General features: G+C 33.4%; 1 protein-coding gene across 5 annotated transcripts; it reads right to left on the bottom strand.

Annotated features, from left to right (window-relative positions):
• Positions 1–53981: 53981 nt before the first annotated feature.
• LMO7 (LIM domain 7) lies at positions 53982–116305 on the bottom strand. 5 transcript variants are annotated; one of them, XM_051983937.1, is made up of 28 exons: positions 116203–116305; positions 114591–114789; positions 110434–110686; positions 108270–108569; positions 107723–107923; positions 105395–106114; positions 104244–104273; positions 99494–99611; positions 97226–97368; positions 95089–95536; positions 94125–94433; positions 84219–84336; positions 82897–83058; positions 81530–81717; positions 80153–80213; positions 77189–77245; positions 76992–77033; positions 75249–75274; positions 74808–74912; positions 73895–73987; positions 73036–73478; positions 70326–70388; positions 68282–68331; positions 66557–66770; positions 64387–64677; positions 57103–57211; positions 55539–55641; positions 53982–54104 (listed from the first exon to the last, which is right to left on the bottom strand). In XM_051983937.1, exons 3-28 carry the CDS (start codon positions 110646–110648, stop codon positions 54082–54084), a joined length of 4632 nt encoding a protein of 1543 aa, XP_051839897.1. In that variant the 5' UTR covers positions 110649–110686; positions 114591–114789; positions 116203–116305; the 3' UTR covers positions 53982–54081. The 5 variants fall into 5 exon arrangements, with proteins under 5 accessions (XP_051839897.1, XP_051839899.1, XP_051839895.1 ...); XM_051983939.1 differs by lacking the exons at positions 105395–106114; positions 107723–107923; positions 108270–108569 and having other exon boundaries at positions 116203–116297; XM_051983940.1 differs by lacking the exons at positions 105395–106114; positions 107723–107923; positions 108270–108569 and having other exon boundaries at positions 53993–54104; positions 81530–81636; positions 116203–116296.
• Between the last annotated feature and the right edge of the window lie 27874 nt (positions 116306–144179).

Raw genomic sequence — 144179 nt, 5'->3', positions numbered from 1 at the left:
CTTCCTTCCTTCCTTTTTTCCTTCTTCCTTCCCTCTTTCCTTCTCTCCCTCCCTCCCTTCTTTCTTTCTTTCTTTCTTGCTTTCTTTTTTTGTCCTAACTTCAAACTTTCTTCTTTTCTTTCCTTCCTTTCTTCCTTCCTTCTTTCCTTCCTTCCTGGATTTCTTTTCTTTCTGTTTCTTTCATTTTTCCTTCTTTCCTTCCTTTCTTTTTTCTTTCTTTCTTCTTTTTTGTCCTAATTTCAATAAAGATCTTGAAAGGGAAGATGCCCTAAATTCTAACAATTTCTATGGAGTGAGGGGTAGGTTGAAGAGAGTTCCCAAGGCAGGCTTGAGGGGCACAATATCCTAATCAGAAATCACAGAATTGTAGAATTCGATGATAGGAAGTCATTTCAATAGGACTATATTTCATTTAGTTCAACCTAAACATAAAAGAAATCCCCATCAGAACATATCTAATAGTGGTTGCCTTGCTTCTGCTTAACAACCTTCAAGGTTAAGGAATCTACCACCTCTTGAAGAAACCTCTTCTACTTTAGAGCATTTCTAATTTCAGGAGATTTTTTTCTGACATTGAGCCTAGATTGCCTTCATTGGAACTTATTTTTTCAAGAGGCAAATATTTATTATGAAGCTAAGAATGGACTAAATTCATAGGGATTTTTAGCAAGGAATGAAGTTTTAATAATTAAGAAGGGGCCTAAGATTCCATTAAGAAAGAAGAATAGATTGAGGGAAGATGCCATTAAGGGGTAACAAGTGGACGATTATGCCATTGACTGGTGAGCTAATTCTAAAAAGGAGTTAGGGTCCTAATAGGCATTAACTATTGTAATGCTTAACAAGTGGGCCAACTCCAAAAAGGAATTAGTCATAACAAGGAAAAAAGACACCATAAAGTATGATTACGACATTGATTGGCAGGTTAAATTCCAAAAGAAGTTAATTATTGTGACATTAGCAAGTGGAATAGCTTGCTTAGTGGAATAACCCCCCCAAAAGTTAGTGAGGTAAGGAGATTATGCCATTGATTAGCAGGCTAACCCTAAAGGGGAGTAAGCACCCTAAAAAGAATTAGCCTTCTTTCGAACTTTCACCCTTTGTTCCTACTTCTGCCTTTCTTGACCACATTGAAGCATTCTCATCGCTTCTCCCCATGATGGCTTTATTTGAAGATAATTATCATGCCCTCCTTGAGCTTTCTCATATCGATGTAATACCAATGTAATCTAATGTAAACATTCCCAGTTTCTTCAATTTTCATATAGCATTTATTTAAGGACCTTTACCATTCTAGTTGCCCTTTTTAGCCATGCTTCAGCTAACCAATGTCCCTCTTAAAACATAGTGACCAGAATTGGACAAAATAGCTTGGATATCATCTAATGATGGCAGGGTATTATGGGAGTATCACTTCACTTCTCCTGGAAGCTATGTCGCTCCTAATTTATAGTAAAAAGCACTTTATTGCTACATTATACTGACTCACATTGAGTTTGAAATCCAGTAAAAGCCCCAGACCTTTCAGAACAATTGTAGTCTAGCTATGTCTCACATCCAGAATTTATATTGTTGCACTCAAATTATGAGACTTTGCATGTAATCCTATTGAATTTTGTCTTATTAGATGTAATGACACTTTAAAAGAATTTCCTAAATGTAAGTCAGATACTTGCCTAGGATTTGTAAATCTTCATCAACTAGAGATAGTTAAAAGAATCTGGCTTTATACAGTATAATGAAGCAGAGAGCAGATCAATAGCCATGAGACAAGTTGTGACACTCAGAGAAGATGCAATATCCAGCAAAGAAAAACAATGTGCCAGCAAAGAGCAGAGAGCAGTGCAGTGTCATCATCAGAGGATATTAGCTTCTCTACATTGTCAGATATATGTATCCTCCATGGGTTACTTGGCAAGCATTATGCTACCTTCAGGTTATCTTCAGTTTCTCCCTACCTACTGATGCCTACAAATATGCTGATTTTAAAAACACCTTACTATTTTTATTCCTCTCTCTTCCTTCTTCCCTCTCCTTATCCTTTTTCTTTTCCCCTTTCCTCTCCTTCAATTTGGTTTCAAAGTCAAACTCTTAGCTAATATAGTCTACACTCATTTCTGATTTCATTTTCAGTATTTTTAAGGATGAAATGATTTGCCTTTTTTCTGAACATATCTCCCACAAAAGTCCATAACTGATTGATCCATTTCCAATGTAAAAGCAAAAGAAAATTCAGGAACTGTCAAGAAAAATGTACCTGTATCTGACAGATACCCATTTCCCCCAATATTTCAGTTAGGTGGTACAGTGACTAGAATGCTACACTTGAAATCAGGAAGACCAGAATTCAAATCTTATCCTAAACATTAACTTACTGTGTGATCTTGTCACTTAGCCTCTTTCAGAGGCATTTTTCTCAACTATAAAATGAGAATAATAATAATGACACCAAATTCTAAGGATTCTGTGAATGAAAAAATACATACACACACATGTAGATATGTATATATGAATATATGTATATATACTTGTGTATACAGATATATGTATGTATATATATATATATATGTATATGAATTTGAAAAGCACTATATAAACACTAGCTGGTATTATCAACCTGTTTTACTTATAGGGTCATTTCCTAAATCTTACTCATCAGAATTCCAGAAATTATCTCATCTGGAGAGTCACAGTCAGTTCCTTCCACAGGAATAGTGGGCCAGCAGGGGCAGAAGTAGCTGGAAATTCCTGTAGTTACCTGAACTCATGCACAATTTCATGCTCAGATGATTTTAAATACAAAATCTAATTTTGTCCAGACAGGCAATCAGGCCAGCCAAATAACTCAAATTACAGTGAAAGGCAGAAGCTCACCACAGTATCAAAATACAATTTCCTTTTTAACCGATACCTCGGAATCCACTGTCCACACAACTCCACCTATCTCCAAAAGAGTTTCCTGGACATTCTAGGAATAAGACACTATCTGCTGCCAATGGATGATTTCTGAAGGTCTTTTTCAGAAACCCAGTAGAAGCAGTGTTTACTCAGCCCTGACTTTCCCATTTAAGGTGCCAGATGGGTAAAGGATACTTTTTTCATGGTACTGTACTACACACCCTGCAGCTTAGTCATCGAGGAAATCAGAGAGCAGCAGTCAAGCTACCCTGGAGTAAAATGGGCTTTAGAAATGCATCTGTTTCACCAGCTCAGCATGCAGCATGATTGAGAGAAAAATATTGGTGAATAGTACAACTGCTGTTCCTATATAAAGACATGGTAGTGTCTGAGCAACCAGCATAACTTGGACTATGAAAAAAAAAGGCTGGCCATAAACAGGCAATGGATGGAGGCTTTGAAAGAAGCATGAACTTCCTTCCTGTATCTGTTGATCAACAAGATTCTGTAGCTCCAGTCTTCCTCCACACATCATTGAAAGAAAGGGATCACCAAGGCAAAATGAGATTTTGTTTTCAGAGGCAGACAAACAGAATCTTTACAAGCAGGCATCAGTGTTGGGAATGAGGAAATTGTACGCTTTTCTTCACAAATTCCAAATAAGACTTTACTTTCAAAGTGCAATGCTCTTCTTGACTTCATTTCTTTTGAACAGTTTTTATTTCAATATTAGTTTCTACAATCCTAGCAGAACTTGTCCCTAGGGAAGCCATACAAGATCTGAGACAAGAGGCAGGGTTAAGGAAACTCTGGGTCAGACATATCACATGGAGCAAATGAATAGAGTTTGGCACTCAGATTTTGTGAGTCACTGAATAAGCAAAAATCTTCATTCTTCTTAGGCAACCAACAAGAGAGAAATTTAGTTAGCAGCTGCTGATTTTTGGAAAGGGACTGAGAAGAACTTCCAATTGGATTCAAGGACAGTTAACCATGCTTTACATATGGACACACCATACATCCTTTGAGCTCTTGAATCAACAGTAATAAACTCCCTTTAATGACTTAATTTCCTAGATATTGGTCACAGAACAGCTTCAAAGCCTTTAAGTTCTCTAAATTCCATTATTCCTTTCACTAACTTCTATTTGTTACTCCACACACACACACACACACACACACACACACACACACACCTGTATCTTAGTGATGCCTGCTCCTGCTTCAGAGTCAGGATTCAAGGGGTCCATGAACTTGGATGAGGAAAAAAAATAAATTTTTACTTTAACATTCAAATGAAATTTATAATTTCCTTCTATTGTGAATATAGACAACAAACATTATTTTGAAAAGTCCATTGCCTTTATAAACTGTTAAAGTCTATTACACAAAGAAAAATTAAGAAGCCCTTCTCTGAGACATCTAATTTCCTCAAGGTGAGCTTCCCAGCTAGATGCTTTTTTCCATTATCTACACAGCTTCCCCAAATTCTACCTGTTCCATGAAGGGCTTCTTGTGCATAAGAAGGGGAAAAAAAGAAAAAGGACCCAATTGTACAAAAATATTTGTAACAGCTCTCTTTTTAAGGCAGGAAAAAAAAAAAAAGGAAATTGAGGGCATAACCATCAATTGGGAAATAGCTAAACAAATTGTGGTATGTGATTGTTATGGACTATTGTTGTTCTATGGGAAATGATGAGCAAGATGCTCTCAGAAAAAAACCTGGAAAGTCCTCTGTGAATTCAAGCAAAATGAAATATACTATATACAATGTAATAGCAATGTTCTGGGATGACCAGCTATAAATGACTGCTATTCTCAGCAGTACAATGATCCATGACTACTCTGAAAGATTTATGATGAAAAATCCCACTGCATACCCAGAAAAGAAACTGTGTCTGAATACAGATTGAAGCATTTTTCCTCCTTCCCCCAGTCACTAATTCTATTTTTCTCCAGGATTTTTAAAAATAGGTTAGGAGATCAATGTTTTCTTTAGCAATATGACTTTTATGGAAATGTTTTGCATAATTTCACATTGGTTTCTTAATGGGGGTGAGGGAGAAGGGAGAGAATCTGGAACTCAAAAGATTTAAAAACAAAAATTAAAAAATTGTTTTAAATATAACTGTGGGGAAATATTAAATAAATCATTTTTAAAGTACATTTTAAAAAGAAGTGGAAGAAACATCCAGTGACAGCAAGATGATGTAATCTATCACTTTCTTTAAATCCTAAGAAATGACCTATATGCCATAGAGTCTACAGCTAAATTCACAGGAAAAAAACCCACAATTCTAAGGTAAAAATCTTTCATGAATTAACACTAGAGAACTAAAGCACTTATTCAATATCCTTTCCCCTTTAATTCCATACGACATGAGATCCATATTTCCATAAGGTCAAGAATAATGTGGAATAGAAAATGATTAATAATTATAGAAATTAGGGAAATGATGATTTTGAGAGAAATTTCAGTAAGTTGTTGGGTATGAAAACCCAATAACAAGAAACTAAGAACATAGCAAAGAACTGTAGGCAACAATAAAGTTGTTTTTCAAAAATATTTAGAAGTAAAGGAAGAAGAGAGAGATAGAACTAAACTCTGATGGGATAGGACCATAAAATTATAGATTTTAAAGCTCAGTAGGACTTGCTGGGTGGCCCAGTGAATAGAAAACTGGTCTTAAAGTCATGAAAATTCAAATTCAAATCTGACAGTTACTAGCTGTGTGATCCTGGGTAAGCTAATTAACCTCTATTTATCTTATTCCACTGGAGAAGGAAAATGACAAACCACTCCAGTATCTTTGCAAAGAAAACCCCATGGATAGTATATAGTCCATGATGTCACAAAGAGTCAGACATGATTGAATGATTAAAAAAACAACAATTAGGACTTCCTAGACCATGTAGTCTACTCCCTCTCAGTTTACCTGTGGGGAAACAGGGAGAGTAAGGGACTTGACATAAATCATACAAGTAGTCTTAAAAGTAATATCTGAACCCAAATCCTCTATCTCCAGAGTCAATATTCTTTTTACTGTGTCACTCACTATCCGTATTATAATAAAAGGGTAAAGGGAAAGATATTTTAGTATGGATAAAATGATCATATTTATAGTTTGATGGACAAGAGTCACAGCCATTTTTGTCTATGTATCATCTAAAACAGTAAAATAGAGTAGGCACTTAATAATATTTGCTGAATTGAATGTCTTATCTAAAAGCTGGTATTCTTAATCCTTTTTGGGTCATTGATACTAATGGCAGTTTGGGAAATTCTATGGATACTTCCCATAAAAATATTTTAAAATGTAGAAAATAAAATTGAAAGATTACAAAAGAAACCACTTAGATTGAAATTGGTTATCAAGATATTTTCAAAAATAAGTTTATAAAAGACCAGATCAGAACTCTTAGAGGATAGTGGGAATGATCTCATCTGAGATGAGAACAAAATTGAGACTGCCAAGAAATTTGCCACTGAGATGTATTCCTGCCTCTTGGTGTTATTAATCAAAGAAGTCAAAAGAGGTCACTTAGTACATTATAGATCTTTATTATAGAAGGAAATAGGATACAAATTAGTAACAGGTCTGGGTCTAGAATTCCTGTCTTCCAAGTCCCAAAACAATGAGACCCATGGCTTGCTCTAGGCAAAATTGTGAGTTAGAAAGTTAGGAAATTTATCTTTAGTGTTCAACTTCCATTATATGTAATCCTCCTTTAAGCTAATTCTCAGGTACCCAATACCTTTGTGTTATCCAAGGAAACTCCCCAGTGAACCCTTCTTATCTTCTTCTTCTATTTGTTAAGAACTCAATATATCAAGGACAAGGAAATAGTTGAAGAGGAGCACAGAGCCTTGATATGTCTCTTGGTCCAAATAGTCTGCTCTTTATCAAAATGGTCACTGCATGAGATAGTTGCCATTTTGTGTTTTCTGTCTCAGTACTAGGCACAGAGTAGAATATAGAGAAGAAAAAGCAGGCAATCTGTGTTTCTGAGGCTTGGACCACAGTAAACAATTTCTTTTGGGATAGTAGATGATTTTCATCAATTTGAGAAAAGTCTAATTGAACTCAAGGAGAGAGAAGATCTGTAATGCTTCAAAGAAAACTCATTTTTGCAATGAAAGATGGACAGAGTTCTGGGAACAGGACAAATGAAGAAGAAAAAAGAAATTCAGCAATCCAATAGAAATTCTACACTTTGTGAATAAACTGAACAATGAGTCACCACAAGCTGTGAGTATGTCTTTGTATTAATTTTAAAATTTAGAATATCATAGCATGCAGAGATCTTAGGAAAAGTCATCTCATTTGGCATAAGCCATAAGCAAACAGGGCTTTTCATTGCAATGAAGAATGAATTCCCACAGGGAATGTGTCATAGCTACAGGTGTCAAGCATCCAATCTCTTCAAATAGAAATGAGAAAGTGACACATCACATCAGAGTATTGGATCACTTTTTTGGTTTTTTATAAAGGAGAGAAAACACAAAATTATTTCAACAGGGAAAGAAAAATATCACATGTAATTTGTCAGTTGACTTTCTTTCTTTTATCCTTTTTTATTTGTAGGCGGCAGAAGAACTGGTGAGACAAGGGAATTTGTGTGCTGACAGCATCACAAACTCAGCTGTCACATTCCCTATTAATGCTAATTGGGGATAAAATGACTCTTCTGACATCTCCACAGACAATACTTTCACAGAGATGCTCTTCTGAAGGAAGCATAGAATGGCAGTCAAAGGTCAGTTCTATGGACATCGCCTAGGGCAATTTGCCCCAGTAACAAGAATCTAAATCTATCATGGAAAGAAATTTATTTTTCAAACAATGTCCATACTAATTCTAAAAAAACATATTGTCCTCTTAACAGATTAGCACAGGCAGCTGGGTTCCATGTTCTATTCTTGCCTATTACCAAATTGAAATAGAAATCTCAGATCACTCCACCTTAGATAGGGATCTTTGAGACAAGCCTCACCACAAATTACAAACTTATGCTGATTCTACTAACATATTTCACAATTTGCATTCCCTCCCACCCCTTCCTCAGGATCTCTGCTCCCTGCAACTTTCACAGACCACATTGAATTCACTCTTCAATCTAAGTCAAAGGGCATTTACTAAGGGCCTACTAGGCAGTTAGGTACTCAAGGTGCAAAATTAAAATGAAAAAACTATACCTCTCCTAAAATAATTTACGTTCTTTTGGTGGGATATAACATATAAACAATTCACGAATGTCTGTTCACCTAATTCATGTCTCCACTGACTAGATGAGCCCCCATGGAATTGGTAGTTGCTCTCAGGACCCTCTGGGTAAAGTATGGCTAACATACCCAACACTAATTTGTATTCCTACCAATATGCTTATTAACAATCAACTAATGAACTCAGAGTTTAGGATCTGGATATAAGAAAATGCTTTAGGAACTGGGGGAATAAATTTTCCTGAGCAGGATGTGCCCTGATCAAAGCTACCTAAAGATCATTACTGTCCAAGGTCCTGACTGACTAGGACCTACAGAGGGCCCCTAATTTAGAAAAAGAGCTTCCCAAATAGAAGAATATTAAAGTTATTTCATGATGTCAAATGTTTGACTTAGGGAAATCAAGTTGGAAAAGGAAAAATATTAGACCAAAAATCGGGATACCTAGAGTTTAGTCCTTAGTCTTCCATAAATGATGTGATCTTTGTCACATAATAGTAATAGCTAACATTTATAAAGCTCCTTAAAAGTTGCAAACCTCTCATCTATATTACCTCATTTGATTCTCATAACAACACTGTGAAGTAAGTACTTTGACTAATACTATATACTTGCCTGTTTTATATATGGAGAAACTAAGTCTGAGAGAAGTTAAGTGATCTCCCCAGCACCACATAACTGTAACAATCTAAGGCAGGATTTTAACCTAGGTCTTCCTAACTTTAAGCACAATGCTCTTATCACTATATTACCTAGGTCTATTACTTTTTTTCATCCATTCTTTTCACAACTGCTAAAATAGTTTTCTAAGGCTTTCTATTCCATTATTCTGAGCATGTTATTCTGTTGCTCAAAAGTCTTCAGTAGCTTCCAATTGCCCCTAAGATTATCAGCCAGGAATTTAAACTCTATCATTCTCTGATTCCAACCTACCTTTAGTGTCTTGTTTCCCATTCCTCTTCTGCATAACATCTACAACTTAATCAAACTGAAGTCCTATATGTGCCACAAATTTGATATTTCACCTCCTACCATTTTGCATTTACATAAGCTGCACTATAATGCACTCCCTCTTCATTCCTTTCATGATCTTTTTTTCCAAACTCAGTTTAGAAGCTTTTTACAGGTACCACTTCCTCCGAAAAATTCAGAGATAAAATTTTTATTTTGTTCTCTGCCTCTCTGGCCCCTTATTCTTAGTATTTTGCATGTAGTAGGTGCTTAATTGTTGTGATATGGGAGCCACAGCAAGTGGTTGCTAAAGGTCTAATTCAGACCTGTAGAACAGATCTCTTCATGTGAGAGGATGATGATGATACAAAGTGACCAAGAGGCAGTTGCTGTTCTCTGACCTCCTCACTGAGAAGCAGTTGTGTTGTCTGATCTCTTCCCTCTCCCCCTTGCCTTCAATTTATTTCATTCCCAGTCTACAAGCAACACCTGTGTCAGCAAAGGCTGCTTTGCAACTCCTTCAGATGTTATGATTCACAGCTGTGGAGGCTCTTGGAGTATTGACCTGCCCCTTCACCTAGGCATAGTCCTTAACACTTAATAAATGTTAGTTGAATTGTACTGAATTGGATCGTGAATCTTTTTTTCTACCAATATCCCTTCCCCTCATGTTAATGTTTTTTCCCCCCTCCTCAAATAAATTTGCATGCACTTCTCTGTGTACATGCTCTCTCCCTCAAGTAGAATATAGACTTACTGAATGCAAGGACTGTTTTGATTGGAGGGTTTGCATCCCCAGCATTTAACACAATACCTCACATGTAGTAGGTATTCCTTTAGATTATTGAAAGATTTATTCCTACAGGATAGTCAAGCAGTTATGTAGTTAGACTACAAAGGAGAGACTTTCAGGGGAACAAAGTCCAATGCTTGCATTAATTAGAAGGAAATGAAATCAAGCTCCTTAAAGTAGCCTTGAAGGAATTTGACCTTACAGAATGACCAAAATCTTGAATCCCCACATTTATCTATGTCAAGCTGGCCCTGTAATTATCTAGCTCCACTTTTCCAAAAGTGATGGAACACTGACCAAGAATGATGATGCAGCTTCAACATCACCTTTAAAAATCTTGTTTCCTTATCTCAATACTCAGTTACATTAGTCACTCATAGGATGCTTACTCAGTTGACAAAATAGGTGTTTTGTTCTCCTTCAGGTATTTGATCAAAGTCTTCAGTTCTAAGTTGACTTTTTTCAATTCCTTGAATTTAAAATTAAATATAACTCAATCATAGATGGAACAATTGGAAATTCCAAACCCTAAGACTCTAAGAGTAATTTTAGGCAAAATGGAAGCAGGACAAACTACTAAGGATATGTATAAAAAACTAAAAAGAGACTAAAGTATTAAGTGAGTTACCACTATCAGAAAAGAAAAGAGCAGTAGGAAGATATTACATATGTATTCAAAACCCAAATAAACAGTAAATTTTCTAATTGTTTCAGTGTGAAAAAGTTAATGACATAGTACAGAGAATGCTAAACTTTTAAATATCATCATCATTAAATAACATAGTATTTTAATAGAGATTATTAGCTGCTCATTGAGCTTTTGTTTTTGACAAAAATAAAAAGGTCATCCATAATCAGAGGCCTAATACAACCCTAGCTAACACTTGAAATAAAATAATGGCTAAGAGCAATGGGCTGGATACATCATTATTCCCAAGACTAATGAGTTCAGGATCCTGTCCTATCTTCATCAGGATTTGAGGGAAATTGATGATCAAGATGTTAATATTGGTTTGACTTGTTTGGTACATGCTATCTCTTACCTTTCCCTCTGGATGTCTTGATGCTTCAGCCCTGTGAATGGCACTTGGTTGGCAATTGTAGAGGTGATTGGTTCTTGCTCCACATGAGTTGAATCCCCCAGATGATATCTGTAAAAGCTAGGCTGGAAGCAAGAGCAGTGGTCTGGGAGGCTCTGCTTTTTACAGGTTTCCTTTCCTAATTTGACTTCTGGTGCCAATTGGTCAACTATTGTTGCTTTTGTCTTAGTTTAAAAATCTCTTCCACTACTTCCAAAGAGCAGGGAGTCAAGTGTGAAGAGTCTCCATATGAGTAAAACAAGCTAATGCCAAATTGTAGAGGTTCTTGAATGTCAGAATACATTAAATTTTATTCAAGAGGCAGTAGGAATTATAGAAGATTTGGGGGCAGAAAAGGGATAGACTAGCAGAACTAAAACTAGTAATACTGACACTTAGGGCAAATCCAGTTGTTTAAACAGAGATCCTAGTCTGGAAAACACTTATTCTTCCCTGATTGGAGCAGTATTGCCCCTCTCCTTTGACTGAACTTAGTACAGAACAATAGATTCCCCTCACTCAAGAACAACTAAACTCCTTTTCCCAGAGATCTAAGTTCCCTGGAGTGCTTCTTTTCAATATGTATTTGTCATTGTGCAGTTTTTTAAAGTCATATTCAATTCTTCATGATCCCATTTGGCAAAGATACTGCATTATTTTTCCATTTCCACTTAATTTTACAGATGAGGAACTAAAGCAAATGGGGATAAGTGACTTGCCCTGAGAAGTGTCTAGAGCCAGATTTGAATTTATGAATATGAACCTTCAGGACAGCACTCTATCCACTGTACTACCTAGCTTCCCTTTCTCCACAAATATACCCATGTCTAAAGAAAGACTTTTCCATGCTAGTGGCATACTGAACTCAGTTCTCAGAGAGGTTGGGATCCTAGAATTGTTCCTTCTTCATAAGCAGACTGTAGAGGAGATAAGGCTTCCTAGTCCACAATTTGTTCTGTCTTACTTAGATGATGAACTGGCCATCTGACTCGGATATCTATCAAACTGACATTTCTCTTGCCTTGAGTTTAATCTTTGACATACCTCAGGGTATTCTTAATCTCCCTCTTTATCTCTCTTCTAGGTACAAGACTATCAAGATAGGAAGTATTCATCCCTGCCCTGTCAAATGTTATTGTTCTATATTGTTCTACTTCCCTCACCCAAGTTGTTACTCTACTGATCCATTCTGTGAACAAGGAATGTTGAGCTCATAAAGCCCTGGATCCACTGTCTAGTTCATATCCCTTTTTTCTGATCACTGGTGCTTTTAATTATTGGACCTCCCTGAATTTCAGATAGGTACCTGACACATAGCTGACACTTAAAATGCTTACTGCCTGAAAATTGATTGATCTATATTCTTGATTTTTTCTATCTCTGAAATGAAGCAAGGATCAAAACCCAATACTTAATTGGGAGGAAGATGTGGCCAACAGAGATGATGATAAGAAGATGACAATGCATACAAATACAATCATTCTATTCCAACTTGTTTAAATCAGATGCTGACTCTGAAATGAGAACTGGATAAAGGTACAGTTATAACATGCATAGATTAAAATCACAAAGTTTCTTCAAAGGTACAAACAAAAAGAGAACTTTTTTTTAGCAGTTTCCTAAATTTTAATATCAATGCTATTGCTAGTCATTTCAGAAAGTGCTATAGAACTTCAAATTATGGAAACAAGATGTCATTTTTCAGGTGCACCTGACTCTTCATGACAGAGATACTGGAGCAGTTTGACATGTCTCCATTTTACAGATGGGAAACTAAGGTGAACAGAGTTAAATGATTTGCCAAGAGTCACACAGTTAAGTAAGTATCCAAGGTTAAATTTGAATTCAGAAAGATGAGTCTTCCTACCCTGCATTCTATCCATTGGGCAATATAGCTACCCTCTTAATATCAACAGGACCATAAAAAAGAGAAAGATCCTCAACAATGGCATTTTCTATTATCCCATGTAAAATACAAATGTAAAAAGGCATCAATATAATAATAATACCAACATAATAATAAAGCTGGCATATTAAGGTTTGAAAAATTCCTTGCTGAGGACCCACACTTAACACCACATACCAAGATAAGATCAAAATGGGTCCATGACCTAGGCATAAAGAACGAGATTATAATAAATTAGAGGAACATAGGATAGTTTATCTCTCAGACTTGTGGAGGAGAAAGAAATTTGTGACCAAAGATGAACTAGAGACCATTACCAATCACAAAATAGAAAATTTTGATTATATCAAATTAAAAAGCCTTTGTACAAACAGAACGAATGCAAACAAGATTAGTAGGGAAGTAACAAACTGGGAAAACATCTTTACAATTAAAGGTTCTGATAAAGGCCTCATTTCCAAAATATATAGAGAACTGACTCAAATTTATAAAAAATCAAGCCATTCTCCAATTGATAAATGGTCAAAGGATATGAACAGACAATTTTCAGATGAAGAAATTGAAACTATTACCACTCACATCAAAGAGTGTTCCAAATCACTATTGATCAGAGAAATGCAAATTAAGACAACTCTGAGATATCACTACACACCTGTCAGATTGGCTAAGATGACAGGAAAAAACAATGATGAATGTTGGAGGGGATGCGGGAAAACGGGGACATTGATGCATTGTTGGTGGAGTTGTGAACGAATCCAGCCATTCTGGAGAGCGATCTGGAATTATGCCCAAAAAGTTATCAAACTGTGCATACCCTTTGATCCAGCAGTGTTTCTATTGGGCTTATACCCCAAAGAGATACTAAAAAAGGGAAGGGGACCTGTATGTGCCAAAATGTTTGTAGCAGCCCTGTTTGTAGTGGCTAGAAACTGGAAAATGAATGGATGCCCATCAATTGGAGAATGGCTGGGTAAATTGTGGTATATGAATGTTATGGAATATTATTGCTCTGTAAGGAATGACCAGCAGGATGAATACAGAGAGGCTTGGAGAGACCTACATGGACTGATGCTAAGTGAGATGAGCAGAACCAGGAGATCATTATACACTTCGACAACGATATTGTATGAGGATGTATTCTGATGGAAGTGGATTTCTCTGACAAAGAGACTTAACTGAGTTTCATTGGAGAAATGATGGACAGAAACAGCTACACCCAAAGAAGGAATACTGGGAAATGAATGTGAACTATTTGCATTTTTGATTTTCTTCCCGAGTTATTTTTACCTTCTGAATCCAATTCTCCCTGTGCAACAAGAGAACTGTTCGGTTCTGCAAATATGTATTGTATCTAGGATATACTGCAACATGTTTAGCATATATAGGACTGCTTGCCATCCTGGGGGGGGGGGGGGAGGGAGGGAGGAGAAAAAACGAAACATAAGTGATTGCAAGGGATAATGTCGTGTAGAAATTATCCTGGCATGGATTCTGTCAATGCGAAGTTATTATTAAATAAAATAAAATTTATAAAAAAAAAAAAAAAAAGAAAAAGAAAAATTCCTTGCTGTTTCATGGATTATCATAATAATCAAATTAAGCAAATACTCTTATTTTTATTCTTTTTATAGATGAAAAAGAAGTTGCAGAGACTTGAGTTCAGGTCTTATCTGATTCCAAATCCATCATTCTAACCATTGTGCCATGAATGATATTATCTTGATTTCATGTATGTGTTAAGACTGGACCTGATGGTTTTGAAACCACCATGACAGTCTTCCCTTAAGTAAGGCTATAGCTTATCAAATCTATGCATAGAAACCATTGTTACATGCTTTTGAAGCCATTTCCATTTAAGGGAAGCTATAATTTTATAAAACATATTTGTGGGAAAAAACTGAAAATAACATTGTTTGAAGTATAATACAGTTATGTCCCCCAAATAATATTTTGTCTATCACCAACTTATTTTTCTCTCTGATATCAAGCCCCCCAAAATAATGTTTTCCCTAACCTGTGATATCCAACTCAGCCAGCTTCAAGAGGGCCTCCAAAGTCAGAGTATAGGAATCTTTCTCTTTTCAATGTTAAAAGGTTATCTAGGTAGTCTAGTGGGTAGAGTGCAGAGTAGGAAGACTCATTTTCCCTGCGTTCAAATCTGATCTTAGACACTTACTAGTTGTGTGACCCTTGGCAAATCTCTTAACTCTGTGGGTCTCAGTTTCCTCATCTGTAAAATGAGTTAGAGAGAAAAATGTCAAAGTATCCAGTATCTTTGTCATGAAGAGTTATATGTAAGTGAAAGCCACTTTGGAGAACACCCTTCAATCCAGAAGGAGCCTATTTTCCTATTGGAGCACTTTCTTCCTAATGAATAGACTCAAGTCTCTGTGATGCCCTGTGATCAATACCCTTTTGTTAATGGGTATTCCAAACTTGTATGTTGGGTTTCCTTTTCCTCTCTCCCCTTTTACCTCTTCCTCATCTCTTGCAATAAAACTTTGCATTGAACTGACTCCCACTGTTTTACGGAATCACAGAGTCAGCCAAACTTATTATGCATAGGAATAATTTTTTTCTCCGTATACATAAATTGGGTACCTGGACAAGGACTTAACTTATTGACATCCATACCTACATTGGAAGTAGACTCTATGAACCCAGCTGTAAAAAGGAAGGATCAATAGGAGAGTACTCCATAATCCCATACAAGACTCCCTTATGCCAGAAGAATGTCACAAAAAACTGGCACGGTGTACAGGATCACAAAACAACTTTTGAGCCTTACCACAATGCTGTAAAGTAAGTGCTATGGTTACCCCCATTTTACAGATGAGAAAACTAAAGTAGAGTATTGTTAAGTGAATTGTCCAGACTCACAAATTTAGTAAGCATCTAAAATGCAATTCAAACTCAGGCTCCCTAACTCCAATTGAGGATTGGATTGGTTCACCCAAATTTCCAAAAGATTTAAAACTTCTCTGCCAGTTTGAAGTTGCCCAAAAATTTGACTACAGCAAAGTAGAAATACAGTAATGTTTTGACAAGATGATGCTAAATACTGATAGAATCACTTACTGATTTCTTAGAATTCCCTTAAGAGAAATTTCTTCTTTTCTCTTAAAGTTAAAAGAATTCTTTTCCTCTCTTTTATCTTCACTTCCCCTCCTCCCAGCATCTCCTACTGTCCTTTCCCTTGGATCTACATGGCATGTAAGAATTAATCAATGAATAATTATGTATTAAGTATTTAATATATTTCAGACAGATTAATTTCTGAGATAATCACAGAAGTCAAATATATTTTTCCTTTCAAGAAATTTATATTCTCTTTGGGGAATAGAAAAGTTTATACATAAGAAAATACAAAAAATAAAAAGTAATTTTGGAGGGAGTGCATTTATGACAGGAAAAAATTAGGAAAGTATTGTAGGATATAGAATGAATGTTAAAGACAGCTGGGGTTAAGACAGCTAGGTGGTGCACTGGATAGAGCAGCAGTCTTGAAGTCAGGAGGACCTTAGTTCAAATCTGGCCTCAGACACTTAACACTAACTAGCTGTGTGACCCTGGGCGAGTCACTTAATCTCAATTGTCTTAGCAAAAAAAAAAAAAAAAAAAAATGGTGGAGCTGAGAAGAGAGAACAGAACATTCAGGTATAGGGAAAACTCGATGGGGCAGATCAGAGATAGGAAGTGGAATTTCTTATATGGAGAACAGCCATTTGGTTGAAACATATAGTAACTGAAGGGGAATATTGACCAAATAGTAATAATAATAATAACAGCTAATATTTACATAGTGCTTACTGTGTGCTGGTCTTTGTACTAAACACTTTATAATTATCTCATTTGAGCCTTACAACAACACCAGGAAATAGGTACTATTATTATCCCCATTGCACAAAAGAGGAAACTGAGGCAAATAGGGGTTAAGTGACTTACCTAGATATAACACAGCTTGTATCTCAGGCCAAAGTTGAACTCAGGTCTTCCTGACTCCCCACCTGGCACTTTATACACTTTATACCTAGCTATCTAGAAAAGATGACTAGAGCTAAATTTTGAAAATATAATTGCTGTAAATTCATTCTGTGGTCTTTTAATTACTGGTGAAGATGATGATGAGCACATTCCAAGATGGACTCACCACAACCAACTCTTTCAATTTTAGCAATCATATTATTTAGGGGATCATTCAAAATTGTAAATAGTGCAAATACATAAGTATATTGATTATAGTCTAGAATTTCCAAGCCTTGTGCATATTTAAATTTTATTATTTGTTTCTGATCATAAAAAAATACTTCTGACCTTTACCGCTGCCAATTTTCTCTATTCTCTGAAGATTACACTTCTCCTGGCCTGACATTCCAGATAGACTTTCTCCTTAGTCTGCTGGACTCATGTCCTTCTCTCCCTTCTGATGCCCACATAAGTTCACACAGCTACTCTTTTCCCTTTCTAACATCCACCATGCTGATGAGGAAATTGTCCCTGGATAATTGTTTCAGTTTGCACATATCCTTTTAGGACAATAGCTTATTTAGATAATATGACATCAGATCTATGGCACCATCCAACAGGTAGAATTTTTTTTTTAATGTTTGTTGTTTAATTAATGATGTACTAAGACACAGCTATTTCCACTGTTATCCCCTCTCTCTAACACACACACACACACACACACACACACACATACACTCACACACACACACCATAAAGACAAATGGAAAAAAGCAGCAAGTAAAGGAAGAGAGGTAACTTCTATCTTGATGAATGAAGATTGAGCAGCTGACTCAAAAACAGCAATCAAAGAAAAGCTAGTTGGAGGGTGATTTCAAGATAAAAGAAATCAAGATGAGTTACATAAGCGTCCTCTTATGGGTCCTGTTTTCAATCTTCCTATAAATGAAAAATCAATTGAAGAACACATTGCAAATGCTGGTGAAATTTTCTTTTTCTTTGGAGAGAAAGATTGATCTGATCAAATTAAAGAACTGGTTGGATTCAATAAGATGAAATTCAAGGAGAATAAATAGAAAACATTGAATGAGAGGTAGGAGAAAATATAAATCCCATCCATATAAAAAAGAATTGTTAGAAGATAGCTTGGCAAAATACATCCAAAGGACCCTGAAAATATAAGAATAAATTTGATAAGAATAACAAAATTTTAATTTAAAGAATTCATCTAAAGAAATGTTACATATCCAAATGTAAATAGCTAGCATAGTATTGTGAAAAGAAAAACAGAAATGGATTCAGAGCACATGGATTTCCAACTTCCAGCCTTGGTTCTACTATGATAACCTGGGAAAATTCATTTTCCTCTGCTTGCCTTAGTTTCTTCTTCTATAAAAAGATTAATTAGGTTTTTTTTGGTGTGATAATTATTCTAAGCTTTTTTGAGTGGTTACAAATTAGGAAGTTCTACAACATTTTAAGGATTGATGCAATTGATCATATATAAGATTTACAAACTATAAGGAATACCCTCTTCCATTTGGACTTAGTAATGAACATCCCTCATAAAACTGAAGCATATTTTTGGTAATCATGTTTCACTATTTGATGCCTAGTTACTACTAATCAGCAAATCAATGAACAAAGTTGTTTCTGTTACCTATTCAAGGAATCTTGTTTACTTTTAACATTTAATAGGAGATACATTGTTGAAAGAGAGGATTTAAAAATTGGGATACTAATGCATTATTGATGAAGTTGTGAAATGATCCAACCATTCTGAAGAGCAATTTGGAACTATGCTCAAAGGGCTATCAAACTGTGCATACCCTTTGATCCAGCAATGTCATGACTGAGTCTGTATCCCAAATAGATCATAAAAGAGGGAAAAGGACCTTCACGAGTAAAAATGTTTGTAGCAGCTCTTTCTATAATATCAAGGAACCAGAAATTTAGTGGATGCTCATCAGTTGGGGAATGGGTGAATAAGTTATAGCATATGAATGTAATGGAATATTATTTTTTCTATAAGAAATGACGAGCAAAATGTTTGTGGCAGCCCTGTTTGTAGTGGCTAGAAGCTGGAAAATGAATGGATGCCCATCAATTGGAAAATGGTTGAGTAAATTGTGGTATATGAATGCTATGGAATATTATTGCTCTGTAAGAAATGACCAGTAGGATGAATACAGAGAGGACTGGTGAGACTTACATGCACTGATGCTAAATGAAATGAGCAGAACCAGGAGATCATTATATACTTCAACAACGACACTGTATGAGGATGTATTCTGATGGAAGTGGATTTCTTCGAAAAAGAGATCTAACTCAGTTTCAATTGATCAAGGATGGACAGAAGCAGCTACACCCAAAGAAAGAACACTGGGAAATGAATGTAAACTGCTTGCATCTTTGTTTTTCTTTCTGGGTTATTTATAACTTCTGAATCCAATTCTCCCTGTGCAACAAGAAACTATTCAGTTCTGCACACATATATTGTATCTAGGATATACTGTAACCTATTTAACATGTAAAGGACTGCTTGCCATCTAGGGGAGGGGGTAGAGGGAGGGAGGGGAAAAATCGGAACAGAAGTGAATGCAAGGGATAATGCTGTAAAAAAAAAAAATTACCCTGGCATGGGTTCTGTAAATAAAAAGTTATTTTAAAAAATAAATTAAAAAAAAAGAAATGATGAGCAGCCTCATTTCAGAAAAACTTGGAAAAACTTATATAAACTGATGCTAAATGAAATGAGCAGAACCAAGAAAACATTGTACACATTAGCAACAAGATTATGTGAGGATCAACTGTGATAAGACATAGCTCTCATCAACAATGAGGTGATTCAAGGTAATTCCAATAGACTTGTGATAAAAAGAGCCATTCACATCCAAAAAAAAAAAAAAAAAAAAAGAACTGCAGAAACTGCATGTGGATCAAAGCACAGTATTTCCCCTTTTTTTGTTGTTGTTGTTTGTTTACTTGGGGTTTTTTTCTAATTTTCCCCCTTTTGATCTGATTTTTCTCACTTAGCATGACAAATATGGAAATATGTTTAGAAGATTTGCACATATTTAACCTATATTGGATTGCTTGTTGTCTTGGGAAGGGGAGATGGAGAAAGAGAGGGAGAAAAAATTGGAACACAATATTTTTCAAAGGTAAATGTTAAAAACTAATTTTGCATGTATTTGGAAAAATAAAATAATATAATAAAACAATAAAAAATAAAGATGGGCTTTAAGGCAGCAGTTTGCTCTATTGAATCAAATAGTCAACAGTTAAATCTAATAGAATCTTGTATTATTCATACTTTTTAGTCAATTGTGCAATTGTAAAGATAAGGTCTTACATGAACTAAAATTATAAATACTTGACTGTCTCCTCATACTTTCATCAAAGATACCCTTCATACATGTGTATTCTTACATAAATTATATAGAAATTAGAAAACAATTATATGGGCCAGAAGTTATTGATCATCTCCTGATTATTTGTTTTCATGATATGACTTTGGATTTTTCCCAAAGCTTTTGATATTTTTCCTTTTTTCATATATTTTGAAAAATCAAGCCCTCAATACCTTTGATGTTGCAACTACTTCTAGCAGAGGGTAGTCTTCTTTGAGTGTACTTGATCCAGTCCAGTTGTTTGTTTCTACCTTTGCTTTCTTCAGCTCCATTTACACTTCTCCATGAAGTCTATATTGGACTGTAATATTAGAGTGAAAATGCGGTAACCCCAAAGCCTTATTGGTGAAATGAAGTTACCATTAATAAATTTTCCACATGTTTTTCATGTTTTAATCTCCTTCCAATTTAATTGTTAAATATCTATAGGATAATTTATCATTGATTTCATCAATCTTTTTCAAAATTTAGTTTGTTTTTTCAATCAATGCTCCAATTCATCATTAGTTGTAATCCTTTTCTATAAAATGTAATAATTCAGTTTATATTTTAAACAGTTGTTGCTTTTGGCAATTTATATTTCTCTATTTGGCAAAGAGATCCAGTGTTTAGTAGCTGGGTAGTGATTAGTGATTAGTAAGATCTCTTTGTGGTATCAATTGATTTCTAGAACTTCAACTCCTTTAGGAATTTTTTAAAACATTGTCAATGTCTGCTTCATCATCCATTTTCCAATTTTTGGCATCTACGAGCAAATTTGGAATTATTTTAATTACATTTATTTTTTCTAATTTTTATTCTTCTAGCTTTGTATTAATTTTTGCCTTAGCCCTAAAGCATTACTTGACCCTATTGTACACAAACAGCTATTTTGGAAAAGATGCTCAGATCAATAATGAATCATTTCCTGGCTGTTAGAATATAAAATATTTTACTTATTCTCATATTATTTGCTGCTTTCCATTTAAAGTGCCTTCCAATTATTTTCTTGAAGAAAGCTGGCTTAATGGATAGACTGTTAGACTTGAAGTCAAGAAACTAAAGTTCAAATCTTGCCTCCAATACATTGTAAATATCTACTTATTGGTTATTAGGCAAGGATCTCATACATAAGATACCAAAAATTAAATTACTGTTTTGTTGTTCAGTCGTTTCAGTCAGTCACATCTGATTCTTCCTGATTCCAGGGATTATGATCTATGCACAGAAAGGACTAAGGGCCATTTTGTATTTTCTCTGTTTTGTGAACTGCCATCCTTAAAACATATGGTATCAAGTTGTCAGACTCCTAGTAATGATCTTCTTTAAGCTTAGACTAGTATAGTCTGTAACCAAATTTTGTCCAATGGCATATCCTATACTGGCAAAGTCTTCAAGAACCCTAATGAGGTATTATATTAGTACTATGTAGTAAAGCTGGTACATCAAAAACGTCCACTAAGCCACTGCTACTTTGAACAAAGACAGGACAAATGGGGGAAAAAAACAGCAGAGGAAGGAGGGCAAGTATCTTGATGTGAAAGTTGAGCAACTGACTTAAAAAGAAAACAATAAAAATAAAATAGATTAGGGCATAAAGTCTAAAGAAAATACAAAGATATAGTCTTCTAAGGAGTCCTAACTTCAGTGATTGATATAAATAAAGAATTAATTGAAAATATATATGTTATAGGACTGCTTGCCATCTTGGGGAGGGGGTGGAGAGAGGAAGGGGAAAAATTGAAACATAAGCGAGTGCAAGGGATAATGTTGTAAAAAATTACCCTGGCATGGATTCTGTCAATATAAAGTTATTATTAAATAAAATAAAATTTAAAAAAAAAGAAAATATATATGTAAGGTTGCTGATAGAGTTTTGCTTTATTTTAGAGAGAAGAATTGATCTGATCAAACTAGAGGACTGGTTTAAAATCAACTGGATAAAATTCAGAGAGAATAGAAGACACTGCATGAGAAGTAGAAGTAAATCTAAACTCTATTCATGTAAAATTAATAGTAAGAATATAATTTGGCAGGAACATATTTATAAGAAATATTTTTATTATCATAGACAGCATGCAAAGGTAAGAAAGAAAGTTAAAAAGAAAGAAAGAAAAAGTTTAAAAAGAGAGAGAGAGAAAGTTAGATATAGAGCTACGTCTAAATCTAGACTTATAGAGTTAGCCAGCTGAGCTAAAAGAGAGCAGCCTAAAAATTGTAAACTTATCTAGCCTATTGAAGAAAAGGCTAACATGTTAATCAAAATGCTAAGTAAATATCAATGATAGCACTGATTGTCAATAGTGTATTTAAAAAGCCAGTACTCTTTAGGAATCAGAATTTTGGACCTTTATGGAACCCTAACGAATCTAGTCCAATTCTTCATTTTATTGATGAACAAAATGAGACCCAAGGAGTTTGGCTAAATTATACAAGATTACCTAACTATTTAATGATTTAGCAAAATCTAGAATCGAGGTCTCTGGATCTCCAAATTAGAGTTTTAGGACCATATCATTGGCTCTCTGGAGAAACTTCAGAAAATAAAAGTAGTCCACAACTCTTCTCTACCCTGATTACCTGTAATCAACCCAAATAAGTAGCTGTCAGGTCTGTTTCAAAACCCCTCCTGAGAAGCAATTCCTCAACCTTCCTCACAAATCAGAATCAATGTCTTAACCCACAGAGTAAAGATGTTCTTTCTATTGTGAATTTTGTTGAAATGGAAAGCTGTATCCTTATCTGAAGATGGAAGGGAAAGGAGACATGGCAAGGCTAAGTGATTTGTCTGAAATCTTCAAATGTGTGCGGGGAAATGAACAGAATTCAATATCCTTGAATTGAAGAGAGAGGCAGGTTAGTGAAGTACATATAATGCCTGACTTGGAATCAGAAATTTCTGTCAACTCCAAATGCTGGTCTTTACTAGATGGGCGATCAAGTCATTTATCCTCTCTGAATCTCAATTTCCTCATCTATAAAATGGAAATACCCATTTCATAAAACTACTTTTGAGAGTCAAGTGAAATAAAGTACATAGAGCATCTTACAAATTAAGTGCTGTTATTATCAATTACTCGATTATTATTAAGGACCCTGAACTTTATATTGTTCTAAGGGACAAAAAGAGCACTTCTTAATAGCAAATCTTAGGTAGTATATCAATAACAATACTCAGATTTATGAAGCAAGTAAATGGAAAAGTTTCCAATGAAAGAATTTTCAGTACATATTCTCTGATTCTAGATCAGTTTGGAAATTGCTGGACCACAGACTATAAGAAATAGCTGGAAGTTTCCATTTCATAGACAAGGAAAACTGAGACTTAGAGAAGCTAGGTTATTTGCATAAAAATCTTACATCCCTGATTAAAGCCTGGGCAACACAATTTCCATGTCTGGTCTCTTTCTTCAGAGCAGAATTTTCTGCTCTGAGGAAATTTTTATTTTGCACAACTATGAATATTTATAATGGGTTTTTTGTTTGTAGAAATGGAATCCAATTCCCATGCAAGGTAGGTAGAGGAGGAACAACAACCCCTTCCTCCCCCTTTGGTTGTGTGCTGCCTTCAAAAAATAGAGAGAATACTGGCACAACCCTGAGTGACTATGTGAGAGGATCGTTAGTGTTAAGAGTTTTGGAGAGGAGAGGCATTCTTCATTTCTTCAAAAGAGGTGTGTTTGGTTAGAGATGCTCTTTGAAACTGATTCCAAGGAGAAGAGAAAAAAAGTCTTTGTAAACAGCAAATATGTAGGTAAATCCAGCTCTTCCACATGACTCTGTTATCCATATTGCGTTTCTAGATTTCAGAGAATTTCCCCTTGGGTGATATTGTGCTCTTTTCTCTTGATTGAATTAAAATATCTTGTTCTCATTAGGAGAGCTTATTCATTTGGGATTTTTTCTAATATGCACTTTAATGTATATTCTAATGTGTTATAATATATTTTAATGTATATTCTAATCTGCATAACTTTCTCCAACTTGGATAAAATAGGTTTACTTGATATTCCCTATTTGAAATGGCATTTTGTGAAATTAGCATTCAGTGGAAAAGAAGTAATCTTGCAAGTACAAACTCTATGTATTCTTTTCCTTTAAGAGAAAGGCTCAAAGAATCTAGTTTATTTGGTGGGGGGTGAGGGAGGTTTTTTTTTTTTTTTTTTTTTAGTTTAGTTTGTTTTGCTTTTAAATCTTAAAAAGACTATGCCTTAATATTCTGTGAAAGATTTATTAACTCAACATTACAGTGACCATCCACAACTCCAAAGAACTCATGATGAAATATGTTAGCCATCTCCAGATAAAGAACTGATGGACTTAGGAGTACAAATGGAGACATTCATTTTTTTTTTCTTTTTGTAACTCCTGTCCCAAATCCTCTTGATATGAGGCTATCTCCTTATTGGTGAAGATTAATTCCTCACATCTCATATAAGGCAAGATATTCATCTCCATCAATAAGAATATTCCAATGGACTTTGGGACAGGGATTAGATTTTTTATTCTCTTTTATTTCTCTTTTTTCTTTCTTCTTTTCTTTCCTTTTTAGATATGCCTAATGGGAGAATTTGTTTTACATGATTATATATATTTATATTGGGTTTTTCTTGCCTTCTAAATAGAAAAGATAGAATTTAAAAATAAAAATTTTAAAAATATTATTCCCTTAGATTATTTTAAAATATTATTCCCTTAGACAAACTATTTAAAGGACAAAATAAAAATAATTCTAGACTAGTACTCCTCTCATAGGATTATTGAGAAGTCAACCTCAGCCCCTTCTTTAGCAAAAATCACAGTCTCCTTTGGAGAAAGGTAAAATTCTTGAGAGATCTACAAATGCCTTCTCTCAAGTCTCTCATCTAAACATTTAGATATCTCATATAGACCCACACCTAAGCTATATGGGCAACACACATCTTATTGAAAAAAATTTAGCTCTAAGGCTATTATTTGGCTACTATATCCTAATATATTAAATCTAATAGAAAAAGACTAGAATGGAATCATATGAGGAACCTATTAACAATAAATCATTCAACTAATATTTATTAAATGATTACTACATACTAGATACCATATTAGTCACTGGGAAAACAACTACAAAAGTGAAACAAGCCCTTCCCTCAAGAAGCTTATATTCTATTGTTAGTTCTCCAATGAGAAATCCTGTGAACCTTTCTCATGTTTTCAAAACTGATCCCAGTATAATTGTGAAGAACTATGAGTCCTTATATGAAAGCTATAAACTAATATAACTTGGTAAAAAGTACATTTGAAAGAAAAGAGGAGAAAACCCACCCAGAAGAGCAAATTCTCTTTTTGCCCATCAATGCATTCACAGTATATGGCAGATAGATGGTCCAGTGGATAGTGTCACAAGGCTTGGAATCAGGAATCAAATCTGGCCTCAGATATTCATTTATTGTTGTTGTTGTTTTGGGGGATTACATGTATAACAATATTTCATTGAAAAAAACTGAGCGATGTATAAAAAGCTTTTTTAAATGGAATTATCTATTTATCAAATATCCCAAAAGCATTTGTTTCTCAACTAAGTAAAGTTTAACAAATAATATAATCCTCTCCTGTTGAAGGTACTTCAAGTAGTATGCTGCACAAACTTGAACTAAATGCTGTTATCCTGGAGAGTACTTAGAATGTTGAAGTATTCTAGACATTATAATTCTGCCCAAGTTTCAGAGTAAAAAAGGAGAAAAACTGGTTTTAAATTGAGTTCTTACAATCCTAATTAACCTCCTTGTTTCTTTCGTAAAACTGCAAAACAGCAGTTCTTATTCATTATCATGGTACTGTCAAAACTACATAAAACTACTAAAAATTGTTTCTCCTTAACCTTTTCCAAGTAATTCTAGAGGTGAGAGTAGTCTTTTCTGTTGGTCCTGCAGAAAGTTGATTCTGCAGTGTACACTATGATCTTATTAATGCTATAGTAACTTAATGGATGAAGCTTCTTTGAGTTGTGGATCACAGTAAATCCTTCAGATAATGAATAGTTTAACTTTTTTTTTTTTTTACTTTTTTATTTTGAAGAGGCAATTGGGTTGTGACTTGCCCAGGGTTATGCAGTTAGTAAGTGTCTGAGGATTTGAACTCATATTCTCCTAACTCCAGGAATGAAAAAGCCAAGGGAGAATCCTGAACCCTTAAAATCCAAGATTGTTTTTTTTTTCTTAAATTGGGCTCAGGGATGCATGGACACTAGCTCAGTAGGCAGGCTATACAAAAAAAAAAAAAGAACCTAATTCATATGAGATCTTGAATCTCAGAGTACCAAAGGGATTTGGAATAGCTTTTGGAATCTGTGAAGTGATGATTTGTTCTATATTCTGGATGATTTCAAGCAGAGCCTTATCCTCTAAGTTATGTTATATAAGGTTAGAGAGCTAACTCTGGATTTGAGTTCAATGCACCCACAATGGTCCAGGAATTAGAATTCCTTAGACTAGAATATTATTAATTAATATTATTAATATTAACATATCAAGTTACAGTTCTAGCTATAATTCTTGAAATAGGGCTTTTCTCAGCGTCAGGATCCAAATTCTTCCACATCCTTATTGGTTTAGATGATGCCTTTTTAATGTCAATCTTTATTACTTGGGATCTTGTTACTCATCCTGCCTGTTATGTACAAAGTACTAATAGATTTTAGGCTTCCTCCACATGGAAAAATAAGATCTTCATGATCACTAGGTGTGGCTCATATCTTTTTGCAAACTTTCAAAGCCCTTTGTGCATGCTTACTCTTAGGAGCTTTGCCAACTTTCATTTCCTTATGTGTACCTGAAAATTTTGGATGCTTAACTTCCAAAAGGAATTCCTTACTGAATCACTGGATCCAAGTCCACATAAATGGGCATGATTGAGGTTTCTTGGCTGGAGAAATATGAGAGCTACAAAGTTTTCAAGTCCCATGCTTTCCTTATTCCAGTATGAGGCTGAGCCTTCCCTTAGTTTTTTAGGTGTTTTGTTTTTTTTTTTTTTTTTGATTAGACTAAGTTGCATAAAAGTCCTGACAAAGGTTTCTAATTTCTTAATCATTTTGTTGGGAACTCTTTATTATCATTAGAAGCTATCTTTGAGCAGCTAGCTTCATTGTCCTCTCTAATCATAACCTACCATGGCTTATCAACATGATTTGCATTCTCCATTTCTACTCAGGATGCTGCTGAACATATCCATGTAGCAGATTGCTGCAGAGTCAGTCTGATCCCTCAGCAGGCAGACAAGAAATTAGTTTCAGAAACTTTTAGGAGACAAGAAATTAGCTTCAGAAACTTTTAGGAAATGTAATCCAACATTGCTTCTTCCTATTCAGAGAGACACTGAAGAAGCACACAGAGAGATATAGACAGACAGACAAAAACAGGAACAGAGACAGAGATAAAAATAGACATCTCTTTTCTTTCAGTAACTGTAGTGGGACAAATGAAGGCTAAGAGAAGTAGTGCCTGAGCTACAAATGGTTATTGACTTTGTTCCTGTGTGAATAGGTTATCAGACCATAAAACATAACAATTACCTTATTTCCTCCCTCTCTAAACAGCTGACTCCAAAGCTCGTTCTGTTTCATAAAGTTAAATCATCTAATTTTTGTTTAAATAATTTAAAATATTTTATCTATGGTATTGAATAAATACCATAGATTTTATTGCTTTCATCTATGTGTTGTCTTATTTGAGAATGGGAGAAGTGAATGCTGCCAGTGAACTGATGAATTGCTGAGATTTATAAAGATAATTTTTTAAAAAGGGAGACCCAAGGTGCAAATCCAAATGCCCCTGTTTTCTCCCAGGGGGCAGATTCAAATAAGTTAAGATTCTATGGTTCTAATTTTATTAATAATTCTTGAAAGCTCTCTGACAGTTGAGGAATAATGAGTATCATCAATATAGACCCTAGATATTACAATGTCATATTTTTTTTAAAGCAGATATAAAAGGTGAAAGGGAATTTGGTAAAAAAAAAAAAAAAATTCTGAAGTCATAATCCTATATCACTTTTATCTCTCATAGCTAAATTCCTAGAAAATTATTTACTCTCATTGCCTCTATTTTCTCACTTCCCATTCACTTTTCAATCCCTTAGAATCTGACATCTAATTCTACCTACCACTTGACAGAAACTAATTTCTACAAGATTACCAATTATTTCTAAGTCATTAAGTCCAATTACCTTTTCTCAGGCCTCATTCTACTTGACTTCTCTAAAGCTTTGGACACTGTCTACTGGCTCTTTTTTTCCTTTGGATTCTATGACCTGAGTCCTCCTCCCCTTTTTGGATTTGCTTTTTTACCTTTGCTGGATTATCATCCATGACTTCTCTAAAGTTTTGGACAGTGTCTACTGGCTCTTTTTCCTTTAGATTCTATGACCTTAGTTCTCCTGCCCATTTTAGAATTGCTTTTTTTTTTTTTAACTTTTGCTGGATTATCATCCATCTACTGTTCCATAATCATAGATATCCTTCAAAAATCTATCTGGGCTCTTTTTTCTCTTGCCGTACTCTCTCTTATTAATTTAATCAGTCCTTATGGGTTTGATGAACATTTCTATGATTCCAAAATATACATAGCCCATTATAATTTCTCTCCTGAATTTCAGCACTACATCACCAATTATCTATTCAACATCTCACCGGAATGTTCCATTAGCATCTCAAACTCAACATATCTAAAATTGTCTTTACTACTGAAACCCTTCTTTCTCCAGACTTCCTTGTATCTATCTCCTGTCAGCTTTCAGATGGCCCTGCTTGCAATTTTGGAATAATCCTTGACTCTAATTTCTCTCCCATAATTCAAATAATTGTGGAATTCTGGCAACATCTCTCACATGCCTTTTCTTATACAGTTAGCCTTCTAGGTCAGATCCTTATTACTTCCCCCTGAGCTACTGCAACATCTTCCTACTTGATCTCCCACACTCCCAGTTATTAGTGTTCCTTCCCTCCCCAAATTACTTTATGTTTACTCATTTTATTCCTTCAACAGAAGGTAAACTTTTTGAGGACAAGGATTATTTCCTTTTTGTCTTTGTATCCTCAAAATTTCACACATATGGTAGATATTTAATAAATATTTGCAGCTGTTGTTATTTAAAATTTAACAACTAAGGATATACATTGAAATGATGATGTTCTTGTCAGCTCTTGATCCTTAAAATAATTTTGGTAAAATTTTTCTTTTGAAAGTAAACACATTTATAGTTCAAATCAATGTACTGATTTTACTAGGTAATATTAATAGTCATAATAATAAATAGCATCTATATAGCACTCTAAATTGAGTGAAGCATTTTACATATAGTTAAAAAAAACTAAGACTTTTGCGATACCCTGTTTGTTATTTCATATAAATATAGTCAAGAAATACATTCAGGGGATTACTAGAATTCTTGGTCATAGAGAAATTCATTCTCTAAAATAATCCAAATGTATTTTAATGAGGTTTATTCATATGTAATATGGCCATCAGGTAACCAGAATCTAATCAAATAATGCCATTTCAATACCATATGCATATTGAATATTAATTAACATTGTTAATTAAAGCAATATAAACTTATCTTCCTTGATTCCATTTAGCACTGGATTTTTCAACTAATAAAAAACCTTTCTTGGATTATCATAAATTGTTATGGAAATCACAAATTGCAGAGGCATTTATGGAGGAGAAATAATTTATTCATTAATTACTAAAATTCACTGACCATGAATTTGTCACAGAAATAAAACTGTGGCACTTACGCCCAGATGCACTCATAAATAACTAAATAATTAAACTCTCAGCCACAGAACAAATGCTACACAATGAGCACAATGAAATTCAAATAAGTATCACTCAGGACAAAAATAGGACATGTAATAAAAACTATGCTAAACTGCATGTGACCCTGTTGCCCCCTTTTCCCCAGTACTTTCCAGAATTTCCACTTTTTTTTTTCTACAAGTTCTTCCTGGTTCTTGGCCTTTTGAAAACTGTTCAGTTTTTGGAGTATCTTGAGAAAAACTCTTAAAACAGCACCAAATAAACCATAGCTTTGTATTAAAACAATGCCCTAGCTTGCAAGAATCAATTGAAGGAATTGAAAATGCTTAGTTCAGAAAAGAGAAGTAGTACATGCTGACTGTCTTTAAAGTTTTTGAAAAGATAATTCATATATGAGGAATTGAATATTTGTGACTCAAAAAGGAAGACAAAAACCAAAGAGTACAAATCATAGGGAGGCAGTTGTAAGCTATTCAGGTCATTCTGAAATCTTAGTGCAGTTTTAAGCTAGTAAAACTTTTGAAATACTGTGTATTGGGAATAACTTTCTTAGAAACCACTTATCTTGAAGTCAGGAAGACTTGGATTAAAATCCTACTTTGGACATTTACTAGCTCTGTGATCAAGGAAACAAAGAAAGAAGGAAAGGAGAAAGGAAGAAAGAAAATAAGCATTTATATATTATGTACTATGCGTCAAGCACTGTGCTTTATATATATTATCTCATTTGATATTCACAACAAGGAGCTATTATTATCCCTATTTCACTGTTGAGGAAACTGAGGCAAATAGAGATTAAGCAGCTTTTCCAATTCAACATTATCACTAATATTTAGAGCTGTGTCAAAGTGAAATTATTAAGTAATGAAATTCATATGACTGGAATGGTTTAAGCAAAGACTGACTGATCACCTGTGAAACATTCTATGAAAGAGATGGAATTAGTTAATCTTCAAGGCGTAGTTTAATTATAGATGGTTTGTGGAAATAATCTCCCAGTCAAGATAATAAGAGCAATCAGGGTCTCTTATTATTAATAACAATTTACAACTGTGTAGTATTTTGAGGTTTACAAAACATTTTCCTTACAACCATCATGTATAAAATACATGTACTATAAACCCCATTTTACATCTAAGGAAACAGAACTAGGGAGGTTGACTTGCACATGGTCATACAAGTAGCTAGTCAGAATTTAAATTCAGAACTTCTCACTCCAGGTACAACACTCTTTCTACTATATCATACTTACCTTTATATAATGGGTAAGTATATAATGCCTTTATGTAATGGGCATGAACCCTTTTGACACAAGAAAGACTCTCAGACTACCTGATTTGGACCAGAAGTAATTTAAACACACCACCTGAGACCTCTTTCCCCCACTGAGATCATCATATGGAACAAAACTCAGAAGGATTAGCTGATATGTAACAACCTTCCATGTCTTAAGCTCTTTGTCTATATAGAGAACCTTCCCTTGTCTTTGGAAAACAAATTAGCACATTGAATTTAATAAATTCAATTGAATTTAACTTGATAATGATAGAACTATTTTGTTGAGGAAAGATCATGGTCTGGAAGTCAAAAAACCTTGTTGCATGACATTAGACAAGTCCTCCTCTCTAGGATTCATTTTCCTTATCTCTAAAACAAAATAGTCAAATTCTACAATTTTTAAGAGCCATTCCAACTCAAATGACTAATTAGTTCTGGTTCCTCATTTTGTGGTAAATCATTTCTGTTTAGTATATACTATATCCTTAAGGTCACAGAGAAGTGTTTAGGGATTATAAAAATACAACTATTAAGATTAGCTAGCCAGTCGGAGTTCACCCTTCTCTAAAGCCAGGGTTTTCTCCATAGAAAAATCCCACATATTTACTTATGCACAAATATCCTATATCTGAACCCAACAAATAACCTTTTTTGTGAAATTACATATTCCCCAGTATCCTTTGAGCATTGAAAAATGACCTTTAAATGATGGGCTTGAACAAAATGTTAAGTTTGTGTTACATAGCCATAGTAAAGTCATAAACATATTAATAAGGAAATCAATATATAAAACTAACTCTCCCTCCCCCTTGGTCCTCCCACCCCTGCCAGCAAGGGACCATCTGCTACCCTGTGTTTCATTATAGTATTGAATATCCCCATGATTAGTGTTTCTCCCCCTGTGAGTTTATTTTAGGGATAGTCTTATGAATAGATGAAAAGTTATTAATTATTTGTTTGGATAATCTCCAAAGCATCCTTGCATTCTAAGTTTTTATGCCATGTCTTGCTAGAGGCTTTATTTGAGGAAGAAGGAAATAAAAAGGGTGATGGAAAAGTTTTTGAAGCGTGTCATCCAATATTCCAGGTCTTACATTGTAAATTATCCAGATGTCTTTTGTTTAGGTAGAATAGGATAAGAATCAAAGATATATAAGAAATACAAAAATTTCAGAATATCATTTGTTAATACATAAATTTAAATTTCTAAATTTTACCATCTTACAAAAGTGATTCAGGTTGCTTTTCTTTAATTGCTCTATTTTTTTTTTACTAATTTTTCAAATAAATCATTTTTTGTAAAAGTTTGCCAAGAGCTCTAATTAAATTGTTTATTTATCACAGCACCCTGGAAACTGGATTGATGTCAAGTATCTTCAACATCTCAATTTCACAAAGTTATTGACCCCAAAATTCCATGAGGATAAGTGGCAAATTAGGGATAAGAAACAAAGAAGCCATCTCCCAACACACTCTGGGCAAAAAAAAAAAAAAAATTAGTGCCCACTTGTTGACCTGGATAAATGCTAATGCTCTTATGAGCACTGCTCAATAAAATGTTCTCCATTATTTCTAAGTGATGCATAAAGATGAAGTAATTAAAATCCAATAATTTATAGCTCACATTCCTTTGAAATCTCTTGTGACATATGGGTTAGTGTCAGCTCTTCTAAATCATTCATTGCTGACATTTTTATCATCCAAAATGATAGCTCCCATATAGGTAATCAAACATAGAAAGTTTAGTATCATGTAAATGCTTTATTTTTATAGCAATTAATGCTTTAAAGTAATGTCTATTTTAATGTTAATCAAAACCACATATCTGCAGAAAAAAGATTCAGTAATCATTTCTAATATTTGAGTCTATTTCTACTTAATGACATTAATAGAAAAATTCTGCATTGCAAATTTAGTAAGAATAGCTGACATTTTTATAATTTACCAACATTTGCAAAGGTGCTATACATATATTATTTCATTTGATCTTCACAAGTAGGTGAGATTTTACTTCAATTTTTAAAGTGAGGAAATAGATTCAGCGAGGATACATAAGATAGGCAGACAGAATTTGAACCTAAGATTCCTGATCCCATATCCAAGTATTCTTGGATACCCACTCTGTGGTCTTTAGTCTTCTTATGACTAGATTATTTTCAAAGTTCCCTTCACCTATATTTTATAAGTGATTCTGTCTTTTGTTTCAGAACTGTTTGGTGTACAGGTATAATTTGTTCTATTTTTTGTTTCTATCAGCAGCCTGAATTAATTTCCAACAATGTTCTTAGGCAAGATGTTGCTTGTAGCATAGACAACTCTATGATTATTCTTTATAGACTCAAAACATCCACTGTTTTATCATGGGGTTTATGGGATTAAAAAAGAAAAAAGAAATTGACACTGAATCTAGAACTAGGATAGTATTCTATTGATGGAGAGTTTCCAATAGACTAAAAACATTTAGAAAAAAGATGAAATGCATCATTATGGACTAAATAAAGGTTGAGATTATTGGGTAGCTTGGTAAGACAAAGGTTAAACTGATCTCAGGAGTAGTCACTGCTTATGGGAAGTTCTAGCTCCTAAATACTCTTGTAGCACTGGGGTGTGGTGGAGGAAAGATTCTCTTTCTATTCCCATATTACTCTTGTTCTACCATATTACTTCACTCTACTACCAACAACTAAGTTGGCTTTATGAATCTCAGTAATGACAGTATCTAAGATGATTCAGAAAATTCTCCTTCTAATCTCATCATGGACATGAGAAATCAGTGAGCTTTCCATCTTCCAGGTTTGCCTATTTGGGATTATGTTATTAGAATATAATATGCTTATGAACTAAATAAATATCGTAGGAAAGGGGAAAAATTTACAAAGCCACATAAAGCAAGTATAAGTAAATTCAACATCATAGGTTTCATGGCACTTAATTGAATGTGATTTGTACCTAGAACATATTCATGGACTTAAATATAAAAATTTACAGCAGAAAAATTAGAGGAACTAGGAATTCATGTCAAACAAGGGCTAGAGAGAATTACAGAAGATAGACAACTTTGATTAACAAAACTAAAAAGTGTTTTACACAAACAAAACCAATGCAGCTAAAAATAAGAGAAACAAGTAATTAGGAAAATATTTTCATCAAGTTACTCTGAAAAAAGTTTCTCTTCAAGTTATAAGGAACTTACATTTCAAAATTCAAATTCAAAAATAAAAATCATCCCCCCTTTGATAAATTAAAAAGTTTTGAACAGGCAGCTCTCAAAGGAAGTATTCCAAAGTATTAATAGATATAAGAAAAATTATCCAAATCACTACTAATAAGACAAATGTAAATTAAATTTCTCTGAGGTTTCATTTTACATGTATCAAATTGGCAAAGATGAAAAAAAAAAAGGAAAACAACAATGTTGAAGAGAATTGCTGAAATAGATACATTAATGCACTCTTGGTGGAGCTATAAATTGGAAGTCATTCTATGAAACAATTTGGAATTTTGCCTAAAATGTCACTATATTGTTTATGCAGGGGTCCTCAAACTTTTTAAATAGGGGGCCAGTTCACTGTCCCTCAGACTGTTGGAGGGCTGAACTATAGTAAAAACAAAAACTTTATTTTGTGGGCCTTTAAATAAAGAAACTTCATAGCCCTGGGTGATGGGGATAAACATCCTCAGCTGCTGCATCTGGCCCATGGGCCGTAGTTTGAGGACCCCTGAATAGAGAGATATTGATGTAGATAAAATTATATATATATAGTTCATACGATTTAACCTAGTGATACTTCTACTAGGCCATTGCTATAAAAAGTTCAACAAAGAGGTAAAGTATCAATATTTACCAAAAAATAATTAGCAGCTATTTTCATAATTGTTAAGAACTATAAACTAAAGGGGTGACCATCAATTGGGAAATGGTTGAACAAATTCAAGAAGTGAACTCAGAGAAAGATTATCTGAAATTAATGCAGAGTGAAGTGAGTAGAACCAAGAGAACAATTTTTTTTCACTTAATAGTATTTTATTTTTTCTACTTACATGTAAAGATAATTTTCAACATCATTTCTATAAGATTTTGAGATTCAAATTTTTTCTCTTCCCTTCCTAACACAGCAAACAATTCAATGTAAGCTAAACATGTATAATCATGGTAAAAGTTTATGTATTGTCCATGTTGTGGAAGAAAAATCAGAACAAAAGGGGGGAAACTATGAAAAAGAAAAAAAAAATTTTTTTAAGTGAAAATAGTATGCTTTAATCTGTATTCAGACTCCATAATTCTTTCCCAAGAAGAACAATTTATAAAATAACTACACTGTTAAGACAAACATCTTTGAAAGACCTAAGAACCCTGATCAATACAATAATCAAACATGGAGTCAGGAAGGGCAAAGATTATCCCTAGTGAATAAATTAAGGTATCTGAATCATAGAATCTCAGATTTCAGGTTAGAAAGGATGTTAAAAAGTCATCAGGTTCAAACATCATTTTGAAGATGAAGGATCTGAGGCACTGAGAGATTAAATGACTGGCCGAAGGTCATACAGATAATAAGTGGCTAAATTGGATGTAAATCCAGGTTTTCTCAACTTATAAATTGAGCTTTCTATCAAAACAAGGGTATATTAAAACTTGTGATGGATACTAAGAATAAAGGGCAGTAAAAGGATACTTAAGCATACTAAAAATAAAAGATACTAAAGAATAAAGATAGTAAATAATAATAACAATACAATATTAAAGAATTATAAAGGTGGGGAGCAGCTAGGTGGCACAATAGATAGAGCACCAGCCCTGAAATAGGGAGGCCCTGAGTTCAAATCTGATCTCAGACACTTATCACTTCCTAGCTGTGTGACCCTGAGCAAGTCACTTAACTCCAATTGTCTCAGCTAAATAATAATAATAATAATATAGAGTTAGGCAACATTGTATATGATTATACATGTATAGCCTCTATCAGATTCCTTAATTTTTATGGGGAGGGAGGAACAAAGGGAGGAAGGGAGAAAAATTTGAAATTCTAAATCTTACAAAAATGAATGTTGAAAATTAAATTTATATGTAATTGGAAAACAATAAAACACTATTAAATACCAAAAACAAAGTTGGGGGTGGGGTGGGGAGAGGAGATTAGGCAGCAGAGAGATCAAAAAAGAAAAACCCTTGAGATGAAGAAAGATAACTAAAAGTGAAGAGAAGGCAAAACTATACAATCACTGTTTTATTTGTATTTTCTATATTGTGAAGAATAATTAAAGTATCAGTTTTTAAAAACAGTTTTTAAAAGTAGTTGAAACAATTATAACTGTCTAAAAATGGAACAGGCTACTTCAGAAAGTAGTGGGTTTTCCACCAATGGAGAATTGAAGATGTGTATACAGGATGGCTTGCTTGTCAGAGAGTGTGTAGAAGCTACAGCTTTCAGGTATAAGATGGACAAGATAATTTTTGAGGTGTCATGTAACTCTAAAATTCTGTACTGAGTCTGGATGTTAAATGATAGGCAATAGATAATCACTGTAGGTTCTTGACATATTGGGGAGGGGGAAGATAGAAGAGTCATACCTACTTTCTTTACCCCATAGGAGATTTGTCAGAGAGGGAGAAACTTGAAAACTGAATGGGAAGAATAATAATATACAATGTCAGAATAGTTTTAATTGATATCTGGGCTATGTATTAATTAGACTTTGGGTAAAGGACCACAGAGAAGGTAGACATTCTAATTAGATAAGCATATTGAAAATTTGTTGAATCAGAGTATTTCCCAGAAATATTAAGGGAATAGATTGTGAATAGATTCTCTACAATAATGATAACAGCAATAGTAATAATAACATATACATAGCATTCTAAATTTTCAAAGTAATTTACTTATATCATCACATTCAATCCTCATAATTTTCTGAGACAGATGCTATTATTATCCCTCATTTTACGGATGAGGAAGCTGAGACTGAAAACTGAGGTTGACTTTCTCCATAGTTTCTAAGTGTCTGAGGCAAAATTTAAATTCAAATCTTCTTAAATCCATTTCCAGCATTCAATCTATTTTTATGAAAGAGTCATGGAAAAACAGAACAAGTATAATGCAAAATAGGGAGAAAAGGGTTTGTAGACCCAAAAGAATGAATTCTAAAGCATTTATAGGCCTATATTATGAAGTTGATATTTAAATATCAGAGACTTTCATGAATTGATAAATTAGAAATCAGCCATATAAATAGATGATCATGTTTTCATGAATTTTGTGTCTTTCAGACAATTCAAGAGAGAGATTACTATTGCCAATCATTCTATGAGGTACCCATTAAATGCTGCCAATCCAAACCATAAGAAAATTATATATTGCAATATATATAGTACTTACTGGAGGAAAATTAGTCTATTCGAATATTATATAAATGTGAAGTACTGCAATTTTAACAACAATATAATTACTTAGCTCTTTCCAGTAGGATTATTTTAATTTTGCAATCCAGATACAATTGTCATACTTCCTGATTAAACAATGGTCAAAAGTCAGACTGAGGCTGTATCCAGGAAAGGCAAAAATTATTGTTGGTAAATAAATTAAGGCATGTGAATCACAGAATCTTAGATTTCAAGATAGAAGAGATCTTAAAGGTCATCAGATTCAAATTCTTTATTTTTTTCAGGTAAGAAAACAGGTATAGAGAGATTAAATGACTGAATTACAATTACATAGCCAAGTAGTATCTGAGATAGAGTAGATTTTGACTCCAAATTCTTCCTATCCAATATACTACTCTGCCTCTCATAAAAAATGTAATCAAAATATTTTGGGCTGCATGAAACATATTAGTCCTCATAGAATTGATCTTAGAAATTAATATTTCTTCTGTACTGTAAGCCAAATGTAGCCAAAAATAGCCCTTGGCCATTAGCAAATTTCCTCAAAGGCAAAATTTCATCTAGTTAATGTTAAATTGTTAAACAAATGATTATAAACATCAAAGAAACATAAATCCTCATGTATTTGAAGGGGATACTAATGGTCATCTAGTCCAGCACCTACCTAAAGAATGAATATTGTATAATGTTGTACATTATATGATCAAGATTAGTATCAAAGGCCACTTCAAGGCTCTGTTTGAACAATTTCAATGAGAAGCTACTTCTAGAGATATATAGACCATTCCACTTTCAGACAGTTCAGAATGTCAGGAATTATGTGGAATTGATATCTGTCTTCCTGTTACTTCTAGCATGTTGACCCTATTTTTTTCCTCTCACTAAAGGTCAGTTTAACTTTTCTCATAAGACAGCTTTTCAAATAACTGAAGACAGTTATCATGTCACCCCCTCAAGTCCTTTCTTTTCTAGGTTAAACTTTCCCTATTCCTAATCCTCCTATAAGAACTGGTTTGTGCTTCTCTTTTCTGTTATTATTAACCCATATTACAGGTTATTTCCTTGTTTCTTAGTGCTATAAAATCCACCAGATGGTCAAATAATCCAACCAATTCTGCAATTTGGTTAAAAGATGATTGACAGACAAGTCTGAAACTAATGTCCAAAATGAACTGGATTTTATTATTTGTGGATTTTATAGTTGTCCAAACTAACTCTTTTCTTCAGAAAATCTGAGAGCTTAATTAACAGCTATGCAAAATGAACTGAAAAGAGAAGAATTGGTAATTAGTCTATAATGATTTCTCCTAATATGAGTCATTATTCTAGAGTGATATCTCTTATTTCTATTCAGTGAAAATTTCTGTCTCTTTCAGTGTGTCTATCTCTATCTATCTATCTCTTTCTTCTCTCCTTCCTTATCCCCACTCCAATCTTAATAACTCAAATGAAATTAAAGATCCCACTGGCACTTTGGAAAACTCTGGACCTTGGCATCCCAGCAGATGCTTCTCTCTGGCACAAACAGATTTAGGAAGCAAGACTGAGTGTACCAAATCCTGCTTAGCTCATTAGTGGAAGAAACACATTGAAATTCTCTGAACATGACAGCTCCTATCAAACCAAGCTGCATTCTCAGGGAAAATCCTAGAATCACAACTCTGCTTCTCTTGTGTACTGAAAGATGCACAAATCCACTCATTCTAAAGAAAACCCCCACAATCTAGTATAGTCACTTGAGAAAGAAATAAGGACCACTTTGCTTAATACAGCAAAAGCCAGGATTTGTTCAGTATAAAGCAATAATCATTTAAATTTATTGTTAATCCTCAAACCAGTCTACTGTAGGACATAGTACTTGGGTGTGCACAGATTACTAATATGGAGGTGGTAACAAAAAAAGGGTATAAAATAACAGAACAAAAACTACCTTTTTCCACCATTTGGTGTAAATGCATTTAAATACTGCCATCTAGTGTTAGAAATAAATAAGAAATAATGCCTGATCTTACTTATTTTAGGATGCTATGGAATAGACTCAAAATATTAGCAAAATAAAGCCATACAAAAGAAAGGATAATTTCACTTGAAGCAAAAAATGCTGAGTGATTATTTGCTCTTCAAAATTCCATGAGGTTTTGTCAGCATAAGGTAAAAGCTTGAAATGAAATAGCTTTTCTAGAAACAAGCTTTCCATCCATTCCTTCTTTCATTCACCATTCGTTTTACCATTTTTTTGAGCATTGATTGCATACCCAGTACTGTTAAAGAGGTGTTTTGTTATTATTTTTAACATCACCTTTGGTATCCACCTTCATCCAACTTCTACTTGTGGCTCCAAGAAGCTATAGCATGTGTGGTTGCCACACTCAGTAAAACATCATGGCAGACAGGCTAAATTAATCCTGAATTAAGGAAATGTCTACCCCAAACATGAAGACTTCCCCTAGCAAAATGGGCACAAAGAGACAATTTGTTTCAATAGTCATGAAGTGGGCTGTTACAGCAAGAGCCATGGAGCATTTAGAGCTTGGTCAGACATTAAAGATGCCAAGGTTATTTACGGCATCCTGGGCCAATACCAATCATCTTAACTTTTGTCTTGCCTCTGGATTTCAATGACCCTGAAAGACAAACGCTGACAACTTTATACAGACCTTTTGTCATAGTTGTTCAGTCCAATTCTTCATGACCCCATGGACCATAGCACCAAGAGACCCTTCTCTCTTCCACTATCTCCTGACATCTAAGTTCATACTCAGTGGTTCCATGATACTATTGATCCATCTCATCCTCTGCTATGCCCTTTTTCTTTTACTTTTAATCTTTTCCAACATGAGGGTCCCTTCCAATGAATCATGTTTTCTCATCATGTGGCCAATATATTTAAGCTTCACCTTCAGTATTTGACCGTCTAGCCTGAATTAATTTTTTAAAATATTGACTGATTTGATCTCCTATCCATCCAAGACTCTCAAAAGATTTCTCCAACAGAGTTAAAAAGTGTCCATTATGCTGAATGGTCAGCTTTTTTATAGTCCAACTATCACAGCCATGCTTTGCTCTGTCTCACTTAAATCCTATTCATGTGTGAGTCAAGACATTATCTCCAATGTGGCTCTCTTCCACAATGAGATGATTCAAACCAGTTCCAATTGTTCAGTAAAGAAGAGAATCAGTTACACCCAGAGAGAGAACTATGGAAAATGAGTGTGGATCACAACATAGCATTTTCACTCTTTCTGTTATTGTTTGCTTGCATTTTTGTTTTCCTTCTAAGGTTTCTTTTCTTTCTTTCTAGATCTGATTTTCCTTATGCAGCAAGATAACTATATAAATATGTGTACATATATATTGGATTTAACATATTTAACATGTATTGGACTACCTGCCACCTAGGGGAGGGGACAGGGGGAAAGAGGGGAAAAGTTGGAACAGAAGGTTTTGCAAGAGTCAATGTTGAAAAATTACCCATGCTTAAAGAATGAGATTATAAATGAAATAGAGGAACATAGGATAGTTTCTCTCTCAGATTTGTGGAGGAGAAAGAAATTTGTGACCAAAGATGAACTAGAGACCATTACTGATCACAAAATAGAAAATTTTGATTACATCAAATTAAAAAGCCTTTGTACAAACAAAACTAATGCAAACAAGATTAGAAGGGAAGCAACAAACTGGGAAAACATCTTCACAGTTAAAGGTTCTGATAAAGGCCTCATTTCCAAAATATATAGAGAACTGACTCAAATTTATAAGAAATCAAGCCATTCTCCAATTGATAAATGGTCAAAGGATATGAACAGACAATTTTCAGATGATGAAATTGAAACTATTACCACTCATATCAAAGAGTGTTCCAAATCATTATTGATCAGAGAAATGCAAATTAAGACAACTCTGAGATACCACTATACACCTGTCAGATTGGCTAAGATGAAAGGAAAAAATAATGATGAATGTTGGAGGGGATGCGGGAAAACTGGGACACTGATGCATTGTTGGTGGAGTTGTGAACGAATCCAACCATTCTGGAGAGCAATCTGGAATTATGCCCAAAAAGTTATCAAATTGTGCATACCCTTTGATCCAGCAGTATTTCTATTGGGCTTATATCCCAAAGAAATACTAAAGAAGGGAAAGGGACCTGTATGTGCCAAAATGTTTGTGGCAGCCCTGTTTGTAGTGGCTAGAAACTGGAAATTGAATGGATGCCCATCAATTGGAGAATGGCTGGGTAAATTGTGGTATATGAATGTTATGGAATATTATTGTTCTGTAAGAAATGACCAGCAGGATGAATACAGAGAGGCTTGGAGAGACTTACATGAACTGATGCTAAGTGAAATGAGCAGAACCAGGAGATCATTATACACTTTGACAACGATATTGTATGAGGATGTATTCTGATGGAAGTGGATTTCTTTGACAAAGAGACCTAACTCAGTTTCAATTGATAAATGATGGACAGAAGCAGCTACACCCAAAGAAAGAACACTGGGAAACAAATATGAACTATCTGCATTTTTGTTTTTCTTCCCGGGTTATTTTTACCTTCTGAATCCAATTCTCCCTGTGCAACAAGAGAACTGTTCGGTTCTGCAAACATATATTGTATCTAGGATATACTGTAACATATCAACATATATAGGACTGCTTGCCATCTAGGGGAGGGGGTGGAGGGAGGGAGGGGAAAAATCAGAACAGAAATGAGTGCAAGGAATAATGTTGTAAAAAAATTACCCTGGCATGGATTCTGTCAATATAAAGTTATTATTAAATAAAATAATAATAAAAAAAAGAAAAAGAAAAATTACCCATGCTTATATTTTGCAAATAAAAAGCTATAATAATAAAAAAGCTATCTTATGATATCATTGGTCCTTTTCAAAAAGGAGGATGAACAACATTTTAATGAGTCCTGATCCTCAAAGAAATAATAAACTCTGAGGGCACAGTTCATATGTGAAACAGGCAGTATGTATAATTATTCAGGAAAATGGACAGGGAAATAAAGGGAAAGGAAGAGACAGAGGTTAAAAAAAAAAAAAAGATGAGAGAGACAGAGACAGACAAAGGGAGAGAGACAGAAAGGAGAGACAGAGAGGCCGAGGGACAAATACAAAGAGAGAAAGAGAGAGAAGCAAGCACAAGAGAAAGGCAGAATCCTTTGATTTGATTAAAATAAATTTGGAACACCTGGGTGCATATTCCTGAAGAAGGCCTACTGTGTTGACTTTCACAATTGTATAGAAAAATATTTTTATGCCAGTCCTATGATAGTTTTTCTTAAGTGTTTATATATATAATATATGTATATATAATATATATAAACACTTAAGAAAAAATATATATATATATATACACATACACACACCTTAATAAAAGATGAAAATAACTTGCAAAAAAAAAAAAAACCCACCATTCTTGTTGAAAATGAAAATTAGGAAGACTATAAGGATTCCCGAATAAGAATCTCAAAATTTAAAAATTATAAGCTGCTAAAGGAGTATACTTATATGTATATCCAGTAAAAATTCAGTTAGTCAACATGCATTCTCTTTTTTTTCTCCCTGAGGCAACTGGGGTTAAGTGACTTGCCCACAATCACACAGCTAGGAAGTGTTAAGAGTCTGAGACCAGGTTTGAACTCAGATGCTCCTGACTTCAGGGCTGGTGCCTTATCCCACTGTATCACCTAGGTGCCCCATCATACAGTCTCTTGATTAAAATACATTTGAGAGGCACATTAACTCTTTTGAGAGGCGGCATGAAGAGCAGAGAGAAAATATTCTCAATTGAGAAAATCTAGTTTCAAATCCTACCTCAAACTCCCAATGACTATATGATCCTGGACAAGAATGAATCCAGAATGTCAAGCCTATCATCAGAACTCCCTTTGGAAAAGATTTTAGAATAGTAATATCCTGTGTATTATCTCATATAATAAGATACAATTATATCTGTACTTTTAACAAGCCTTAATTTAGTACTTTGTTATGTATGTATCAGGTATTTTGCTTGATAGAAAGATAGATTTAAACTGTCTAGATAAAATGGTAGCTATTTTTCTTTCTCTTAGAATCTTCTTTGTCAATTCATCTGCTTGTTAAAGTTTTTAAGTGAATTTTCTTGCTTCCAGTATATTTGGTAATTTCAATCTCCTTTTCTACATATTTCCCTATTGTTCATTGATTCTTCCTTTGATGTCAGGTTCTCCCAAGTGCTGGAATCAAAGCTTGTCTCAGCCTCCTTCCTCACTGGGGAATTCACTTTTCACTTACCTCAATCTTTTCTAAGGGGAAAGAAGTGACCCCAGCTGGATGCCATACCTTTTTCTAAGGTGCACCCCCACTTCCCTTTTATTTAGGCTGTGTTATTGGGGTGAGCTGCCATCCTAGACAGACCATGCTGAGGGTAAGAGCAGGGTGTGGTGAAAGAAACAAGATAAATTGCTGGGTGGAACCCAAAGCACAAGCCTCTAGATTGGTTTGTGCTACCCTGCAAGAGTTTGGGGGGGTGCTAAGGTTGGGATTGCTGAGTGAGCGTATTAGGGATTAGAGATGAGCTTGTCTGATGCTAATTCATCAGATTAGACTTCTTAGTGTCTTGGCCTGAGGAGACAGCTGCAATTACTTTACTTTTGGCACATAATGCTTATTTTGGGAAGTTTTAAGAGTTCAGAAAGGATAGAATAAATATCTGATCCTCCATTTTCTTATTGACATAGCTTGGAGATACAAAGGGGGAAATGGTCTCAGCCTACAAGGATTTTGTTTTATTGTAAGAAAACATATACACAGTAAATTAAATATGAACATATATACACACATCTATATATACATATATGCATGTATATATACATATACAAATTCACTTACATATAACATAGATTCAAAGTAATTTCTTGAAATGGGTGCACCAGGAATTGGTGAGGAATCACTGTAATTTCCATAAGGAAGTAGTGCCTGAGGTGAACCTTATAGGAAGTTAAGGATTCAGTGAAATGAAGATTCAAAAGGAGTTAGGTTGGGGGGGAGGTAGTTTCAGACTTTGCCAAGACCTAGAGAAGGAAGAAGGGATGTTGTATATAGGGGTTAAATACAACTCACTAAAGTTGACTATATGGAGAGTAATTTGTAATAAACCTGGGAAAATAAATAATAGATTGTGATAAGCATTGAAAGACAAATAGAGGCAAGAAGGAGCTCTAAAGTTTCTTAAGCAGGGAAGTGACATGACACATCTTTGCTTTAGAATATCACATTGATATCCTTCTAGAGAATGGATAAAAGAGTAAAAAGACTAGGAAGAATAGGAAATATGAATATTAGGAGGCTATTGTAATAGTCCAGGCAAATAGACTTGAATCAGGGTAGTTGACTTATATGAAAGGGGTTGAATGTGAACTATACAAAAGAATCAGTACTGGATTAGGAGTCAGCAAACCTGGGTTCTAGTCCCAGTTTTGTCCCTAATCACCTGTGTAATCCCAGGCGGATCTCTAGACCTTAGTGTCTTCAGTGGTTAAAAGAGAGAACTAAGCTAGAGGATCTCTAAGGTACTTTATAAATCTATAATCCTATGACTCAGTGATTCATTTTCTTGTATAATTAGGCAGTGCCATAGCTGAAACAGCCTGCTTGGTTGCAAAGTCAGATAGCATATAAAGAGTTATAACCTAATAACCTCCATATTGGGCACCAAAATTGCCACCTTTACATCCTGCTTTGTTGCCAACTTTATTCTGGATTCTTGGGGGTAAGGAGGAGAAGAATATATAGGTGTATATGTATGTATGTATGTATATGTGTATATATACATTGTATACACACACATGTACTCTTTATGTTTCCCACCTTATTATTTACCACCTTTTATTTTTTTTTGTTTAAACTAAATACAAAATAAGAAAAAACAGAATAGGAAAAAGAAAAACAGAAAAGGAAAATAAAAACAAAACAAAACATTATCATGTGCTTAGCAGGACAACAGGGAAGATTCAAAATACATAACAATAAATTTCTACTTCAAGAAAGCGTATATAATAAAAGAAGAAAATATATTAATGAGTATCCATATTTTCTTTGCTTTCTTGTAGGTTATTTTGTTCTCTACTGTGCACTTTTTACTTTATTCTTTTTTGTCCTCTTTCATCCTCCCTCCTCCAAGCAAGCTACAGTTAAGTACAGATATATTTATATATACATATATAGATATAAACACATATACACACCCACACATATACACATATATATGAATATATGTGTATATGTGAATATACACATATATAGACCTACATACATACCCACATATATGCACACATACCTATGTACATACATATACACATACATTTACCCATATGTAAATATACATATAAAACAATAATTATATGGCTGACATATAATGTAGATTTCTCTCTTGATTAAATCTTTAAGTTTGATTAAGTGTAAGATCAATGATTATTGGTCCTACTTTTTTTTTTTTTGCTTATAAATTCTACTCCCAATCCTTGTTGTAGTGTTTGTATATATCGCTTATTTCTTATTTCTGCTAACTCTCTACTTTAATTCTGCTCCTTAACTTACCTTGCTATTATTTAATCTCCCCCTGCTCATGAATCCCTCTTATTTTCTCCCCCCGTGCTTTCTTTCTCTCTTTATCCCATTCCCAGTAATCTATGAATCTTATCCACTCCTATTAATCTAAAAATTCTTCTATACCCTATCTTATTTTATGTCAGTCTTTATGCCCCTCTTTATCCCTTTACCATTAATCTATACACCTTGTCCTATTCCCCACCTTATCCTATTCCCTCCCGGTTTTTGTATAGACTTTGGAGGGTGCTATATCCTTCATGATATATTTAGAGAGAGTATTGCCTTTTGAAGCCATTCCCAGTGTGAGTTGGTTTTCAGAACAAGAAACCCTCTTCTCCCCTTTAATACCTCTTTGTCTATTCTTCCTCTGTACCTCATTGTATAACATAATTACTACTTTTACCTATTCTTAGTTTTGCTTTTTAGAGACAGATCAAACTCAACTTGCCCCAAGTTTCTCTTGAACTACCCAATCATTGATGTCAATCTTTTAAAAATGATATGTATTTCCAGGTGAAAAACAAGTTGTCCATGTTAATTTCCTTGAAATTAATCTTTAATACTGATCCTTATTTGTTAAGCTCAGATTTGTTGAGACAAAGTTCTGAAAATCTGCAAATTTGTTGAAAGTCCTTTTTTTTTTGTTTTATTTAATATTATGGATAATTTTGCTGGACATGATATTTTTAGTCACAGGCCTAGTTATTTTGATTGCTGACATGTATGATTCCAGGACTGTTGGTCTTTTATTGGGGCTGCTGATAATTCTTGTAGTTCCAGTATATTTGAATTTGAATTAATTGTTTCTTGTATAATTTTCTCTTTGATCTGAGGGTTTCAAAATTTGTCAGTAAAATTGTTATGTGTTTTCTACAAAGAATCTCTTTCAGATGGTAATCAGTGGATTTTTTTCTATTCCTACTTTCCCCTTATGTTCTATCATTCCAGGACAATTTTCTTGGATTATTTCTTGCATTATTGTGTCAAGGTTCTTTTTTCTGGTCACTGGATTCAGTGGATTCAATTTTTATATTTTCTCTTCTTGATCAGTTCTCCAGATCTGTCATTTTTCTTATATTTCACATTCTGTTCTATTTTTTCCAATCTTTATGTTTTGTTTTGTTATTTTTTGGTCTCTTATTGCTTCACTGGCTTGCCTTTACCCAATTCTAATTCAAAGAATTATTCTCTTCAAGACTTTATATTTTCTTTTCTAGTTGGTTAATTTTTTTTCATAATCTTTTTTTTTCTATGATGGTTTTTATTTTTTTAATTTTCCCTCAATCTTTCTTATTTGATTTTTAAAGTCTTTTTTTTTTTTGAGTTCTATAAATTCTCTCTGGGAGGGGGCCATGTAACATTACTCTTTGGGACAGAAGAGGCTTTTTTTTAAACTTTACTGTCTTCCTCTGAAGATGACCCCTGGTCTTCCTTGTTCCCATAATAAGTTTCAAAGATTGGGATTTTTATTCTTTGTTAGTTCATTTTTTTAATGACAAATATTAGTGTAAGCACTAATGTAGGGGATGGTGTCTCTACTTCCCTTTAGCTCTCCCCTCTGACCGGAACTTCAAAACCAAAATTCCCCCGTTCCTCTCCCTCCCAGCTGCCCCCTGCTCCTGCAAGTGCCCACAGCCATCAGCATCCCAGCCCCACTGCCTCTGCACTTACTGGGTCCTAGTTCCTTCTTATTCAGAACCATCTCAGCAGCACTGCTGGGCCTGGCATTCCTAATCAGCCAAGATTCAAGGTTCCCTCACTCTTCCTAAACTCAGACCCTGACTCCACAAACATTCCAGGAAATGAAAGTCCCTGTGGTTCTTGCTGAGGATCCAGCCAAACCCATCTCACCCCAAGGGTACCTACTAGATGCTAAAGCTAAACTAGATGGAGGTTATATGATATGATAATATCATATGATAATATGATGATGATGGTGGAAATGCAAAAAACACTCTGAGTCTGATTTTTAGGAATTCACAATAGTCTGCTAAGTATCATTGTCAATTTTTAGAGGTGATGAATATTTTCACTGCTACAAAAAATACATCCAATTTTTCACAACTGCATGTCCAAATGAGAAATTTTAGTCACAAATAAATCTCACCTGCTCTGTTCCTATATATGTTCATCTGAGAATTCAACTAGAATTATAGAATTCTAGATTTGAAAGGGGTCCTAGATTTGAAAGCCACCAAGCCCTCTTGAAAGAAATGCCCTCAGCCTTTCTGTTTACTCAATTAAAAAAGAAAATGTTTCCTATTTCAAATCCTGTGATCCTCTGTGATCTACTCAGGCTTGACATCTGTCATCCTCTCAACACCTCCCAAATTCAATTAGTCATTAATTCCTATACTTTCTTCCTTTGTAACATCTTTCATTTTCCTTAATTTTCTCTCCCACAATCTGCCACCACCCAAATTTAGATCATCTCATGCCTGAATTATTCCAACTGATTTTCTAACTTTTTTCTTCCATGATCAGCTCTAATTGTCCTTGGTCTGTATCTTGCCACCAAACCCAGATAGCCCTGGAGAAGAAAGGGACGTTGGTGATACTGCACAATCCTCTTTCACTTAAATTCAATTCCCTTGCATGCTATGGCATCACCTCCTTGATGTTATAGTCCTATTGGAAAATGAAGGACAAACAATAATCATCCTCTTGCAACCCCTTGCTGCATCTTTAACATTAGATTTTTTCCTAAAAACGCCCTTTTCCATATCATTACCCAGTTCAAAAACTATCAGTTTTCCCTTATGCTCTGGAAGAGTCCTTCCAAACACAAATTTTCACGTTAAGGCTCTATTTTTGTGTTTGCATTGCTATCAAAACCTCTGAACAAAGAGACAAGAGGTTACATGATATATCTTGGTGAGGAAGGGAACCAACAAGCTGATAATTAATCCAATATTTGTGATCCCTGGTGTCCTTAATCTGATATCCAAAACTCTTTCCAGTCTAGCCCTATCTACCTTTTTCAACCTTATCAGAAACTATTCTCTAACACAAATCCTAGGTTCCCTTCAGATTGTTCTTACTTTCTTGCTCATTCCCTTCACTTTTTTTTTTTAACCTAAAGTCTTCAATGCCCAGATCTTGCCCAATATTACCTCTGTGAGTTACAAGCTATCTGACTTTAGTCACTTAATCTGTTTCCTCATCTGCAAAATAAAAATTTCTAACTTCTTACATGTCTCTCAGATCTAAATCCATATATAATTCTATGACCCTTGATGAAGCTTCTTTTTCTAATTACTCCAGGATACAGTAATCTCTAGCCCCTCTTAATACCAATATATACTAAGTCACATGTCATCTACTTCTGGTGTTAAACATTTCACATATGTATGTTTTACCTTCCTAAATAAATGTCTATAAGACAAAGTTAATTTTTCATCGGCATGGGAAATACTCTAAACACTATCCAGTGTATTAAGCAAAGTTGTCATGTTTATTTCTTCACTTCTAGTGGAGTTATGGTTACATAGAGTATTTCCCCTAGTCTAGACTTGGTTTGAGTCTTTAATCATGTCCAAAATCTTTGAGGAAAGTAATAGAACATATAACTAGGCTATATCCATCACTGACAATTACCTTCTGTTCAAAGTTGAAATCAGAACTGTGTATGTAGCATGAATAGATTAATTTGACTATTTAACTAAAAATGAACTGCTAATTTGTCTCAGTCACATTTTCAGGATATTTGCTTACTACTTCTGTAAAATGGGGATATTTATGTCACCTATGATTTTATATATAGTTTCAAAGAGATCCCTAACAAAGGTATTAATTTAACACAAACTATTACAAATGAAAAGAAAAGTTACCTTCTTATGACAAGTGTGAAGGCTTCTACACTTTGGCTAAGCTATTTGAATAGTCTAAAATGATTCATTTCATACTTGGGCATTTTGTAGATTTTCGACAATCAGAAGCAAAAGTTATCTTTCAAGAATACTGTCCTGTCATAAAGTAGGCAATTCTTCAGTCATCCAGTGCCATACAATGAGAAGTCTATAAGAAGGTCTTTTATTCAGAAAGCACATATAAAATAATCATGTATAAGTTATCTTGTACTACACTGTCTTGTACATAATTATGTACAAGTTATCTTGTACTACAATGTCATTAACCAGCCCTTTGTTACAATTATCAGGGTTAGAAAGAACTACAATGTTCAACCTATACTTCCAGGAAAATCCCTTCTGCAATAAACTTGACAAGTGACCAAGGTTTGCCTGAAGAACTCCAGTGATAAGAGACTCTCACTTTGTCAAAGCTCAAATTTAGGCAACTTTTCCTGTCACCAAGACTTTAAATCACCCATTGTACCTTTCAGACCAAGTAGAAGACTTCAAAAGTTGGGGGGAGAGAGGGAGAAAAAGCCCATTGAAGGGAATGGCTAAAAAAAAAAAAAAGTTAATACTATATTAATGTAATTGAATATTATTGTTCCTATTTTAAAAAACCAACAACAATGAATATGAAGAATTTAGAGAAAACTTATAGAACTAGGAAAAGATTTTTACCAGTTAATAACAATGTAGAAATACACACACACACACACACACACACACACACACACACACAAATACATGTAATTGACTCTTAAGAACAGATGGGAAAATATATCTCTCATCTTTCTCTGCTGAAGTGGAGGATCGTGGATATGAAACACTACATAAAATGTCAGACTTGATTGATGCATTGTTCATTCAATTTCAAATTGCTCCCCCACATTTTTTTTAACTCTAGATAGGGTTAACTCTGGGTAGGGAGGAGGAAGAGATATATTGGAAATTAACATTATATCAAACCAAAAGATTACAATAAAATTTTAAAATTAAAAAATAAATCTGATGAGGATTTCCTCGAGTTAATAAGATATATAGATATAGATATATAAATATATATCTATATCTATCTATATATGCATACACACACACACACACACACACACACACATACACACTAATCTGGAAATGGAAAAATTCAGTTTCTACTATGAAGTCCAGTCCCGAGTATAATAATGTCATCTTTTTGAGTGCTATCACATTCTCCACATTTTTATGCTAATTTGTTCACCTAATGATTCATGCAATGTACTGAGCAGTCACCTTCATGCCTAAGTGCAGAGCTCTATTCCCAAGTCTTAGAGTTCCTTAATTTTCTGCACAAGTTGGAGTAATTCCTCTATCATTCTATCAGTGAGAAATAAAAGAAAAACCGTCAAACGCAAAAAATGAAAACACTTATTTGCTCCATAGTCTCCTATTGATGTGGGAAAGATTAGTTTCTAGATTCCCATCCCCTCCTAGTGAATGTAATTACCCTTTGACTCCCAAATCCTGGTCCCTTTGAATTCCAATAGAAGATCCGGACATGTCCCAGCCTCACCCAGATCTGAGCCAACTTTGGGGCTACACCCAAAAGCTCCTCGAGCTAAGTCTCCTATTATAAAAAGGCCTCGCTGGAAACCCCTCTTTGCAGAGATTCCAAACATGCTAGCCATGTGAGGACCCTCTGTCCACTGGACCCTCTGTCAGGTGCCCTCCTTATTTCTACCTTCACCTATACTTTAACCTTGCTTACCCAATAATAAACCTCTTTTATCAATCTAGCTCTCAAGCCAATAAATGCTTTTATTGGGAACTCGAGCCACTATTAGACCCCATTTAACGCCGTATCCTTGCGCTGAATCCAAGGGGGTTGCAGGGGAGCTTTGTTTGACTCCCTATACCCCAAACCTGCCATTAGACCTTAACTAAACCCTAATTTCATTTAGGTACCCCAAATCTAGACCTCAAAACTATCACAGTATCAGTGTATCTGGTGTTTAATTAGATGGCAATTAATTTGTGGTTTCTAGCCAGGAGATGTGCTTTTGTCTGTTTGGCATATTTGTTTTTTTTTATTGTTTTTGCCAAGGCATTTGGGGTTAAGTAACTTGTTCAGGATCACACAGCTAGGAAATGTTAAGTGTCTATGGTTGGATTCAAACTCAGGTCCTCCTGACTCCAGGACTAGTGCATCTATCTACTGCATCATCTAGCTGCCCTTTCTTGCATATTTGTCAAAAAAAGGTGTTTCTTCACTGAGGACATTAGCATACTTGTTACACTTTTTATATAATTAATTTAAAAGATTCAACTCTTCAGTAAAACCAGCAAGCAAATCCCCACATATAAAACAATCTACCAAATACCCTCCATCAAAGATGAAATATAAAGGAAATAACAAACACATGTTAGTTTATCAAGTACTTCTACAAATTATCTAAATCAATGAAAATGGAACCGTGAACATTCTAAGATTCTATAAAATTCTTCATAGTGATAAACAAGAAGAATGTCATACTCCCCTTCCCAAATTTAGTATTCTTATAAAAACTTTCCTACCTTGATACACTGTTCATGAACCCTTACAGTATTAAATACTGAAGGAAAAAAAAAAATGTATGGAGGAAAAAATCTACATGTATTATATATTTAAGTCACTTTTATTGGAAAGCAATTTTCAGGATTATAATTTGCTTATGTGATTTTTAAAACTGGAATCATAATCTCATATTTTTCCCTACCAGTTGACAGCTTTATATACTTATAACCCATTCCCAAGATCATTTTCTCCAATCTCCTGTAATTTTATATTATTCACTCTAACAACTAATTTTGTAAATATAATATTCATTAAGCAAGATTTCATTCATTCATTAAATAACTAGGTTAAGCTGTTATATTTTTGCTATCCCTGTCCAGGTTTTCTTTTCATGATGTGCTTATGTATAACTTGCCCTGCAAGTCTTCTAAACCCAATGTCACATTATCCTGTATTACCTACATTGCAAAAGAATAAGGACTTTATATAAAAAGACAAGTTACCATTTACCTTAGGCAAGAAAGCAGTAAGAGGCACATCCTCAAGATTGAATACTAATGAAAATAATATTCAGGTATAAAAAAGGTGTGACATGCTTTTTTCACATGTTTTGCTTTAGAATTTAAATTGAACACTTCAGTGTCAAGATTTGAGAAAAAGAGAATAAAAAAAAAAAAGAAACACGTGACTTAAATGCATCAATAAGTTTATTTACAAATGCAGTTGAAACAATAAAGAAATACACTAGCTCTCTGGGGGGGGGGGGGGGGGGGGGAACAAGCCACAGTTACATTTTCTTAGTGAAGAGAAGAAACTCTTAAGAGTGAATTGGTCAAAACTAAATCCTCAGATCTGCAAATACACAAGACCCCCTCAAAAAAAAAAAAAAAAAGTATATTGTATATGAAAAAAAAAAATCACAATGGGAGACAAGTTAGAAAACCAGACTACAGAAAACAAATACTAATAGGTCTGCATTGCTTATTTTCTGGTATACATTACAAATAAGGTCAGCCATTACAAATATATTTAAATTAACTATTTCAAATAATGTTTAAAAGTATTCTTTCTTTCAAAAAACATCCTTTTCATATACCATTGGAAAGTCAAGCTAGATGTGAATTATTAGTCTCAAAAATATTTTGAAATTACTATTGTTAAGTGTTTGTTCTCCTTTGTGCTTTTTAATATGCTGAATTCAAAAAGTAAATACTGTGCTTATCCCAAAACATGATTACCTTCTTATAAATAACAAAAAAAAAAAAAAAAAGTTAACATGAGAGATGGATATAAATGTTCCTATGTAATCTAGAAAAAAAAAAGTTTTTCTTTAAAAAAAAAAAAAAGACACATACAATATATATCTATAGATCTACACCAGCAGCAACCACCTCTTCTTCTATCTGCAACAGTGCTTTCGTATGGAGGTTAACTTCACATGGAGGTTGGCTGTCCAGCTGATCAGGCAAGAAAAAAAGAAAAAAGAAAAATACTTAGATTCAGAAAGAATAAAATATCAAGTATCTGGGATACTTAGCAGCAATCGTGTTTTGAGAAAATCAAGACTGAGTAAAATAAGCTTTACGGCTTAATCATGGGACAAATAAACTAAATCTTTGGGGCAGGAAGATTTTCTTCATTTGCATAATGAAGGTGAAATTTAATGACTTGAACAGAAATACATTACAGCCAACTCTCACTTATTTGTGCTAATGGAGGGAAAAGGAAGCACCAATAATGCAAAATTATGATTACTAACCTCCCCCCCCGAAAAAATAAATCCAGATTTGACTCTGGAATTTAATCCAGGAGAAAAATACACATATTCAACTTAATACATGCCTATCCTTGGCATTCTCATACAATGAACCCACTGTCAACAGTTTAGGATATGACTTGACAGTTAGGGTTAGGAAACATCAGCATAATAGAGAAGCAATTGAAATAATAATCCATCCACAGAAAAGAGAGAATTGGCTGAGTATAAGTCATTAATAAAGCACTCCATAAATAAAGGTCTATACAAATACCTCATGGTTCAAAATCATATTGTTTTGCTGATAAAGAAGAAACACAGGTTACCAGTATCACTGTCCAAAATATAAACAGCAGCCATGGTTGTATTCACACAGCTATAAACAATATTCTGGATCCATTAACTTTATTTTCCTAAGGTTTATAACACATTAAAAAATACATTATTTTAAACTAAAATAAAAGTGTCACATGCTAAGACACAAAGTAGCATTTGGGACTTCAAAAATTTGAGTATCCAGAAGAAAGATGCTGAAGGACCAAATAATCCTGAGAAGTATTGCTTTGCTTTGAGAGAAAAAATATATAGAAAGATAGTCTCAAAATAATAATGATAGCAAACTTTAGCAACTGTTTGACTTTTAATTTTTAGGAAATGTTATAATCAAAAATTTTTCAAATCCATTGACCTTAATTTAATTATTTTCTAAGAAACATATTCAACAGTCTAAAGTTAGAGATTTGTTAAAATGTGGTGAAAGCAATGAAAAAAAGAAGAATTAGTTCTTAAGAGGACTAATTTCAAATCTCTCATTTTCCTTTAAGTGAGTCTTACTGAGGATTCTGTACATCCAGGCAGGCAGCATAGGGACAACTCCTAGGTTTCCAGCTCATTACAACCCCCTTTCTTGGCCTTATAAATTATCCTCTTTTGCTGACATACAGAGCAATCACCCAACTATTCACAATCCCTCCCTAAAAAGAGGCAGCTTTAAGTTTATACAAAAACACTCCTAAAAATGGGAATTCTGAGGCAGGGTGCTTGTGGGAGTAGAAGATGCAGATTCAGGAATATGCATGGGAGCCCGAGGTCTCTTTAAAAGGCAAGAGATTTTCTCTCTGATTTGCTCTCTTACATTTGAATCGGAGATAGCACTCATTGCAGTACAATTCATTATTTCGGATTCTGACTTCTGCTCCTGAGCTGGAGCCCCCGAGGTCACACTCACAGGCCACACACTGGAAGGAAAACAGCAATAATTAGTTATCTATCCATAAAAGAACTTGCTTGTGGTAAGAATGAATAAAGCACTTCATTAGAGGGGGGAGAGAAAGAGGGAGAAAGAGTTAGGAGGGGAGAGGGAAAGAGAGGAGAAAAAGAGAGGTGGTGTGAGAGGGAAGGAAAGGGGAGGGAGAAAAGAAAAGAGGGAAGAAGGAAGGAAGGAAAGAAGGAAAAGAAGGAGAAAGAAAGAGGGAGGAAAGGAAGGGGGAAGAGAGAGAGAAGGGAGGGAGGGGGAGAGGAGCAAGAGCTTTCAATTCCCTTAACCAAAATTAGCAAAAGCAAACACAATGATTAGCGGATGAGAAAGAAATGTCCAGATGAGGCATGAGTTTAGTTACATGAAGCTAACTTTAATTCTAAATATGCTGGGAAGCAGAAATGAATCATTGATTAGTTTAATGACATTCTGTCAGGTTTCCTGGGGTGGGGTGAGGGAGTGAAAAGTCATGAAATCGCATGAGAGATCTATCTCTATCTATCAATGAAGGGTAGGATATAGACGCAGCTTTCTGAAGTGGACACTTGGAAGATTCCATGCAATAAAAATTCCAACCTACTTCTAACATGGAATCTTTACTTCAATGAATTTTGGCCCCATGGTTTTGTTCATATATTTGGAGAACACTAAATATTTTGGCTTATTCTGTTGAGCCAACATGCAAGCCTCTATCACCACTGTACTTCTTAGAAGAAGTCTGGCAATTATGTAGTATAGGACAATGAGGAACCAATCACTGCACTTATTCTCCTTCCCAAAATGAAAGCTCCTCAAATAATGGATTTACATAATGTTTCTCTAATAATAAGCACCTCATGTGGCAAAAATTTAAAAGACTTTTTTTAATATGTGGATTTTTAAAAGTATATGGAATGTCAAGTGTATATAAATGAGGCATATGATTAAAATTTATTGCAATTTTTCTTTTTTATATTCTTCATTTTAACAGCAAATCCAACTTAGGGTAGGAAATAACTCCATGACCACTATATTTATTATAGCTTTAATCTGTCTAAAAAATGTTTACCATCACATATTTGATAATATTCCAGGGGCAAACCATTTTAAAGATTACCTTTGCCATCAAGCACCCTCACTCTCCACCCCTGGAAAAACAAAACAAAACAAAACACAAACCCTATATTTTAAATATGATAACATAAAGATGGTTATACTTGATCAGTGGATTAAAGAAAATGCCAGAATTTTGAGAATATTTTAATTGTGTTTCCAAATCATACCCTTTATTACTTTTAAGCTTTAAGAACTAAATATTAGTAGAAAATTCAGCAGAAAGGCCATGTGGATTGATGCTCGAAACATAAGGCTAGTTAGTAGTGTCCCCACAACCAGCGATCCAAGAAGCCATGCGTTCTCCAAGCCAAGCCCCAATCTTCATGTTGCTTCTATCAATTCTCACCTTAAAACAATGTAAATGATAACAAAGCCCCAAAGACTCGATGATCATGGCCGCTCCCTTGCCCAGAATGTTATTACAGTAGGAGCATACTCTCTTCCCACTGACTGACCTGGACACGGAATAAGAATGGGATGGAAGCCTTGTTGTTCAAGATAGTTAAGGATAAAGGGCATCTTAACATTAATATAATACATTTGAAGTTTGAGTCTCTTCTTTAAAGAAAAAATTCTTCATAAGAAAAAGCAGATGCTCAGAAAATATTTTAGTTATGTCGAAACACACCTAAACTTTTGTTTGTAACTGTTGTCCATGTAGTGATAATGGCATTGAGATATTAAAATATCTTACTCAATGAATTACACATAACAATGCAGTAATAATTTGCTGTGATGTTTTCATGTTATTAATCCAATCTATAAAATTAAATTTATAAAATATTAATGAATGAAAAAGTCTCTGCCTTCAAAGAACTAACATTCTATTAGGGAGTCCAGTAGTACAAAGTATGTGCATGGTTAAATAAATACAAAGTTAAATTGAGGAGGGAGAGTACATAACAAATGGAGAAGATTAGAGAAGGTTTCATGGAGGAGGTGACACCTGAGCTGATCCTTGAAGAAGACAAGATTTGGGGAAATCAAGTATACCCTAGATATAAAGGACAGGACAAGTTCGGGATCAGTGAGTTCAGGAAACAACTCAGCTGCAACACAGCTGTAGGAAGAATGTGAGGACTAAAAATGACCTGAAAAGCCATCCAGTCTGACTCTCCAAATTTAACAGATGAGAAAATGAGACCTAGATGAGTAAAATGTTATTTGTCCAAAGTCACATACAGGTAGGGAATTAGTATTTTAGTCGTTGGAGTTCAAATCCAGCACACTATACTACATCACCCTTCAGGGGAATACTGTAAGAAAGTATGGCTAAGTAGTTTATGGCAGGATTGTGGAAGATCTTAAAGGGTAAATTTAAGAATTTATATTTTATATTAGATAAAAGAGAAAGTCACTGAACATTTTTGAGTGGAAGAGAGACTAGTCAAGTCTTTGCCCTAGAAAGGTTATTTTGATAGATTTATGAAGGGGTGCACATATTGGAAAGGGAAGAGAAGCAGTGAGACTAATTAGGAAACCAAAAAGTAAGAGGTAATGAATTAGGATGATAACCATGAGTTTAGATAAGAGATTGAATTCAAAAGATGTATCTTCACTTGTTTGAATAGTTTGAAGCTCATACTTTCACCTGTCTAATTTATTGTGCTTCAATTTTCATCTGGTTTTGTCCTAACTATTGGATCACATAAAGGGATGACTAAACCCAAGAACCAAACTTAAAATTCTTGTTTTTCAGTAGTCACCCTCAAACAAAAATGCAGACATCACCTTCAAGTATTTCTTGTCATTGGCATAGAAGATGGAGTATAGTGTTACAATTTTGCTTATAGTATGTTCTGTGCCAAAGGTATCATCTGACCTGAAATAAGGAGATGGATCAGATGACTTCTGGAAGGATCATCTATGCTATTATTTGTATAGTATTTAAGATAATGATGATATTCTTATTGTATTTTATAGTAACCTAGCCTTTTGATCTAGTCATCTACAGTTATCTCGATTAATGGAATCCACAGGTAATTTGGAAAAGCCAACATAAAAGAGTGTTTCTGCTCTAAGGTTACATGTTGTTACCTGAAAAACGCCAAGGCACTGCCAATCTAACATACTTGATATCTTCAAGTCATGATAATGGTAATAGTTCACATAAGAATATTTCTATGAACTGATTCAGAGTGAAGTCAATAAAACCGAGAAAATAACTTACACACTGATCACAACACAAATGGAAAGATTAGCAACAACAAAGCAAACAATGCTGAACATTACAAAATTAAAATTACCACACTTTGTCCCTCAAAAGATACAAAGTTGCATTTCTTTTCCTTCTTTGCAACAAGGAAACTCTATGCACGATTTTGGATTCAATTTGAGTTTTGGTTGTTTTCCTTACCTTTTCCTTTTTAAAAAAATTATTTATTTTAGAGGATAGTTGCCTGAGATTATGTAGTGAGATATGTGGGAAATATGTATTATTATAAAAATAAGAGAAATCTTAATAACAACTTATGCATTAATAATGACAGCCCACTTTATATGACATTGTTTTACAAATTACTTTACATACACTATCATTTGATCCTAACAAAAATCCTTATGAAATAGGTATTATTATTATTATTATTATCCCATAACAAATGAGGAAACTAAGGATCAGAGAAGTTAAAAGACTTGCCCAGAAATACACAGTAAGAAATGTGTACAGTAGGATTCAAAACTAGTTTTTATTGACTCCAAGTCCAGTGCTCTATATCCATTATGCCATCTTTACTATACTATGCTATCTCCTCTCTACTATAAAATTAATTCATATATTAAAATAAATTGAAATTCAGGTATCATGTTCAGAGTACTTTTTCCTTGAACAAACTTTGTTGGGGTTCAAGTAGAATGAAAACATTTGATAATATTTCATAATAAAAATAAGAAATTAAAAATAACTGAAGACATTTTTCAGTATTAAGAACAAAATGGAGACTACAACATTCATATGAAGCAGTGGAGAGAACATGAATTTTTTATTTTTCCATACTACAAAATATTAAAATTGGCTAGAAAATCCCTAATGGATATTGGTATACTCTAATTTTCTCAATTACCAGGACATTTCAATTGAAAATTTGCTTGGGAATAAAACTGATTTATAAAAAGCAAACCCTCATATTAAAAAAAAAAAAAAAGATCTTCCTATACCAATGTTCAGCTACTCAACAAAAACATCTTCCTTTTGGCTTCTACTTATCCTGTTTCACGTGAAGGTAGAGAGGGCCCATACTAGAGAAACTGTCCAGTTTTGTCTTCTACAGATCTTCTTTGTCTGCCAATTCTTTTATCTTTTACCTAGTTTGTCAAAACCATTTACCTCACTTCTAACCATCAACCCTTTCCCCATTTCTCTTCCTTCCCCACACAAAAACCAGAAAGAACTAGCATCAATCACTCACAAGATTAAATACAATATGATTTCTAAGACTTTGATAAAAATTCATTCATGTTTAAAGTGTTTTCTCACAACCAGGTTTTTGCACTGAAATGGAATTTAACCAGGTTCTTTTCTCTTAGTCATGAAATGAAAGTTCTTTTTCCTTGAAAGTAATTTGTAAAACAATGTCATATAAAGTGGGCTGTCATTATTAATGCATGAGTTGTTATTGTAAAATATTGTATTGTAAAATAGGAAGAGTGCTTAGATTATGAATTCCCCAAACTGGAAATTGAATGCCCATGCTTACTATTTGTGTGACATGGGCAAAGTCATTAATATTCTCCAAATCTCAGTTTCCACTTGCCCTTCTTCACTAACATTCTTTACATGATGGTTAACTTTACATCACTGTTTAAATGTGAGCTCTTATTAGCTAAGTTCCACATACATACTCTCATAAACACACACACTTTTTTCCCCTGACCAGAATATGAGGCAATTAGAGTATCTAATTCTGTTCTTAGCTCTCAGACTACCTTCATTATGTTTTTGGCTAGAACATGTTCTTGTTCCTATCCTCTAAAATGATTACCCAGCAATATGATTGCTCAGCACTATTTTCTTCGTCGTCTTCTCTTTTATCTTCCCATAAATACCCTTATATTATAGCAAAACAGAACCTCTCAATTTCTCATACACATCCTAGACTTTCCTGTCTCCAGACCTTTGTTTTCATTGTTCCTCTTAACTCAAGGGCTATTATCTTAGAATCCGTAAACTTAGCTTTTAATATCATATATATATATATATATATATATATTATATATATATATATATATATATATATATATACATATATATATATATATATATATATATATATATATATATATATATATATATATACACACATACACATATGTATGTATGATAGTAATTTCAATATAATTGATTTCTTTTGTAATTATACAAATTTTTATTTCATATATTTAAACACATTATTCTTCAGAGAGTTCCATTCATTTTGCCAGACTGCCAAAGGAGACAATAAAACATGATTTTGATCTAGAATGCCCTTCTTTCCCATTTTCCATTAACCCCCAATTTCATGCATAAAAATCCTACTCATCTTTCAAAAAAGGTCTCAGTTAAAATCCTTCCAACTCCATGAAACATCTTATCCAGAATTTACCATAGTGCCTGACATTTGCTAGGTGATTACAAAATAATGATTGATTGATTGAAGGCTTCCTTAGATCACTCCAACTTGGAGTAATCACATCTGCATTAGAAGGACTATCAGTTACAATGATTAATTACATTCTACTTTTTATTATAATCACTTGTAAAATTTATTTACTATAACAGATTCTTTATAGGCATGAGCTACCTAGTTCCCAAGTCAGTTGTGTAACCCATTCCTACCAAGCCAAAAATTACTATTGTTTCCTCTTCCTAGCTTTAAACTCCAATTTACATCTATGCATTACACATGGCACTCACTTTTAACAATGCTAGTATTATGCAAGAAAGCCTTTACTATCTGGAATACTTGAAGAGTGAATTAGTTTGAATGGCCAAGTTTTTGGAGAATTAAAGGCTAACATTCCAAAACACCAACACATTTTATTTGAACCATTTTGAGTGGAAAAAAAAAAGTTTTAATGTATTTCTTTCTATCTTTCTTTTATTTCCTCTTCTTAAACATTGATACATCAAGGACCTAGGATTTTATTGTTCTTTCTGACAAGTTCAGCATTCTATCTATAGCAACATATTGCTCCTTTGAGCTTAGGCAGAGAGTCCAAGACACTAGGAATTCCAAGACAATAGTATTCAAATCTGATCTTGGACATATACTTGTGTGACTGTAGTCAAGATCCTTCACCTTACTGAACCTTGCTTGTTTCATCAGTAAAATGAGGTAGTAAAAATCAGTAGAAGGTATTATTAGGATTTAGTGAGAGTATAATTAGCATTAACATCCATTCCTTGGCAACTCTAGATCATCATCATGAATATCAATTATCATAGTGTGATAGTGCACACAGATGACCCCAGGGCCACTCTTAGAGTTCTGTGTTGCTATATTAGCCAGCCTTAAGTTGCTATTTCTTTTTAAAATATTTTTGGCTTGTTATGCTTCTATCACTTCCATTGGCAATAGAGTTTCTAATCCATTTGTTTCTTCTAATCTACTTTGGGTATAGAAAAGAAAAAAAAAAGCAATATGTGTATGAGGAAAGGTGCTTTAGTATCAACAAAAGATACTAAAAAGACTAAAAGACAGTTCTTTTCAGTCATGTCTGGCAAAGATACTAAAGTGGTTTTGCCATATACTTCTCCAGCTCATTTTTACAGATGAGGAAAATGAGGAAATCTTTTTAGAACTATGAATAAAAGATGAAATCTGCATAAGAACCTTCATTTTTTCCATATGTGATCCCTTTTCACCCAAGAAATTTTTATATAACCTTGGGTATATAGGTATACAAAATAGATTCATAAATCAAATATTTATTGATAATAAATCACAATTTTGCAAGCCCCATATTCAGTTATGAGATCCCACATAGGGTTATGAACCACAGTTTAAGAAACTGGGACACAGACCATGTTATTTTTTGTAATTCTTTGCTCTCCCTGCTACACTATTTGGGGTTAGAAGCTAAGATAACTGAATTTCACTGATACAAGGAACTCTGGTAAAGAACTTTCTTCAAGAAGTGCAGGATGGCATCTTTTTTGTAATGTAGAGTATTCTTTTGTTCTTGTACTAGAAACTGTCTATCTCTACTTCATCTAGCCTCCAAGAGCAATGGGCATTCACAGGCCTGATTACAATAGTGATCAATATAAATAGTAAATTATAAGCAAGTAACTTAATCTGCCCCATTTTTCTAATCTGAGATGTTTTACCCTTTCCTCAGCAAATTAGTGACCCTTTGCTCCCAGAGGTTCTCCATATTGATTCCATATAGCATGGACACAACATGGGCTTTATCCCTATTTCAGCTCAGAATTAAAGTGATCAACCACCCTCAGCCTCCCCAAGCAGTAGAGACTTCACCAGTAATGCCCCAAAAAACTTAGAGAGTAGAAAGACTTTTTGATCACAGATGTTTTTCAAAATCTAGAGCACATACCATCCTGATGCCATGTATACAGACAGGTCCATTAACTACCTTCTTTCCCTATGAATAAGTCCTGATATATTCATCTAATTCCATTTATACCTTCCCTCCAACCCAGAAACTCAGAATACATATTATGTGGTGTTACATATATATGTACTATTGTTTTTAGTTGGTATTTAATGATTTATCTTATTCTAACTACACTTATCTGACATCCTAGACAGCAATACTGTGCCTAAGATAGAATTTCAACTTCGACTTACTTAAGTTTCAGCCAAAGACAGACACTAGAATGCGCCCTTCTCATGATTCAAGTTATTATTGTAAAAGCAGCTTTTAATCTCCTACATCTTCACTTCTCTATGAGCCATAGTCTTTCTTAACATCTATCTCATTAGATCTCATAAGTCAAGTTCTAAATTTATAATAACTAATTTTCAATTCCAGAAACATATAGTATACAGATCTTAATTTTAGAAGGAACAAGATGTCAGCAAACTTGGAAAGTTAATCATTCTTTAAGAGCAAAAGAAAAATTCTAGAACTCTGACTATCCATATGGCATATTATTACTTATTAAAATATAACTTTTCATGTTAAATAGACTATCTGCAGTATATAGTTATAATTCATTGTTGTTCTCATAATCTTCCTCTAAAAATGATCTTGAATAATTTGTCTTCTTCAGAAAAAAAAATGCAATTTTAAAACAGATTTTGCCCATAAAAATGGAAACATTCATAAGCTTCTACAGATTTTTATGATTCATCATTCCAGACTATTAGTGATAGTGTAACTAGCCAGAAACATCAGTGAGAGAGACATGGGCAATAAGATAGAGGTTTAAAATTTCTAGAGTGGTTTCATAAGAAACTGTAAATGTCATAAGTGAAGTCTGGAAAGAATTAAGAAAACCATGACAGTTTGGATACCAACAAAAAATCAAAATTAAAATATTTCAAGAGAAGTTAACTTTTTCCCTTTTCCTAATGGAAATTGTAGGTAAGAATGTGTTTCCATAAAAAAAAAAAAAAATTGTTTAAAAAGTTTTCCTTTATTGCAATAGAAGGAAAATAATGCTAATAGAAACATCTGTGTAACATACCTGTTTCGTTGCTGCATCCCTGACTGAGTAGTAGAAGGGGATTGTGTTCGAGGTGCTGGGGAAGGTGCTGATGATAAAGATCCAGTTCGTATAGAAGCAACAGAAGAAGGTACCAAACTGGAAGATGGATTTCGCATGTAAGCACGGTTGGATGTAGATACAATTTGTGGAGGTGGACGACTGAAGTCTTGCACAGATGAAGAAGTATGAAACCCTGTAGACTGATTCATCCAAGGGGCATGTCTCCATGAATTTGATCTAGGATTATCTAGATTATCTAGAGATTCACCTCTGAAACATAAACAAGAGAAATCTACTATGTTCCAATATTCTCAGGTTTAAGATGAAGTGATAATTTCAAAAGTCATTATAAGCCATTAAAACTTTTTTATCTTAGCTTATATAATAATTAGTAAATAATAAGTAGTACTACACATTTAATTACTTAGTCCACATCCACAATTCAATTAAATCATTTTTTCAGTAATGTCTGACTCTTCATGACCCAATTTGGGGTTTTCTTAGCAGAAATACTAAATCATTTCTTCTCCAGATCATTTTACAGATAAGGAAACTAAAGCAAAAACATTTAAATGACTTGTCCAGGGTCACACAGTTAGTATATGAGACTGGATTTCACCTCAGTAAGGAGTCTTTCTATCCAAGTCTGGTACTTTTATCCACTGACCTACCTAGCTTTCCCACCTAGTCCACTAATACAACTAAAATTTACTTTGATTTTCATATCAAAAAGGTAATAATGTTTAATCAACTATTTTTAAGGAATCTTCATTTCAGTCATAATTGCTTTCCTAAGACTTAAGTACCAGAGTGCGCTATAAAAAGCATTAATATTTGGGGGTGGGGGGTCAGCTTAGATGGCACAATGGATCAAGAACTGGCCCTGAAGTCAGGAGGAGCTGAGTTCAAATCTGATCTCAGATACTTAATACTTCCTAGGTGTGTGACCCTGGGCAAGTCATTTAACCCCAATTGTCTAACCAAAAAAAAAAAAAAAAGAAAAAGAAAAAGAAAGATTAAAATTGGGGAACATAGAAGAAAACATCCTATAGTTCTTCAATAAAAAATCATGTATGTTTTTAAATATTTTTGTCAAAATGCTTCACTAAAATTCTCAACATTCAAAAATATCAAATACAAAATCAAAGAATAAAGAGCTTTATATAACAGGATAACCTCCTCATTTAGTATTAATTATCCTAATTTAATTTACAACAGCATGGCTCATATATAACTCTGATGCCTACCTCTAAACTGTAAAGAGATTGGTTTTTATTCACATTCTTCTATAAAGATCATTTCTAACCCTAGATTGTTAAAACAGTTATCAGAGACCTGAAATAAAATAGCTAGGACATTCAAACAGATTTAAATATATCCAATTAAGTTAAATGATTAATAACTAAAAGTAGATTAACATCCTGACATGCCTGCCTTCATTAATTTTTTTTTAACGTACAAAATACATAGTCATAGTAAGGAATCTAAAAGTGAAATTTACAAATTAACTATATTACTAACAAACAAATGGTGCACCAAATGCAATAGAATATAAATCAAAAGGTCATTTTAGGCCCTGTAGAAAAGCAGAATTCTGCAGTTGAATGTTACAAGTGTTCCCAGGCATCATGATTATCATGTGAAGAGGAAGAGAGGGAAAAAAAAGGAAAAGAAAAAGAAAAGGAGGAGGAAGAGAAGAATTTGTTATAGTGCTCTGAATTTTGCAAACTACTAATATTACCACATTTTCTCCTCATGGCAACTCCTTGGTGGTAGGTATTATTATTAATCCCACTTTCCATCATTTTTCAGTCATCTCTGACTTCATGACCTCATTTGAGGTTTTCTTGGCAAAGACATTAGAGTGGTTTGCCATTCCAGCTCATTTTACAGATAAGAAAATTGACATAAACAGGGTTAAGTGACTTTGGGCAAGTCACAGATAACTAAGTGAATGAACTCCTGTCCTCCTGACTCCAGGTTCAGTGCTCTATCCATTATCATATCCTAATGCTGATCATTGAATTGTTAAGATAGAACAAGAAACAAAAGCCAGTGACTCAGCTCCTAAACAGCCCAGAAGCCTGGGAACTCAACATTTCCTTGCTGAAAAGTAAAGCTGAAACATGAATATCAACACAGCTCTCACCTTCTCATGATGCCGGGCAAGCAGATGGGCTCTTTGGTGACACTAGAACTCCGCTGTCTAATCCAGCTGTTGTCATTATGGAGAGAGGTTTTCTTCCTCATTTCCTGAAGGATCTGTTGTCTCTCCATCTCAGCTTCTGATGTGGTCTGCTCTTTTCGAGAACTTTTCTGTGAATAGCCAACATTCCCAATCCGGTCCAAATATTTATTACTTCCTAGATTGGAAAGACATCAAGAACTTCAGAAATGAAAAAATAAATAAATAAAATGCAGTCAAGGATAAAGATAAAAAGCTCTAAGATTCAAGATGTCAACGTGATGTAATTTGGATGTTTTTAACATTAGTTCCAGAATATGATGCTAGAGAAAGGGGAATAAAATTCTTTTATTGCTGCAATGCCCAATTCAACAAAAAGTGGTACCGTGTAAGACATGCAAGAAAGGAAATGAACACAATTGCCAAAGGGACCTAATAAATCACACTGTTTTGATCATGGCCACCTTTAAGTATTATTGTACAAAATAGTCTTTGCAGGGATAATGGTTTCTGTGTCAGTCAACGATAACAAAAAGACCGGAAATCATTCACAAATATTGGCATTTAATAGTTTAAAAACTACATTCCTCAAAATAATTTCATGACCTTGGTAATTAAAGTACTAGTATCTGACTTTAAAGATAAAGAAATTGAGATTCTTTGGAGGTTGACTGACTTCGGAAATCACAAAGCTAATAAGTCAGAACATGAAGTTGGGAGTTTGGGATGAATTCTGTGCTCTTTCTATCATACTATTCTGTTTTTACGCAGATTACCAAATATCTAGGACACCCAGTGCACTGTCTTATGCCTTAATCTATAGTTCCAGCCCTCAAAGAATGTTTCAATCTGACTGAGACAAGGAAAAAACTAATTATTTCCAAATCAAGCCTACACTCACACTAAGGAAAGTCATCTCCTTAGATACAGCCTGATCAAGCTATAGGAATTAAAATTAATTCTGACACAGTAGTTTGTCCATCAGGTGAGAGCTTAGATTGTAGTATAAGAATCCAAATATTCATTGGTAAATGTTTATAAGTTCCCTTACTTCAGAGATGAACTCATCTGCATACAGTTTTGTTATTAGATATTAATTTAAATTAGTCACAATTAGTTACAATTACAAAATACAATCACCAATATTTCTCTTAAGCTGGAATTCATTAGGTTGAATTATTAATATTTGCAATAAGGGTGATGTAAACAATTTTAAGCCATATTCTCACTTTTACCAGGCTCAATAAAGTTTCATTAAGACTTTTTCTCCTTTCCAGATTCAATTATGATTTTATAGTTTTCTTCCAGTTTAGTTCTTAGTTGATCTTCTTCCAAACAATGTGAAGTATATCCAATAATTGCTCACAGAATCCTATTTTTATATTTGTGCAAAGCAATACATATAATATAAATTTTATCAGATGGAAAAAATTCTATTTCAAAATCACCTTATTGCTAGCAGAAATTGAATCCATTAAAAAACCCAGAAGCAATGTGGCAAAAGTAGAAGAAAAAAAGTTGACAAAATCAGATGCCTAGGGAAATAATCTACTTGTTCAGTGAAGCTGTTAACATTGTAAAATGGGGATAATATTTGTGATACTTACTTCCATGAGTTGCTATAAATTAATCTTTTTTGTATATATACATACCACAAAGTAATTTTATTTAAAAAAAAGTTTAACTTACCATTTCTACTTGTGGGCTGATCTAATTCAGTAGTAGACCTTGATTTATCCCTAAAATATAAAACCCAATATATTGAAATTGTAAAGCAGTTTTAATATAAATATGCATGTTTAATTGAATATAAATGCACCTTTAGGATTAAAAAGAAAGATTAATTTTATGTATTTCTTAAGTATAAAAAGAAGATATAACATTTTAACCATTCATCTTCTTCCAAATGACAGTTGCTGTTATGTTATCTTCTGAATCTTCTATGTTTGAGACTTTAACTAGTAGAAAGTAGTTCAACAAATTATTCACACAGGAAAACATCAACATGATAATGAATAAAACAAATTCACATAGGAACTTCATCTAGAGTTCTACAATGTTTAGCATGATATTTTTAGATTATTTTTGCATATGCCCTTTCTCCTTAAAATAGGAATGCCTGTTTCTATTATTCAAACACATGAGGTTGATATAAAGAAACTTTCATTAAGAATATTGCAAAGGGATTATCACAATATCTAATCAATATTTTTGAAATTAGTTACATTAGCTCCTTCATGCTAGAAAATTAAATACTATTTGATGTTCTGGTGCAGCAATATGGCAAATGGCATCCTAGAGTACCAAGGAATCAATGTAATTTTTTAAAGAAGTTAACTTTCCTAAAGGATGTAGCTTGTGAATCTAAAGCCAGACATGATTTATTCTTCCATTCCAACTACAAGGGGCAAAATAAAGCAACTTCAATTATTAAGACCAATGGAAAAAATCTGCTATTTATCACCTTTAAAGGATGAAAGTTCAATATATGCACCCTTATGAAAACTTGGAAAGAATGTCACTCAGTAGGCTTATACCTCCTGTACTTGAATAGACAAATCAGAAAACTCTGAATTTTCTTAGACATTAAAAAAATGAAAATGGCTACTTTACTTAATATCTGTGGCTTAAATAGTAAAAAAAAAAAAAAAAAAAAAAATCATTTTATTTATTTGTCCTAAAAATAATAATTTCATCACCAGAAACCTGACAAAACCTTATTAAGATCTCCATTGCATGATGTATTATCACTACCTGGAGATAAGACATTTTGTCAAGATTCCTAATACTGCCAAAGTTACTGTCTTGGCATACTAATTGGTTTTCCCCAAGATACTATGCTACATGAGACAAACTTCTATAAATAAATCAATTCCTTGAGAAAGGCAATGTTCTTTTTACCAACCTCAACATAATACCATATCACAAATAAAGATAGAAATATATGTACATACATGCATAAACATAGATGTCTATATACAAATATGTATATAAATGAATTGTATGTTAATATATTTATACACACATATATAAATGTATTTGTTGTTCAGGAGAGGAAAATTCCATAAAAAGAATCACCCATCAATATTTTCTTCATAGCTCTAAAATCAATGTACCCCTACATAATTCTCTTTTTTTCTTTATGGTCAGCTTTGTGTCATATGCAATCATGCAATGAATTTTCAGTATGACTGAAGTTTTTCCTACCAGTTCTCAATAAAGGAGAAGAAAACTTATTAAGGCAGAACCAGATTTGAAAATCACTGAAGATAACAGCTGCAAAGAGTTCATTGAAATATCAATCTGGCCTATAATAGTTTAACAGGATTAATTTAGAAAAAAAATAAAAATAAAATCTTATAAGTATTATTTTAAGTTAATTAAATGTTTCAGAGATTTTTAAGAAATCATTACCTACAAGTTTAGAATTTTTTCCTTTCAAATTTGATGTAAGCTTTCAAACCAAACTGTCCTGAAAAGATGCCATTGCTCCCTTCTCTGATGTCCATATAGGACCTCTATTTTTAGGTATACCCCACTTATTCCTCACACCATACTTCTTACTCAAAAAGTAAATCAGACTGCCAAACATTCCATTTATCTCACAAAACACAAAGGAAAAGGCCGAGTTAATTCTGCAAAGAGCTAAAACTGTGATTCCAAAAAGTCTGGGCTTGTCCTTGAGAGCTCAACTAAAACCAAATTATTACCCACTTGGCAGTGTTTTACAAACCTGTCACTAGGAAGTAGATTTGTTGATTCCTCTCGCTTTGATACTTCAAAAGGATCAACAGGCCTAAAAAATGGAAAAAAAACATTTTCTTAGATTTAGAAAATTAAGGTTAAGAGATTTCTTTTCCACTTTTGCAAGGTAATTAAATCTACAAAAGTATAATATTCCCAATATCTATTGAGAGGAAAAAGTGGTTTTTAATATAAAATATTTTAATCATAAAGATACCAAAGATATTTTTAAAAACTAAATTCTGAGCACCTACATGTTTCCAGGTTAGACAAGATCTAAACTGAGATATTAGCAAAAACTTCCAAGCAGCTTTTATGTCTTTTAGACTTCCTTTTCAAAACTCTGGAGGCAACAATTCAAACAGGATTCTTCCCCATATAAGAGAGTTAAGATGGTGATGCACCAATTTATAGTTTGATCAACATAACCCACAAGTCAGAAGTGAAATCCTGATTTTCCTGCTCACTACCCTACATGACCTACAGAAAAGTCTTTTCACTTTTCTGTACCAGTTTCCTCACCAGTAATATAACCTAGTTGGTTTGAATGATTTCCAAGAAACCTAAATTTCACGTACTCTCTCATTATTTATTTATTTTTTTTTGCAAGGAGCCGTAGGGGAGACAAATCCTGTAAAAGGCCTAGAGCTAATCAGGGAGAAATTCTGGAAATTTAAGCCATTAATGCTATCCTAGAACTTAACATAAAATATTATAATGATAATAACTAACATTAACATAGCATTTTAAGGCTTGCAAAGCACTTTACAAACATTATCTCATTTGATTCTCATAACAAACTTAAAAAGGGAATTGTTATTATTACAATTTTGCAAATTAAGAAACTGAAGCAGGCAGAGGCTAAATGACTTGCCCACAATTATATAGTCAGTAAATGTCTGGAATAGGATTTGAAATTAGGACTTCCTTACTCAAGATTCAACACTCAAGCCACTGAGTCACTTAATTATATCAATTCAAAATATTTAAATAACATGAGTCAAAAACACAAATATTTATGCTCCAAAATAAATTCTGTCTTTTATTTCAACAAATGACTCTGGTCACTAGACTGAGTACAGATAAAAGGTACAGAACATATCATGATGGCAGTGGAAATGAGGAGAAGATAGGATATGGGATAACAGATTTGGAGGATAGAAGCAGTAAAAATTGAAGACTGCTTAAATTTACTGTTTAAAAAGGAGAAAGGACAATCAAAATTAAGAAGGGAAGGTTTTAACAAAAATAGGGAAATTAGAAATTAGAAAATATTTGATTAGGGGAGGAGTGAAGAAGATAATGATGATTTCCTCTTGTCTCTCCAATAAAATTTAAATTTCTCTGTTCTTTAGAGGTCCTCTTAAACTTAGCTGCAAATTATCTTTCCAGCCTCATTAGACATTAACTGACCCAAATCACACTCTGAGATCCTTTGTTCCTCATACATGACATTCCCTTTCCTGTTTGATGTGTTAGCAATGACTGTCCCACATGCCTGCAATGTACTCACTCCTTCATTATTTTATGACATTCCCTTTCCTGTTTGATGTGTTAGCAATGACTGTCCCACATGCCTGCAATGTACTCACTCCTTCATTATTTCAATCTCAGAGAGTCTCTCTTTTAAGAGAAAGCTAAAGTGCCATCTTCTGCATCAAACTCTTCCTGAATGCTCTAAGTACTGGTTGGTTGGTTGGATGGTTGGTTGTTATCCTTCATTCTCAAAGAGGACTAAAAGACATCACTATGTTAGAGTAGAGTTACAGCATGTCTGACTGTGGCTGATCAGAGCAACATGAGCTTAGAATGCTCTGCTGTAAATTGGACACAAATAGTCTCTATTAACATTTATTTGGGATGGACTGTAACTTTGTACATCTCATGTTAAGTGCTAATGGCTGCCAGATCACCTTATGTTTAACAAATACAAATGCATTGTGTATTTTTTCAATTTATATTTCTGTTGAACATATATTTTTATATGTCAGTTGTTTTCTACTTCACTAGAATGAAAGACCATTGGAAATAGATAATGTTTCATTTATGATTCCTGTATCCCTTGTAGCACAGTGTCTGATACAAAGTAGATGCTCAATACTTGGTAATTAAGTTGATACCATATTGTGTGTCTTCTGATGAATGGGAGAGTGGCTGGAGAGAAGGAAAGAACTGGAGTTCAATTTTATTAATGACTGTTAAATATACATATTATATTATATATAATATATCAATATACATAAATATATAATATAAAAACAAAAAGAAAAAGTTGATACAAAGCCTTTGGCTTTGGAAATGTTGCATTTAAGATAAAAATGGGATATTTGAATTTTCATATCTATAACAAAATAGAGATCTTGAGCTCAGAAGTTCAGACTAGGGATTCCTACTTGTGAAAAAGTTGGGTTATAGAGGTGACAGTTGAAGCTGTGGATGAGTTTAGCATGGAAGAAAGTGCAGACAGAGAAGAGATATAAGGATAAATCCTTGTCCAAAAACATAAATAAATGAGATGGTATCCTCTTTCTTGATAGAATTCTGGGGCAGCTGTGTGTTTGAGTCAAAACAAGTCATTTTCAAATTATGTGTTACAGACTATAAACAGACCTATAATTGCAACCATAAGCTAACAATAGATATGTCTGTTTCAGACAAGTTAGAAAAAAATACAAGAGCACTTTGGTTATGGCACCAACCTTTTATACTGATATATCTGCACGGATGTTTCTTTTTCTTTCTCAGCCCGCTGCCTCTGTTCTTCTATCTCTGCCCGCCGCCTCTGTTCTTCTATCTCTGCCCGCCGCCTCTGTTCCTCTATCTCTGCCCGCCGCCTCTGTTCCTCTATCTCTGCCCGCCGCCTCTGTTCCTCTATCTCTGCCCGTCGCTTCTGTTCCTCTATCTCTGCCCGTTGCTTCTGTTGCACTTCTTCCAGTTCCTTTATTTTCCTCTCTTTCTCAAGGAGAAGTTGCTCTTCTAATTTCCTTTTTTGTTCTTCATGATGGAGTCCTTCTTCCTCCTCTGCTTTGTTTTTTTCCCTTTCTGAAGGATAAATTTCTTCTCTCCAATTTCTTTCCCAGTTGGCAAGTGTAGGCTCACGCGAGGTGAGAGAAACACTATTTGAATTTAATACCATCTGTTCCTAAATAAAAGAGGGGAAAATAGCACAAAGAGAGACATATATGTGTATGTGTGTCAATATACACAGGAGATATACATTTGTAGGCATTTATTTTAGATGGTGTTCATCCTATCCCTTAGCTGGTAATTACATTTTAAAAATATATCAAAAGAAAAACATTGACACATGAAAACACATGGATTCTTCAGCTCTAATAAAGAAAAAAAATGGATAATTTCAGATTCTTTTAAAGTAATTTTAAAAAATGTAAACCTTTCTCCTACAAATATTGGTTGAATATCAAAGTCTGTCTTTGAAAGGAACTAAATAAGCAAACCTTTTTGATATACTGGTTAAATACAGTATTTTTCTTCCTAAATTCAATTTCATCAGTGAAACAAAGGGACTGAATAGGGGAAAGTGTGTGCCAATACTACCTCATCTAAGTACTTTGAGTTCTCCTTCTCAGCCTCTTGTTGAGCCCTCTGCCACTCTTCCCTCAGTTTTTCCTGTTCACGTTGATACTTTTCCTATTAAGAAAAGCAGAATGTTAATCATCAAAGGAAGATATTTTTATTTCTAAATTAGTGGCTTTTCAAGTTAGCAGTGGTTACTAACAACTCTAAACTTTTATCAATAATGTTTCATTTGATAAAGAGTTCTTCCTTTTTAAATTTAACCTATCACACACAAATCCAAAGATATCAAATTTCCTGAGTTCCATTAAAATAGACAATGAGATCCTATACTTTTTTTTTTAACCATTCATTAAAAATTATATACTTAAAAATTACAGAACTTTGTCAGGCAGGAAATGCAATAAAGAAAATTAGCATTTCATGGATATTGAAAGATCAAGAAAAAATTAAGTATGGTATTGTTTTGTTTTGTTTTGTTTTTTGAAAGTATATTATGAGGCAGGGAAGTGGCACAATGGAGAGAATACCAGCCCTGAAGTCAGAAGGACCTGAGTTCAAATTTGATCAGACACTTAACACTTCCTGGCTGTGTGGCCCTGGGCAAGTCATTTAATTCCAATTGCCTCAGGAAAAAAAAAAAAAAAAAAAAAGGAAAGAAAGAAAAAGAAAAAGAAAAGAAAGTATATGACCTGGGACAGCTAGATAGTACAGTGGATAAAATAAGAATACTGGCTCTAGACTCAGGAGAATCTGAGTTCAAATCCTCAGATATTTATTACATAATAGCTGTGTGAATCTGGGCAAGTCACTTAATCTCAACTTCTTTTTAAATAATCCCTTTTTAGCAGTGCTTTTGAATACATTGTAGGATTGAGTAAGCAAGACAATAAACAAAATTTAGGCTCTGATCATTTATATAATTCAACTTTACCTGCAACAAACGATCCTGTTCTTTTTGCCATTTTTCCTGTCGTTTCCTCTCTTCCTCTTGATCCCAAGCCCAGCGACTGGGAGCACTGATGGTTGGAACTGGAAGCTAACATTTTATAAAGAGTCAGTAGGAAAAGGGGGAAAGGAGATATATAACTTATTAAATTAATGTGGATAGGTGAAATGCTAAATTGAGCAATGAAAAATGCAAGATTATCATTTATAGGCTTATCTCACTTTTCTTTAATCTACACTAAATGTTTTGTGAAGTTTTTAATTTGTAGTTTTTTAAAACCACTAATGTCTTAATTCACAAAAATAGTTGGCTAATACTTCATGCAACTTATACCAAAGAATAATAAGTATTTTTGCAGAGAAATTAGCAATCCCACCCACCAGGCTCATTTTATCTATTCCAGTTCAACAAATAAATGCTACTTACATCAGGTGCCATAGAATCAGAACTTCCTGTATTATAATGGGGAAAAAAAGAACATTAAATTAGAAATTTACTACATGGATATTCTCCCTTCCCTAAAAATGATACTGCTGTGTACCTTTAGCATCAATATTCTATCTTTTAAGTGAAGTGGATTTTTTTTAAACCTATTCACTCCTGACTTCTATCAAGAACTAGCCATGTTTCACAATATTAGTGGGGAAAAAAAAAGGTAAAAGTGGTCCTAATCCCTAGGAATAATAGTTTAGTTGAACTTGTTGGTATATCCCTAAACTTACAAGGAAACTTTCCAATGTTCTCCTTTTCATAGACAGGGCTTGCCATAATACTGGAAGATGTTTTTATAGCACCTAAAGAGTTTGAGGGTCAGCTAGAACCAACCAACATAAAGTTCTCTAATACATAGTATACTGCAATACAAGTAGTGTCTTAAGTGTTTATATTGATTTAAATTTCATTTTATAATCAAAACCTAACCACTATAAATATACTCACTATTCCCCTTACAGTGAAATTCAAAATTAAAAATCTTTATTTTGTTCTTTAAACTATCTATCTATCTCTTTCTCTCTCTCTCTGATAAAAATTTTTAAAAAGCATACCACACTGTATTTCTTATTTTTTTCTAAAACATAGGGAATTAGTAAATGATTTAATAGATATTTATAACTTTTCACATTAAAACAAAACTGTTTCAAAACCTTTTTTTTTAAATCATCTCCTCTGAAAAATGTCCATTAGAGAAAAGTCTGCTAAAACTAGAATGGGGGAAGAGTTAATTGCTTTATCTTAGCAAGTTGGGGTAAGGAGTACAATATTCCAAGTTATTTGGCTTTAGAACATTGTATTTTAGCAAAAGAATCAAACACTAAGATGAGAGCAGAAATACAATTTACCCATATTCAATGATAAAATTTGATTGGATTATTTGATTTACAAGTCAACAAGGAGCTTAGAATGCACTAGAGAAGAAATGGGTGATCAATTTCATACTTAATATGTTCAAACCAAAAAAATAAAATAAAATAAGAGTTGTCATCAAGCTAGTTTGTAAATATTTCATTAATCTTAAAAGTAAGAAGCAGTAACATTAGAAATCAGCAACACATCCTAATTTGAATGTGCTACCACATTCTAGATGTTGGCTCTTATTTTTAAGTTCTCGTGACAACACAAAGATGAGACATGACAGTTATTAAGGTAAAGTATTAGACAAATATGAAAATGTGAAAAAAATATAGCATGCAGAGAGCACAACAAAAGGCATTGGCTCCATAGGACTATACCAACATAGAATATTTTTCAGAAATTTAGACTCCAATGCTTCCTGCTTCCATAATTGAGCTATTTTAAGTCACTTCCCAAATTAACTTGGCAGCACACAAGCACCAATTTTTTCCAGGACTCTCTTTTTTTTGGGGGGGAGAGGGGGAGGAGGAATCCCCTCTAAACAAAATCTGATCTTTACTGTTAAAAAAGCTAGCTTCAAAACAAAAATGCAACTATTTCAAAAACACTTTAAAATTTAGCATTAAGTATATGTTGGTATAATCTAGTAGTATCCATTATATAGGAAACAGTCAGGCTTGAACAAAGTTCCTCATTTCTTACTGTTACTCAGTGGAAAGAAGTGTTGTGTTTTTGTTTTTTATTTCAACAGCATTTCAGTTTAGGAGGGGGAAAAAAGTTTTACAGGTATAAAAAGGACACACAAAGACCCATTACCACAAAGGTAGACCCATGAACTGTAAGAAAAACCTGATGACCCTGGGGAAAGAATGGAAATGGATTATGTTGCTTGGTCATAACAACAATAAATGATGTTGAAGAGGCTTAGTACCCAGCACCACAGACCAGTCAAGAAGAAAATATAGTGGGAACAATTTCATGAAAGTACATGAATTGTGAGCTGTGCAATTTACCTTGTTCAAAAAATTGTGATCGCCTTTTTAAGTTTTTCAAAGAAATAGGTTCAGATGCTAGTTGAAAAATGAAAAAAAAAATAAATCAATATCATATTTTACTCATTTTCATCTATAACCCAAGGAAAACAAATAACATTATATAAAATTTGACATCTGGAAGCGACCACTAACATCATCTTGCACACAATAAGCACTTAAAAATGCTTGTTGAATGTCCCATTCCTTAGGGAACATGAATTGTCCCTAACACCCATCACAGACAAGTAGCCTCTGCCTTCAGTGATGAGGAGCTTCCTGCTTCATGAGGTAGTCATGAAGCTTAACTTAAAAAAAAAAAAAAAAAAAAAACTGAAGGCAATGGAGGATATGGAATGCTTTAATGCACATACACAGATCTTTTTAGTAGGTTACTTAGCATTCAAATTAGTAAATGTAGTAAACTATTCAGTAATACATTTTAGCAGAGGGATATAACACTATGGCAATCAAAGTATCCAATACCCAACTTAAAGGCTCTCATTTCCCATCCAGATTGAGTGTATTCTGTAGGGAACTTTCTTTTTTAAAATCCACTATGCATTAATTGTAAGCTCCTCTCTATTTACAAGAGCTACTGTTAATAACAGAACTGTTTTCATCTTACTTTATCTACAATAGCAAACTACTAATAAAGGAGAGGAAAGCTACCACATAAGAATATAAGAAATGACTACTAAATTGTAGGGGAGGAGAGTTTAGAATATGAAAATAGGTTTAAAAAATTAATTCTTTCAAAAATATATCAGTGTTTCTAGAAAATCTAGTTCCAGTTTCAGGATCTTAGAGATAAGATGAAAAAGACTAATCAGATGACAGAACAAGAAGAATAACTTTTATTCTAGTATCTCCCATCAATTTTTCACATGGTCTTTACCTAAAAATCATCCCACCTGGATTAATCAGAAAAAATGTAATGAATATTGTCAATTGCTACTAATTTACTAGTCAAAAGTTTTGGTCCTTTCTTTTTATATACGAATCTTGAAGTAAAATCCAGAAGTATTAGGCCTAAACCTAACAGAATCATAAACACAAGGAAAGTGATTTTTATAAAAAGCTTCTCAATATGAAATGTATCCTAGAAAATATCAAATCAAAAAAAAATTAACATCTATTCAGAGCATAATTTTTTTAAAGGCTATGTAAAAGAGAAGGGAGAGATGTGGTTAATTTGTAAATTCATACAAAATTTCCATACCTGAGCATTTCATGTTCAAAGGTACCAAACCTAAGAATGTATTAAGGCAGACTAATACCAATATAGTTCCAAGGTTAGTAGCATATAATACACCTCTCAATAATAATAGCTAGCATTTACATGGTACTTTCACATTTTTGAAACAAACTTTTGTGCCTTTCCTCTGAGACTGCCTTGTTTGTACATAGTTGGTTGCATATTATCTCCCCATTTGGCATATGAGCTCCTAGATAACAGGGACTATGGGGGAGAAGTTATTTTTGTTTTCTAGGTATCATGTCTGTATGTGTTTGCTTATTTGTGTATTTTTTAATGCCTTTACATCCCCTAAAACAATGCCCAATAGACATCAGGCACTTGATAAATGTCAATTGACTAGTCTGATTGACTTTATATATGTTATGTCATTTGTTGTCCAAAACTACCCTGGAAAGCAGATATTATTATTATTTCCACTTTACAAATGAGAACACTGATGCTGAGTTAGGTGACTTAAGTAAAGCCACACTGCTAGTAAATATCTGAGGCAAGATAGGAACGCAAGAAAAAATTCTATCTGCAATGCAATGAAGCTGCCCCCAAAATGAAGGTCCTCTCATTTGTTTCTTCACATGAAGTTGCTTCCACTGACAGTAATTGACAAAGAGAAACTAACATCCCTAAATAGTCTCTGATACAGAAATAGTGGCAAGAATTGGCAAAATGACATAAGCTATTCCCTTTTATATTCTACTACAAAATTGTTGTTCATTCCTTCCATTAATGGATGACACTTTGTGATACCCATTTTAGGTTTCTTGGCAAAGATACTGGAATGGTTTGCTATTTCCTTCTTCAAGGTCTTGCCCAGCTAGTAAAGAAAGGTCTGAGGCCTGATGTAAATTCACAAAATTGAATCTTTTTGACTACATAGCCAGAACTCTATACTGTGCCATCTAGCTGCTCACCCACTAAAAAAATTATCTATGTAAGAGAAAGAGAAAAACAGAGGGAGAGATGTAGATGGACAGACAGATTATAGGGGGAGTGGGGGAAGGAGAGGGAGAAGAAGAGAGAAAGGAGAAGGGGGAGAAGAGAGAGGGAGAGAAGGGAGGAGAGGGAAGGGAAGAGGGAGATGGAAGGGAAAAGGAAGAGAAAAGGAAGTGGGATAGGAGAAGGGGAAGAGGAGGAAGGGAAGGGGAGAGAGGGAGGAGAGGTAGAGGAAAGGGAGAGGAAGAAGAAGGGAAGAGGAGGAGGAAGGAGTAGGAAAGGAGGAAGAAGAGAGGAAGAGGGGAAGGGGAAAAGGAGAGGAGAGGGAGGGGAAGAGGAAGACTGGGAGGGGAAGAAGAAGAAGAAGGAGAGGAGGAGGGGGACAGAAACAGGGACAGAGACAGGGACAGGGAGAGAGAGCTCTTTCAAAATCTGGAGTGAGTATTTTATCTCAGCTAGAGAAGATTCCTTAGTCTTCCTTTTCCATTCTATCAGAAAAAGTTGCAATTAGCACACAGAGATCCAGACCTTGCTGCCAATGATCCAAGCACTATTCTAGAGCTATTCAGCACTTAGTGGAATTAAGCTCCAGTCCACCTGGTTGCAATTGGATCTGGGTGTTCCTAAGTCTTTTAGTTTCAACTTGCAGCAGGTCAGTTTTTATTTCACTCAAAGTTATTAATTTTTACAACAGCAGAATCTGAGTACTACACCTGTTCCCTTCCACATAGATGTGTGATACCATGAGCATTTACCTTTGGGTTCAGTAGAGCTATTTTCATCACTTATGCCATTTATTCCTTTTGTTTCCATATTCTGTAAAAGGGAGAGAAGTTGGTTCATGTTATTTTCTCTAAATGGGTTTTAAAAATACATGAACCAAATTAACATTGTGACTCCTATTAAGTGAAAACATTTTCAAAAGAGGTAAGTTTGAAGGGCTATTAATGAATCTTAACTATACTTCAGTATTCTATAACTTTTGCTTAAGGATTAATGATTAGTTACAAGAATTGATGGTTTTAAGGTAAACCAGTCATAATTCTCCAGGAAACATTATAATCATAATGCCATCCCAATTCAATGGTTTGCATTAGAAATGAAGGTAAAAAAATGTCCCAGAAAGATTATAATAGTGTTCTCAAAAGAAAGTTAAATGAATATTTAACAGAAACATTTCCATTTAAATTAAGCATCTAGATCCTACATAGAAAGAATATTCTTTTATTTTTGAAAAATTCTTTATAATAACTGCTTCAAGAAATTTTTTACAAATTTAAAAAAAAAAAAAGAAAAGAAAAGAAAACAGCAGCACAAAAAAAGCTTGAAGCCTGTAACAGTTTTATCCCTCAACTCTAAATGAGAAGGACCCATAAGCTCAAAGTCTTGAAAAAAAAATAAACAAAATTAAAAATTGGAAAAAAAATTTTTTTTTAAATTTAATAGTATTTTATTTTTCCAAATACATGCAAAGGTAGATTTCAACATTCACCTTTGCAAAACCTTGTGTTTCCAATTTATCTCTTTTTCCACCCTCCCCCCCACCTCTCATCCCAAAACAACTACTCAAAGAATTTTTTTTTAATTTCTCATAAAAATTATATTTTTAATTGAAAATTTTCAATTCTCACTTTCCCCTCACATGTAAAAAGACATCAAATGTTGCAGTATATGTAAATATAGTCTGCATAAAATCAGTAAGCATTTTATAGAACTTTAAATTGCAAACATTCTTTAACATTTTCTTTCAATTTAGCTGCAATTGAAAAACATATAATAGAAGACATCATATTCTATACCTCTCCTTAACACAGTTCTTATAAATGGCATATGAGTACGTTAAAAGGTTGATCAAAAATAAATAACAACTCAGTTATGGAGTCTTTTGACTTTTTATGTGATGCAAAAGCATCACATAAATTATGTAATACTATAAGCATTCCTAAATTTTATATTCAAAGTTACTACTATATAGCATTCCTAAAACTTATGACAAATAAAAAGTATTATAATTTGGCTAAACACAAAATCTAAACCCTTTCCGATCCCAATTGGAATCCAATCTAATCTTTTTAATCCCTATTTGAGTCTCTTGATGTAACCACTTTCTACTTCTCAGAAATCAAACTTACAGAATTTTGAAGACTTTCGGAGAAATTACTTCTTATTGAAAGATTTGAAGCCTTGTCTGTATGGTGAACTCCAGAAGTTGCATCAATCCACTTAGTTTCAGGTGAACCTATAATTTTGGTAGCCATACTGGTGAGATTGAGAGTTTTATGCCGTATAAATGGCAGGGAAGGTTGGTCTTTGCCCCAGTCTGATTGGCACATCGAGATCAAGGAATGAGTATAGATAAATGTCAAAGTGGAAAGAACAATATTATTGACAATACATTCAAAGAAAAAAAAAGCAAACATAAAACTGAGAGAGATAAATCAGGAAGGAAGCAAAGAAATGTGTTAGGGCTTTCATTGAGCAGACCACCTTCCCCAAAAGAGAGGGTTAAATTTAAAAAAAATAAAAAAATAAAAAATGAAAGCAAAATCCCAAACATACAAGCAAATTTACTGAAATATACCATATGCCAAGATTTTATATTAAATGATGAAATTATCATCAATAAAAACTGGTCATGATTGAGATGAGGCTAAGTAATTTATCCTCCTCAAAAAGGAGATAATTAAATGAGATTATATAAATGGAATATCCTGTAAATCTTAACATCCTATATAAAGCATCAATTACTACTATAATTATGACTATGACTACAACTACTATTACCACACTACTACTACTACTACTACTACTACTACTACTACTACTATTACCACTACCACCACCACCACCACTACTACCATTACAACAAAGATCTACACTGGTACTTAAGTAATAGTAAAAGACTAGAGGAAAGCTATCAGAACATTGGAAGTTCCCCATGAATAATAAATGGAAAGAAATAAAGAGTCATACATAATGAGAAGGGATGAATGAGTTGCACTATGCAATATTGGAGGGAGTAACTACATTGACAAGATCATTTATCCACTGAATTATTATTAGAGTTGTGAATGGTAACAAGAAATACTAACATATTTCTTACAAATCAACAACAAGAACATAATCTACCCTATTTTCCTTTACAAACTGAAAAGTAGAATATAGGTAAACTAACAATTAATGCATTAATAATAAGCTGATAACGAATTATTGAAGAATCTCAACCACAAAACCCTTTAGTACATGAATTCATGATAGAATGTCCATACTAGGTCCTAGATATGATAAATTTCAGTATATTTGCTAGTGAAGAAGTTTATAGACAACACACTAAAGACAACATTCACATTCTTTCACATTATCATAAAACATTTTTTGTAAAAAATGTTGCGGCAGTAAGTCAAGATCCCCACCATGTAGCAAATATAAGCACATATGTGTATGTGCTTGCACACTCATACACAATTACACACCACACATCAAACAAATAACTCCTCACCATTTTTTCCATAACGTCTGACATCTACAACTAAGTTTCCAGTTTCTCGTGCATTAGCCATGATCTCTTCCCATTTATCTGTGTCCTTATTTGAAAACTTGGTGTTGTTAACAGCAATAATTTCATCATCTACCTGTAGTTGAGATAATGCTGCTGGGCTACCTAAAAAAAAATTCAAAGTAAATTTAATATCAGTTTGAATGATCAACTTTTTTTAGTCAATCTGAATATTCATTTTGGGGGGAGGGGAGTGAAAGAATAACTATTGTGCTACTTTTCATCCATCATTAATCAGGTAAAATATATGCAAACACAAAAAGATTGGCAAAATAGAATTATATATAAAGTCTTGCAATAAATAAAAAATAAGGTGAAAAATTTTGTGTTAATTATAAGAATAAAGGGTATTCCATTTTTAGTAGATATTTTTATTTAAAAAAAACTTAAAACCATGATGACAAGAAAATGTTATCTGGTTTATAGAAAAAATAGTCCTTTCATTAAAAACTGTAGCACATAATAATTTTAAAAAGTCACTTCCAAATGGAAAAATTCTGAAACATGCAAGACTGAGTTTCAAACTCTAATGCCAAAAAATTAGGAGAACTAAAAGATTAAATGTTTTCAGTTAAGAGTAATATTCTCCAACAATTAAAATTATTGCCTTCTATGAGTTACTTTTGAAAATTAAAGGAATACATCAGTATTTTTTTTTACCAATATTCATTGGAACAATAAATATCTGTTTTCCCTCTTACCCCAGTCCTTCCAAAAAAAAAAGTGTATGATCAAATTTATTCAAACCTAATAAGAGTTAGCTCTGAGTTCAGGAAATATTTTACAAAGGTCCTTCCCTAATCCAGCTAAACACATGTAGAATCATCAGTGGACAAAAGAGAAGGGGGGATGCAGGAGAGGAAGGAATTTTTATTTGGGAAACTCTCAAATATTTGTGGAGCATAATAATTATACCTTCACATATTCCAAGTACCTATAAATTATATAATTTAAAATATGTGTAGGTAGGAATAACATGGAGTACGGAAAAACACTTCCTGAATTTTCATTCTTTCATTAGTGCTTAGGAATATAAAATTTCAAAAACATCAGGCTAAGCTTTACAAATAATAAAAATTTAAGAGAATCTAGAAGAAAAAATGTTTGAATAAGACAAGGGGAAGATAGAAAAGTTCCTTTCATTGTTATACTTTTTTTCATGTACATTCTCTCTTCCAGTCTGAAATTCATAGTAACTTTGTTTACACCTATTGTAAATACTATATGAGAATAAAGTTCATAGTAAGGCTAAACTAGGAATTTACCTGCTTCAACTGATTGCACGATGATTCCAGAAATATCCCATCTTACTGTAAATCCAAAGTCAGCATCACTGTTCCCAGGGCGGTGGATCATAATGATTCTCATATCACTGAACTGATCCTGAAAATGAAACACGACACAATGAGATCAGGTGTCATCTGGCATCTACATGAGGAAAGTCCATCCACTAAGTAAATAAGGAGGCTTACAGAATACACTTTAATTATCTTAGGAGAAAATAACTAGGAAAGTAATTTTCTACTTTCACAAACTAGGTAAAACCTTCTTGTTTGTTCACTTATTATAGTTTTATATCTGGTTCAGATATCAGTGCATTTTTATACACAAAAATATATGAGGTTTTCCTCCCACTACCTATAACATCTTCACTGACAAAGCAAAGATTGAAAATGTTGTTTTTTGCTTAAATTCAATTCACTGCCTAAATTCATTAGTTTGGCAGTTAAGAGCTAAACCAAAAATAGCCCTTTCTAAAAGATAACATCCACTGCCTAAATTTTCCTATTCATAAGCCTAGGGAACCCTACATAAAATGACTGTATTCAGATACACTGGAGTAGTATTTATGAAAGAGTATAAATCCTTTGGAAGTTGACTATGCAAATTAATTACTTGGCTGTACATGGTACATGGTATATGCATTTGGAAAAGATTTATGGATTTGTTCCCAACAGTATCCTCAATATTTCAAAGATGAATAATGGTATTTCTCTCATCTATCTAATAAAAAATTGGCCACAAGCAACTTCAAAAAGTTTTACTCTAACGGAATCTTTGCAAAACATAGTTTCAGTAAAGGAAGCAAAGATATTTAAAGTCATTCATTAATCAGGGAGGCAACTGTGCATGTCCAGCTACATAGGAATTGGTCCAATCTAAAAAAGGTCCATGCCCTTTGAGCTCATCACATTCACTGGAAATCCCACCATATCAAAAAATACCTTGAACACTATTACTCCAGTAGGATTTGGAGTTGAGAATGCATGCTGGATTTTGAGTTAGAATCTTCATGTTGCCACTTATTACCTACATGACCTTAAGCAATCCTTTAAGATCTATGATCAGTTCCCATATCTGTAAATTTAGTATAATAACACGTTATATTAATTATCAACAGGTTTGTTGTGAGGTAGGCACTTTGTAAAAATGTATATAGATACACGTAATTCATTATTTTTAAATAATAATATCACATTTGAGGTTTAGTTGAAGACTAAAATATCCTCCTAAGAAGAGTGATTATTCATTGTACTGTCCCTTAACCCCAAACTAAAGGATGCTGAAATTAGTGATGAGTCAATGAAAATGAGCAGTCAGTAAATGTTGATTTCTTTCTATCTTTACCACTGTTACCAATTGAAATAAGAATTAAAAAGCCAACAAAACTACAGAATTCAATGCTATGTAAAGCCAAGAAATTAAATACTAGGTTTGATTTTCAAGGTTCTAATTGAGGTTACTTAACTGGGAAAGGAAAAGATGGGGATTGAGGGTAGAAGGGGAGGTGGGATTTAATAAGCAGCTTTAAAATACATGAAAGGATACTTTGTAGATGGTGGTTAGTGGCCAATATCCATTTACACCAAAGAGAAGATGAAAAGGAATGAGTTTAACCCACATGAAGAGGAATTTGGGAAAAACATGAGGAACTTCCTGACCAGAGGGATTATGGGCTGATAAACTGCCATTTGCTGAGAAGATTGTGAAATCTCTATTGGAAGATTTTAATGAAAAAGATCTCTAACAGAGACAGTGAAGAGAAAGGATAGCAGCTATTGACAGGTAAATGGTAGAGTGGACTAAGCTCTGAGCTTGGAGTAAGGAAAACATGGGTTCAAATCCTGTTTCAGATACTTGTCAACTATGTGACAGTGGACAAATTACTAGGTGCTCTTAGACTCAGTTTCCACATCTGTGAAGCGAGATTAATAATAGTGCCTATTAACAAAGAGTTGTCATTAGAACAAATAAGATAATAGTTGTAAAGTGCTACATAAATGTGCTATTATTATTATTATTATTATTATTATTATTATTATTATTAGTGGTGGTGGTGTTTTTTTAAAAAATAATAAAGATTAATTAAATGTAATTGAAATAAAAAATGAAGTAAGGGGTGGGGAGTAGTGCAGTCAAGAGACCTGGGATCTAGTTTGAGCTCTGTCCCTCACTAGCTCTAAAATTCTTTGATCATGTTCATGTGTAAACTGCTCATTACAAGAAGCAGAAAAGGTTATTTCTTTCCCTCCCCTAAAAATACACCAACAGGCATTTTCTTAAAACCTTGGGAAGAAAAATCATTATTTCTATATTTTTGTTTTGATTGGTTATAAAAGGAGAAGCTAAAATTCTTAGTTATTGGTTTAAGGAGAGGGAAGGTAAAGGGAAAAGTGGGGAAAGGGGGCAGAACTCTAAAGAAGCATTTTATTTTAAATGTTAACTTTCTTTTTTTACAGCAGGATCAGAGCAGATGTTTATCATCATCTATTAATCAACATTTGTAAAATTGATAATGTCTCTAAATTAGGATTCACTTGAACAAATATCTATCTGAAAGACTAAGTAACAACAGAAGTGCCAATGTGTGCAAAAAATACAGGTCAAAAGCAATAGTTTTATACTTAAAATGATTCTGCAAAGAAATACTGAATTGACTTATGTCTAAAAATGTGATAAGGGGGAAAGTTTTGAAATTGTAGCCATAGACTAAATTCCTGGGTCTAATTAAACATTTAGCTGGTGAATATTTTTCTTGGCCATACAAGGCGATGATATGAAAGCAAAGTCTTGTACATTCATGTACTACTTAATACTTGGAAAGCTTAACCTTTTTTTTCAATATTTGAAAACAAGCCTGACTTCAAATATGAATAAGCTAAAGTAAAATAAGGAAAAGGGGAATTTTAGTTTTTGTTGGGTTTTTGAGAGGGAAATGGATGGGCAATATGGTACTCACTAAAATAATTGTTTTTGGAATTTTAAACTATTATTTAAATCAGGACTTCTTAAATTTTTTTTTCCACTTATGACCCCTTTTTGCTCAAGAAATTTGTACATGACCTCATATATACAGGCATGTAAAATAAGTATACAAACCAAACATTTATCGATAATAAATCATAATTTCACAATCTCCATGTACAGTTATCACACTCCACATGAAGTCATCCCAGAATCTGGGATTTAAATAATGATAGTTAGATGTTTCATGGGTACCTCAAACTCAACATGTTCCTACATGAGCTTATTTCCTATTAAATGTGCTTCTTTTTTGGATACCACTATATGTATCTCAAATATCATCATTCACTCTTTGTTGTTCATAATCCTGATGTTTTTCTCTCTTGCCTCTCATATCCAATCAGGCTATCAAATTTTTTCAACTGCACCTCTATAACATTTCTTGAATCTCTCCTCCATTCTCTGTTCTCATCAGCAAAACCCATTGTAGTCCCTTTCCCTCTATGGATTATTTTCAGTTTAATCTTTCTATAGTTTGCATATAATTATTTGCATGGGACTGGCTTTTACATTTCTTTGTATCCCCAGCACTTAGCCTAAATGTTTATTTAAAAACATCTACTGCTTCCCAATTGCCTGAGTAAAATTCTTTCACCTGCCATTTAAACAATCTGACAACTTTCTGCCTTTCCAGTTTTATCCCAGCCAGTTCCTTTTTATTTCCTCTATCCTCAAACAAAGCAGAATTACATACTACCCCCGATTAGGCATTATGCTTTTGTCATTATCTCATGTTTGCTCTTATTATAGAGGATTTTGTTGATCCCCTTAACAGAGATAAACGCCTTCTATTCTCAAACTGCCTTCCATCTCAACAATTATCTTATATGTTCCTAGTTATATACAAATCATCTCTTTTATTAAATGTAAGGCCCTTGAGGCCAAGGGTTGTTTTTGCCTTTCTTTGTCTATCCAGGCCTAAATATAGAATTTGGCATAGAATAAAAGCTTTTCAACTAAGTGATTGTTTCTTTTGTCAGGAATTTCTGAATCTCCTTCTTCATCTCTAGAATGTTTAACACTTCCTTTAAGGTCCAACTCAAGTGCTAACTCTGTATTAGGAAGTCTTCTCTGATTCTCCCCAGCTGCTAATTTATCTTCTAGCTGATGTGTTAACAAAATTGTAATAAAAAATATATAGGGTTGTATAAGGACTATTTTTCTTAAAATTTCTAATACATTTATGCAACTTTGTGAATTACATCTATTTTGTTGGTATATTCTTTCTACTATTCTACATTTCCAGAGGTATTTTGTCTTATCTGAACTTTATATCCCACTCCCTAATATCATAAAAGTGTATATAGGATATTAGTATAGAATAGAGTATAAAGTACTCTATTATAAGTTTGTGTTATAAAAGTATATAAAACTGATGACTATTAAAAATCCTTGCCCCATTTTTACTAAAATTTTTATCATTATTATTATTTTTGGAAAATCAGAACTGGTTATTAGGAAAAAAAAACTCTAGGCTTTGCTACTCATAGAACTTATATGAAATAAAACTACCTAGAAATTAGGGATTAGCGGATCTATTTTCCTCAAATGACTTACAAACATATATGTTGGCATCCTCAAATCTGAGAAATCTCAAAAATATATTCTCCATCTATAAAATGAGGGGACAAGACTAAATGGATTCTTATATCCCTTTCAGCTCTAACATTCTGTTATTTCATAACTGCCTATTGCAAATAAGAGAAAAGGCAACTATTTGCCTTAAACTTAGCAAAGCATTGTGTTCAAAAACATGTTTGCAAATCAATTTTTTCTGTGTTTTGAGTTCTAATATTAAAAATTGTTGTAGAAAGCATATTAAAAGTGCTTGTTTCCCAGGTCAAATCATAAAAGTTCATTTAACATTAAAGTTCTATACTTTATTCATAGAATTATTTAGTTAACCATCACATATAAATGGGCCACTATAGGAGATAGTATTTTCTTTGAAGAGGTAGTCTCTCAAAAAAGCTGGACAAGTACATATTGGGTGTGTTGTAGTTGAAAACATGAGAGACAGGAAATGTGGACTATAGATTAATCTAGATGACAGCTACGGTCTCTTTCAACTTTGAAATTCTTTGGTTCTGTGTAGTATTTCCTTCTTCCCTATTAGCCAAGACAATTACAAAAGGTGGATTTCATGGAGGAAGCATTTTATAATTACCTCATATAATTTCACAATAATCCTGAAAGATAGGTGCTATTATTATCTTTAAAGTTGAGGAAACTGAGGTAAAAAAATGTTAAGTGACTTGCCTAGAGTCACACAACTATCTAAGCCTACATCTAACAGAGCAGGATAAAGTGGAAGGAGAGTAGAAAGAGGGGATCAATGGTTGAAAACAGCAACAACAACTTCCATTACATACAAAGATGAGAATCAAATATTAATAAATAATAATAGACATTTATAGATTGCCTTAAGATTAACAAAACACTTGGCATAAATTATCCCATTTTAACCTCACAATAAAACTGCAAAATAAGGGCTACAGGTATTTTAATCTCCATTTTAGATGTGAGGAAATAGACTTGCTTAAGATTACAGAAATACTAATTTTCAGCAATTGGTCTTGATCCCAGATCTTACAGATAAACTTTAGGTGTACTTCTTGATTCTAGGCTGACTTCCAAGGGACTTAGTCATCTGTTTCTTTTCAATTCCCACTGTATTTTAGGACAATTAGATGGCACAGTGGATAGAGCACCAGTTATGGTGTCGGGAGGTCCTGAGTTCAAACCCAACTTAAGTCCCGACACTTAACACTTCTAGTTGTGTGACCCTATTGAAAGTCATTTAAGACTCAATTGTCTTGCCAAAAAAAAAAAAAATTCTACTGTATGTTGTTTTTGGCAAAGGTTTCTTCTCTCGAGCCCATTAAAGAACAGAGAACAATACTAGGTTACTTTTTTTGTCTCATAATTAAATACTTTGTAAGGGTTTTAGTCACCAGCAACAATGAGCAATAAATAAGGGAAATATGCATTGTATGTTCTTTCCTTTCCATCTCCTTTTTCTTATAGAAGAGATGGGAATGACTATTTATTAAGCGCCTACTACATACTAGGCACCATGTTAAGCATTTTATAATCACCTCATATGATCTTCACAATAATCCTGAAAGATAGGTGCTATTATTATCTTTATTTTAAAGTTGAGGAAACTGAGGTAGGGAAATGTTAAGTGACTTGCCAAGAGTCACACAGCTAAGTGTCTAAATCTACATTTGAATTCAGGTCTTTCTGGCTCCACTCCCCCCTCTCTATACACTGCACCATCTCAACTTATGATCAAAAGCAATTTTCCAAAATTCTCAGTGTCATTTTAAGTTATGAAATCTACTTAAGCTTAAAACTTCACTAAGACTTAGGAAACACTCCCCATGTCTCAGAGGAAACACAAATAACTCTATTCTAGATTAATTATCCAAAACATATCTTATTCATAGGAATTGGAGAGAAAAGTTCTCAGATAAGAAAAATAATGAGGTCTTTTGCAAAAGAAGGCGTAGCAGCAGTTTGGGGGTAAGATATCCAGTGACTATAACTATTTTCTTGCTAAGGCAATGGAGTAGTTTGTCATCTCCTTCTCCATTTTACAGATGAGGAAAATGAGACAAAGAAAAAGTATAACTTGCCCAAAATCACACAGCTAGTTAAAGCCAGCTGTCTGAGACTAGAATTGAACTGAGAACCACCTGATTCAAGTGCCAATTCATTATGCCACCTAGCTGTTCAGAGTGTTTCTAGGATATATTAAAGCAAAAACTAATGTTCTTTATAGGTAACAGGGAGGAAGGAGAGCAGCAGGATTGCCAAATAGGGTGAGAATCTGCAATAAATGAAATATAAGCAATAACAGGAAGGAATTTATTCAATTCAATAAGCATTTATTAAGTGTCTCTATCAGATAATAATAAAAAATATTACAAAAGAAAGTATTAGATTTGGAGCCAAAAGATTCAGGTTAAAATCTCAGTTTTTCTACTTATCATGTGACCTTTATCAAGTCCTTTAAGTTCTCAAAAGCCTTATACATGAGCCATTTATCACCTTATTCTTGAGACAATGCTAATATCCTCCTACTTTGTTTTTCTACTTTAAAGTCATCAATCACACAAATTATATGTTAATATATTCCTAACAACTTTCAGCAACTTCCAGATATTCCATCAGTGGATGCTCCCAAAAGAAAAATTTTGATCAATCTCATCTTCTTAATATTCCTAACATTTACCATATTGATTCCCTTCCTCATTTCTGATATTACATTTGCCCTGCCTGAAATACTGTCCATTGCCTTCTCTGGTGCTAGAAAGCTTGTATAATTTTCAGGGAAATTCTACTTCAAATATTCTCTCTTCCATGAAACCTTTCAGAAACTTCAAATCTCCAATGAGCATGTCCTTAACTGAATCCCTATACTTAAAGTCTGAGCAACATAATCAGCTCACTCATTGACTACAGTAATAGGCCTTTTCTAGTCTCACCAACTGTTTGTTCCTCCCCCCAAAGTAAGTTTAAAGGTATTTTGTTTGACTTGTATTCATCTAAATTTTTATACATGGTCTCCCTCATTAGAATGTAACCTCCTGAAAAGAAGGTCTCATTTTCATTTTTCTTTACATTCCCTGCACTTAGCATAGTACATGATATATAGTATAAACTTAATAAATATTTATCAATCAACTGATTACATGCTTCTCTGTATACTTGTAAATGGTCCTTATGTTCGTATATCTGGTCTTCCCACATAAACTTCCCCCCAGAGTAAGGATTATATATTAATTGCATCTAACTCCCTATATCACCAAGCACAATGCTAATCACCTAATATCTAAAGATAGGTGATTCCTCACAGCTGCAATATTAATACCTACAAATATACAAAAAAAAGCACACAAAATAATTTACAGATACTTTTTTTGGGTTCATGCATCAAATGCAACATTCTTTTGTTCAGGGCTTTCTATTTTGAATTTAGTGACAAAGGAGCAGCTATATGCACTAATGATGAAACCCTTCCTAGAGAGATAAAACATTAATTTCTAAAATGTAGAATACCTTCATTCTACATCTATTCTCTCTCAAACCTTGAAGGTCATCTCATCTGTTGCCATGCTTAAGAAAGGGACTATTTGCCACCTACAGAAGAGCATTTTTATGTAAGAAACACAGGAAATCAAATAGATTAGAGATAAATATACTCATTAGTAACCATATAAATGAATGATTTTCCACTTTCATTATTATATCTCAGCCTCCACCTTGTTTTTTTAAAGTATAGGAATTTTCTTCCTCACCTGTTAAGAATTCTATGGCCCTAGTAAAATATTGTCTTTTTTTTTAATAAATAAGGAATAAAATAACTCATGCTTTGTGATTTTAACAATTTAAAGTTTTAAATTATTGCTTACAAGAAATCCGGGATTATTTTATACAGAGAGACTACTTATAGTTATTTAAAGAAATCTCCCTCATATATTCACTATAGGTATTTAGTTTTTTCTTCCTTCTATCCGGAATACAAAAACAACAAAAGCCTAACATGAAAACATAAGATAAATCCAATAGAACTACAAAGTATTGCTTAATGTCTAATATCAGTGAAATGATCAGCTATTCTTGTGTGATTTTTATTGTTTGCTGATTTTCATCATGTACAATAGGAAGAAAGAGAGGGGAAGAGAAGGAAAAGACAAAGGGATAAGAGAGAGAAAATGAAGATAAAAAGACAAAAGAAGAAATGAGGAGGGAAGAGTTGACAAGGGGAAGATAGGGAAAGAGAAACAAAGAGGAGGAATGAGAAATGAAGAGGGAAAGGGAAGGGGGTGAGAGAGGAATAAAGAGAAAGGGAAAGAAGAGAAAACAGAGAGAAAGAAACAGGTACATAAAGATTAAGAGAGAAATCCAAAGGAGAGAGACTGAAAAGGGGATAGAAAAGAGAAGAGGAGAGAAAGCCATTAGCAACTAAAAAGGTCTTTATTCAATATACTCATTACCTAATAATGAGAGAACTCATTACTCAATAATCTTATAAATTCTCCAATTTAGGGGCAGCTAGGTGCTGCAGTGATTAAAGCACCAAACCTAAAGTCAGGAGGACCCAAGTTCAAATATGGTCTCAGATACTCAATACATCCTAGCTGTGTGACCTTGAGCAAGTCACTTAATGTCAATTGCCTCAGCAACCAATAAATAAATAAATTCTCGAATTTGAAAAATTATGAAATGATCCATCAACAGTGATGTTAGTTTTGGGTTTTTTAATGTGTTTATTGGTTATTTGGGGGATTAAATATGTTTAGATTAACAATTCTTATTCTCACAATTTATTTTAGATATTCCCATTAAAGAAAGCATTATTAATGGTGGAATACAGTTCCAGATAAATTACTAAATTCAGTGGAGTAAAAAAGGTGGAAAAGAAAGGCTAATACCTACCATAAAATGTTTCCCAATATCTTTGAGGTCCCTGAAACCATAGATCTAAAGCTCCCTTCATGAAGAAAAGGTTGCCCTAACCTAAATATACCTTACATCTGCAAATAATTCCAGTATGGACCATTGAGATCCAAGTCATCACATGTAGAGAAATAATAGTCAAAAAGGTGCTCAAACAAGTAGACAGAAAAATTCAGTGAACCATGGAGATTAGTCCAAGCAGTCTTTATGCTTCTGAAGCGTGATGAGAACTTTACAAGGTTACTTTTTCCCAATATTCATTAGAGATGAAATATGCTATCATTCTCTTAATGACCACAAAAGACCTAAGTAAAGCATCTTCCAGATTTCCATAATGGTATTTCCCATACTATATTAGGAGTTCTGAATTGCTATGGATATAAACAATCCAAACTCACCTTTGTCCTTGAAGGCTCAGGTGATGAAGAATTTTTCCCTTCTAAAGATCCAGAAACCGGTAAAGAGTTTGATGTTAAAGGTTGTTCCGATTTAGGGAAAGCATCATGTTCCTGGGAAATGGGCAAACACAAGGGTGTAGCAGGTAGTGTTTTCTTCTCACTTTCTTTTGCTCCCTCTTCAACACTTGTTAAGGCTGAGCTTGAGTGAAGCTGGTTGTCATCTGATTTTGAGAAAGAGCTACTTTTTGAACTTTCTGTAATTATTTTAGTGATTTCCACATCTCCGTTGTACTTCCAAGCATCATCCATCTAAATTGAGAGAATCACATCATTTTGACAGGGTAATTCAGTTTGGTTTTATTCCCCCCTTTCTTCCTTATTACGTTTTGTCTTCTTTAAAAATGTTAAGTTTCTACACTGCCTATCAGTTTAGATAAAATAGTGTACACAAAGACCCTACCCTCAGCTACTATTCCCTCACACACATTTGTTGCTGTTTACCTTCTCAGAGAGAAATATATAAGTAACATATACAGACACTAAATAGCCTATTAATTGCTATCTATCCAAACAAGTGGGAAAAAATTAGGAAAAACATTTTTAAACTAATTTTCCATAACATGTAGTATTAATTTAGATCCATGCCACAAAAACCCAAGACATTCATGTTCAAAAGTCTTAAAGTCATTTTCATTCCCCTTAGGCATTATTCTATACAAAACTGTTCCAAAATGCTGCAGAACACTTTCAAAGATGACTGAGCCCAGCAAGTTCTCCATCCCTCCCTTTTAAAAATACATTTCTATTTTAAGTATTAAATTTCAATTAAATCTCAAAGTAAAACTTTTACTTAATTTGAATCTTCTATGGAGACCAACAACAGGTAATTTAAATCTATTTACACAAGTACCCACAATATCTTATTATTAAAGAAAAATTAATGAACAACCCAGAGGAGTTTTACCGTATAAGATCTGGGAAGTGATGAGATCCCTCTTGACTGGGAACCAAAAGGTCTTGGCGTAACCACCGATGTTAACCTAGATGTATCAGTTTTCTGGTAACTTCTGGGGAGAGATGCTGAAACCCGAGCAGGTCCCATTTGTGTATTCAGTGAATGGTTGGAAGACAAAGCTGAGGCTGAGCTCTGTTTCTCTGTCAGGCTTTGAGAAGGAACTTGAATTTCAGCTGTTTCATAGTTCTCCATCTTGGGAAGGTTTGAAGAATCTTCTTTACTACTTTCTGAACTATAAGTTACTTCCTTCTCTCTTCCCTCATTCACATAACTTTCTCTTGTCAAAGTTGGCGCAGGAGACATTTTTGCTTCATTGAATATCTCATCATTAGAATACATTCTCTCAGAATCAAATGTTTTCCAACGATGACTGTTGGTTTCTTGGTTCCTGATTTCCCTTAAAGGAGAAGAATATAACTTCATATTTTCATATTGCCTTCAGGTTTATACATTTTATATTGCTTTTATACATTTTCCCTCACAATAATCCTATGAGGGAAACACTGCAAATATTATATTAATGTTAAAGATGAGGAATATGAGGGCAAGGGAGGACACGGGTTTTGCCAGTGTTGTTATGGTAGCAAATACAAGTATCAAGATTCAAACAGTTTTTTTTACCTCTTAAGACTCAAGCTCTTTCCAGTAATTGTATGAACTGGTAAAACTACAGCCCAGCACTAGTGCAAAAGCAGAGTTATATTATTTATATAGCTAACACAAAAATAGAATAAATACACAATAATTATATTTAGGAATTAGGAAAGGAAAGGAGGAGAGAAAAGAGGGAAATAGCTTGTGCTGTTCCTTTCAGGACTCAAGAAAGAAGTGACTAACACCAGTGTGTGTATACTTTTAAGTGACTGGATAGCCTCCCTGTGGCTTTTTTCAGCTTTATTTGCTAGAAATTGAACAATTCTTCCCACCCACCCCCATCCATCCTAAAGGAAAAAAATGTCCTAAAAAACATTAGCATATGGTATGTCTTCCTTTAAAATATATTATATATGCAAATATACACATACATTTACATGTGTATATACACATGTATATCACATATACACATATTTTTATATATAGATTGACTAAACAAATTTTAAGCAAAATTTTTGTCTCTTCTAAAATTATTATTATTATTACTCTTTATGAATGAAAAACAGCGATGAAAGAGCCACAAGGAGCTGTAAAGACCTTTCTCAGTTTCAACTTAGTATCTTTTTTCATCCAACTCTGTAAAACTCTACTAGAAATAATTGATTCACATTTGTGTTTTACATTCATAAAGGGGTTAATTTGAATATAAAATGTTCGTTATATAAGCAGAAAACTTTCATGTTCAGCCTATAGCAATGAAAGGAATAAAACTATGGTTATAGCTGGTTTCCATAGCACAAAGAGAGTGTTGTTGAATTTCACTAGCCTATTTCCTTTTATACATTATTGTTAAGGCATATTTACTTTCTCTTTGGCAAGCAAGTATCAAAGGGTTTCATATAGTAATTGCATAGAGGAAAAATTTACATGTCCTTTTCTGTGAACTTTTGCAACACAAAAAAATCATAGTTCAGATAATAATTTTTTTTTGTTGTTTTTAAGGGGAAAATTGCATTATTCAAACTAAAAGGAAGAAGGAATGTGCATTTCATCAGATAAGTACACTTGATGAAATAATTAATAAAATGTGAAAAATTAGTTAATAAAAAAAGTATTTTCCACATAGGCAGTTGCTCATTCTTAGTGTGAAATGACAAAAGAATATTTCAATTAAAATTAATACCTATTTTAAGCACAAAATGCTTTCATAAGGCCATAGCACTATTTTCTACATCCTATTTAGATTTTTTGTTTCTTTTTTCACTTAGAACAAAACCCTGAATATTTTCACTGCATTTCAGAGTACAGGTTTACAAATAATTAACCTGCCAGTCAATAGTTTCTAAACAACAACTATGTCAAATTGAGGGAAAGAGAAAAGAAAAGAAAACATCCATTTCTAATAGTAACTTCTATGAAATGCAACTACTAAAATGCAATTGGTTTCAAATTGGGAACATTTAAAAGTACAAATGAAAATAAGTTTTCTTACCGGTCCTGGAGAATTTCTCCAAATGTTTTTGAGCTCCTCTGAGACCTCTCAAGAGACAGCTTTTCAATTTCTTCCCTCTCTTCCTTTTTCTTTTGTAGATCTGAAGTATAGCTTTTTCGACGATTTTTCCATTTTGCTAGGTCCTAACACAAAATCACATTAGCACAAGTATACCTGACTTTCTATACGCTTCTGTCTAGCAATTAGAGACTACCAGAGTATCTCATTACAGAATTGAAACTATTTACTAAAACTAGATGCCAAGGTGCCCTAATTTTCCTTTATATACTTAGCGTTTCTGTTCCAAGGAACAACCATGTTTGTTCGTTCCCTCCTTCTTCCCTCCCTCCCTCCCTCCTTTCTTCTCTCCTTTTTTCTCTCTCTCCCTCTGTCTCTTCTCTCTCTCTCTCTCCTTTCTCTCTGTCTCTTCTCTCTCTCTCTTCCCTTCTTCTTTCTCCCAAAATTTACCTAATAAATTAAACCCCATTTTTGTTTTTTAGATAAATAACTTGCTCATTTCACAAAGAAAAGTAAATGCTTATAAATTAGTCAGAAACACTATTGAACTTTTAAACTTCATTTTCATTTAACATTTTTAGAGACATTAAATCTATAAAATGGTTTAATATTAAAAAATCCAACTAATAGTGACTTTAGCAATTGAGTGATAAAGTACCACAAGGAACAAGCAAATATGACAGGGCCCAAAAAGGCCTTATGACAAATGAATATATTACAGTTCCCCAAAATGTGGGGGGTCTTTCTAACCCATCATTCTAAACAGTTTGATCTTTAGTAATCCAAGAAAGTTAGTTTAATTTTACTTAAGGGATTTACAAATATTCTGAGGAGAACTCAACAAATTATATGAACTTCTGAAGATTCTCCATATTGAATAAGGGCAAGAGCAAACCTATATAAGGACCTGAATACCAAACTGGGTTATGCATTCCATCTCATGATCAACCCAGCTTCCAGGAGGGAAAAAAGGGCACTCAACATGAGGCTGTGTATATGAAGCCAAGTAATTATTGCAGTCCTTGACCCCAAACTGCCAGCAACACATCAGAATGAATTCTTTCCATTTTTTAAATAAGAATAAAATGGGATACATTAGCAAACATTTAGTGAAGTACACTTGAGTTTTAATTTGGCTTAACACTTTATAGGAATGTTCCTGTATCAGGCTACTTCTTATCTCGCCTCCCTGCTGATAATTTACCACATATTTAGGGAAAGTGAAGCCAAGTCACCATTTCTTCACAGTGAAGCTTTTTGTCCTCAATGAAACAGAGAACTTAAAGCTTACAGAATGAGTAGTCTTTAAAAGCAGTGTGGAAAATACAGACATTTCCATTATTAAAGCATCATTTTCTATGGCTCTTCTAAAGCCCAGATTTACACATGATCAGGTCCTAAAAAGCTTATCAGTTGACCTCTTCATCCAGTTTGGTTACTATTCCATGCTTTGCATCTTAATATTGAACTTGAAAGCTCCTAAGTCTTGCTAGATTCAAACATTTTATCTGTTGTTTCCTGGTGACATTCCTCTAAACCTTTCAGTTCTCACAGGTTCTGCTTTTGAAAATTTCACATGTAACCCCTCAACATCCAGGCTAAATACTTTTTCAGCAATTGTTGACATTTGTAACTTCCCTGAATTTCAAAAGCCTTTGAATTTTCATTTGACTACTCAGGTCTTTTTTTCCCCTGACTTCTTAAATCCATTCTATAGTGTCTCTTTATATAAGACATTTCAGTGGCCTCCAATACTTTCTCCTGGGCCTTCTGCTAATGTTTGTAAACTTCTTCTGAAACTACAAAAAGCTATATAAAGACAACCAAGTATTATTCTTTAAGTAGACAATGAGATGGTACTTCTATGAGTTTATCTAACCTGGATATCCCAACCAACAACTATCTTTTGAATCTCAACCTTCCTTCCTGCTAAGAAATAGTTGACCATGCCCCTACACACACACACATACATACATACTCTTACACTCAAAGAGATTAGAATTTTAAGAATATTATAAGAGAAAAGAAACATTATCAAAATTAATATTGAAACATAAATCCAAAATTTGTAAGAGCTGTATTAGGAAACCAACCAAAATATAATACTGTGATGCAAAGGAAGGGTAATAATTGACTACAGACTGATTTTAAGAAGTGTACAGGAAAAGTATTTCTAATGTCATATAAATTTATAAACCCATGACACACTTCACTATCCCCTCCCTTAACTTTTTAGGAATAAGTACTTACATCCTGCCACTGCTGGTCTTGTTCTTGCAATTGTGATTTTATTTTCTGCATTTCTTCATAGCGTAGTTGGCGCATACTGTGTACATCTTCTGCAGTGATATCACTCAAGGATTTGCTCCTACAACAAAAAGATCTGGGATTACCAAAATTATGCACTAGTAAATAAAAATCAGAAGACTGGATATGCACCTGGAGGTTTCATCTAAATTGCTATGGAGCACTTTTGGAATTAATGAATATAATTTTATAATACTATTACATAAATATTAGTGGTATTTTCCTAAAAACAGGAAATTAGAGTCTAACACTAAATACAACTGTGAACATGTTGCTAAAAAAGTGCTGAGTTTACACTAAAAATGGTGAGGCCTACAGTTTAACAGTGAAAATATCAGTGACCAAATCATTTATGTGACTAGGATAAATAATTTAAACAAAAGTAATAAATATAGTTACAAGCCATATCATAACTACATCTCTGTTTCCCTTACCTCCACAATTATTCTTTAAAGTATGGCTTTACATTACAGTCACATGATATTTAAAATTATTATTTGATATCTCCTCGACTTTTACAAGATTATGGGATGGAGGGACCACAACCTACTCTAAGTGTGGGACCACCCTCAAAACTCTATTAAAAATTATTTCTCCACAGTCCCCACTGATTTTTTCAAATCCTTTTCTTTTATCTTTTGACCACTCCTAAATTTTTGACCCAACTATATGATCACTACATAAACCTTCACACACTTGGTTTCTATGACAATTGAACACTTCTCTAACATGAATGATTTTTCCCGAACTCTGAATTTCCATAATACATTATACCTTTCCTTTGGAACTTATCATACTTTATTTTGTACTATAATCATATGTATATGTTTTCTCCTTCTTTTTAAGTTCTGGAGGGGTGTGAGAAAGCAAAACACAATCCTTATTCTCAAGGAGTACACAGTCTCAAGGAAGAGACAGTGTGCATACAACTGGCAAAAAACAAATTGTATTTGGAATAAATTAGAAATAATCAATAGAAGAAAGCACTTAAATTAAGAGGGAAGCATCAGTAAGGTTGAAGATATAAAGTTAGCTGATGTTTGAAATAAGCCAAGAAAACCAAGTAGTAGAGATCAAGAAGTAAATAATTCTAGGCAAGTGGAATAGGCAATGAAAATGCCCAGACCTGGGAGATGAGAATATCTCATTCGAGAAAGTATCCAGTGACATTTGACTTAACTATGATGGAGAATGAACTGGAACCTTAGATGCCTGAGGATTCTGGACCAGACCAGAATTTATGCTGGGTCTGCTTGGGTCAAATCACTGGAAGTCACAAGTCAAGGAAAGCCCTGGCTTCTAATTAGCTTCCTTTAAAGTAGGGGAGAAGCCAATGTAATAAAGTTTTAAACCATAGAAAGAGAAAAAAAAACAAACAAATAAATAAAAACTGATTATGAATTCAGGGATCCTAAAAAAAAATCTCAATTTCTTCCTCTCCTAGTAATATTTTTACTTATTTAATACTACTCAAGATAACCCAGGTACCTAGTTCTCCAAGGAAATGGATTTTTTGATTAACTGTGAATGTATGTTACATCTAAATAAAAGTTTGTGAAGCTCCTAGATTCAAAACTATAAATAAGAAATTTTTTAAAGGACCAAAATGACCTAAAATATATTTCCTAAATCAGCCCTTTACAACAAACTGAATGAACTTCACACCATGAACTGGGGAATCCACTCCTTTTACTTGAGTCAGCCATGGATAAACCAGGCCATATGTGTAGTTCTGAATCTGAAATTGTATCTCACTTTTGACCTCTTACTACATTCCTGCAAACTAGCTTTGGGATTCACTTGGGCAGATGTCAATATAGCTTGCCAAGTACTGTTCAGTGGCTCTGTAATTACTACAAAGAGGGGTCAGAAAAAAATATGAAGAATTTTCATTGCTAAGATTTGGGTTCTAACCTCTAGAACCACAAGGCTAGAATATAAACCTTCAACTCCTATAAATAAGAAAAGCTGCCTAAGAATGCTCCCATCTCACTGAATGCCACTCAGACCTATTTCATTTCTGTTTGGAAGGGACTGTTTCCACTTGTGCCTTCATCTTATGCTTAAATAGGGAAAAACCTCTTCACTAAAAATATATTAGTCAAACATATAGAAATATTGATTATTCTCAATTAAAACTCTGTAATTAATCTTTATTTCCTATTGGTATTAGCTTTAGATTTTATGGTTTTATCACATGCTATAAAATTATTTCTGTACATTCTTACAATCATATCAAATTTCGAGCACTAGAGACTTTTGCCAATAAATACTAGTTTTTGAATTTCATAAAACCACACCAAAATCCATGCAACATAAAAGCAAGCTCATGTGAAATACCTCCCACATACGATGCATCCTGCTAGACAAGCCAAAAGATTGACAAATGTTAACAGCTCAAAAAAGCAAGCCAGAAATTACAAAGCCAAGACTTAGATATAGTGCACTTCTTTCCCTTTAACATAACTCCTGCCAAAGAGACAACATTAATGGCATTTCCATAAGTAGTTACTTTTCAGTAAGACAAAATGATGAGCAACAGTGGGTTTTGAAGAATTACAAGCTTCTCTAAAAACATTATGCACAGAAAAACATACAAATATGAAGCGAGCTGTACATTAAAGCCTAAACGCCATCTAATTTTTATTTATAATCTGTGTAGACTTGGATTACTAATTACAATAAAACTATCATAAGAACTTGTGTGATGCCATAAGAAAATTTTCCTGGAATCTTTCAGACAAGAGAATTTTGAATACATAGGATCTCCATTAAGACATTCAGACATCATTGTATTTATTCTCCGTTATCTACTAAGACATCCATTACTTAGAAGTCTCAGTTTACTGGGAATATTGCTTTTGTTCCTATAAACATTTTGATACCATGATACATTGAGATGATTTTTTAAAACTATCCAGTGGCAGAATCTTGAAATCTAAACTACAGAAAACATTAATGTAACTAACTATAACTACAGATATATAGATATAGATATAGATATAGATATAGATATAGATATAGATATAGATATAGATATAGATCTATCAAAATGCAGGATTCATACTTCTCAATTTCACTCTTATCTCCATTTAGGCACTTGGGTCAAATTTAAAGACTAGAAAGAGTAGCTATTCAAATAGCCACAAATGTTTATATTCTTGTGAATCTTATATGTCCTTGTCTATTTTCATCTTTTTAATGATTTTCCTAGCACATCTAAAATTTATATTTTTAAGGCTTCCCTTAGATTACAAAGAATTTTAAAAGAAAATATTAAATTATACATAGGTTGAGCTTCAAAAAAGTTTTTTAAACAAGTTAAAATAATTGTTCATAGTGAAATGTAAGCATGAAAGATTAAATATGATTCATAGAGTTCTTTTTATTGTCAGTGAGATATAAAATGAATATTCTAGAAATCATTTGTGAGGGATAAGTTCTTACCTATGAAAGACCTGCCCAATGAGTCACTTTTGCCTTTCTTACCTAGAAACTATGTGGTAATTTATGACCTTTCAAGAGATCTAAGATCCCTGAACCCTAAAAGAATGAGATTAAGGTACAAACAAGAAAAACTAAAATATAAAAAATGTTATATTTTTACAAGCTATTTTAGATTAAGGACAAAAAAAATTACTTATATATCTACTGAATGGAATTATTTTTCTTGTCCTAAAAATTAGGCTATGCTAGTATTTAAAATATCTAGTAGTTATTCTATTTATTAATATAAATACCTTGTATGGTATGCTTAATTCAGATTTATATTCACAATGGAAGAAACAATTATAAAGAAGTTTTGTTTTGTTTTTTAATCACAGAAATTTTATTAAATTTGTTTTGAGATAGATTGCAATTGAATATATTTAGTAATTAATTGTGATCTTAATTCTTTCAAAGTTTAAAGTTTCAAAGTAAATAAAGAATGGAGTTTATCCCTTAAAAATCTTGAAAATTCTTGTGATTAGCCATAAGGGAGATTGTAACAATGTGAACAGAACAATGTAACCAACCATTATTATCAAAAAATTAGCTTTTAATCATCATTATAAGAAAATCATCTCTAAATTAATGTACCACTGACAAGGAGATTACCATCAGAGCTGTAGCCCAGACATAAAGACATTTTTTTTTTTTTTTGTAAATGAATAATAATGAATAATGACCTTTAAGGTAATCTAACCTCAAGAGAAATTAAACCTACACAGATAAATGTTGACATTCCCTTTGCAGGCATAAAATTTCTTTCAGAAAAGAGGCTATATTCGGGGTTTTAGTAAGATATTAGGAAATTATTAAAACAACTTTTCACATATATTCTTTTTGCTATGAAGATACCATTTGACTGTTTTTATTTCTGATTTGAGTATTTCTGCCATATTAAATCAACTCCTACTTTAAAAAATTTAGAAGAAAATTCAGAAGCTAACTTTTAAAATATTTGATTATAATTTTCTCCAAAGTAATGCTTACTAGAGAATAACCTGAACATATCTCCTAAATTTCCTAAACTTTAAAATTTTGCCACATATAACATTTTAAAGCCTCATGCATGGCACACAGCACCCCAGTTTAACCCAGACCTTAAAAAAACATGCATCGTCAGTCATAAATTATAAAAGGAGTAGCAACACTGTAGAAGAATAGCAACACTGTACAAAAGCTTTCTATTATTTCCCACAAAACTTACCCATTCTCATCAGAAATCTTTTGAAAGAGTCTAAGAAACCAGAAAACCAAAAGTTAAAATTGTCATTTCTTTCTGGTTGTATTAGTTTTTGAATGTTGAAATTTTTATTTACAAATTATTCTAACTAGAGATGGACAAATATTCAAAGTTGAGAGTTTTATTCATATATTAATCTATATCATATGATATTATTTAAATACTATTCTCAAAATCTGATGAAATTTAGGCAAAATCTATTAAGTTTCTTGAATTATTCCTAAAACAGCAGTCCTTAAAAAAAAAAAAAAACTAAAATTTCTCACATTTAGCTACTTTGAAAGTTACATAAACTGAAGTGCATTCTAATCAATTAAGTTAATCCAAATGAATTTCTTCTGATTTGTCCACCTCTAATTCAACACCAAAAATACAAACCACTTAACACATAAATGCAGACTCCATCATTTCAAAAATGACCATAGTTATATACACATGAAATTCAGATGACACTAAAAATTTCAATAGCTGAGGACTAATAAAGTTCATGCATTTTTACATTTATCAAAGTTTGCATTTAACCTTGTTAAGCCTCAAATCAAAAGCAAAAATTTTTCAAATAACTTAAATTCAAAGAAATCTAAGACAAAACCAAAATTAAAAGAAATGAAATTTGCAATGCCATATTTTTGAAGAAATTTTTAAATTAAAATTATACACATTCCCATGTTCCCTAACACATAATTTCAAACAAAATATATCCAGACTGTTTATAAAATGCCTGGACATCAATAATTAATAAAAGCTTATAAGAATAATAGCTCACTATTTCCATGGAATCTTAGATTATAATGGAGAACTGTATTTTTGCTGAAGGTACCAAACAAGTTTCATAATTTTTTGGAGTTCAGAATATACATTCTCAACAGGACCTGAGCAGGTAAATTTAAGGAAAGAAATGATATCATAGTTTTAAAAGGGAACAAGGGGTACAAATATGGTATTGCACTAATTTTTTCTGCCAGACAAGTAATTTTATCAAAGCAAAATAAAGCTAATTTTCTTAAATTTGCACATGGCATGCATGGTTTAGCAACACATAATGTTGCCTTCTTTCACAAGAATTAGACAGACAATAAGCTAAATGAACTATTCTTGCAGAAACACACTCTAACCTCTCAACCATCTGTCGTTTCTTGTGCCTAACTTTGCTGGCTGCTCGGATAGCCTCCCATTTTTTTAAGTCCTCTTCACTGCATGGCCCAGGAGTAAAACTGATGGATGGTACAGTTGTTCCTAGCTTCCAGGACTCAATCTTACGAGTCAACATATCATCCTTCTTTTGACAAGAAGAAGGAACTAATACTCTACAGCTATTAATTTTGTCTTTTGATGGGGATGTCCTTTCAAGTACACAGAGAAATCTGGCTCGGATTTCTGGTGGGAGAGTCCAAGGTTCTGGAAAGGGGATTGGGTGATATTTATCTGGGGCTCCAGATAAAGGCACATCTTTCTTCTGTGTTGGAATTCTGCGAACAATCATGTCATCTTTTTCTAAATCTGGAAGTACAGGTTCACCTTCTCTCTGTTGCAGAATTATATCTCTCTCTATGAAATCATCTGGTACAGCAAATCTTCTAAAATCTTCAAAAGTTTGAAGAACAACAGGATTCGCATGGAAAGCCCCAGTCTTCCTAACAAAGTAATCATCATTTTCTAAGTCAGGATCTAATACTCCATTCTCAGTATCATTTCTTCTGTAACCCGGGGCATAAAAGACATTCCTTCGGCATGTTATGATCCTTGGGCCAGAAGTGGGATCAACTTTAGTCTTTGTTTCATCAGACAAGATGTCATCAGAATATGTTTGTAAGGCCTGAAGTAATAAAAACTGACTGAAGCATATAAAAGAAAAGGAAGGTAGAATCTTAGAAACTATTTTAAAAGGCAAGTAAATTAGAGACAAACTAAACAATATTTACATGTAAATATTTTTAGGTGCTTAGGCAGAGAGATTGCTCTACTATCTAGTGGGAGGGGGGGAAAACTTATCATATCATGCCTTTGCTATTACATAATGCTGCATAAAAAAATAGAAAACTAACTCAACTAATTAAAAAAAAAAAAAAAGACTTCAATGGAGGAAATCAGACATGCCAAAGAATGGGACTGAGTTGATTTCTCTGCAGAAAAGCAAGTGTTATAAATAGGTTGAGTTTATCAAATATTGTCTTCACACCAGCTGACTGTATTAACTAGGGAGGAAGATCCAAAATCTACAGCTAAAAGAAGTCTTAGATTGTTTGCTTAAGGTCCTCATTGTAGGTGAGATATCCAAGCATACAGAACTTAAGCAATTCACTTTAAAGTCACATAGGTAATAAATAGCTAAGTGCTTAATTCAAATTCTGAGCTGTGTTTCTTAAATTAAGTTAATAAGAAGGAAAAATAGTAAAGGACTTCCATATTTGGAAGACATACATTTAATCTAATAGGCATATTATACCTTATGAAAAATAAAAAATAAAATACAACCAGAAGAGAAACATTTCACTGTTATTCCTCTTCTTTCAGTTCTCCCCATAAGTTTCACGCTCAAATGTTTCTACACATGCTTTCTCTTTTTATTTATAAACCTTTCCATTACTCCTCCAGGTATAAAATAATAATTATGATAAAAATATTATACTGCCATATTTTAGGAAAAAGATTTTAAATCAAAAGTGTATTTGCTCCATATTCCATAATACATAATTGCGGAGAAAGCACAGAATTCCAAGCTATTTTTAAAATGCTTAATTATTAGCATAGAAAAGTCATTATAAAATCATCCACTGATCATTCCCACATATTTTCAGGTTATAATAGATGATGGCCTGGTATAGTAGATAGAATACTGGTCTTAGAAGCAAGATTCAATATCTACTTCTGACATAATACTATGTGATGCTAGCAAGTATTGTACTTTCTAACTACCTTAGGAAGTTATGTTACAAATAAGTAGCTGATCTGTATTGGTGGAAGAAATTTCCACACAGGGAGTTCCTTATACCCATAAAATTCCAGATCTGGCTCAGAGAAGGTTTTTAAATTAAATTTTAAAAAAAGAAAATATTTAGGTCTGTTTTTTTAATAACTAGAAAGTACTTAGCAAAATATTTTGTCTCCAGTATATATGCATGCGATTATAAAACTCTAAAAGTTTCAAAAAAATTTTAAATGCAAATTAAATCACTATGTTGTTCTTTACTTTTAAAAGAGCTTAAATTGAGATTACAAGTGGGGATTTTTTAAATCTATATAAATATCAAGGACATAAGTTTGCCAAAAGCCATCTTTTATTATTTTCAGATTGAATGCATTCAAGATATGACATCTCATGCTTCAGTACAGTAAAAAACAAGATTGTCACATCAGTTTATGTTAGTGCAGCTGCAGAAGCAAGTAGAGAGATAATCTAAGATCACTCTTCAGATGGATCAGACTCATGCAATCATATCAACCTTGATCTATCAGAAGCATCACTGAATTTCCTTTCTGTATTTCTGTTCCATGATTTGGGGGCTTGTTTGGTAGTGAGATCCATCAAGATTGAACGTCTTTGGCAATTGCTCTCTGAACCTCGCCCTGCTCTCTGTGCCATACTAAAAATGGCAGGATTTTGTTCACAGATTGAATTCTCATCTTCTGAGTCTGAATTCTTTCTATTGTGCCATGATACAGGAAAGGGAAAAAGAAAGAAAATAAAAAGGAAGAGATAGAGAAAAATAAAACTAGTAAAATTGTATAAAGTCATAATTGTTTATGGAAGAGAATTCTTTTTTTCAAGAACCAGGCATTGCTTAAAACTGTCAAATACTTCTTTTAAATCTAATATCTCCCAAGACAACCTCAAAGGCTAGAAATGATGACATGGCCTGGCCTAAAACAGTATGAAGAAACTTCCCTCCCCCCACATCTTTTTTTGTGTATACAGATATACACAAAATGAGTCAAGTATACTTGTATACTTTGATATGCATGCTCCACAGAACATGCATGAAGACAAACCTGAATCCCTGAAATTCCTTATACCATGGCTTGTAAGAAGTTGTCTTTTTAATTCTTTTCCAATTCACATCTTCTGGAATCCAACTTTTGGGAAGAAACTTATCAAAGTCACTTCCTGCAGTGGGCACTATTGGACTTAGCTTGCGCACATAAAGATCATCCTTTACAATGTTTGGCATGCCTGTTGCTTTTTCGTCTTCTTCCTCTTCCTCTTCCTCCTCCAAATAGCTAGAGGAGTTTGAAGTTTCTTTTATTGCTGGCCTGTTTTCCACTTTAGTGTCCCATTTCCTCCTCTGTTTACTGTTCAAAACATCCAACCAGTTAAGATACTTTATGAGCAATTTGACAAGGAGCACATAAAAGGCATGCTTTTTGGCTCACAAAGTTCACGCCACTGTGAATGAAGCAAATTAGTTCTCACTTTCACCACTGCAGTCCCTAAAACAAAGTTAAGGCATTATAGATGCATTGTATCACAACCACTGAATAATCAAAGGAACCACTGGAGGCACTGAGAACAATTATTTAGTGACTCTGAGAAAGAAGAAAGAAAAAAGAGAAGAGAGAGACAGTGAGAGAGCGGAAGGGAGAAAGAAGGAAAGAAGGAAAGAAGAAGGAAGGAAGGAAGGGAAGGGAAAAAGGAAGGGGAGAAGAAAAGGAAGGGAAGAAGGAAGGAAAGAAGAAAGGGAAGAGGGAAGGTTAGAGGAAAGGGAAAAGAGAAAGAAAGAGGAAGGGAAGAGGGAAGGGAAGAGGAAGCAAAGGAAAAGGGAAGAGAAAGGGAAGGGGAAAGGAAGGAAAGGAGAAAGAGAAGGGAAAGGAAAAGGGGAAGGGAAGGAAAAGGAAAGAAGGAAAAGGAAAGAGGAAAAGAAAGAAAAGGAGGAAGAAAAAAGAAAGGAAAGTAAAAGAGGAAGAAAGGGAAAGAAGGAAGGAAGGGAAGAAAGAAGGAAAGGAGGAAAGGAAGGAAAGAAGGGAGGAAGGAAGGAAGGAAAGAGGGAGGGAGGAAGGGAAGAAGAGAGGGAGGGAGGCAAGGAGGAAGAGAAGAAGGAAGGGAGGGAGGGAGATAAAAAAAAAGGGAGGAAGGGAGGAAGGGAGGAGTGAAGGAAGGAAGGAAAGGAGAGAGGGAGAGACGGAAAGAGAGAGGGAAAGGGGGAGGGAGGAAAAGAAAGAAAAGGAGGAAGAAGGAAAGGAAGAAAGGAGTGAGGGAGGAAGGAAAGAAGAGAAGGAGAGAGGGAGGGAGGGAGAGAGGAAAGAAGGAAGGAAGGAAGGAAGGAAGGAAGGAAGGAAGGAAGGAAGGAAGGAAGGAAGGAAGGAAGGAAGGAAGGAAGGAAGGAAGAAAAGAAAGAAAGGGAAGGAATTAAGCAAGCGAAGGGAAACAAATTTCACTTGCAAGGTTACTTTTTGGATTAAAATGAATTAACATCACGATAGATATTCAGATCCAATATAAATCTCTCTGACCTCATCAGTTCCTTGAATCCAGTAGCTAAAGGATCAGCTGTAGAAAACTTTTGTGAACAAGTCTTAGACAGGCTGGTTTTCAAGATGGAAAGCTGTCTAGATGCTGAGGAGCATTCATGTCTCTTTTTTGCTTGGAATCTACGGTTGGCTAAGTCATCCAAAATTATATCAGGCAACCTTCGTTCATTCTCTGAATCTGAACCACTGTCACAGTCACATATCACCATCAGATTTGAAGCTGGATTTGAAAAAAATCACATCCTGCTCTGCTAATTTGATGGGAAGTTAAAATGATTCTATTTCATCTCCAATGAGGTCAATCAAAACCAGAAGAAATTAATGAAAACATTAACACTGAACATGAAACCCTTTAAGAACTGGCTATTAAACTTAGAAATATACCAGTAAATTCAAGTGTGTGTGTGTGTGTGTGTGTGTGTGTGTGTGTGTGTGTGTGTGTGTGTATTTTTTTTTTCCCAAAATAGGAACTTTCAATCTCATGCTGATATTCTAAATTGGAAGAAAGAAATCTTTCAGATATGAATGACTAAAATAAGACAGACTGGAGGAAGGAGGGGAACCTCTCACACACACATTATCAAAGAAGGTCCAAGATCTATTTTCTCTGCCATATTCAATTACCATATCAAAATATCACAAAATACACTGAATTTGAAAAATAAACATTTAAAGTTGAACCAAGTACCTTGAGAAGGTTCCATCAGCTTCAGTATATACAGGACTCGCCCAACTTCTTCGATTATCCTCATTCTTATCTGGTCTTTTTTTCCTCAGTGGTGCAGGCACATAGGTTGGCTGTCTACTTTTGTTGGGTAAAAAACGATTGAATGGTAAAGCAGATTTGGGCTCAACAGCGGATATCCTTCGATAGGACATATCATCTTTGTTATAATCCTGCATTTTGAATGTGAGTTCAGAATCTGTGTCACTCTCACAACCTAAAAAGAAGCACACATAAAATTTCCTTTTATTTTTGCTTAACTCTCCAGATTTTGCATCTAACTGAAACCCACACAGCTTGCTTGCTCTGCCTTTCCCTTGGAAACTCAGCACTGCTGATGCTAACTGCTCAGATTATTTTTAGAAATTTGTCATGAAGTTGTGATAAGAACCATTAGGTGGAAGTTGCTTTGCATACTGGAGCTACATGCATTACATTCTTTCACTGTACCGCATTCTATGCAGAAAACAAAGTGCTAATCTCTTGCCAAACCATCTTTATTTCTAGTCTCACTCCCCTAACCTTAAGGGTAGTTTTCCAGAAATCTATTTTGTATGGCAAATTGTGTCATAATCAAGTCAAATCTATTTAAAATAAGGTGATAAAATAGTTCCCAGATAATTAGGTAATTCTAACTAAAGCAATACAAATATATTAAATGTACGCATGCATGTCTATGTTGGAAAAACACACAGACAAACCTCAAAAGATGTTGGATTAGTAACTAGATGGAAGCAATGGGACAAATGTAAGTTATTCATACTGGTAGCAATAGAAATTGCTTTGGGAATTTTCTATTATGATGTAAATCATTTGCAGAAAATTTTAAAAAGTACCCATTTACATTCTTCTTATTCAAATGAGCACAAAATCTATTTTTTACCTTTAGAGAGACGAATAGAGAAAAGTAAAAAAGAAAAAAGACTAGAGAAGGACAAAAAGGAAAGGACCTTGATTTTTCAAATCAAAATATATTTGCTCCAACCAACTATTTCTATTGCTATTATCTCTTTTCCTCCCTTCTATCTCTTTTACTACCATTTTCACTCAATTCACTTTTTTTTCTTTTGTCATGCCCACCACAAAGGCAGCATTGTGCAACAATACCCTCTTAGAGTAATGAATGTTGACAAAAATGGAAGGATCCAGTAGGTAAGAAAAAGATAGTAACCTGAGGGCCACCGGGATTAGTCTAAACTGATGAGGTTCTGTCCCAAATGTGAGAGGGTATCTAAAGCAGCTAACAGAGAAAGCAGAAAGGTAATAGCAAAATGCTATGCTGATGGGGAAAAGAGGTTATACAAAGTGGCTAGAGGAAGAAAAAAAGTTTTCCATAAGTGGTTTTTAACTTGAGATCCATCAACTTCTATTTGCTTGGAATTTTTTAAAAAATAGTTCTATAAATCCAATATAATCTGAAATTCCTTGTATTTTATCTTATGCACTTAAAACATTATTTTGAGAAGGAAACCATAGGAGTCATTTACCAGACTACGAAAGGGGGCCATAACACCAAAAAAGATTAAGAATCCTCTATGTAGAGTTTGTGTTTGAATTGGCAAGTAACTAAAACTACTAGTGCCTCAATTTGTCTGTTATTGGTATTTTTTCCAACAGCATTACACACTACAACTTTTGTCAAAGTGTTTGATTTAATGGAAATTTATACCTAAAAACTTAGATCACTCAGAGCTGAAATTTCAAGTTATTTTGTTTTCTTATATTGTTACTGTGTCTACACATGGCAAACACTTGGTAATTTTTTTTAAACCTACTCACTTGTAAATGGTATACTTCCAATTACAAAGTTCTCTCAAAATTCTTCAGGATAAATAGTACAAATATATTCCTGAAGAAATGAAAACTCAGAAAGCTATTACTTCATATCACATAAGTAGATGTGTAACACAGACTACATAAAGGTGAGCAAAATGAAATAAAGACATAAAGATATGTCTGGAATCAGATGTAGAGAGCGCCAAATCTGCTTAACTCCAAATATACTACTCTTTATGCTACACTGTCAGACTCAAAAAAACAAAAAAACAAAAAAACTTGTCAGTAATAGAAATTCAACTCCCAAAAAAAATTTTTGGGAAAAATAAATAACAAAAATTAATAATAGATTTTATTTTTATGTCTACTAAGAAAGTACTTAAGGATGACAAAATTATGATATCAGCCTGATTACTGTAATAGAATTTACTAAGTCCCTGAAAGGAGGAACTCATTTTATTTCACTGATTATATGTACATCCAAGCCTTAACCACCATTGAATACTGTCAATATTTCTTCTCCCAAAAGTGTCAGGATAGGAGAAAATACGTTTCCAATTCAATTGACTATCATCACTACCGCCTCCCCCCAAAAAAAATTTAAGAGATTATTAAGTCTTTGGAACTATGTTAGGAAGTAGGGATACAAATAGGAAAATAAATAATTACAGCCTCAAGCTTACAGATTTTACATAATGATAAAGTAATAAAGACAAAGTGATAAATAAAGAGGGAAAAAATCCATATAGGTTATGAAAACTGTCAAGTAAGAATAATTGAGGAAATGGGAAGTAAGATTGTATTAGAAGACAATGGCTGAATTGAGCCTGAATTGAAAGCATTTCAAAAGTGGAAAGAGGAAAGTAGACTCTAGAAAGAAAGGAGAGAAAAAACAAAAGTATAAAAATAGGAGAATAGAGAACAAAAATGGGGACAGGAGGTCAAGCAATTTAACTGGAATATAGAGCACATGAAATGGTATGCCTAGAGTGAAGCTAGTTTACTTGGGAATCAATTTTAAATAATTACATGCCATGATAAGGATTTTCAAGCAATTCAATGGGCAATAGGGAGTCACTGAATATTTTTGGGCAGGAGATTTTTATTGGCCTTTATGAGGACAAGAAACTTAAAGCAAAGGCTTTTATTCAGGACTGTTCTACTATTACTTTTGAATTTTCTGATATTTATGCTTTTGTATACATTTCTCTTCCATTTTCTTATTACATTTCTTTAATTCTATCAATCAACATTTATGCATGTTTGGGTATGTGCATACATACATATAGTATACATACACACACACACACACACACTCTACATGTTTTAAGTTCTTTGGACAATTCCATAATAAAATAAGCTAAAAATTTCAATTACTATTTCTCAGTCATTCACTTAAAAATCATCTCAAATAACAAGAATAGTGAAACTACAGGGACTTAAACAAATACTTTATCACATAACTTGAGAATAAACTAACTGCAACCAACATCAGAAATGTTGATGAAAGATAACCATGGAAATAGTTAAAAGGGAATATATCTGATTGTTTAATGGCTTTTTAAAACAAATGTGAGAGTTGGTGAGAATTTATTTTGAAAAAATTCAAAAGTTCAAGAATAACAAAATTTTATTTAGACATGAATTAAGCAAAAGGGTAAACAAACTACTGTCACAGTCTGACTCATAATTCCAATTTTGTAACTATTTCCTGTTGAAGAAGGTGGGAACAGAGGAATTTTCCAGGAAGGAATATTCCTTGCCTGAAATTGCAGTCAGAGCAAATGTCAGATATTTAAAGTCAGAAATACTTGACATGACGATCCAAAAGAAGAGATAAAAAATTATATTTTTCTCCTTTCTTTAAAGATATTGAGAACTATAGAAAATACCAATGTGTTGTTGGTTTTGCTGAATTTTTTTTTCTTTTATATACCTTTTTTATAAGGGAAGCTTCCCTGGATATGGGAAGGGAAGGGCACTTTCAGCAATGAGTAGAACGTAAAATCAAGACATCAATATTTTTTAAGAGACAGTTGACATCCCACTGTAGTAGAAAAAATAATGGTTGAAGAAGTCTTAAACAGGCATCCATATTTTATGCTGCCAACTTTTTTTTAATCCAGAAACACAGATTTAAAGAGAAAAATATAAAGTAATAGTAAAAGAAGAAAATATTAACACTGCTACATAAAGACATAACTGCTTAATAGCCCTAAATATTTCTAGCTATATTTGCTCCAAAACATGTCTCCCCTGATTTCCCCTGCAACAATAATACACAATCTCTTTCATCCAAGGAAAAGCATATTAGTTGAATAACTTTAAAAGAAAAATTAAGTTACCTTCACTGCCTCCTTTCAGAGTTAAATCTGATGAACAGCTTGTGAATGATCTAGACCCAAAAGAATCCAAACTATCAAAGGAATCGTCTCTTTTGTGGTAGGCTGAAGAACTAAGAAATTCTCCACGTTCAGTATACCAAATATCTCCGTAGCCACTGTCCCTGCCACTCCTTTTCAGACTGTTGGAGTCTTCAAGTGCCTAAAGAATTTTATTTTTAAATTAACAGTGAGTTAGTTTAACCTTCCAGGAATTTAATCATCATTACTAATAATTTTTGTTTACATATTTCACTCAAAAGGCACTGAATAGATAAATAATCAATAGATAGACCAACATTTTCTCTATTAGGTTTAAGACAAACATATCTAAATCAAAGATGTTTAAGTGTGAAAAAAACAGATTCTGGTTTGTATTTGAATGATTAGAACCTTTCCAATACTATTAGTACTTAAACATAAGAAAGATGGGGAATCTATTTATGTCCACCTGCATTTTTGACTTCCTTCACAGGTTAATTGTATACTATTTCAAAGTCTGATTCTTTTTGTACAGCAAAATAACTGTTTGGACATGTATACTAATATTGTATTTAACTTATACTTTAACATATTTAACATGTATTGGTCAACCTGCCAAGATATATTTACATATATCTTGTAAATAAAAAGCTGTAATAAAAAAAAAAAAAAGATAGGGAAGTAATTTTTAAAAATAAAAAACAATGTTACTGAAGTAAGAGAAACGGCTGGTTTAATAGTAAAAGACTCAGATAAAGAATAAGAGGATCTTGATTGAAATAACGATTCTATTACTTACTATGGCAGCTAGGTGGTACAATAAATAGAGCTGCAGGCCTAGACTCAGGAGGACCTGAGTTCAAATTCTACCACATGCATTTAATAGTTATGTGACTTAAGACAAATCACTTAACTTAGCTTGCCTCAGTTTCCTCATCTATAAAATGAGCTGGAGAAGGAAATGGCAAACTACTCTAGTATCTTTGTCAAGAAAACCCAATTAACATTAAATAGAAATAACAATAACAACAACTAATATTTGTATAACACTTCAAGGTTTACAAAGTAAAAAAGAGAATACTAATTTTTCAAATAGAAAAAAATGTGGGGGTGGCTAGGTGGCACAGTAAATAGAGCACCAGCTCTGAAGTCTGGAGGACCTGGAGGAGTTCAAATCTAATCTCAGACACTTAACACTTTCTAGCTATGTGACCCTGGGCAAGTCACTTAACTCCAATTGCCTCAGCAAAAAAGAAAGAAAAATGTGGTATAAATATCATATACTTGCAAATACTGTCTGATGTCTAATTATCAGACTTCCAGAAAAGAATATTACTGTATAATAGAATACAAATTGACATTACCAATAATTATTATAAATCACAGAATCATGGAATTTTAGAAATAGGGTAAGGGGACCCTTAAAAACAACTTTATCCAACTTCTTCATTTATAGATGAGAAAACTAGAAAGATGAACTAACTAATAAGCCAGTTCCCATTTATGATAGCTAAATAAACGCAGTTACAAGAATACAAAGATTATATTTGTGATATGACAGATTATATTACACTTAAAAAACTAGGTTTCTTACCTTAGTCAGAGCTTGTCCCAAAAGGTTCTCAAATGCTTTCAGATTAAGGTAAGGACCGTTATAATAAGGATTATTCTGTGCTTTTCTGCCCAGCCAATATAAGGTAATCAAAACCTAAAGAGGAAAATAATCTCACAAGTCAAGATTATTAATCAAAATGTGGAAATATGTTTGACATGATTGCACATGTATAACATATATCGTCGTGTCTGCCATCTTGGGGAGAAGAAAGGGAGGGAGAAAATTTTGGAACCCAAAAGCTAACAAAAAATGAATGTTAAAAACTATCTTTACATATAATTGGAAAAATAAAATATTTATGAAAAAAGATTATTAGTCAAGCATTTAACTCATTTCCATCAAATAATACGAAAAAAAATACTAAATTATAATTCAATTTAAGGCTAAACAATAGAACTTATCAATTTTTTCATCTAGAAAGTATTAAAGTTTTCTGCTACTATTCTGAAGAGGCCTGTATCTTGAATATGTTGATAAACTGAACAAGATATTCTGGATGGCGGGAAAGAGGAAGAATAGGAAATAGTAAGGATGGAGATGAGTTCTTGCCCAATAAATACAAAAATACAAAACATAAAATTATTATAGCAAAGTAGTGTCTAGACACAGGAGTAAAAATATTTTAATAAGTGACCTATTTATATAGAGAACTTTGAATTTTTACTAAAATGTTTATTCTAAGGAAAATATTTCTAGAAATTCCTTCCATTTTTGTTAATCACCTCAAGAGATATATAATTATATAGTTTTACATTGCATAATTACACAGATAATAAATATAAACCTTAATATTACAGTGATACTGGGGGAGATGAAATTTATCAATTTCCTTTCATAATACTATTATGTTTTATATCTGTTTTATAATTTGTTTTAAAACATGTACTCTCAAATTTCATATAACCAGATTTTAAAATACAGTTTTCAAATTACACCATTTACACATACACACATAAACATTTGCCTAAAACAATTTTTGTACTAAGCATACTACTGCTACCCCTGCCCCTTTCTTATTATAGCCCAGCTTCTCTTCTTTTTATCTAACAAAGATTTAGGAAGCACATGCAATGCTTAGAGCCAAGATTTCACAAATGAATGATTTCCAACAAAAAAAAGGGGGTGGGGGGAGGAAGGGGAATCATTGGAAAAGAGGCAGAACTTATTAGCTATCTTCTGTGCATATGTAAGGGTGACATAATTTGGGTGGAGATAGAAAGGTAAACATAGCTTACATTTTTTACTCTTCTATCAGTCTCTTCTTGCCTGCAAAGAAGAAAAACAAGTCTGAATGATATGAAAACTTAAAATTTTAAAAATTCTCCAATTAAAACCATTTATTTCTATTTTGAATATCAAGAACTTCTGATGGATCAGAATGCAGATAGTCCATTAAAAGTAAGAATAAAACATATAACAACCACTCATATTTACACTGATAAAGGCAAACAAATTTCTCTAAAATAAATGATAAATTTTCTGCCAAGGTTAATAAGAATGGCTTTTCCTATTAATCATAATCTAAATAGAGAGAAGTTAAAAGCCTGTTTTTTCTAACATCACCTTTGCCATGTCACTCCAAAGCAAACACTAGGAGGTTTGTGCATATGAATTTTCTTTGCTACTTTTTTTTCCCCTGAGGCAATTGGGGTTAAGTGACTTACTTGCCCAGAGTCACACAATTAGGAAGTGGTAAGTGTCTGAGACCACCTTTGAACTCAAGTCCTCCTGTCTTAAGGGCTGGTGTTCTACCCACTGTGCCACCTAGCTACCCCATTCTTTGCTACTTTTAAAACAAAAACATAAGGTTCTTGAGCTCAACTAGTTTTTATATGAATACAGAGATTTAGATGGGATTTATTTGTCTGTGTAGATGCAAAAAAGAAACAGGATAAATGTGATGATAGTGATGATAATGATGACGGTGATTTTAATATATACAGCATTTTACATTTTGCGATACACACACAGTTTCATGTGAGTCTCACAAACAAATCTGTGATATAAGTACTATAAACTACAAAAGTTTTAGTGCAGTTTTGAACTTATTAAAACTTATTAAGGACTGAAACTTCACTAAGATTTTTGGGACACCCTCTTTTATTATTATTCCTATTTATTTTTACAGATGAGAAAAATGTTGCTCTAGAGATGAAGTAATGTGTCCATAGACACAGAATCAATAAGTATCTGAGGACGACTTTGAACATAGACACTAAGTGCAGCATTCTATTAACTACATTAACAATAAAGTCTTCATAAGAAAATGGGTTTCTTTGAATAATTAGGCAGTCAATAAACTTTTATTAAGCACTTAATATATGCTAAATTCTGGGGAATAAGGAATAAAGGAAAATAAAGATAAATAAGGAAAATAAATAAGGAAAAGAAAGACAATCCCTGCCCTCAAGGGGTTTATAATCTAATAAGAGAAGACAACAAAGAAAAAAGAGGCCAGGGTGTGGAAAGGGAAAGTACACAGTGAGAAGATAGTATAGAGAAATCTGGCCCCTGAGGGAAATGAAGAGATTTCTGGCATGGGTACTCTCTTTAAATGCAAGTTTGGAGAGCTCTCCATTCTAATCTCCATTCTCAGAGATGTCCCAAAGGCAGAGGATATTGGGAAGTAGATATGGTAAAGTTTATGTATTCCTGCATGATGATAAGATCCTTGTGGACATGAAGAAATCCATCTGGCTAAGTGAAAAATGAGAATTGTATAAATGCACCATGTGTTGATGATGTTAGAAAGGGTGAAGTTACAGTGATTAGTTCTAAAGTCCCTTTCCAATTCAACAGAATTACAAGAAATAAAAAAATACCATAATCTATAAAAGCAATGTATTTTTTTAATGTGGTTTCTGCATTAAGGAACTAGGATAGAGTATTAATTATTTTCTTTTCATTTACCATAAATGATCCATCAAATGTCAGACTTAGGAGTCAAGATAAACTGAATTCACATCCTATTTGGGGCACTTAATAGCTATGGTTCAGCACTTAACCTTTCTCCACTTCAATTTCCTCATCTATAAAATTTGAATCATTATATAGTAGCATTTATCATGTATTGTCAGGACCGGAGGAAATAATGTTATATAAAGTGTTTTGCAAGCTTTAAAGCTTGTCAGCTATCATTACGGTCTATTAGTTCTCTTTGTCCCTTTCTATAGGGCAAGTGAATGCCCGGTTTGAATATCACTAACATCACCCCAAAAATATGATATTGTGAAATGAGATAGGAAGAGAGCAGGAAATGCTAAGGTTCACTACAAGCAAAGCTGATCAAGTATATTATAGACCTGGACAAAGAACAAAAATTATTCCTCAAGATCTATGGCAAAGGACCAAAAAGCACCTGTATCACCTAATGTATAGAACTAAGTTAGATATCTCTTGAATTCTATTTGTTCTCCTTTCTTGGGTACTTTTTAAACGTTTTTAACTCAATATCTCTTCATTTTTATTTTTCTTATTTTATTTTAAGGTAATCTACTGAAAGCAGAAAGAATGTGTTCCTTGTTTTGAAATCAGCACTTTCGAGTTTGGACAGCATAACCTTTCACACTCTTTGCTAATTATAGACATTTATTACACCCTCCAATATAAAGGTACATATAGTGCTAAATTAACAGAGTATCTATCCCTGAAAGGCAATGCCAGGAATGTAAATAGTAAATTATTTGCTAAGGTAGAGTTCACTATTTTCCAAACAGCAAACAAATTCTATCACACTGAGGCTGGTAACTGAGCTGCTCCTTTGCTTGCTAAGGTCACAATGGCACAACCCCAAGCAATCTGAAACAGATCATTATAGGGAGGAGGGGATGATAATGTTGACTTGCTTTGAGCCAGCTGAGTTCCTACACAATCATTTAGAAATGTCAGTTAGAACAATCTTTATTTTCAAAGCTGAGTAATGTTGTGCAAATATCTATTCTTTCTCTCAGCCCAAATGTTTTAGGAGCCTAAAGCAGCTCATAGCTATTTAATTTAGAATTCCTTAAGTTAATAAGAAAAAATCTTGAGAGAATAAGAAGAATTTTTTAAAATTGAAGATAACAGTATTATGACATAGAGGTGAAAAGAAATGAAAACCATGTGAATTTCTGTAGAGCAATTTGGAAGTATGCCCCAAGGGCTATAAAACCATACATACTCTTGATCCAGCAATACCACTGTTAGGTCCATATCACAAAGAGATCCAAAAAAGGGAAAAGGACCTGTTTTTTTTTTCCAAAATATTTACAGCAGCTCTTTTTATTGTGGTTAAGAATTGGAAATCAAAAGACTGCCCATCAATTGGTGAATGGCTAAACAACTGTGGTATTTGATTGTAATGGAATATTCTTGTGCTGTAAGAAATGACAAGCAAGTTGATTTCAGAAAAACCTGGAAAGACTTACATAAACTGATGCATGGTGAAATGAGCAGAATAAAACTATACACAGAAATGGCATATTGTTCAATGAAAAATTGTTAATGACTATTATTCTCAGCAATACAATGATCCAAGACAATCTCAAAAGACTAATGATGAAGCAACATTATCTACTTCCAGAGAAAGAACTGCTATTGATTGAATACAGTCTGAAGCATGTTATTTTCCACTTGCTATCTTTCACCTTTTTCTTTTATTTGAGACTTTAAATAAAGAATAAAGAATAGTGTACAAAATTGTACATATATAACTTATAGCTGATCATTCACCATCGGGGGGGGAAGAGGTAGAGGGAGAGATAGAATTTGGAACTCAAGACTTTAAACAAAAATATTTCTTTTAAAAACTATATTTATTGAATTAAAATATAATCTTTTCCGATACCACTTGTTTCTAAATAATATAATTTCTTATGATTATTACTCTCATATCATTCAAAATTTCTATCCATAAATCTCAAAGGAATGACAAGATAGCCAACTGTGAAACATAAAACCAGTGTCAAAGACAAATATGGGTTCAGGGAATAAAGCCAAACTTCAAAGTGGTGAGTAGTAAATATCTTTTCTTTGGGACAAAAGTTCCCCTACAGGGTTCTGAGAGAGACATAAGAGAACTAATATATACCCATAGGAATACACAGTCCTTATAAGAAGAGGGTTGGAGACCAAAGCTATGCAAAAGAAATGGGAATGTTTTAATAGCTCTTTATGCAAAAATCACATTATGAAGCTCATACTCCAATTTCAAAAAAGTAACACATTCAGTATTCCAAATAGATTGACAAGTACATCTGACAGGTGTAACAAAGCACTTAGCAAACTGAACAGTTATTAACGTACCTTTGTTCACCCCATAGAATCACAGATGTAAGCAGGGAAATCAGCAGCAAACTCTACCCCGCAAAAGAATGCCTCTGACAACACCTCGACCAAGAGGTCATCCAGATTAGATAAATACAGTCACTAGTAAATGCTCTACAAAGCCAGTCAAGAGTGAAGGACATTGCTAAACAGTTATTATAAGTCATACAAATACATGAAAATAAGGTTATTTTCTGATCAAGGCAGCAAGCTATCTGATGTTTCTAGTTCCAAGATGTGGAAAGATTTCTAAATTAAATAAAATATAAATTACCAAAGGTAGATAACTTCTCCCTGTCGGCCAAGAATGTACAGACAAAACAGATGCTTTTGCTGGCTATAAACCTATTCCTACATTTGCCAAGCTGAACAAGAAAACTACAAAGTCTCAGGCTAATTGCCTAATTATCCAGAGAGAAGAGCTTTGACAAGACTAGTTTTAGATGGGAGGAGAATTTCTCCAAACCTTCGCCCCCTTTCCCGCTTAGCAAGGACAAATGCAAAATGAAATTTACCAGAGTGCCTTTCATCTTATGTATGCTTTCCTTCCCCAGCCACACAGCATCTGGACTAAGGATAGGAAATTACTTCTGGCTAGAGACCAGGCTAGGAGCTGGGCAAACAAATAAGATGTTAGTGTCATTGCAGAAACATTCAGGTTGGCCCCAAGCCAAGCTACCCCACCCTTGCATAGTCAATCAGTGCCAGTCTAACACAAGCACCCCTGAATTTCCCAAAGGACCTAAAAACTCATTCCAAAAAAAAAAAAAAAAATGCCTTGATGACTACATTTTATTCACTTCCTATCTGGAGATTATCTAAAACCAGAAAATTTATCCCTTTGGAGGAGACTATTAATGTAGTAATGGCATTTCAAAACTTAAAGAAACTTAGAAATCATCTGACAGAATTCCCTCACTTTACAAAGGAGAAAACTGAGACACAAAGAAGTAAGTTGTTATTTGTATTCAAATAAATAAAACCAGAGGCTAGATTTCCTCACTTTCAGAGAGTAACTCTACTATATCAAAAAGTATATGGATTCAAAACCTGGGCTCCAGGATTATATCAAAAATATATCCTCCTCATCATCATCATTTCTAAATTTATACAGAATTTAAAAGTTTGCATTTTTACATATAGTTTCTCACTTTATCCTTATGATAATCTGAGGAGGCAGATGCTATTATTTATATCATTCCTATTTCCTAGATGTGCAAATTGAGTCTCCAAAAGTAAATGACTCCTCTGTCATCTGCCTAACTCTAATCTTCAAACTCTAATCTTAACTATAGGTTAAAGTCAGACAATGCAACTGCCTCTCAGTGGGGAAGTCAGACAATGAAAATGCCTCTCAGTCTCCTTGTAATATCATCTCCTTGTCATCCTCTTACATGAAGAAATCCATTCTACAGGTCTAAGTTAGACCTCTAACAGCCACTGGCAGGTGGCCCCCAAATCACAACATGTGATTAAAGGCAGGGCTCTAGCTGCTGCACAATCTCTCTTAGTCTTGAATCTTGAGCTTTTTTTCTCTATAGTAGTCCCTAAGTGAATCCTAAAAACTCCCCTCTAAATTCTTGCATCTTGTCACAGAATTAATCAGTTACAATCCTGCACCCCAGAGTTCCCCAATTAGGGAAGTAGCTTAGATAGCTCAATGAATACAGTGCTGAATTTGTGGGTTCAAATCTGGCTGAAGACACTTATCAGCTATGTGACTGTATAAGTCACCCAAACCCCTCTATGTCTCTTTTTCTTAAAATGAGAATGATAATAGCACTTTATCTTCCATTTTTTGTTGTTACAAAAATAAAATGAAATAATATTTGCATTAAAATAATATCCAAATAATAATAAATTATACTTTATAAGCCTTTAAGTCTTACAGAAATGCTAATTATTAAAATCATTATTAAAATTCCCTGTTTCTTCCCAAAATAAAATTCCCATTCTTTTCAACGAGCTAAAGTTAAATAAAAACTAATATGATCTAACTAAAATGTAAATGACAAATAGACTTCTCTTAACTTACTTCCATTTTAAAAGAGAAGCTTTTTAACCCAAATTATTCTTTCATGGTTAAAGATCCAATGAGAAGTCAAGAATTCAAGCAGTTTGGGCGAATAATATAACATAATTAATAGGACATTGGGGTTAGAGTAAAGAAGATATAAATTCAAATCTCAACTCAGTTGTTTACAGTAACTTCAGTGTCCTAAGTTTTTTTATCTATTAATGAAGGGTTTAGACTCTATGACCTTTCACCAGTTCATCCCACTCACTCTCTTCTTTCACCCAGATGACTTTCAAGCTTTTCTAATCCTAGCTCCTAGAGTATCCCTTCATTCCCCTAGTCATAAGTCCACTCACTCTGGTATTTATTGCACTGAATGACTCACTGGCTGGCCTTTGGCTTCCACATGGACCCATCCTGGAGGCTCAAACCCAGAAAAGCCAATCCAGATCCCCATTCCAATTATAGCTACCCAATCAGGGAGTTGTCTCCTGAGCTAGAAAGAAATTAGAAAGACTTGACTAAATGAATAGCTGATTCCTCCTAATTATTAAATGTTAGAATTAAAAGGCCATTTAGTTCAAACTCTCTTAGAGAGAAGGAAACTGATAGGTACAAAATCTCATGGTATTTCAGCTAGTAACTGAAATAGCTGGAATTTGAATTTGTCTCCCAACCATGAGTCCAGGGCTCTGTCTTTATTACTGCCTTTATAGTTTATTGCTTACAATTTAAAATAGTCCTAGACCTCTAATTTTTTTTTGGCTAAGGAAATTCCTGTTGAGGAAACTTTTCCTACTAATGCACATTAATTCTTTTTCTACAACTAATAGTTTTAGAGAGTTGTTCACAACTTCCCCCAACACTCAATCTCACTCCAGTTGCACACATACACAAATAATGGAGTAAATATTACCCTAATCCTGGCTAGCCAATGCTCTGTTAAAAGGAGAGATAGGAGGGAGGCAAGAAAAGAGAGATTGGATTATAGATTTAAGTCATACCCATCCACAGAATATCCTTCCCCTCCAACTAAAGGTTTCTCTACTTTCTCTGGAGCTGTCTTTTTTATTTATCTAAAGCAATAGATTTAGACATCTTTAAGATCTTTAAAGATCAAAAAGTTGTGCAGGCAATGGATAGAGCACCAGTCCTGAAGACGGAGGACCTGAGTTCAAATTTGATCTCAGACACTTAACACTTTCCTAGCTGTGTGACCCTGGGCAAATCACTTCACCCCAATTGCCTCAGCAAAAAATAATAATAATAATAAATAAAAGATCAAAAAATCTAGCTTATTCTTTTTTTTTTAATGAGAAAAGTAAAAGAGGTCCAACTAACATCATACATTGCTGACATTTTATCCCTCTACCCCATCCCAAAAATAACATTTTACTCTCCTTAAAGACAGACCCATTTTTTATTTTTATATACCTAACATCTAAAAAGCCTTGTACATAGTAGTCTATTGATGCCTATGGAACTTAAATGAATGGCTTGGTCAAAGGAAGAAAAAGTGAAAGTATACTTTCTTGAAACTTTGTTGTTTTTGTGGTTATTGTTTGTCCTTTGTTCTGGAAGAGGACTAGGATATCAGGGAGGTGATACCATGATTTGCAAGTGAATTGGATTTAAATGAGGGAGGGCTGTGCAAGGTCATCTGCCTCACTTTACCCTCCCGAGCCATCTGAGTCCAGTGGCTAGTTATAGATCAAGATGACTGGAGATGGCCCTGGCTGCAGTAAAAAACATTGGTCTTTTTAAGCTACGATTTCAACAGGTCTCAGTTTGAATGAGACCACATCCATCACAAGAAATGTATTGGTGAGAAAACAATACAAAATAAATGTCTAAATGGCACTGGACTGTTATCTCCATTGTAGATATGAATTAAGTTTCATATCTAGAGATGAACTCAAATAATATTAAAAATCTTAGGAATTTAAAGAGAGCCCTAATGGTCTTGTTACCCCTTTTGGGAGGAACCAGTATACTTCTAATTTCTAAGAAAAGTGAACATCACCTCTCCCAGCAACAACCATGGAAGCTGGAAGAATCTGATGGTTGTAAAATGCAGGAGTTGAAACAGATTCTATCTCAATTACTATCTAGCTCTAAATTTATATATTTTGCTGATACTCTCCCAAATTACTTTTTTTCTAACCACTCTGTATTCTATTTAAATTCTATTTTCTTAATTTATATCAATATTTATTAATATTTAATTTTTAAATTTACTTATTTCACTTAACTGATTTTTAACTTTTAATATTTATTACATTACATATTTTGTATTGTTATTTTATTTATTTATTTTTATGTATTTGCTGCCTCCCCCATTAGAATATAAACTCCTTATGAGAAGGCATTGTTTCATTTTTTTTTAGCCCCTAACCGAATACCTGGCACATAGCAAGTGCTTCAGAAATATTAGTTGATTGAACAAGCTTACAATTTTGTCAGTTAATAAATTATTCTGAGAATTTAAAACTTACCCTAGCATTACACTTCAAATTAAAAAAAAAAATCATCATCTTTTATCTCTGTGTTGCAAGGTATGGTGTGGAGGGAGAGAAAAGCAGAGAGACAAGGGAAAAGGAAACATGAAAATAAAGGATAGAAAAATGCTTCATAAACTTATCCCTAAGAAATCTATCCACCTTACTTTTTAGCTATCAAACACTATTTTCCCACCCACAAAAGTTGGCCTGTATTATTGCAAAATGTAGCAACTAAAAGAATGAAATTCTTCTCTCCTCTCCACCCACTTCCATCCCTGAAAATAAATTTTATACCATTTGTCATCTTTCCAAGGATGTGAAGCTACTATGACTCATAGATTTTAAAACTCCATATGCCACAAAATGTAATGCCACCTGACTTGTGCAGAATAACAAACTTTTTCACACTGTAATGTATCTAGATTATATAATTTAAAAGTCATGCCATTACCAATCATTGATATGGATGCATACAGACATTTCAATTTTTCTATCTTTACCTACAAATTCCCAAGAGAAATATACTTTTTACAATTTCAGTATCTTGGGCCTAGAAATATTATCTCCATTCCAAATGTTTTTGCTAAAGAACTATCTTCTTGCTAAAAAAAATAATTTGATATTAATTTTCACTCTCACACACCAAAAATAACATGACTTCATTTAATAGAGAGCAAATATATCCAATCAACAACACTGGGACAGAAATGCTCTTAAGAAATAGAAAAACTTGATAGAAGTACATAATAGAAATTGAGGTAGGGGAGTGGAAATAGATCTTGTTTTGAACTTTTTCCTTGTCTTTTTAGAAGCCACAAGGTAGTACAGTGGTTAAAAAGCTACTTGGAATCATGAAGACCTGAATTCAAGTCTGCGCTCAGTTCTTTATAAACTGTGTGACTGAAAAAAAGTTCATTTACTTTTATCTGCCTTTTTTTCTCCTATATAAAATGGGACTAATAGTGCTTACTTCCCAGAGGTATTATGAGGATGAAATGAATATTTGTAGCATAGTGCCTGACACATAATAGTTATTCTATAAAATGTTAGTTGTTACCACTGTTGTCATCTTTACTATCACTGGTTTAATCCTTGAAATTTGGGTTCTGCAAGCTACTTTTTGTCCCACTAAAGTTGTGCTTCAATGTATCATTGTGCACAGAGGTGACTTATGACAGTGGAATACTAGTCCTAACAGGTTCTACTAAGTAGTAAAAGCCTTACACCCCTCCCATTAGGATACACCAGTGACTACATATATACTTGTGATCTAAGGATTTTCCTAATGATGTTAAGGAGTAGCCAATCATCAGCTTGGCCAAAGGGCAACAAATTTTTCAGGCATAATCACAAAGCTTCAAATTCAGATGGTGGAGGAGGTACTCATACCAAAGAAAGTATAATTCTAGTAATCAAAAAGTAGATTGACCATTGCATAATTGTTGAAATGAATCATTAAGAAGCATTTATTCTATATCCCCAATTAGATGACAATCCTAATGCAGAATTTCAGTATTCGGACATTTATAGTTAAAACCATTAGATAAGGATTGTGACAACCTAAAAATAGGACTTGAATCACATTCTACATATGTGAATTTAATTATATAAACTTCCTCCTAATTCTGTTTGCCTGAAGAACCAAGCTGAGGAAGTGAGAGTATACAAAGAAGGAACCATAGGAATAGAAATGACATTGACTGTAATATACTAATGACATCTACTCCAACTCAATTTTTTTACTTTCTTTTTTTTTTTTAAACAAAGATGAGGTCAATGAAATCCAGGGAAGCTAAGTTACTTGCCCAAGATTATAAACTTCGTGTTTCACAGGGATTTTTCCAAGTCAAAGCTAACAAGTACATAATCATAATAAAGATGACATCTGCATATAGTTATAAATGCTTACACAGGCTATGTATCATGATGTTCTCAAACTACATAAAGGAATATTTTATTAAGGAGGCATTAAAGATAGAGGGGATGTAAAAAATGTAAGCAGGGAAATGCCATTACTAGTTAGCTAAGCTATCAATCAATCAATATTAGGTCAAAAATTGGTGATTTGGATCAGTTAGAATCAGTGTCCTATTGTTGTGCGCTGGCGGCAAGAATACCCAATAATTAACTCTTAACCCTTTTCATCCCCACCTATCCATTACTTCACCTCAAGAAAGTGGTCTAATTCAGCAATTTTAATATAGGATAATGCCACTGTTAAAAGAAATTTCCAAAAAAAGAAAATTGAAGAATTCCCCCCCCCAAAAAAAGGTATTGCTCTCAAAAGCTTCTGACTATGACCATTTTTTCAGCTTCTTTAATTTTTCTCACTAATATTTTTAAGTAACTAACTGCCCTTTTCCCCTATTTTCATGAATCTCTGATCTCATTATAGATACTCCCTCCAATAGTAACAATTAAATCAATATTTCTCTTCTATTGCCATAGACATATCTCAGAATGAAAGTGACATTGAGTTTTTAAAGGCTAAGCCATCAGAATACAAACTTTGACAAGTCAAGTCTTATATTGTAAAGATTTGAAGTAATACCTCATATATAGTCTGGGCACCAGCCTAAGTTCAGAAAAAATCATCACATAGTTGTTGGTGGTCCCCAATTAAGTCACCTCTTTAAAAGCTGTGAAAGGGCAACTAGTTGACATAGTGGATAGACGAAAATCAAAAAGACTTGAGTTCAAATCCTTCAGACACTAAGCTGTGTGACTCTGAACAAGTCACAACCCCAATTAACTTTAAAAAAAAAAAAAAAGTAAACTATATTGGGAAGGACATACTCATGTCAAGAAATTATAACTGAAACATGACAATAATTCCTTCAGCATATATCTTCTTCACATAAAAAACAGCAAATTTCTTCTAATTTAAAACTTGAATCATTTGAAGTTCATATGATTAAATTTAAGCAAGTTCTCCTCTAGTTCTCAACCCACAGCCCCTTGTTCCTATGAATATTTCTACTAATAATTTTTCAACCTATCACAAATACACTAAATATACTCCACATCTCATTCCCAAAGATCAAAAGCTTGTCAGTCTAATGCTGTTTATTCCAATGTGAAACTTACTAAGTTACTAGACACAGTTGGAAAATTGCCCAAAGCTCTCTCTCTTTCTCTCTATCCTTGAAAAGTGATATCAACCAATCATGACTCAACCCTGAGGTGGAGAAAATTCATTGGTAGGATATTATCATCCACAAATAATAAATTTAAAAGTCAAAAGCTAGAGAAGACAATTGTTTTTCTTATTATTACAGTCACTGGGAAGCTAATATAATTCTGAAGTAATGACTGAACAGTTTTTCAATCCTATTTCTATCTATAATTTCATATATAGATGTATTATATATTTATGTTCTGAATAAACAACTTCTTTAAGAAATTGTCAAAAACCTAATAAGTCAAAATGTTCAATATTTTTTAAAAATATCATTACTATCACCTATGAATAGAAATCTTTCTTCAAAATGAAAAGATAAGAGAAATTAGGAGATAAAGTCAAAAGAAACTCAAAAGCCAATTTTAGGTAAGATGGATGAAAGATAGATCTTTACCACTATTTAACCCTTAACTGGCTCATTTGTGGTTGGGACAAAATTCATGTTGCTTGAAATGTTTACGTTAAAAAATGGGTAATTATACTATATAGTATCTGCAAAAGGGCATTAGGAGTGGAAATTGGGGAAAGAGAGCAAACTTCTTCCTTAAGACTTTTCTTTTTGAGTGGGTAGGTGGTAATATCAATCCAAGTCTTCTGTTTTGAGATAGGTCTGACATTTTCCTTCTCTGTCATGCTCAGTCTTATCTTCTCTTTCTCCTTTTACTGGCTGACTCTTGGCTGCTGGTTCTTTCCATTTCTAGCCTATATTATCCCCTCTCCTTATACTTCTAGATCGTGTGTGTGTGTGTGTGTGTGTGTGCTATATATGTTATATATATAACATATATATAATAAGATTCTTTAAAAGTAAAATCCTAATATAAAAATGAATAATATTACCGGGCAACATACACAGTTGAATCAATAAACAATTGAAATAATGCTTCTCTTTTATCCAAGTTTCTAAGGATATGATCAAATCTCTCACACAATGGCTTTGATTAATTCAAAGGTACAGAGACTCTGTTTAGACATTCTGATTCAGAATGCTACAAGTGACTGATTTAATCAAGAAATACTCTTATCTTGAAACAAACAAAAAAACCCTTAAAAAAAAAAAAAAAAAAAAAAAAAAAAAAAAAAAAAAAGAAATGCTCTTATCTAACAAAGTTAATTATTTTGGGTTTAATAATTAGTGGGTGTGTGTGTGTGTGTGTGTGTGTGTGTGTGTGTGTGTGGAGTCTCATGTAAGAGAAAATGGAAGACAACATGCCTATAATAGGGTATATGTTGTAAATATGATGTTAGGTTTTAAAGAAATAGTCTTCTCAAAGAAAAACATGCTGTGTTGCCTTGAAAATCATTTTCCACTTGAAGAGATCACATTTTGATTTTTTCCTTTTTAAAAATTTCTGACTTCGTGAAAATTGGAAATTAGTATGGCAGAAACTAGGCATTGACCCATACTTAACATTGACCCAAGATAAGGTCAAAATGGGTTCATGACCTAGGCATAAAAAATGAGATTATAAATAAATTGGAAGAGCATAGGATAGTTTACCTCTCAGACCTGTGGAAGAGGGAGGAATTTATGACCAAAGAAGAACTAGAGATCACTATTGACAACAAAATAGAAAATTTTGATTTTGTCAAATTGAAAAGTTTTTATACAAACAAAACTAATGCAGACAAGATTAGAAGGGAAACAATAAACTGGGAAAACATTTTTACAGTCAAAGGTTCTGATAAAGGCCTCATTTCCAAAATATAGAGAGAATTGATTCTATAAGAAATCAAGCCATTCTCTAATTGGTAAATTGTCAAAGGATATGAACAGACAATTCTCAGACGAAGAAATTAAAACTATTTATAGACATATGAAAATATGCTCCAAATCATTATTAATCAGAGAAATGCAAATTAAGACAACTCTGAGATACCACTACACACCTGTCAGATTGGCTAGAATGACAGGGAAAGATAATGCGGACTGTTGGAGGGATGTGGGAAAACAGGGACCCTGATACATTGTTGGTGGAATTGTGAACACATCCAGCCATTCTGGAGAGCAATTTGGAACTATGCTCAAAAAGTTTTCAAACTGTGCATACCCTTTGATCCAGCAGTGTTTCTATTGGGCTTATATCCCAAAGAGATACTAAAGAAGGGAAAGGGACCTGTATGTGCCAACATGTTTGTGGCAGCCCTGTTTGTAGTGGCTAGAAGCTAGAAAATGAATGGATGTCCATCAATTGGAGAATGGTTGAGTAAATTGTGGTATATGAACGTTATGGAATATTATTGTTCTGTAAGAAATGACCAGCAGGATGAACACAGAGAGGACTGGCGAGACTTACATGAACTGATGCTAAGTGAAACAAGCAGAACCAGGAGATCATTATATACCTCAACAATGATACTGTTTGAGGATGTATTCTGATGGAAGTGGATCTCTTCGATAAAGAGAGCTAATTCAGTTCCAACTGATCAAGGATGGACAGAAGCAGCTACACCCAAAGAAAGAACACTGGGAAATGAATACAAATTGCTTGCATTTTTGTTTTTCTTCCCTGGTTATTTGTACCTTCTGAATCCAATTCTCCCTGTGCAACAAGAAAACTGTTCGATTCTGCACACATATCATATATTGTATCTAGGATAGTAACCTATTTAACATGTAAAGGACTGCTTGCCATCTGGGAGAGGGGAAAAATCAGAACAGAAGTGAGTGCAAGGGATAATGCTGTAAAAAATTACCCTGGCATGGGTTCTGTCAATAAAAAGTTATTTAAAAAAAAAATTTCTGACTTCAACAGAAGATTTGTTATTTTTTCAATCTGTCAAAATAGGATAAAAGACCAGTTGCAAATTTTAAAGAAATGATCAAGGCTTAAAAAAATGAAAAATTTACATTCAGGTTTTGATTACTAAGATCTTAATATGTCTTCCTTTTTTAAGTAAGACACTTATAAGACACTGGTGTTAACAAATAAAATTTTAAAAACTTAATTTCCTCAAATTTTCCATTATTATCAATAGCTTTTAATCTTGGAACCTCTATTATTGAATGCTTTACCAATCACCATTTGTCCTATGCAACATTTTTTTCTAGAGTTCTTCTGTTCTAAGAGTTACAATTCTATTCAAAACTTAAAATGGGGGTGTGTGGAAGGGAAGCCCATGTCTAATTGGACTATCTTCAGCCTCTTTCCTATCCAAACCACCTTACATACATTACATACATTGAGAAGTAGAGTATTTAAAGGGTCCTTTAAGAGTCAAACTCCCTACATTCAAGCTACTAGCTTCAGATTTTTAGTTTCATGCTTCTTAAGATATAGTCAAATCACACTTTATCTTCTGCTATCTACATATCCTGTTTCTGTCACTTCATGTCATCCACATTCACTGAACTAGCCTATTTTGCATATGTGACTTTCTTATGTCCACTTCTGAGACAGCATATATATCATTCCTTCAAACTGAGACGACCAATCATTTCTGTCTTTCCTTAAGCATCCCACCTCTTTCATCATATTAACCTGAAATTACTCCACTATCACAACAGTGCTTTTATACACAGTTATATGCATATACAGTGTGTCTCAAAAGTCTTGCTGCAGTTTTAAGCTTTAACAACTTTAAAAATATAACTTCTAAGAACTTGTAAAAATAACACTTGAATATTTAAAATCTTGGGGGAACTAGCTGGTACAATAGATAGATCACTAGGACAAGAATCATAAAGATTTGAGTGCAACTCTGTCCTCAGACATTCACTGACTAATTGTGTGATCCTGAACAAGTCATTTAACACCCACCTGCGGGGGAAAAAAAAAAAAATGAAAACAGCAAACTACTCCAGTATCTTGCCTCACTTCTCCAAAAACAAAGAAAAAAAAAAACTATAGACAGTTAATCCATGTTTATCATGAAGAGTCAGACACGACTAAACAAAAAAATTTAAAATCTTAAAATACTGGTGTTTCTTATAAAAGTTCAAATTAATTTTCAATTTGTAATGCTAGCCTTAAGATCATCCAAAGAATGAAATATTGATACATTCATGAATTTTTTGACATGACCCTATAAGAAAAAACTAATAGAAATAGATCAGATGACAAAGTTGACTAAGCAAGGAGAGCCCCATCCTTTAGCAAGTCAGTGATCTGGGCATGAGTCATACAGAAACTGCTGTACATGTTATATTTAAAATAAAATGTATTATTAAAAATTCATAAAATTAAACAAATGTAAAAAATTTAAATATTTAAAATTTAAAATGACATTTTTGTAAGTTTGTAGCATTTGTAGCACTTACATTTCTGAAATTATTCAAGCTTAAAACTGCACTAAAGTTTTTGGGACAGACAATATAAATAGGTATATATGATATTTCTGGAATTTCTCTGGAGATATATAAACCAGGCACTCTGTGCCATTATCTATTTGTATAAGCTGTTCATTTGGTACTTTATTTTGTATGTTTTCTTTATGTACCCCATTGAAAGAACTTTATCTACTATTTCACTATCTCCTCTATCAAGAATAGGTGCTGGAAGTATTAAGTCAACCAAACTGAAGTAAAAATGATCTTGAGATTCTAGTAAATTGATATATAAATTTTTGGCAGACATTCATGTTTTACAACATTCTTTCAGTTTGATATCCATTACTTTATTCCATATTAAGTCACTGAAGAGACAAATGTTTCATCTTAACAAGACTAAAGCTTCCACCAGTTTAGCTTCTTCCTTGTTTGGAAAAAAAAAGTAAACTGAAGTATAGTTCCTTTAACATTACTCAACTTGAAGTAAAAACACAAATAGTTCATTTATTTACAAAGGGGGCGGGGAGGGAAGAGACACAGAAACCTCATACAAAAATTGAAAAGTTAGATTTAATGCCAAAAATTTTTAAGTGTTGACTTAAAAATTCAACATGCCTCATTGTGCTACGGTATGCAGAGGGCTAAAATCAGTAAATGCCTTCACGTTTGTTGCTACCCTTACGTCTTGACCTGGCTCCTGAAAATATTTATGCCAAGGGAGTTACAGTAAGGACAAGTGTCTGTTGAGTTTATTATTCAACTCTTCTTGAGCTTCAATTAGTTAGATTGTGTATAGAACAGTTAAGTACAAAAATAAGCATACATCTTGAGTCTATGAAAGAAAATGCCACAAACAGCACATAAGTAATATCTTGTATATAATAAGATTCTTTAAAAGTAAATCTTAATATAAAAATGAATAATATTACCAGCAAATCACAATTTTTCTGGTTATAATTCCTCACATGAAAAGAAAGATCCAAATAAAATATTCCTTCTAGTGCTAAATAGCATTATCTTATCCCATCTAATAATTTGATTACATTTTGGTGGATAATATTTTTTTAATTTTTAATAGCTTTTTTTTTTTCATTTTTTCCAAATACATGCAAGGATTGTTTTCAAAATGCACCTTTGCAAAATCTTGTATTCCAAATGTTTCTTCTTTCCTCCCCATCCCCCTCTCCTATAGACAGCAAGCAATGCAATATTGGTTAAACACATGCAATTCTTCTAAATATATTTCCATATCTGATCAAAAGGTGAAAGGTAAAAAAAAAAAAAAAAAACACAAGGTAAAAAAACAAAGAAACAAACAATAACAGAGGTAAAAATATTATGCTTTGCTCCACATTCAGTTTCCATAGTTCTTTCTCTGGATCCTGATAGCTCTATCACAAGTCTATTAGAATTATCTTGAATCACCTCATTGTTTAAAAGATCCAAGTCCATCATAGTTGATCATCACATAATTTTATTATTGCTGTGTACAATGTTCTCTTTGTTTTACTCACTTCACTTAACATCATCCATGCAAGTCTCTCCAGGCTTTTCTGAAATCAGCCTGCTGATCATTTCTTATAGAACAATAATATTCCATAATATTCACATACCATAACTTATTCAGCCATTCTCCAGTTGATGGGCATCAGTTTCCAGTTCCTTGCCACTATAAAAAGAGCTGCTACAAACATTTTTGCACTTGTGGGTTCTTTTCCCTTTCACATGATCTCTTTGGGATACAGATCCAGTAGAGTTACTGCTGAATCAAAGGGTATGCAATTTGATTCCTCTTGGATTTAGTTCCAAAGTGCTCTCCAGAATGGTTGGATCAACTCCCAACTCCACCAATAATGCATTAGCGTTCCAATTTTCCCACATTCCCTCCAATATTTATCATTATCTTTTCCTGTCATCTTAGCCAATCTGGAAAGTGTAGAATAGAATGTAGAATAATATATCCCAGAGAATTTGCAAAAGGATGATTTTTATAATGTGTAATTTGTCACCTTCTAATAACATGTGTCACAAAAGGTTCTTTCTACTCAAAACAACAACAAAAAAAACCTTAAAAATTTAACTGTTTATTGGCAATAGGACTCTAGAAAATAGAAGATCAAAGTTATCTAATAAAGGCTTCTCTCAAATACTTGTGAAGCTCCTTCTAATTGATAATACTTTCTCTTCTAAGTAGCAACAGAAGAAGACATAATCAGGCTTAAGGTCATCAAGCTTATTAATCTCAAAACACACACACACACACACACACACACACACACACACACACACACTTAATGCAATTCAACAAACATTTATTAAGTACCTAAGCCCATAGCACTGTGCACAGACAATAATACTATGTCTGTGTCCTCAATGAGCCTGCAATCTAGTAAAGAGAAATGATGAACGCTATAATTATAACATTTAAAAGAATGTGGTAAGTACATATGAAAGGGACCAAGTTCCATGAATACATTGAGAGAAAGTAATTTTAAAAAAAATCCTTGGATATTCAAATGTTTACCTCAATTTCTCAAACACTAAAAGCTTCTTCCCAAAGAGTGCCTATTTTGTGTTATCTATGCTTTTCAAGATTCAAAAAAAAAAAAAAATCATATAAGCTACATCTGATTTTCTTTACCTCTCTCTCTCTTCTGAAACATGTCCAAAAATTTTTTTTGAAGAATCATTTATTTGACTATTCCTTTTAAACAGCAGTCAATAAAACTTGAAAGTAATGAGGAGAAAAATGAGTCAGGAAAGTTAACAGAGCTACCATCCCTGATAAATGTATCTCCTATGTAGAGGACAGTAAAAACAACTTCTAACACACATTTTTCTGAATCTTTGGCAGACTGGGAAGCAATGTTCAGTACATAAATCAAATGATGAGAGGACTGTCACTAAATTTTATTGAGAATTTTGAAGGATCTTAAGATGCGTTAGTGGTGATGGTTGGGTTAAGCACATACATTCTAGCTTTTGGTATACTTTAGTAGTAGGAAGTTTTATGATAATTTAAAAATTTATTTTAAATATTAAAAAAATGAGAAAAGAAAAAAATCACATTACAGAGCAGAACATAAGAAAGAATTCAACATAAAACAATAAATTGCCAGTTCAAGAAAAGCTATAAAACAAATACTACATAGTATTTTCGAGGCTGCTCAGCTTTTTGTTGCTTCTTTTGGGCGGGGGGTAATATTCTCTACTGTATACTTTTCACTCTATTTTTCCCCTCCCTCCCCACTCCTGACTTAAAGAGGCTATAATTGAACATAGATATATATATATATATATATACATATATATTTTATAAATACATACATACATACACATAGATATCTAAAAATAAATCCTTATATACATATATGTAAGACCATACTATACTTATTTCTACTTTTCATCTGTTTCTCTAAAAGTAGATAGCATCTTCCTTCATAAGTCCAAGTTTTTCAATGTTTTTCACAATCAACCAGTTCATTATTTCCTACACCACAGCAATATTTCAACCCAATAACATCCTATCTGAGAGATTGTCTATAAAAGATTTTTCTCCAATTTTCTGCATTCCTTCTTGGCTGCATAGGTTTTATTTATACAAGAAAATTTAAATTTAAAGTATTCAAAATTAGCTATTTATACTTCAAAGCATGTAATTTTTTGAGAAATTTACAAATTTTTAATATGCCAAAAATATATACATGTAGATCACACATGTATGTACACTTATAAGTAAATATTTATCAAAGCATTGAAAGTAGTAAGTTCTAGATTGAAAAGCTGTGATCCTCCCTACTAAAATTCTAAAGCTTCCAACAATGGCATAATGAGCTAGGACTTCAAACAACAAACTGCCTAACACCTAAATTTTTTTATCTTATTACATATCATATAGTTCCTATTCTTAGAAAGCTAAAAAAGTACTTCTCCAACATTAATTTGCATTAAACAAAAATTTATGATAATGTTATTCCCATCACATATCTAGAGATACGTTTCCTGAGACGTAGGCAACTTTTGACCCAGAGATTTTTATTGCCTAGATAAAAACTTTCCAATATGCCCCTTTTATTCTCCCACTATGTCTCAATTCAACTTCTTTTTCCTTCTTCTCTAACTTTATATAGTTAGCAAACTGATTGTCTTTTAGCAGCATGCACAGACATTGTTTGGTTCAGCGAAGGGGGAAAAGCATGCATCCCAATGTGTCATACTTGTATCTATCACCTATAAGTTAAAGTTCCCATTTTAGTGTGGGCACTATATTACATTACAAGTTTCAGTTATGATTTAAAACATTATCCTTTCCAGCTGGATGCCATTAACTGGAATTCCTGAGAATGAGATTCATATAGAACAAAATAAGATACTTAATAGAGTTACTTTATGAGTCAAGGAGCTTTAAATACATCTACCCAATAGGGCAACAGTTCTGAGATTGTTTTTTTTTTTTAATATTTTGATAACTGTATATCAATTTAATTGGTTTGTAAACTTAAGTATTTTGTTTTATACATTTAATTATTCTGAGAAGTACTCCCTCAGCTTCACCAGATTGCCAAAGGGCTTCATCACACATATACACATACACATACTCATACACATTAAAATCTATAAAAACAGCAACTACATGGCATGTAATGTTCACTAATGCATACTATCCATTGCTGTGGGAGGACTTTGTCCAAACAAATGCCTTTCCTCATTTTGTCATATAAAGTTTTAGGAACCCAGAGAAATGAAATTACTTTAAACTGAGAACAATAAGGTTTTGTGTGTGTGTGTGTGTGTGTGTATGTGTGTGTGTGTGTGTTTTCTTAAAGTAAGCTCTAAATGAAAACATCAACTCTTAACTTCAGAGCACAAAATACAGAAAAACAGCAAGGTGAAAAAATAAAGCGATCAAGCTTTCATTTGGTTCCTCCTCTCAGAACACTGGGGAATTGAAAAAGTAATACAAAATTTGATTCTTACCCTCAGGAGGCTTATTGTTTTCATTCACAAAATGGGAATAAATTATACCAACCCTGACTAAATTGGCAGAGTTGTTGTCTGAATAAAAGACCTGCCAATCATAGAATCCAGAGATCAAAAGATCCTTAGATTACATCCAACCTTACTCCTACCTAAATAATGATTTCCCTCTAGAGCTTCAGTCCATTTTGAAAATTATAAAGAGCTATGTAATGCAGAAACTTCTTTTATTTTGGTGAAGCCAGAAGTACAAAGGGATACATAACTAAACCATAACTGTACACAAAGTATGAAGGAAGGATTCAAATCCAAGTCTTTCCAGCTCCCCTTCTCAATCCATCTCAAATTAAGAAACCTGAAATCTTCTACTTAATAAAAATAAGTAGATAAACATAAGATTAGGGAAGTGAAGAGCATACCTTGAAACCATTATCATTAGACTCAAACATGTAGTTTTAAAAACTTGTGCTTTAGTTGGTAATTTACTGGGACTATTCATTATGATAGGATAGCAATCAAAAAGAACATCTTCCAAGATGTGGCAAAGAGCTTATGACATCATGGGATGGTGATTTTCCTATCATCACTTGAAGAAATTTCTGACTTCAACAGAAGGTTTGGCATTTTTTCAATCTGTCAAAAGAGGATAAAAGACCAGTTCCTTAAAGGCAAAGTGAAGTCATAGCCGATTAAGGTGAGCTTGTAGACAAAAAGTTGTTCAGTTCTTTTTCACCCACGTCCAACTCTATGCGACCCCATTTGCAATCCCATAAAAATGGCAAATGTGGGGAGCAGATTCAATAGTCTCTAAGGTCTGTTCCAGCCCTGAATATATGATTAAAATCATAAAATAGGCTGTCTACTGTCAATTATATTTATGTGTTTACCTTATTAATTTGGTAAGCAAGCACAAGTTGAAATTGCTTCCCATTTGGGCTATCAAATTGTGCATAACCTTTGACCCAGCAGTGTTTCTGCTGGGCTTATATCCCAAAGAGATCTTAAAAGAGGGAAAGAGACCCACAGCTGGGTGGCACAGTGGGTAGAGCCAAAAAAAAAAAAGGTTCAATTTTTCTAAACACATTTCCATGTTCATCATGTTGTGCAATAAAAATCAGAGATGATCATATTTTAAAAACATTAATACCATTTTATGATTACAAGCACTTCATATAATCTCATTTGATCCTCAAAATGACTATAAACTAATCCAACAAGCACTTTAATTCCTCTTTTGTAAAGGAAGTAGGTGAAAGTATTCTTTCTCCCATTTTACAAATAAGTAACCTGAAGCTTAAAGAAATTAACTATTTTTCTACATGGAAAGCTCTTCAAGTAGCAATGTAGATTTTTCTGCCTCCTCAAACCACAGTATGTTTAATCTCAAGGATTAATCCTTAGGAGCACTAATCGGTGTGCCATGTTTTAAGAATAGTGTCCTTGGGGCCCAGTGAAATGTTGGGGTCATTAGCCCCCCACTCTTAAAGGCTTCAGGCAGTAGTTATTATTGGGGATTGCCTACCTTTTTGTCTTCTTTTTGCTTGTCAAGTCTTTCTGGTACTGAGAGCAACCTCCTCTTCCCTGAGCCCTTCATTCCTACTCATGTTTAGTGCTGTGTACCACTAAGCCTTTGGGAGCACTCTTTAATGGTGTATACTTACACATATACATATGTGTACATGTGTGACTATTGTTACATACATACACATGTGTATGGATATATATGTGTAGAGTGCTATGATCATGTGTACCTAATACATATACATGAATGATGCTATACCAACATGTATGTACACATACAAATGTATACACTACTATATTAATTTGTACATACATATACAATGCTATATATACAATTTATATGTAAGCATTTATGGACATGTGTATTTATATACATAGATGTATATAAATATATATATACACTAACATATATAATTATTCAATTGTTTCCAACTCTCCATTCCATGACCCAAAGCCCTTCTCTCCTCTACTATATGAATATGTATATGACAATACTAATTTCTATGTATGTGTGCACATATACATATGTGCATAATACTATACTATACTAATTTGTACATTAATTTAGATATAAATATATATAAAATACTACAAATAGATTAATTTGAACTTATAAGTTTAAAAATTAATTGATTTTTTTTAAAAAAATTTATTGACAACTTTTGTTTCTATCTCATAGTCCATTCTGAATCCTTTTTCCTACATTCCTTTCCTTCATTCTGCAAACTCTAGTGATTTTTTCTTATGATCAAAAAAAATTCTTTTTTTTTTTTTTTTTTTTTTTTGCTGAGGCAGTTGGGATTAAGTGACTTGCCCAGGGTCACACAGCTGTGAGTTCTATCTACTGTACTACCTAGCTGCCCCACAAAGAAAAATTCTTAAGGAAAACCAAGGGGCATAATAGGATATATCTAACGTATAAGCAACATTCTGTACCCATAATATCTCACCATCTTGACACATGGAAAGAGGAGAATTTTTTTCTTTTGTTCTTTAGAGCCAAGATTGGTCATTATAGTTACACTAATGTTTAGCTTTGTTTTAATATGCTTTTAAATTATTTAATTACTTTAATATTCTTTTTGTTAATATTATTAAAGGAATAGTTCTAAGATTGTCTTTCATTCTTTCATTTCATTTCATAAACTTTATTTGCCTATTACGTGCAGTGTTCTGAGTTGAGTAAAACACATTCTCTGCCCCCACTCCCTAAGAAGCTCCCAGTGTTGTAGGAAAAAATGAAACTTATACAGTGATAAAAATCATACTAATCGAAAGGATGTTATTACATCATTGATCTAGAGAGTTGGAAGAAACCTTAAAGACCAGTGATGTTTATTACACAACAGTGATTAGCCAACTCAGAGTTTCTGTGATTGAGTCACTATCAGGGATTCTTTCTCCTGAATCAATCACTTGGTGAATTTGTGTCACAGGAGCCGAGTTCAAGACTTGATCAGGTCATTAACTAGCAGCACAATATCAGCCAATCCCCTTCACAAGCCTGGTAAGATTCCTTCTCTGGGGATTAGGGGGCTGGAACAAATGATCTCTAAATCCCCTTCTATTGCTAACCTTCTATGTATGAGCCTATGAGTCTATGATCCCCAATCCTTTTCGGGAACTGGAGAAGAGTTTCATCTTGCTGGAATTAGACCCTGGCTATTTATCGTAACACTGGATGCCTCTAGGCTTAGCACCTGTTACAAGTCCTCTTGTGGCACTCTTGAGAGCAGAACTGTGTCCGTCAGGATTTCTTTTTCCTTTTTAAAAGAGCATGAAGAGTAAGTATCCAGACTATCACTTTTTCTCTATTTATAATCTACGTTTTACAATGGAGCTTTCTTCAATTTCTTAAGCTCCGAGCCTCTGTGTCTCTTTTTTTCCTGATATAATAATAATAGTTAACATTTATAGAGTACTTTATAGGTTGCAAAGCACTTAACTATATACCTTAACATATAATCACTACAACACCCCTGTGAGGTAGGTGCTAATATTTACTTCAGATTACTGATAAGAGAACTGAGGCTCCAAGGCTGAGATCACAAATCTACTAAGTGTCTAACAACAGGGCTTGAACTATCATCATCTCAACTAAAGGCCCTGTATTCCATCCATTACTCCACACTGACCCTCAAAAGATAAAATATCCAACTTTAAACTTTCTCAGCAGAAGCACTGACTTTACTAAGCAAAATGATTGTGGGGATTTTTATTTGTTTATTGACATCGATGGGTTTGGGCAAAATTAAATAATATAGGAGCCCCAGCCTTAGATTCAGAAAGACTTGACTTAAAATCCTACTTCTGACAGACACACATATTGTTTCTGTAACCCTGCACAAATCACTTTTATCTCTCTGTATTCTGACTATAATATGTTTTTCAGAGAAGATAATCTACAATAAAAAGTATCTCCTTACTGGAAGCTCCCTATACCAATAAAATCTCTGTACCCTTTCCCTAGCCCTCAACAACAACAACAAAAAAGAACATTATAACCATGAAAGAAAGTGTTCTAAATATTAATCATACTTAATATTGCTATTATTTAAGAAAACATATTTCACAGAAAAGATGCTGAAAATCAGAACAAGCAAAGTCAAATTATAAAAGCATAAACCTAGATAGTTATGACAAATTGTATTTTGTGTTCTAAAGTCTATAACATAAGTATTATCAAAACAAAATATTCATAAGCATTTGTATGACACTTATAAAACCCCAGGGCCATAGATATGTGAATGAAAATAATACCTTATAGGAATATATGTATGAGTACATACAAATACACACACATAAACGATGAAAATAGTGGGAAAATTTTAAATGACTATTTTATATATAGATACATACATACATATATATGCATATATATGTGCATATATTGAAAACAACGTGTGTATATATGTATGGCTATAGATATATACATTTATATATCTATTTATATGAAAAATATATTATTTATAGATATAAAAATTCATATATATGTATAAAACCAAAATACCACTACTATTTTCATTCAGCCAGCCAGTATAAAATTAAACTCTTCAAGAAATGCCAATATTTATTTGTAAAGTTAGACAAGGCATGAATACCAAAAATCATTTTTGTATTAGAATGGTCTTATAATGAAGTCTTTTCCACACTAACACTGCAGAAGGCAATCTCACATGACCAAGACTTAAAACCAATTCATCTGTGGAAGATTCTTTTTTGTTTGCTTGTTTAGGGTGCAGCTGGCCTTGCTGTACCAACCCCACTCATGACTGTTTCAATCACAATACATGACTCAAAATAAAATGAGCAAATTCTATAAAAAATTTTTAAATTTACTTTCCGCTTCAAATAGGATAATTCCAAGAGAAATATTTTGATGATTCATTTTTTTGTTCATTTAAAAAGCATTTCAAGCACCTTGTATGTCCCACCCTGCACCTTCTTAGAAACAATTTGTCTTAAAAGACAAATTTCAAGTATACACAAAAAAATGATATTGATTGAAACAGCCATGGAATCACAGAGCTAGAGCTGAAGAGATCTCAAAAAGCTTATCTTGCCCAACTCACTCATTTCACTGATAAAGGGGACCTGGGAAAGTTAAATGGCTTTTGGAAAAATGACATAGACACTTTAAGAAACAGGATTTGAATTAGGTATTTTGACTTTAAGAGAAAGCCTTCTTTTCACTTTAGCACAATAGGTACATAAGAGGCTAAAGTACTATGAAAATAAGATCAGAAATAAATGACTTCTACTCATATACTTGACCTAATACTCTAGAGGTTTTTTAGTTAGTTCACTTAGGTTCCAGTCATATATTTCATGTTGTCTCAGTAGTGGAAGGGACTCTATATAAACTCTATTTACACATGTTATATACTTTTTAATGTAGCTGAGAAAACAAGACAAAACAAACACTAAGAAACATGCCATTCTTCCCGCTAGTTTTTAAAAATCATTATGACAAGATTGTGCCTATTACTTTTGTTTCTGATCATAAGTTTAGTGCTCAACATGTAATTGATACAACTGACTTTTTTAAACATTTTATTTATTTTTAATTAACAGAATAAAGGAAGCATTTCCATGACATAATAAAAAAGATGATTACATTTACAAATCTATTATGTACAAGTTGCTATTCCTTTTTAAAATAAAATAAAATTATCATATAAATTT

This window comes from Antechinus flavipes, chromosome 3 (assembly GCF_016432865.1).
Source record: "Antechinus flavipes isolate AdamAnt ecotype Samford, QLD, Australia chromosome 3, AdamAnt_v2, whole genome shotgun sequence".
In the NCBI taxonomy this organism is placed as follows: Eukaryota; Metazoa; Chordata; class Mammalia; order Dasyuromorphia; family Dasyuridae; genus Antechinus; species Antechinus flavipes.
The sequence above is the reverse complement of the archived record's forward strand: the minus strand, read 5'-3'. Positions and strand labels throughout refer to the sequence as shown.

Coding starts and splice junctions, on each gene's coding strand:
- LMO7 (XM_051983937.1), bottom strand. CDS start 110,648: ATGCAGGATTATAACAAAGATGATATGTCCTATCGAAGGATATCCGCT. Junction 108,570..110,433: donor GCTGATGGAACCTTCTCAAG/GTACTTGGTTCA, acceptor TGTTTTGAACAG/TAAACAGAGGAGGAAATGGG. Junction 55,642..57,102: donor ATCATTTACATTGTTTTAAG/GTGAGAATTGAT, acceptor TTTTCCTTCCAG/TGTGTGGCCTGTGAGTGTGA.